We start from the raw sequence: 140,457 nt of genomic DNA, 5'->3' as shown, positions 1-140,457 counted from the left end.
GCTCATCAAATCCTTATATATGTTGGAGTGTGGTTCATATTCCCCATCGATAAGAAAGCACAGGAGTCCCACTCAATGTTTAATTGAGCGATGTAATAGAAAGATGGAAAGAGCTAAATATAGTGGAATTATCTGCTAGACGTAACCCTAGTTTAAGGGTGAATTATGATAAAACTTTGTGTCTCGATTTCTCTTTTTCACTTTTACTTTCTATATCGTTGTGTTTATGCGATTAATCCTAACAATATCAATACATTAACACATCGATGATCAATTTTTATATGCCCAGCATTTCCACATGCATAATGAACAAATACCGTGGAACCCTAGCAGTACCCATTTGGTCGACTCAAAGCTTTCAAAAGTGGCTGCCATGACTGGCGCAAAGATCGATCGAAGCACCCTGAGATTCATTCTCCATTGTGGTGCAAAGTTTTTGATAGAAATGAATTAGATTTATCACTCAATTAGCTTGGCCACCTTTTGTCAAGCAGTTGGGGTCTAATGTCAGTCATGACAACATGTTTCCTTAGTTTTCATGCTCCGTATTCGTGGGATGTCCCCATCAAAACATTTGAAATTCGGCACAACTTTCTACATCGAAAGCACAGTCATGTCGCGTTCGCTCACCTGTTTACCAAAGACTAGTTTAAACCCAAGCCCTAGTCTTTCTAGATGGTCTTGACATATTTCCAATAGATGTTACTGCTAACGCCCCAAGATAATTTTTTTTTTTCATGGATCTTATTAACAAGTATTCCCTTATTAAACACATCAATAAAGAAAATCACCTCATTTCTAATGCGCGGTCTTTTACGTGTTTTGTTTAATGAATGCATTAAAAATGAAAACATTTTTTTATTAAGTATAGTTGACAAGTGTCCTGTGAACACTTGTTAACAGGACCCTTTTTTTGTAATTCGAAACTTACCCTTATGTTCTTAGTTAGTTGAACGACTGACTCTCCTAATTAAAGAGCCCGCCGTTACTTAATCGCATTGCCTATTCTGTATTCAGCCTCTTGACTTGTCTGCCCATCCAAAAAGATGGACCAGAGGTGTCATTCAGAGTTGGTATAATGAATTCGATTGTTATCATTTTCTGGTCCATTTTTCTCGTCCGTTCAAACCAACTTGAAAGACTATGCATTTAAATAAATATACATGGAAAATTTCGTCTATCGTTACGTAATGGGTGGCGTTATTGCATCGAGATCTTTCTCTGACCCCCAGCCAATGGGAAGACAAATTGGAAATTTTCTTCCATTGCTTTAGACAAGGAAAGACAAAGACATTGATGAGACATTAACACATGTACCGTGCCTAAAATCTTATAAGCAAAATCATTGCCAATTTCGAAATTTCAATTACATAAATGCAATTCTTTATTGTGGCCATCAATTGCATAGATGTCCATCCCCCCGACCCTACCCGTACAATTTTTTTTAATAAACCAGCGATAAATTGAAGTAAAGCCAATTTTTTTTTCTTTTGTTTTATCCGATTGGCTCGCATCCACACAACGCATAAATTTCAACTTTTGACCAATGCAGTGGAACCTTCTTTATTTTATTTATCTCTTTTTTTTCAATTCAAAAGAAGATTTTAATTACCTCGTGAATTTGCAGTCACCTTCCTGAAATATCACCCACTGTATCTCGTTTGATTGAACCACTATGACAATCGCAATGAAAATTTGTAAATCGCAATGAAAATTTGTAAATCAGAATTATTTAAATAATGCGTGCCTAATACGCAATTGACAAGAATATGTAAGGTTTTTTTTGTATTGGTTGACCAAGAATATATATGGTTGAGAAGCACTTACACTCTCTCATACACACACCTCCTCAGATTGGGATTTACATTACAACAATACTGCTAGTATAGAAACTCCTCAAGGAAGATTGGTGGTAATGTACTTCTAAACGGTAATGGATATATTTACACAACTTGATATGCAAAGGGTCTGCTATCTCCATGTCCTTTTTAAGAGAAAACGCGCATTTTAGGCTCCATTTATTTTGCGAAAAATGAATGATTTGAAAAATATTTTCCTAAAAATGATAGCAGAAAAAAAATAAGTATCTCCATTACCCTTTTCAATAACAACACCCTTCGAAAATTTGTAATAATTTTCATTCGCGGACTTGACATGTAAACTAGCATTATATAAAAGATGTAATTCCGAGCAAAGTCATGTTTCAAAGTTGAAAAACAATTTGGTCCAAGCCTAGTTGTAACTTCTTTGCATTCAAACTCATAACCTTTGTGTAAAAAATCTCGTGCTTCTTCATAAAGAAAAGAAATTTTCCATGCCTTGGAATGATGACGTAGATGTAGACTAAGTGAACCATGCCTTGGAAAATTTCTTTTCTTTATGGAGAAGCACGAGATTTTTTACACAAAGGTTATGAGTTTGAATGCAAAGAAGTTACAACTAGGCTTGGACCAAATTGTTTTTCAACTTTGAAACATGACTTTGCTCGGAATTACATCTTTTATATAATGCTAGTTTACATGTCAAGTCCGCGAATGAAAATTATTACAAATTTTCGAAGGGTGTTGTTATTGAAAAGGGTAATGGAGATACTTATTTTTTTTCTGCTATCATTTTTAGGAAAATATTTTTCAAATCATTCATTTTTCGCAAAATAAATGGAGCCTAAAATGCGCGTTTTCTCTTAAAAAGGACATGGAGATAGCAGACCCTTTGCATATCAAGTTGTGTAAATATATCCATTACCGTTTAGAAGTACATTACCACCAATCTTCCTTGAGGAGTTTCTATACTAGCAGTATTGTTGTAATGTAAATCCCAATCTGAGGAGGTGTGTGTATGAGAGAGTGTAAGTGCTTCTCAACCATATATATTCTTGGTCAACCAATACAAAAAAAACCTTACATATTCTTGTCAATTGCGTATTAGGCACGCATTATTTAAATAATTCTGATTTACAAACTTTCGTTGCGATTGTCATAGTGGTTCAATCAAACAAGATACCGCGGGTGATATTTCGGGAAGGTGACTGCAAATTCACGAGGTAATTAAAATCTTCTTTTGAATTGAAAAAAAAGAGATAAATAAAATAAAGAAGGTTCCACTGCATTGGTCAAAAGTTGAAATTTATGGCGTTGTGTGGACTCGAGCCAATCGGATAAAACAAAGGAAAAAAAAATTGGCTTTACTTCAATTTATCGTCGGTTTATAAATAAAAATTGTACGGGTAGGATCGGGGGATGGACATCTATGCAATTGATGGCCACAATAAATTATTGCATTTATGTACTTGAAATTTCGAAATTGGCAATGATTTTAGGGTTAATTCCAAAAAAAAGCACCAACTTTATGTCGAGGGACAATTCTGGCCCGAACTTTTTTTTGTCCCATAAAAAAGCACCAATTTTAGGTCGAGGGACAATTCTGGCCCAAACTTTTTTTTGTCTCGTAAAAAAACACCAACTTTCATTTAAATCCCAAATTTGGCCCCCCATTGACTTTCTGTCTGAAGTTACCCTTGTTTGAGAAAAAATGTTATGGTAGTGAGCCTGGCGAATCTCATCCATGGCATCTGTCAACGGACGGTAGTCTACAGCTTCAGATTACGACAAAACGACGAAGTTTGGCCAGAAAGATTCAATCTGGAGATATTTTTTACTTGCCGGTGAAGTGAAGGAGACGAATAGTTTCACCGTTATTCTTCAAGCTGTGGTTCAGAGAATAAAACAATGAATAATGCTTTAAATCCAGTCAGCAAGTTACGTGGATTTATTGCTAAGGTGGAATAATCAAGTTGGAAAATCAATGGTTTTAAGTCAATAAGGGCCAGATTTGGGATTTAAGTGAAAGTTGGTGCTTTTTTACGAGACAAAAAAAAGTTCGGGTCAGAATTGTCCCTCGACCTAAAGTTGGTGCTTTTTTACGGGACAAAAAAAAGTTCGGGCCATAATTGTCCATCGACCTAAAGTTGATACTTTTTTATGGAACAAAAAAAAGTTCGGGTCAAAATTGTCCCTCGACTTAAAGTTTGTGCTTTTTTTTGGAATTAACCCAATGATTTTACTCATAAGATTTTAGGCACGGTACATGTGTTAATCTCTTAATCATCGTCTTTGTCTTTCCTTGTCTAAAGCAATGGAAGAAAATTTCCAATTTGTCTTCCCATTGGCTGGGGGTCGGAGAAAGATGTAGCTGCAATAACACTACCCATTACGTAACGATAGACGAAATTTTCCACGTATATTTATTTAAATGCATAGTCTTTCAAGTTGGTTTGAACGGACGAGAAAAATGGACCAGAAAATGATAACAATCGAATTCATTATACCAACTCTGAATGACACCTGTGGTCCATCTTTTTCAATCGGTAGTCAAGTCCAGAGGCTGAATATTGAAAAGGCAATGCGATTACGTAATGGCTAATTAAGAGAGTTAGTCGTTCAACTAATTAAGAAAATAAAGGTAAGTTTCAAATCATAAAAAAAAAAAGTTTTGTTAATAAGTGCTCACGAGGCACTTGTCAAACGTATTCAATAAAGATATATTTTCATTTTTAATGCACCCGTTATCAAAAGACGCAAAACACCGCGCATTAGAAATGACGGGATTTCCTCTATTGATGAGTTTAATAAGGAACGCTTGTCAACAAGATCCATGGACAATCGTGGGGGCGTTAGGAGTGACGTCTAATGGAAATATGTCAAAACCATATAGAAAGACTAGGCTCAAGCTTAAATTGGTCTCGGTTGTGAACAGGTGACCGAACACAACACGATCGTGCTTTCGCTGCAGAAAGTCGTGCTGAATTCCAAATGGGTTGATGGGGTTGGGGACATCGCATGAAAAACTGAGGACACGTGTTGTCATGACTGATGTTAGACTGTGACTGCTTGACCAAAAGGTGGCCAAGCTAATTGCGCGATTAATCCAATCAATTTTTAATTAAAAACTTCGCATGAGAATCGAGAATGAATCTCGGGGTGCTCCGGTCGATCTTTGCGCCAGTCATAGCAGCCACTCTCGAAAGCTTTGAGTTGGCCAAATCGGTACTGCTAGGGTTCCACAGTATATGTTCATTCTGCATTCGGAAATGCTGGTGCGCATATGAAAATTTGATCATCAATGAGTTAATGTATTGATATTGTTAGGGTTAATTGCCCAAACACAACCAAATAGAGAGTAAAAGCAAATAAGAGAAGTCGAGACACAGTTTTATCATAATTCACCCTTAAACTAGGGTTACGTCCAGCAGATGATTCCATTATATTTAGCACCTCTCACTTTTCTGTTATATCACTCAATTAAACATTGAGCGGGACTCTCATGCCTTCTTGTTGATGAGGAGTATGAACCACACTCCAACAGATATAAGGCTTTGATGAGCATTTAAAATGAACCAATCATATCGCCATGAAATTGGCGGGGTGTCTCGTGAGTATTTAGATATCCGTGTCTCGATAGGCGTAGGAAAAAATGTGTCGAATTGGACATCAAATGAGAATTAACAATGTTGTTTTGTATATTTATTTGGTGAATAGGTGATGATGCACCTAACCTTATTTTGTTTGAGGTTCTTTTGCCGGAGTGAGCCGCATGGACCTCCTGCTATGATATTTTTCCAAGCCATCGCACCATGTGTGGGAACTTGGGGACGATAAATAATTGCTTTCTTGGTCAATATTAGGCAACTCCAACAGGCAGCATGCAGAGGCAAAGAATTTATGCGAACTTTCCCACACCACGTGCCACCATAAAATCCAGAGTGATAGAACAAATTGGTATGTTTTTTGAGATAAAAAATAGGGCAGTGCTATTTTCACCTCTTATACGACTGAATTCATCGTGTTTTTCATGAAAAGATATAATTGCCCTCATTCAATTGCAAGCGGAAGTGGTGGCCCAAATTTCTAGACTTTCCTTCTTCTTTTTTAATTTGTTTCTATTACTATTTAGGATCTAGTTGTCATAACTAAGTATTTCGCATGCTTTATTTTGATTTATGATTGCTATCCCACGTATATTGAGGCACTATGTTTTCATTTCTATTTTTAGATTTTAATTCCGATAAATAAGTTTTGTGGAAAAAAGAAATTCCCTCAAAAACTAATTCTTTTCTATGTCATCGAGCAAATTTATAAATTATTTTTCAAGTAGAATCATGCTGCCATCAAACCTTTTCTTATCTTAATATTTTTTTAGTAAACACTTCATGGATAATATTAATTTTTGTAAATCCATAATGATGAGATTTCATTGACATTTTTTTAAAAATATGCTTATTTTTATGCAATGTTTGGATTTAATTAAAGTTCATCTTTTAAAGTTTCACGTTAGAGAATGTAGCTGTGATTTTAGTTTTGAAAATCTTTAAAGAGCATTTTTTTTTTGTTTCATCATCTCATTATATGTAAATGTATATAAAAGACAACTGATAAGAATATGTTCGCGACCAAAAAAAAAAGCAAATGTTTGATGTCGGTATGCACAACAAGGTTTAAGATTGAATTGGCACAAAAAAAAGGTTTAAGACTAAATTGGCACCAATGCAAAAGGTTTATGACTTTTCTAACACTTTTCCCTTAAAATGCCTATCTTCTTTATTTTTGTAATTTTTCTTTGTAAATAATAATAGGGTTGAGGGCGACAACGGTGGCAAAGGGCCGAACGCTTTAGCCGGAAGAACGAAGTCACTTTCGGACCACTGCTGGTAAAGTGGTAATCAAAAGGCAAGATGATACTCTCGGCCGAGCCAAAGTAGGCTTATCAGTCGGCCTATCTTTCGAGACACACCAGTAAAGGCACCAATATCGATGGCTGGTGCTGATAGACAAGGTAGCGAGGCAGAGGAATGAACTGTAGCAAGAACCGCGAGAGAAGAGAGAAGAAGGAGAAGAAGAAAGAAAGAAAGAAAGAAAGAAAGAAAGAAAGAACATAAAATCTCGATTTTGAAAGTTTTAATGTTTTCAAGATATCATATATTTAAAGGTAAATTAAAATTTAATTTGCCTTAAATGATTAGTATCGTAATCTCTCAAATAATACCTACGAGAAGTGCTCCAGGTTTTTGTGGTGTGAAGAGGGGATACCTCCTTGACCGTTGATATTTGGAACTGTTTCTTACTCATGGATTTTCTAGACGAGTCCTCGGGAGCACTTGTTAAGTGAGGCTCGTCTAATAAAGCTAGAGAGAAAGCATCAAAACTTTATTGGATATTAAATGTTGAAGTCTTTAAGAAAAGGAAATAAAAAGTGGTTGGATCAAAGTTGAAATAAAAATAAAATTTTCTTGGTTAATCAAAACGTGTCTCTTTATTTATTAAGAAATAATCAGTAGGTCAAAGATGTTGGGCTTAGGCATGGACGGATCGACTAATTTCAGAGAAAATACCTAATTTCAAGCTGTTTTCTCAAGTCTCACTCAATCTTACTTGCCTTTCTCTTTCTAATATGGCCAGTGAAGACTCGAGACTAAGACAATAATAAATGCCCCGGTTCCCTTTTCTGGTCAATACTTAGACGTTTTGACTGTTCTTTCTTTTTTTTGGTGACAAATTTCCTCCTTTGCCCTTTTATCTTTTTTTGAATTTGTATACAATCTGTGAAGTTTCTTTTCAAAAATAAACTTAATTAAGTCCTTCTAATTTAGTAAATTTTCTAATTAAGCCCCGCCGATACTAAATCCGGCCAAATGCAATTGACACGGTTATCAGACGATGTTAGAGCATGACATGGATAAAATCTTTCTAATGCGAATGTAAGAAGCTAGCGGTGGCTCCTTGATACACCACAAATGGATAATTTGTTTGGCAGATGAACATCGTCACCTCTTCAAGAAATGGACACATATTAATAATAACAAGAAAAGTATAATCAGTGTTTTTATTGTCAGAAACTTGTTGATCGTATGGTGAAACAGCTACTTGTGACCAATGTGAAAATGTGTGAAATGAGTTTCTACTTCTTCGCATTCTAGTATTAACTACTACGTAATTGTTAAGCTCTAAAAAAAACAGTATAGTATATCAATCAGGATATGTTCTCCTGGGGTCTCTTTCATTTCTTTTTCAACAATTAATTAAACAAGGAATCTAAAAATCATTCTGATTATTTTATGTAGCTTCTTGGATAAAAGTATGATGGGTACATTATAGACAAAACGATCTTTTGATAATTCTGTCCGAATCGTGTTGTGATATTTGGTCCAAGTCCAAGATTAACTATTATTTTTTTGGGCAAAGAAGAAGAGTGTATGGGCTTGTTCCACGTGGAATTTACACTTAGGACATAGTACACTAATGTCATTATTTTAATTGAAATAAGCACATTAAGTTTATAGTTCATCTAGAATATAGTAATTTTCTTATATTTCTTTCCATCACTGCATGCATCACTTGTGTAGCAGACACTACAAAAAAACACCGGATTAGCGACGAAATTTGCGACGGAAAATTTGGAAAAATCCATCGCAAATCGAATTTGCAACGACTTTTGCGACGGAAAAAATTCCGTCGCTACTAGGTCGTCGCAAAATTTTGCGACGGAAAATTTAAAAGTTAGTCGCAAAATTGCGACGAAAATAAATTCATCGCAAAATTCGTCGCAAAATTAGTCGCAAATTAGCCACGAATACAATCCGTCGCAAATTTCGTCGCAAATATTTCGTCGCAAATTTGCGACGAACTCTATCCGTCGCAAAATTCGTCGGAAAATTCATCGCAAATTTCGTCGCAATTTCGTCGCAATTTCGTCGCAAAATTCGTCGCAAAATTCCGTCGCAAATTCCATCGCAAATTTCGTCGCAAAATTCGTCGCAAAATTTCGTCGCAAATTTCGTCGCAAATTCGTCGCAAAATTCCGTCGCAAATTCGTCGCAAATTTCGTCGCAAAATTCGTCACAAAATTAGTCGCAAAATTAGCGACGAATACAATCCGTCGCAAATATTTCGTCGCAAATTTGCGACGAACCATCGCAAAATTCGTCGCAATTTCGTCGCAAAATTCGTCGTAAATTTCGTCGCAAAATTCGTTGCAAAATGTATTCGTCGCAAATTAGCGACGAACTGTAATGATCGCAAAATTCGGCTTAAAATATTCGTCGCTATTTTTACATTATTTCGGCCATAAATTCTTGTCCATATCAAACAAAGGAGACAATGACATATAATTGAAACAGAAAAACGAACAAACCATAGATTCTGACAAACCAGCCACAATGACATATAATTTAAACAAATAACTGAAGGAAAGTTGCAGAGTCTGACATGATGCTATTTGATATCCAATCTTACAATACATTCAAAACATGAACTAAGAGACGGGACAACCATAGAAGACGCAGAAAAACCATACACAAGAAGACGCAACTTTGGTACGATGGCAGGACACCAAAAGTAGTCACTTTTGTCGAGACCTGAGGAAATATCGATACATAAATCAGTCCAGAATATAAAAGAAGCGTTTATGCATGGATGTGGAACTAGGTGTAAAATAACAAGAGGGTTAACAAAAATACGTTTCAGGACGAACATAAATGTTCTTACATATGAATATGAGTGAAATTATGAAAAACCAAGGTGATGAAGCAAGCTTACCCCCGATTTTGAGAATTTTAACTAGAAACCCTGGAGAAAATCATCACCATCATCATCATCATCAGCATTCTCGGCATCAATGTGTTGGTCATCATTGTGCCCATCACCTATTGGATTGCCTGGAGGTACAGGAGGATCGTCATAGCGATTGAGATTAAGGTGTCGCATAACGAGTCTCATTTATTGTTCCAAGTTATTTATTTGTTCGTCTTTCTGAACAAGTAAATTATTCAGACGATGCACTTCTTGGGTCAATTGCTCGTCTTGTCGTGGCCTCCTTCAACCAGTCATAATGGATGATGAACTTCCAGGATTATTCAGCATGTACATCCTTGACAACGATCCCATCCCAAATATTTTCCCTTTTTTCACCCCACCCGTTGCCTCCATCCATAATGCCATATTATCAACTGATGGCCCGGACTCAGGACAATCATCACTACCACTAGCACTGCTCATTAAAAGTTCATCATATTTTTCCTACATTAACAATGTAGATGAAAATAAAATCACTATATATATATATATATATATATATATATATATCTACCATAAATATTGAAAGCATTCACGGTTTTCATTATAGTTTACATATAAGCCAAAGTATAACCTTACATACCTTAACAGCTTTTGCTCGATCGCCAGTCCATGTCTTATCTTTCTTTTGAAATGTGCGTTCAAATGTAGCTGCAAATGTCGGTTCTGTCCCCAATTCTTGTGCCTACAAAATGTAAACATGAGTAATTGAATTAAATTAACTTATAACTCATTTAACAGACTTACCAGTCGTTTGCGATGCTCCGCAATATTGATAGAGCCCCCAGCATATGTGGCTGACCCATCACTAGAACTAGAAGATCGATTCTTCTTATTCTGCTCACAGAGTTGCCGACTCTGTTCAGATGCCCAAAATCTGTTAATTGCCGCCCAATTGTCAGCTGTAAAGAAAGACGGCTTTACTTGCTTGATCTTCGCTCTATTCATGACATTTCGCATAAAATCACCGTTTTTCTTATCGAAAATTCTTCTCACTTCATTGTCTTCCGCTTCCTCCCACTTGAACTTCCGCTGCAATGAATAAAAACACAAATTGAAAGTTATTATGATGATCACATATCCATAACCATGCACCAGACAAATATAGACAGATTTTGTAAAGTTCATGTCGGGATAATATCTCGGTCCTTTAGGTATCGAAAACTACGAGTTGTTACGGTCCCTTTACATCATTCTTGACCATCAATATACTACACCAAACTTAATTGGTGAGAAAATAAAATATGTAAAACTTACCTTGAACTCATTCCACCACATTTCTTTCACTTCTTGTGGAACACTTCTGTAAGTAATATACTCTCCCATCCAAAAGTTTCTTACTATTTTGTTCAATTCCCTCACAACAGACGGAGCATCCGTGAATCTGCAATCATACGGATATTGTGTAACATCGACAATTCAGTTGACATCAATATCTAAAGCCCTAAATATTACATATACTAAAATAAAAATGAAGTACTTACGAATCTCCAAATGGGCATATGAAGAATCGGTTATCTTCTTGACCTGTGTTTCCGTCAATATTCGATTGTTCCGCCGAATAATGGGGTAGAACGGAAGGAGAGGGAGCTAAAGGAGATTGAACTGGAGGAGATTCAGTTCGCATGTGGCCAAGTCCCGTAACATGTTATTGAGTGTTGGAGGAAGGGCCAACGTGTCCATATTGTGACGGACCATATTGTGGTTGAGGGTTAGATGACGAGACAGGGGAAGAGGAAAGGGCCGGCGACGAGGACGAGGAAGAGCCTTGTCTTCTATACGAATGACCTCCACGTTTATACTGACAAGTAGGAAGGTTACGCGAATATGTAAAAAACTATTGACACGTATTACGGACACATAATGATGTACATGACGAAGCTTACCATTTTCATGGAAAGACTGAGAAAATGTCGATGTTGAAATGAGCCAATGTCGACTGCTTATGACGTGCAGTTTCCTACGAACAAATATACTATGAATCCCATTCATTTTGATATGAAACATCAATATATGAGCACGATATGGGTGGCCACAGGTATCAAACATCACTATATGAATCGCATTCATTTTGATTAAATTTTTTTGAACCACGTACAAAAATTTAAATTTCACTGAAAGTGGGTGGCCACAGGTATTCTAAGTCATTCTGTAAAGTTTTGTAAGAGAAAAATTGTTATTATTGTTAAATTTTTTTTGGGACCTAAAAAAAAAAATTTCACTAAAAGTTGATGGCCACCGATATTCTAAGACATTTTGTAAAGTTTTGAAATTTAAAATTTTTTAGAAATTTTAAATTATTATTTTTTAATATAAAATTTTTCCCGTGAAATAAAAAAAAATTTCCATACTAAAATTGGGTGGCCACAAGTAGTATAAGCTATTAGGAAAAGTTTCCAAAATTTTTGTCCTTCTTTATTTTAATAATTTTTAGGGCACGTTAAAAAAATTAAATATAACTAAAAGTGCGTGGCCACAGGTATTATAAGCCATTCCGTGAAGTTTTGAAAATTTTTAAATTCTAATTTTTTTTTGGCAACCTAAAAAAATTTAAATTTCACTGCAAGTTGATGGCCACATGTTTTCTAGGCAATTCTATGCAGTTTTGAAATTTTATATTTTTTTAATTTTTTTTTTCACCCAAAAAAATTAAAATTTCCCTCACAATGGGTGACCACATTTATTTTAAGCCATTTTATAAGGTTATGAAAATTTTTAAAATTTTAATATTTTTTGTCCCGGAACGTTAAAAAATCTAAATTTCACTCAAAATGGGTGATCACTATTAATTTTTGCCATTTTGTGATATTATGAAATTTTAGTTTTTCAAAAATTTTAAAAAACTTTTACGGTCAAATTTCATATTTGTTGTTAACATATACTGTTTTTTTAATTTTCCGTAATTTTTCATGATTTTTTATAGAATTGTTCAATTTTCAAGCATTTTCTGTGAAAACGCTTAATTAATCACCCTATCGTCATTTAACGCTTAATCATCCACATAATAGACAAATTAACCAGTCGATTATCGATCAAAGCCACATGCAATCCTGAAATCGACCTGTAACTTAGCCAACGAAAAGTGATCCTAAATAATCCCTAAACAAGTCCGACTAATTACCTAATTATACTAATTAGGGTTTAGGGAGTTGCTTACTTGGTTCAAGGACAACAAAAACCGGCCGATCGAACAGTGGCGGTCCCGGTGCGGGCGTGGGCCCAAATGGTGACTAGTCGGCCAGGTGCTCGGCCACGACCGGGCAAACGACGGCGGAGCTCGGCGGCGACGTTGTCGGTCGGCGGCGACGGCGTCGGCCGGCGACTCGGCGGCGGCTACGGCGTCGGCCGGCCGGCGACTAAGAGGCGGGTGGCCGGCTGGCCGGGCCGGCGAGCAGCGCTGGCGGCCGCGAGTGGACAGACGGCGTCGGCGGCGGCTGGTCGGCCAGGCGGCGACCGGCCTGGCAGCCGACGGTGGTCGTGCTCCGGCGAGGGCGGCAGACGGGCGGGGTCAAGCTCCTCGGCGAGAGCCTCGGCCGGCTAATGGTGGCGGCGACGGCGACGGCTGCGGGCCGACGGTGTGGGGCGAGCTGGCAGGCGGGTGGCGAGGGTCAGGCGGCGACGGACTCGGTCTGGCCGGGTCGGCCGCGGCGAGGCTTCGGACCGCTGCTCGGACGCGGCGAGGGCTGCGAGGCGGGCCGGGGGGGCGGGGCGGGGCGGGCGACGGGCGTGCGGGCACGAGCGGCTGCTGGCCCGCGACCGGCGACGGGCGGGGGCTGCCCGGGCGACCGACGACGGGAGGGGGAGCTGCGGGGCGGCTGCGAGGCTGGGCGGTGACTGCTGCGACGGCGGCGGGGGAGCAGCGTAGATCGGGTTTGAGCGGCGTTGGGGAAGGGGGGTAGGGGAGGGGGTAATAATGTCGCAAATTTGCGACGGACTTTCTATGTCCGTCGCAAATTTGCGACGAACTTTCTATGTCCGTCGTAAATTTTCGACCGACAAAAAATTTCCGACAGAAATAAAAATCCATCGCAAATTTCGACCGGTAAAAATTCCCTCGCAAAATTTGCGACGGACCACTATAGTCCGTCGCAAATTTGAGACTGACAGGTTGAGTCCGTCGCAAAATTTGCGACGGACCGGTTGTGTCCGTCGCAAATTTGCGACGGATAGTTTGAGTCCGTCGCAAATTTGCGACGGACTATACTGATCCATCGCAAATTTGCGACGGAACTCCACTTGCCGTCGCAAATTTGGGACGGATTAAATTATGTCCGTCGCAAATTTTCGACCGAAAAAAATTTACGACGGAAATAAAAATCCGTCGTAAATTTGCGACGTAAAAAAAAATCCCTAAACATAATTTGCGACGCAAATAAAAATTGGTCGCAAATTTGCGACGGATTAAATTATCCGTCGCAAATTTCGAATGATAAAAATTACCTCGCAAAATTTGCGAAAATTTGCGACGGACTATACTGGTCCGTCGCAAATTTGCGACGAAACTCCACTTTCCGTCGCAAATTTGCGACGGATGTTCTATGTCCGTCGCAAATTTTCGACCGGCAAAAAATTTCCGACGGAAATAAAAATCCGTCGCAAATTTGCGCCGTAAAAAAAAATCCGTTGCAAATTTGCGACGGAATTAAAAATCCGTCTCAAATATGGACATACTACATGATCGTTGTAAATTTGTGACGTCTTTTTTTCGGTGAAAAATTTAGCATCTCATTTATTTGGGTCCTAAATTTGCTACGTCTTTTTTTCAGTCCAAAATTTTGGCATCTCAAATTTTGCAATGGAAATTAGAATATCGGAAATGTTAGTGCACGTTAATAATATTTGACTTGTCGGCATTTAGGGACAAAATTTCGGACGATCAATTAAAATAAAAAGAATAATCGACAATAACAATAATAAAAAAGCACAATAACAATAATAACAAGAACAATAATGATAACAACCAAAATAGCACTTGTAGCATTAATAATTACACATCTATAGTGTTTTATGACAAAAATTTTAATCTTCATCTTCGTCTTCGTCTTCGTCTTCGTCTTCTGTCTGAAAATCAGATTCTGAACATTCTTGTACATTTAATTCGCAAATTTCAGTTGGATCCACATCTATCATTGCTCCACACGGATCTCGTAAAGTTGGTATGTTATATTCCTCAATTTCAACCGTGTTACACACTTCCTCTTGTTGGTAGGCTCTATCCTTCCAGTGTTCCTCGATTTTTCTCTGTGCTTTGATTTTACATACAGCCCACCAATCAGCTTTGTCACGTTTCAAACTAGGATATGATGCATAACATACTTGAATTGCTTGTTGTGCCATGACAAATGGTTCATACTTCATATACCTTTTCTTGTGATTTATTTCAACCAAATTGAACTTCGTATGCACCTTCATTCCTTTGACGGGGTCGAACCACGTGCACTTAAATAACACAACCCGCATCATTAATGGTCTAGGGTACTCTATCTCTATGATTTCATCCAACAAGCCATAAAAATCATCTTCTGAACTGCCACCATTGGATGACCGAACACACACACCACTATTCATTGTGGATTTTCCCATTCCATATTCTTGAGTATGAAAATTATATACATTTATGAAATATGCTGGCCAACTTCGAACTCTTAACTGTGGACCCCATGACAGATGATATAGCAATCCTTGCCCTCCAATTTCATCATAATTACTGTGAACTTAAGGTTACACATGCAAAGTCAATAATATATATTATACTAAATGATGTATATAATTTTAATAACTTGGTTTTGGTCCATAGACATCTTACATATGTCTTGAACCATGCTGCAAATTGTTAATCGCACAAACGGTCAAACTCATTTGGTTGTAGTCCAAACATTTCAGTTTGGAAAATCCTAATATTAAAAACCATATTAATATTAGCAAATATTTGACACACAAAACATATATTTGCAAATTTACACTTACTTGAAGTATGGCTCGACTTCCGGGCGTTCAAGAAAATATAAGTACGGGCTGCATGAAATTCTTCGCCCGATAAGTAACGAAACCGACATGCGCCGCTTGGTCGACCCGCATAATTAAAAATAGAGAATGCTGTGCAATTGGGATTAATGGGGTCCTCATCATTTCTGCCTGCTCTCCGCCTCTTGCACTGAACGTGCGGCTCAAAATAGTATGATGCAAATGTTGTCACTTCTTCCACAATATATGCATTACAAATTGAAGCTTCAACACGTGCCTTATTCTTCACTTTTTTCTTCAAATGATATAAGAATCTAGTTTAAATAGAAAGAAGCTTATCGGAACATATTATATGATAAACTAATTTGAACTGTATTTTAAAAAAAACATTACCTCTCAAATGGATACATCCATCGAAATTGGACGGGACCTGCAACTTTGGCCTCATAAGGCAAATGAACTAAGAGATGCTCCATCGAATCAAAAAACGCTGGAGGAAATATCCTTTCTAAGTTGCAAAGAATAATTGGAATATCTCTCTCTAGTTTTTCCATGTGCGATGCTTTTAACACTGTCGAGCAAATATCATTAAGGAAATTGCTTAACTCTGTAATGGCGCCCCATACAAAGTTCGGTAGAACTTCCTTCAAAGCTATTGGAATTAGTCTTTCCATCGGATGTGACAATCATGACTCTTCAAACCCGTGAACTTGCATTCATTCAAATCAACATATCTCCCGCGGTTCGAAGCATATCCATCGTGAAACCGCACGATTTCAACCATTGACAAACAACTCGCCTCTGCTCCTTATCCAATGTATAAACCGCTTTTGGTTTTGGTCCCCGCTTCTTGCATCCACAGCTAGTATTGGCCGATCGCAAATATCTCTCATATCTTTTCTTGCGTTCAAGTTGTCTTTTGTTTTTCCGGCGACATCCATCACAGTATTTATGACATTGTCGAAAACATTCTTTTATATGTGCATGACGTCAAGATTATGATGAATAAGATGGGCCTTCCAATATGGTAGATCCCAAAATATACTACGTTTTGTCCACTTATGTGTACTTCCGTACGCAAAAGTCGTGCCGTGCGGGTTCTCAACAACAGTTGGAAAGTCCTGCACACGCTCCCAAATTTGATCGCCGGTCAACCTCAATGGTGGACGCGTTCTTTCAGTCCTATTCTTGGTGAACTCTTTCTTATTCCTTTTGAAAGGATGACTTGGCGGTAAAAATTGTCTGTGACAGTCAAAATAGCTGGGCTTCTTTCCATGTTTTAATCTAAATGACTTTGACCTTTCCAAACATATCGGACATCCTAAGATTCCAGCTGTACTCCATCCAGATAACATTCCGTAAGCTGGAAAGTCATTTATCGTCCAAAGAAGGGCAGCCTTCATTACAAATGTTTGATCGGTAGAAACGTCATACGTACGAATCGTGACATTCGAATTTCGACCCCTTTTTGGGATTTATAAAACGTGTAATTCGTCGGTGTGCTTATAGTAAAATCTCGCCCGGGAACTGATCACTCCCGGTTATTGTTTTTAAAATTGAGATTTCGCTAGAATCGCATTCGATCGAATTTGGCCGTTATTTAGAGCCCAAACTTTGGTGTCGAATTTCTCGAAATTCCAGAACGAATTTAATTGGACGGTGTCGATATTAGTGTGGCCAATCTCGATATTAACCAGGATACGTGAAAAATGAATTTTTGATCGGGTGCGAATTTGGACTGGTAGACCACCCTCGCAGTGTGTTTTTATTAACACCATTTTGGCCAAATCCTAAAAATATTAATTAGGATTTTTCGGGGACCGTCGGATCGTTTTTCGGGTTTAAACCGTGGCCGTCAGATCGCACTTGAATACGATTTGACCATTCTCTCTCTCTCTCTCTCCTCCCCTCTTTTCCCGCCGGCTTCCCCCCCATGCGCCTGACACTCCCCACCAACCCATCATTTCCTCTCTTTTACCTTTTCTTTTTCTTTTCTTTTTCTTCTCTTTTCCTCCTCCTCGCCGTTGCTTCTTCTTCATCCCTTTCGCGTCCGCTTCTGGCTTCTTGTTCTTGCTTCTGTTCGCGCCGATCGCTCCTCGCCAGAACCGACCGCTCGTCGCGCCACCATGGCTCCGCCCTAGTCGAGCCGCGCTGCCGCTGTCACCCCAAAACCGCTCATCGTCGGACCGCCGAGCCACGCTCTGGTCGTGTCCTCGCCGGTCCGCCCGTTTTTCTTCCTCCACCGCCGAGCGCCGCTCCTCCCCGCCGTGAACCACCGCCGTCCCGGACGTTCGCCGGACCGAGCTCGCCCTACCCAGCTCCGTTCGCTGCCGGGACCGACTCCGCCGTCCACCTCCGACCGTCGCCGCTGCTGTCCCAGTCGTCGGGAACAGCCAAACCACGCCCGTTCGTCGCTCACCGGAGCATTCCGAGGACACCGCGGACCGCCCTCGTCGCCGCCGTCGTCCTCGCGTCTTTGCCGGCGTTAGCCGAGTAAGTTAACCCCTAATCCCGTGTTTAGGACGTTAAACTTGCTTATGGTAGTTTAATTTATTTTTAGTTTGTGTTAATTGTGGGTTAGTGGTTAATTAATTGTGTTTAGGGTATAAGTTATTGATTAGTTTATTGTTATTGATAATTATATGAAATGTTATTATTTTCGGAATTTAAATATTATTTTATTAGTTAATAAATTAATTCAGAATTAAATATTATTATTTTATTATTAAATAATTAATTTCCGAAAATTAAATAGTATTATTTTCGGAAAATTTTCTAACGTTAATTGTGATGCCAATGTTGGTTTTCGCCGTATAAGTTGGCGTATTTAGGAAATGATTTGAATGATTTCGATTCGAGGAAATATTTTGACATTTTGGAAAATTAAATTATTTTCGGATATTAGTAATTAATTAATTCCGAATTTAATTTATTGTTATTTCGGAAAATTTATAATTTCAAATTATGATTTCTAGCTTGAATGTTGGCGATTTTGCCGCGTATTGTCGTATTAAATTGATTTTATGGCAAATTGTTTGATCGAAAGTTTCTGTGGAAAATTTATGAGACTTTTGGAATTAAATTATTTTATTCTGTTATGCCAAGTAATGTTAGTGATACTTGGTAGTTGATATTCGTGTTTGATATCGAAGCTTGCAAGAATTGGTTGACTGTTTGCATGTGTGGCCACTTGGTATTATTGTATGACATCGAGGAGAGCACGATTCATGTATGCATGGGCTAATTGAGAAGATAATAATTGGCCGGAATGCTTGTGTGCTCGTGTGGTCACACGTTGGAGCCGTCTTGCTGTGTATCGCTTGACGATGCCCGATTTATCGGATGCCTGGGGGATTATCTGGAGTGCCGATACCCCGGATGCCTTGTCGCGGCCCGAGGCCGGACTCGATGCTCCTTACGGGATACCATCTTACTGTAGATCGTTTGATGTTGCCGTATTGGAATGCCGTCTTACTGTAGATCGTTTGACGTAGCCGTGCCCGACGGGGCGGGACGGAGCCCGGTTTTTACCGGTAGACCGCCATCTTGCTGCGTATCGCTTGATGTGTGGTGGCCCCGAGGGGGCGTAATAACTGGAATACGTGTGATGCATAGTGCCTGGTTATGTGGTAGAAACTGCTAGGCATGGTATGGGACGTGCTCAAGTGGATTCTATCTTATAATCGGGACACGCCCGCTTGTGATGCATTGATGCATGAGTAATTGATCTAGATGCTTCGAGTTTGCGACATATGCATTTCATCAACGAGTGTCCCAAGGCGAGGTAAGGATGCCTGTGACTGTTTAATGATGTGCTGTTGATGCTGTATTGCCTGGTTAGGGACCCCCGTGCGAGTTAGCCTCCTAAGCGGGGCTTAGGCTGTTAACTTATTGAGACTTTCGTCTCATTTGTTGTTGTTAACCACTTTTCAGGCCCCTAGCATGTTGTTGCACCCAGTTTGGTTCAGGGCGTCTGGAAGCTGGCTTTTTGGGATCGACTTGTTGATGGAGTAGATTAACCCTAGCCTTTACTCTTTTTGCTGGCTTTTGTGGTAGCGCCCGATGTGGGCTTGTAAGAATGTTCCCAGGGGTTAATCAAGTGAAAATCAAAATAGTGTGGTTTGACTGTTGTGAATTGTTTTCCTAACTATCCCTGTTTATTGTTGTTGTCCGGGGATTGTTGTGATCGTTTCCGCATGCGTAATTAAAAGATAAAAAGAAAAGGGTCGGCGACGAGTCCTGGGTCGTCGCATCATAACGACCATAGCGGGGTTCGGGGCGTGACACGGACACCTTCAACCCATAGCCGTTGTAACTCCTCAATCAATGGTTGCATATAAACATCTATCAACTTTTTCGGATTTTGCGGCCCTGTCACGATCAATGTCAAAAACATATAAGGTGTCTTCATGCACATACCAGGTGGAAGATTGTACGGCGTTAAGATAACTGGCCAACATGAATAACTTTTTCCTGTTTTCCCAAATGGAGCAAATCCATCGACACAGAGACCTAACCTGATGTTCCGAGGCTCCATCGCAAACTCAGGGTATGTTCTATCAAAATGTTGCCATGCCTCCGCATCTGAAGGATGACACATTAGACCCTCTTCTGTTTCATGATTTGCATGCCAAGTCATGTGTTCAGCAGTGGCTTTAGACGCGTAAAGCCTTTGCAATCTGGGGATTAAGGGCAGATAAAACATTTGCTTGCATGGTCTGCGCTTCTGATTACGACCCGGCCTCCTGTTAATCTTGTACCTAGGTTGGCTACAGAATTTGTAAGATTCTGCATTTTCATCATCTCTCCAATATATCATAGAAACCCCTACTACATACATCAATCCTTACAACCGGAAGACCTAAGTTATCCACTAGCTTTTTCATATCATAAAAATCACTTGGCATGATGTTATCACGAGGCAATGATTCTCGCATTACTTCAACAAAAGAGTTGAAGCAATCCGCAGACACATTATGCTCTGCCTTGATATTTAATAGTCGGGCTGTCACCGATAACTTAGTGTGGTCCTCACAACCCGCCCATAAAGGTTCATCTGTCGCTTTCAACACATCCCGAACCGATTAGATTGAAAAGTTTCATTATAGACATTCTCATCAAAACCCGTTACTCCTATATCTTCCAATTGTGAAGTATGACTAGTACCCACTTGTTCACGTGTAGGAGTAAAACTAGTACTTGCATGATTTGATTCTGTGACAAAATTATAACTAGCTGCATCAATCACCATCCTCTCGTATGGGTTCAATTGCTCATAATAGCCACATTCTTCCCTAACTGAAAATTGGTCACTTCTTCCATATCCTTCATCAGATATAAATGGTTCACCATGGGAAGTCCAATTATAATAGTTCGGACTAAACCCAAATCTAGTAAGGTGTTCTCTAACTTGATCACACACACAAAATTTACCATTACCGCACTTTTTACACGGACACCGTAACTTATTTCCATCCATGAACTCATATTTACTACTAGCAAAGTCTAAAAATAGTTCCAACCCAGTACGAAACTCATCTGTCAATCCTTGACGTCCAGGTAAGTTCTTATTATACATCCAAGCCCTTTCTCTTTGCATTGTGTCTGTATTAAAATAAAAAATTCTGGTAAAATATTTAAAATATCATATTTATTGTTCTTAATTAAAACCATAAAATTTTAGAAATTATAATTTTTGTTATTCACGCAACAATTAATATGAAATTGCAAAAATAAAAAAAATTACCATGTAAAGAAGACTTACCCAAATATTTGACTGAAATATTGGTAGGAGAAAGTGGTCAATTTGATGAGAATTGCAACGTCCACTTGGATTGCGAGACCTTTAATTAGACACATACCCAAAAAGAATAATCACTTAAGAATCATTTTTTAATAATTTTTAATGTGCGATGGAAACGGAATTCATCCCTCGCAAATTTGCGAAGGATCGTTGATTCCGTCGCAAATTTGCGACGGATCAACTTGAATTTTCATTTATTCGTCGCAAATTTGCGATGGAATCAAGGATCTGTCGCAAAACGGCGTGGCCGTTCGGCCTCATCCAAAGGCCGGCGAGGTGTCGCCGGTCGCCGGTCGTTAAACCGGTGATGCAGATACGAAAAAAAAACAAACATAAACATATATAAAATAAAAGAAATTACAATTCAACGATGAATAGTCACGAAGCTAGCTATGATACTTACCGGTACAAAAGCTTCACCGAGATTAATATGTGCGTGCGCGGATTTTGCTGATTTCAGACATATGAAAGAGGGAGAAAAGCGAGAGAGAGAGATAGGGTTGGAATATTACGGGCTAATAAACTACAAATTTGCGACGGACGTGCGTTTTCGTCGCAAATTTGCGACGGATTTGGCGACGGTTTTTTTTTCCGTCGGAAATTTGCGACGAAAATTTTGCGACCGATTTATTTTCCGTTGCAAATTTGCGACGAACTTCTTTCCGTCACAAATTTGCGACGGTTTTTTTTTCCGTCGGAAATTTGCGACGAACTTTTTTCCGTCGCAAATTTGCGACGGAATTAGCGACGGTTTTTTATTTCCGTCGCAAATTTGCGACGGAATTTGCGACGGATAAAAATTCCGTCGCAAATTTCCAACGGATTTTTCATCCGTCGCAAATTTGAGACGGAAATAAACCGTCGCAAATTTGCGACGCAAAATATAATCCGTCGCAAAATTTCCGACGGAAAATTTCCGTCGCAAATTACATGTTTTTTTTTGTAGTGAGAGTCAAGACCAGAGACCCCCGGAAAGACAAAACGGTAGACGGTCAAAACCCGTGAACTTTACAACTCGGGCATTGCATGCCTTTCCTTTCACCCCCTCTTGTCTAACCAACGAATGCTCTTACGATTTAGAGAGGAAGATGGTGTGCTTTCACACCGAGAGAACTTTAAAGTTCCCTTTTCGCATTTTAAAACGACTGCAAAACGGGTCGTGCTAGTTTAAAATGAGCTAGAGTAACTTATGAAGCGTAACAACCCCCATATGAGCAATGCGTGGGATCCAAAGGTTTGCGACATTCATCGACCCCATCTCGACTCGCATGCCATTGAAGGCAACCCCACCAGGGTACCGGGAAGATATCGCCCACGCTATTCATAGGTTACTTGTGCCGGCGTGACTTTAAGGTTGCCCAAGACTTATCTACAAGCGTAATGATTTGGGATCAAACACATGTCTGACACTCGATATAATTGAAATCGGACAAATATAACAATAATACAGAGATTTTAATGAAGCAGTACTGGGTTTCATGGTCCCATGATTATTAAGTTCAACTTGAAGGGAAGAGCATCTCAATCTTTTGGATTTTTGTCTCCCTTATCTATTTGGCTGTTTTCGTTGGTTCGCCAATTCGGAAAATTCTCATCTCCCCGGTTCTCCATTCTTGACGTAGGATCAGATGAGACACGGCTCTTGTTCAACATTTTGCTTTGATCAAGTGAAATTTTTGGGAAGATTGTCTATCAAATGCATCCCGTTGCTTTTCATTTACGTTCTCTCTAACATTTGCTCCAATATTATCATGTTTGAACGGAAAAATTGTCCAAATTTTTAATTGTGCCAATTGAGTCCTTAACATCTTTACATTTTGCCGATTGAGTCCATCCGGCCAATTTTGGTTAGAAATTACTGACGTGAACGCCGACCATCTTACACGGCACGACCGGCACTAACGTTGATAATTTTTAATTATATTTTTATATTTTTCGAATTTTTATTAATTGTTTATATTTTCTTTTCTTTTCTTTATTTTTCTTTTTCCTTCTTTACTTTTATTATTATTATTATTATTATTGTTAAGGCCTATAGGGGGCTGCCAACCACCAGACGAGGCCTAGCAACCCCCGCTAGCCACTGGGTGAGGACTCGCTGACTTCACAGCGGCCGGTGAGGGCCATGAGCCCTCGCTTAGATTTGGGCGAAGGCTCACGGCCCTCACCTAGCTATGACCAAGGGCTGTGACCCTCACTAAGTGGCCGGCGAGGGCTTGCAAGCCCTCGCCCATTGGCTGGCGGAGGTCACCAAGCCTCGGTTAGTGGCCGGCGGCCCTTTGCCAACCTTAACAATAAAAAAAAAAGTAAATAAGGAAAAGGAAAAAGAAAAAAAATATTAAAAAATCAGAAAAAAATATAAAATTTTATTAAAAATTATCAACATCAGCGCTGGTTATGCTACGTAAGATGATCAACGTCTACGTCAATGATTTTCGATCAAAATTAGCAGATGGACTCAATTGACAAAATGTGAAAAGATTTAGGACTCAATTAGCAAAAAAATTTAGACTGAACTGGCAAAGTATAATAGGTTTAAGACTTTTTTATAATGTTTCCTGTTCGAACGTGGTTATTGAAGAATAATGATGACTGAGCGATGATTGGTCACGCTCATCACCATGCAAAAGTTTTTAACTACTATCTTCGTCCGAAAAAGAAAATTTGAAGAAAATCGATCGCCAATTTTCACTATATTTATTGTATTATAATGTAATGGTGTTTGCTACTTACTAATATTGCATTCTGATATTTCCTTATCGAATACCATTTAGTAAATGTTTATCATATTTAAATACGCTAAATAAGAACTCTCCTTTTAAATATTTTATATTCTAATATTTCCTTTTGATTCCATAGGAGTGATGTCCACTATGCACTCAGATGATAATCCTCTTACTCAATTGTGAGGTTGACCCTTTTATAGTTTTTGCAGAATTTTTTAGTAGATTTGAGGAACACTGGGGTTAAAATTAAATTTACTGAAGTGCATGATAGAAGCGATGACGGTCCTGCTTAAATTTCGATAGATGTGTGAACTTTAGTGTCTTATTTTAGAAGTGAGTCATGACAGTTGATGTTTGTAGACTTTGATGGCAGAAGCATAATGTCTTGTATAATTGGAGGTTAAAAAGATCATCTGTTCAATATTACCGATTTAGGGGTTAATTAGCGGTTTCAAGATTTATTTTCTTTTTCTCTTTTCCTTTTCTGGTTTTTTTTCTTCCCTAGTGCTGAGCAATTACTGGGCTTGATTTTTGGCACAAGATTGGTCTTTGGTATATTGAGATGAATTTCCACTTCTCCAACACATTTTTTCTCTTCTTTTTCGGTTGGAAACATGGGGAAGTAAATATAATATACACAATGGTCTCCATGGCTCAATTGACCAACTTATGAGAAGCATTACTTCTTGATTGTAAGCTGAGCCCCCACAAAGATTGCCTCGATTCAGAAATCTGACTGATTCAGGCCCACGGAGAACCAATCAAATTCAGTGGTTTCTTTCCAAGGACACATAATTGGAGAGAAGAAAGCAAAGGAGGATCCCAAGACGGGATCAGCCCACCCCAATATTAATATTCTTATAAAAAAGAGTTTCTTTCTTATTAGAAATGGGGAAAAAATATACAACTCAATGTGAATTGTGTTACTTTTCATGTATTTCTATTGAAATATATAACCTCTTGAACAATGATACATCCACGTCGTATTAAAATTGCACGAGCATGGTATGTACATAGCACGGGCATAAGAACTAATATCTATTTACAGCAGAATTTGATATAGCACCATTTGCGCACTCCTCTATGTGTTGGTAACAAAACATGCTCACGCCAAAGATAGCTCCATATTATCTGTACAACAATATTCAAAGAATTTAACCTAGATCTATGTCTATTGGTATACACTTCAAACTAGTGCCAGAACACAAAGACTGGTTGCGAGATAAGGTAATGTCTCCTCCAAGCGTCACGGATCCTTCATCTTCTTTGGAAGTCGAAGGACCTGATTGCAACGGTGAAGATGAATGCAAAGAGCATGGTGAGCGTCCGAATCGTGGCCTAGAAAATCATGCTTGAAGCCGAAGTAGTTTCTTTACAAGGCTTTCACCATTTTTGCATTTCTATAGATACTCCTGATTTTGAGCAATATTACATGCCTGCCGTTATGAGGAGCTCGACTTCCTTTTACCAAGGAGATTTTGTCTAAAAATCCGTAAAGTTTGGAAAAAAAAATGTATCTCCATTATTCTTTTGAATCAACATAACCGTGGAAAATTAGTAATAATTTTCATTTGCATAATCGACATGCGAACTAGGGGAAAAGTATTGAAAAAATCCTAAACCTTTTGCATTGGTGCCAATTTAGTCTTAAAACTTTTTTTGTGCCAATTTAGTCATAAATCTTTTGTCTTTGTGTTAATTTAGTCTTTCTGGCTAATTTTGACCGGATTTTACTAACGTGGACACCGGCCGACTTACGTGGCACTGTCGACAATGACTTGGATAACTTTTAATAATATTTTAATATTTTTCGAATTTTTTAAATTTTTTTTCTTTTCCTTCCTTCTTCCACTAGCCAACCTCTAACGAGCCCCGTCGGCCACTAGCGAGGCTCGCCCTCGCCAGCGACGGTGATGGCAAGCCTCACCTAGCCGTTGGCGAAGGCTTGAGCCCTCACCAGGTGCTGGGCGAGACACGACCTAGCCGGATCTGGTGAGGTCGGGCCTCGCCCATGGCCAACGAGGCTTGACCCTCGCCAGATCCAGCGAGGGCGAGCCTCGCCAGCCCAGCGCAAGGCCGCCCTCACGGTCCCAGCGAGGTCGTGCCTCGCCCAGTCACTGGTAGAGGTTGCGACCTCGCAGCCACTAGCGAGGGTGAGGCTTGCCGTCGCCAGCCTTGGCTTCCAGCTGGTCGCCGGACTGACGACAGGCTAGAGAAAGAAGAAAGGAAAAGAAAAAATAGAAAAAAATTAAAACATTCGAAAAATATTATTAAAAGTTGTCCACGTCATCGCCGGCGGTGCCACGTAAGCCGATCGGCGTCCACGTCAGCAAAATCCGACCAAAATTAGCCGGAAGGACTGAATTGGCACAAAGACAAAAGATTTAGGACTGAATTGGCACCAAACAAAGGTTTAGGACTAAATTGGCACCAATGTAATAGGTTTATGACTAATCTGACACTTTTCCTTACGAACTAGCATTAATAAAAGATGTCATTATGAGTAAGATCGAGTCTCAATGTCAAAAAATAAGTTTCCTCCATGAACTCATTGGTTTGTTTGTGATAGTATAATACTCATTGATTTAATCAAAAGGTGAAGGGAGACCATTTGTACATAAAGAGCACACAAATTCCATAGTCAGGTGGTGTGGGATATTTCAATGTTTTACATGGTTGTTGAAAATGATATTGGCTTCTTGATCGAAGATGAAAATAAATAATGAATTTTTTGGTTACTTAACAAGTGCCTACGATCCCTTATCTAATTAACAAATAATTAGTAGGTCAAAGATGTTATGCCTTCCGCATGGATCCATAGACTATTTTCAAGAGGTTTTCTCGAGTCTCGCTCGCATTTTGCTTGATTTTCTCTTCCTAATATAGCCAAAAGAGTACTCAAGACTAGGACGAGATGAATGCCCCCCTTGCAATATCCACATGACAACTGACTATAATGGATTTTTTATTTTGTTGCTCTCTTTTTCTAAATTTTGTTATGGTATAACGTCTCTGTATATTTGTTTAAAAATTTTCTTTTCTTTCCTACATATTCACGTTTTTCTAATCAAATCCGTGTACGTTAATTTGTCTAATTTAATCATTTTATGATTACAAAATATCTAATTAAGTCCCTTTACCATCAAATCCAGCTCAATGCAGCTAACATAGCTATCGGACCAATTAGAGTGTGAAATGGATAGAATCTACCCAATGCAAATGTCCACATGGGTGTAACTTTTCTCTAACATCATACTCCGACGTTGTCTATATCGGCTAAATTTTTCCACGATGGCATCCACTAGGTATCCATATTAGCTAAATTTTGTTTACATTATATTTTGGTGCTATATGATGGCCACATCAACTGGATTTTGTGTTTAAAGAGACTTGACAAGGAAATTTGTAAAAGTAAAAGGACTTAATTAAACAAATAAAAAAATACAGGAGCTTAATTAGACCAAACGTTATTGGACAAGAAGTTGAATATTCTCCTTTTCTTCTACAAAAATTCATCTTTATCACCGATGGGTCGTTGTAGTTTGAAAATTTGGCAAACATCCAAATCAAGGGTAATAAATAATGGTCGTCTAGAAAAGAATATAAAGACTGTGTATTTGAAATTTTTACTTTTTATAATGAACATAAAAAGAGAATGTTTCCCTTTTATCTTATCTTAAGCTACACATTGTACAGTCTTGTCTTCATGCAATCAAGATGCTTCTGGTGTGTGAGTATGCTTTTCAGATATATCATTTACTATAATGTGAACACCACAATTTGCAAAACATGATTGGTAAGTAAAAGTAAGTAGGTAGAGTTGCCTTCTCGATACACCCCAAATAAATAATATAGCGGATGAGCATCATCACATCTTGATTAAACAGATCCCAAATAAATAATTCTCCGTTCCCGGGCGCCGCAGGGTGACTTAACCGGTGCACGTGCGTGGTGGCTAGCACGTGTCGCCCCCAGGGTTTACCTCCCGGCTATCGGCCGTGCGGGGGTTCCCTGGGTTATCAAAATAAATAAATAAATAAATAATTCTCCGTTCCTTGACACAATCAATAAAGGGAGATATAGAGAATCTTCTAATTATCCCCAACAAGCTATGATAGAACGCGGAAGCGAAAAGTGCAAGGAATTGTACCTTTGTGGCATGATTTCATTGAATTAAGTACATCTAGTATGATTCATCTATCTAGAATATAGTCATTTTTTAATGTTTCTTTCCGTCTCTGAATGCATCACTTGCGTAGCAGAGTCAAGACCAGAGACCCCCCGGAAAGCCAAAACAATGGGCGGTCAAAACGGTAGGTGATAACCACCCATTCAGGGATAACTCGGGCAATGCATTGCCTTTTCACTCCTTCTGGTCAAAGCAAACGCATGCTTTTACCAACTAGAGGGGAAAAAGATGGTATGCCTTCACACCTGGAGAACCTTAAAGTGCCCCTTTTCCTCCCATTTTGAATGTAAAAAGGCATCGTGCTAGTTTGAAATTATGCCTGAGTAACTTACCGAGCGTGACGGCCCGCATATGAGCAACGCGGGGGGGTCAGAGATACCAGACGCCCATCATCTCCATCTCGGCTCTAACGCCAATCGAAGGCAAACCCACCCGGATGCCAGTATGATATTGCCGCTCTATTTACAGCTTACTTATGCTGGCATGACTTTAGATGCGTAGTGCTAGTTTAAGATTGTGCAAGACTGATCCAATCAACGCCATAACTCGAGATCAAAGAACATATTCGATGCTCTATACAATAAAATCTAACAAAAACAACAATAAGTCTGAGATTTGTCAGTAAAAGAAAAGGAAACATGGACCCATAATTATTAAGTTCCACTTGAAGAAAACAGTGTGTCAATCTTTTGGATTCTTGTCCCCCCTCTTTTTCTATTTGGTTGTTCTATTGGTTTGCCAATTCGGAAAAATTCTCAGCTCCCCAGTTCTCCATTCTTGACGTAGGACGGTCCAAACAGGAGAGACGGCTCTTGTTCAATACCTTATTAAAACTTTTGGGACGATTGTCTCTCATTTATGCATTCCCGTTTAACGTTCTCTCAAACATTTGCTCCAACTATATCATGTTTGAACGTCGTGGTTAAATTATCCGTCGCAAATTTCGAATGATAAAAATTACCTCGCAAAATTTGCGAAAATTTGCGACGGACTATACTGGTCCGTCGCAAATTTGCGACGAAACTCCACTTTCCGTCGCAAATTTGCGACGGATGTTCTATGTCCGTCGCAAATTTTCGACCGGCAAAAAATTTCCGACGGAAATAAAAATCCGTCGCAAATTTGCGCCGTAAAAAAAAATCCGTTGCAAATTTGCGACGGAATTAAAAATCCGTCTCAAATATGGACATACTACATGATCGTTGTAAATTTGTGACGTCTTTTTTTCGGTGAAAAATTTAGCATCTCATTTATTTGGGTCCTAAATTTGCTACGTCTTTTTTTCAGTCCAAAATTTTGGCATCTCAAATTTTGCAATGGAAATTAGAATATCGGAAATGTTAGTGCACGTTAATAATATTTGACTTGTCGGCATTTAGGGACAAAATTTCGGACGATCAATTAAAATAAAAAGAATAATCGACAATAACAATAATAAAAAAGCACAATAACAATAATAACAAGAACAATAATGATAACAACCAAAATAGCACTTGTAGCATTAATAATTACACATCTATAGTGTTTTATGACAAAAATTTTAATCTTCATCTTCGTCTTCGTCTTCGTCTTCGTCTTCTGTCTGAAAATCAGATTCTGAACATTCTTGTACATTTAATTCGCAAATTTCAGTTGGATCCACATCTATCATTGCTCCACACGGATCTCGTAAAGTTGGTATGTTATATTCCTCAATTTCAACCGTGTTACACACTTCCTCTTGTTGGTAGGCTCTATCCTTCCAGTGTTCCTCGATTTTTCTCTGTGCTTTGATTTTACATACAGCCCACCAATCAGCTTTGTCACGTTTCAAACTAGGATATGATGCATAACATACTTGAATTGCTTGTTGTGCCATGACAAATGGTTCATACTTCATATACCTTTTCTTGTGATTTATTTCAACCAAATTGAACTTCGTATGCACCTTCATTCCTTTGACGGGGTCGAACCACGTGCACTTAAATAACACAACCCGCATCATTAATGGTCTAGGGTACTCTATCTCTATGATTTCATCCAACAAGCCATAAAAATCATCTTCTGAACTGCCACCATTGGATGACCGAACACACACACCACTATTCATTGTGGATTTTCCCATTCCATATTCTTGAGTATGAAAATTATATACATTTATGAAATATGCTGGCCAACTTCGAACTCTTAACTGTGGACCCCATGACAGATGATATAGCAATCCTTGCCCTCCAATTTCATCATAATTACTGTGAACCTAAGGTTACACATGCAAAGTCAATAATATATATTATACTAAATGATGTATATAATTTTAATAACTTGGTTTTGGTCCATAGACATCTTACATATGTCTTGAACCATGCTGCAAATTGTTAATCGCACAAACGGTCAAACTCATTTGGTTGTAGTCCAAACATTTCAGTTTGGAAAATCCTAATATTAAAAACCATATTAATATTAGCAAATATTTGACACACAAAACATATATTTGCAAATTTACACTTACTTGAAGTATGGCTCGACTTCTGGGCAGTTCAGTAAAATATAAGTACGGGCTGCATGAAATTCTTCGCCTGATAAGTAACGAAACTGACATGCGCCGCTTGGTCGACCCAGATAATTAAAAATAGAGAATGCTGTGCAATTGGGATTAATGGGGTCCTCATCATTTCTGCCTGCTCTCCGCCTCTTGCACTGAACGTGCGGCTCAAAATAGTATGATGCAAATGTTGTCACTTCTTCCACAATATATGCATTACAAATTGAAGCTTCAACACGTGCCTTATTCTTCACTTTTTTCTTCAAATGATATAAGAATCTAGTTTAAATAGAAAGAAGCTTATCGGAACATATTATATGATAAACTAATTTGAACTGTATTTTAAAAAAAACATTACCTCTCAAATGGATACATCCATCGAAATTGGACGGGACCTGCAACTTTGGCCTCATAAGGCAAATGAACTAAGAGATGCTCCATCGAATCAAAAAACGCTGGAGGAAATATCCTTTCTAAGTTGCAAAGAATAATTGGAATATCTCTCTCTAGTTTTTCCATGTGCGATGCTTTTAACACTGTCGAGCAAATATCATTAAGGAAATTGCTTAACTCTGTAATGGCGCCCCATACAAAGTTCGGTAGAACTTCCTTCAAAGCTATTGGAATTAGTCTTTCCATCAGGATGTGACAATCATGACTCTTCAAACCTGTGAACTTGCATTCATTCAAATCAACATATCTCCCGCGGTTCGAAGCATATCCATCAGGAAACCGCACAGATTTCAACCATTGACAAACAACTCGCCTCTGCTCCTTATCCAATGTATAAACTGCTTTTGGTTTTGGTCCCCTGCTGCTTGCATCCACAGCTAGTATTGGCCGATCGCAAATATCTCTCATATCTTTTCTTGCGTTCAAGTTGTCTTTTGTTTTTCCGGCGACATCCATCACAGTATTTATGACATTGTCGAAAACATTCTTTTATATGTGCATGACGTCAAGATTATGATGAATAAGATGGGCCTTCCAATATGGTAGATCCCAAAATATACTACGTTTTGTCCACTTATGTGTACTTCCGTACGCAAAAGTCGTGCCGTGCGGGTTCTCAACAACAGTTGGAAAGTCCTGCACACGCTCCCAAATTTGATCGCCGGTCAACCTCAATGGTGGACGCGTTCTTTCAGTCCTATTCTTGGTGAACTCTTTCTTATTCCTTTTGAAAGGATGACTTGGCGGTAAAAATTGTCTGTGACAGTCAAAATAGCTGGGCTTCTTTCCATGTTTTAATCTAAATGACTTTGACCTTTCCAAACATATCGGACATCCTAAGATTCCAGCTGTACTCCATCCAGATAACATTCCGTAAGCTGGAAAGTCATTTATCGTCCAAAGAAGGGCAGCCTTCATTACAAATGTTTGATCGGTAGAAACGTCATACGTACGAACTGTGACATTCGGAATTTCGACCCCTTTTTGGGATTTATAAAACGTGTAATTCGTCGGTGTGCTTATAGTAAAATCTCGCCCGGGAACTGATCACTCCCGGTTATTGTTTTTAAAATTGAGATTTCGCTAGAATCGCATTCGATCGAATTTGGCCGTTATTTAGAGCCCAAACTTTGGTGTCGAATTTCTCGAAATTCCAGAACGAATTTAATTGGACGGTGTCGATATTAGTGTGGCCAATCTCGATATTAACCAGGATACGTGAAAAATGAATTTTTGATCGGGTGCGAATTTGGACTGGTAGACCACCCTCGCAGTGTGTTTTTATTAACACCATTTTGGCCAAATCCTAAAAATATTAATTAGGATTTTTCGGGGACCGTCGGATCGTTTTTCGGGTTTAAACCGTGGCCGTCAGATCGCACTTGAATACGATTTGACCATTCTCTCTCTCTCTCTCTCCTCCCCTCTTTTCCCGCCGGCTTCCCCCCCATGCGCCTGACACTCCCCACCAACCCATCATTTCCTCTCTTTTACCTTTTCTTTTTCTTTTCTTTTTCTTCTCTTTTCCTCCTCCTCGCCGTTGCTTCTTCTTCATCCCTTTCGCGTCCGCTTCTGGCTTCTTGTTCTTGCTTCTGTTCGCGCCGATCGCTCCTCGCGAACCGACCGCTCGTCGCGCCACCATGGCTCCGCCCTAGTCGAGCCGCGCTGCCGCTGTCACCCCAAAACCGCTCATCGTCGGACCGCCGAGCCACGCTCTGGTCGTGTCCTCGCCGGTCCGCCCGTTTTTCTTCCTCCACCGCCGAGCGCCGCTCCTCCCCGCCGTGAACCACCGCCGTCCCGGACGTTCGCCGGACCGAGCTCGCCCTACCCAGCTCCGTTCGCTGCCGGGACCGACTCCGCCGTCCACCTCCGACCGTCGCCGCTGCTGTCCCAGTCGTCGGGAACAGCCAAACCACGCCCGTTCGTCGCTCACCGGAGCATTCCGAGGACACCGCGGACCGCCCTCGTCGCCGCCGTCGTCCTCGCGTCTTTGCCGGCGTTAGCCGAGTAAGTTAACCCCTAATCCCGTGTTTAGGACGTTAAACTTGCTTATGGTAGTTTAATTTATTTTTAGTTTGTGTTAATTGTGGGTTAGTGGTTAATTAATTGTGTTTAGGGTATAAGTTATTGATTAGTTTATTGTTATTGATAATTATATGAAATGTTATTATTTTCGGAATTTAAATATTATTTTATTAGTTAATAAATTAATTCAGAATTAAATATTATTATTTTATTATTAAATAATTAATTTCCGAAAATTAAATAGTATTATTTTCGGAAAATTTTCTAACGTTAATTGTGATGCCAATGTTGGTTTTCGCCGTATAAGTTGGCGTATTTAGGAAATGATTTGAATGATTTCGATTCGAGGAAATATTTTGACATTTTGGAAAATTAAATTATTTTCGGATATTAGTAATTAATTAATTCCGAATTTAATTTATTGTTATTTCGGAAAATTTATAATTTCAAATTATGATTTCTAGCTTGAATGTTGGCGATTTTGCCGCGTATTGTCGTATTAAATTGATTTTATGGCAAATTGTTTGATCGAAAGTTTCTGTGGAAAATTTATGAGACTTTTGGAATTAAATTATTTTATTCTGTTATGCCAAGTAATGTTAGTGATACTTGGTAGTTGATATTCGTGTTTGATATCGAAGCTTGCAAGAATTGGTTGACTGTTTGCATGTGTGGCCACTTGGTATTATTGTATGACATCGAGGAGAGCACGATTCATGTATGCATGGGCTAATTGAGAAGATAATAATTGGCCGGAATGCTTGTGTGCTCGTGTGGTCACACGTTGGAGCCGTCTTGCTGTGTATCGCTTGACGATGCCCGATTTATCGGATGCCTGGGGATTATCTGCCCGATTTATCGGATGCCTTGTCGCGGCCCGAGGCCGGACTCGATGCTCCTTACGGGATACCATCTTACTGTAGATCGTTTGATGTTGCCGTATTGGAATGCCGTCTTACTGTAGATCGTTTGACGTAGCCGTGCCCGACGGGGCGGGACGGAGCCCGGTTTTTACCGGTAGACCGCCATCTTGCTGCGTATCGCTTGATGTGTGGTGGCCCCGAGGGGGCGTAATAACTGGAATACGTGTGATGCATAGTGCCTGGTTATGTGGTAGAAACTGCTAGGCATGGTATGGGACGTGCTCAAGTGGATTCTATCTTATAATCGGGACACGCCCGCTTGTGATGCATTGATGCATGAGTAATTGATCTAGATGCTTCGAGTTTGCGACATATGCATTTCATCAACGAGTGTCCCAAGGCGAGGTAAGGATGCCTGTGACTGTTTAATGATGTGCTGTTGATGCTGTATTGCCTGGTTAGGGATCCCCGTGCGAGTTAGCCTCCTAAGCGGGGCTTAGGCTGTTAACTTATTGAGACTTTCGTCTCATTTGTTGTTGTTAACCACTTTTCAGGCCCCTAGCATGTTGTTGCACCCAGTTTGGTTCAGGGCGTCTGGAAGCTGGCTTTTTGGGATCGACTTGTTGATGGAGTAGATTAACCCTAGCCTTTACTCTTTTTGCTGGCTTTTGTGGTAGCGCCCGATGTGGGCTTGTAAGAATGTTCCCAGGGGTTAATCAAGTGAAAATCAAAATAGTGTGGTTTGACTGTTGTGAATTGTTTTCCTAACTATCCCTGTTTATTGTTGTTGTCCGGGGATTGTTGTGATCGTTTCCGCATGCGTAATTAAAAGATAAAAAGAAAAGGGTCGGCGACGAGTCCTGGGTCGTCGCATCATAACGACCATAGCGGGGTTCGGGGCGTGACACGGACACCTTCAACCCATAGCCGTTGTAACTCCTCAATCAATGGTTGCATATAAACATCTATCAACTTTTTCGGATTTTGCGGCCCTGTCACGATCAATGTCAAAAACATATAAGGTGTCTTCATGCACATACCAGGTGGAAGATTGTACGGCGTTAAGATAACTGGCCAACATGAATAACTTTTTCCTGTTTTCCCAAATGGAGCAAATCCATCGGCACAGAGACCTAACCTGATGTTCCGAGGCTCCATCGCAAACTCAGGGTATGTTCTATCAAAATGTTGCCATGCCTCCGCATCTGAAGGATGACACATTAGACCCTCTTCTGTTTCATGATTTGCATGCCAAGTCATGTGTTCAGCAGTGGCTTTAGACGCGTAAAGCCTTTGCAATCTGGGGATTAAGGGCAGATAAAACATTTGCTTGCATGGTCTGCGCTTCTGATTACGACCCGGCCTCCTGTTAATCTTGTACCTAGGTTGGCTACAGAATTTGTAAGATTCTGCATTTTCATCATCTCTCCAATATATCATAGAAACCCCTACTACATACATCAATCCTTACAACCGGAAGACCTAAGTTATCCACTAGCTTTTTCATATCATAAAAATCACTTGGCATGATGTTATCACGAGGCAATGATTCTCGCATTACTTCAACAAAAGAGTTGAAGCAATCCGCAGACACATTATGCTCTGCCTTGATATTTAATAGTCGGGCTGTCACCGATAACTTAGTGTGGTCCTCACAACCTGCCCATAAAGGTTCATCTGCTGCTTTCAACACATCCCGGAACTGATTAGATTGAAAAGTTTCATTATAGACATTCTCATCAAAACCCGTTACTCCTATATCTTCCAATTGTGAAGTATGACTAGTACCCACTTGTTCACGTGTAGGAGTAAAACTAGTACTTGCATGATTTGATTCTGTGACAAAATTATAACTAGCTGCATCAATCACCATCCTCTCGTATGGGTTCAATTGCTCATAATAGCCACATTCTTCCCTAACTGAAAATTGGTCACTTCTTCCATATCCTTCATCAGATATAAATGGTTCACCATGGGAAGTCCAATTATAATAGTTCGGACTAAACCCAAATCTAGTAAGGTGTTCTCTAACTTGATCACACACACAAAATTTACCATTACCGTACTTTTTACACGGACACCGTAACTTATTTCCATCCATGAACTCATATTTACTACTAGCAAAGTCTAAAAATAGTTCCAACCCAAGATTTAAACTCATCTCGTCAATCCTTGACGTCCGTAAGTTCTTATTATACATCCAAGCCCTTTCTCTTTGCATTGTGTCTGTATTAAAATAAAAAATTCTGGTAAAATATTTAAAATATCATATTTATTGTTCTTAATTAAAACCATAAAATTTTAGAAATTATAATTTTTGTTATTCACGCAACAATTAATATGAAATTGCAAAAATAAAAAAAATTACCATGTAAAGAAGACTTACCCAAATATTTGACTGAAATATTGGTAGGAGAAAGTGGTCAATTTGATGAGAATTGCAACGTCCACTTGGATTGCGAGACCTTTAATTAGACACATACCCAAAAAGAATAATCACTTAAGAATCATTTTTTAATAATTTTTAATGTGCGATGGAAACGGAATTCATCCCTCGCAAATTTGCGAAGGATCGTTGATTCCGTCGCAAATTTGCGACGGATCAACTTGAATTTTCATTTATTCGTCGCAAATTTGCGATGGAATCAAGGATCTGTCGCAAAACGGCGTGGCCGTTCGGCCTCATCCAAAGGCCGGCGAGGTGTCGCCGGTCGCCGGTCGTTAAACCGGTGATGCAGATACGAAAAAAAAAACAAACATAAACATATATAAAATAAAAGAAATTACAATTCAACGATGAATAGTCACGAAGCTAGCTATGATACTTACCGGTACAAAAGCTTCACCGAGATTAATATGTGCGTGCGCGGATTTTGCTGATTTCAGACATATGAAAGAGGGAGAAAAGCGAGAGAGAGAGATAGGGTTGGAATATTACGGGCTAATAAACTACAAATTTGCGACGGACGTGCGTTTTCGTCGCAAATTTGCGACGGATTTGGCGACGGTTTTTTTTTCCGTCGGAAATTTGCGACGAAAATTTTGCGACCGATTTATTTTCCGTTGCAAATTTGCGACGAACTTCTTTCCGTCACAAATTTGCGACGGTTTTTTTTTCCGTCGGAAATTTGCGACGAACTTTTTTCCGTCGCAAATTTGCGACGGAATTAGCGACGGTTTTTTTATTTCCGTCGCAAATTTGCGACGGAATTTGCGACGGATAAAAATTCCGTCGCAAATTTCCAACGGATTTTTCATCCGTCGCAAATTTGAGACGGAAATAAACCGTCGCAAATTTGCGACGCAAAATATAATCCGTCGCAAAATTTCCGACGGAAAATTTCCGTCGCAAATTACATGTTTTTTTTGTAGTGAGAGTCAAGACCAGAGACCCCCGGAAAGACAAAACGGTAGACGGTCAAAACCCGTGAACTTTACAACTCGGGCATTGCATGCCTTTCCTTTCACCCCCTCTTGTCTAACCAACGAATGCTCTTACGATTTAGAGAGGAAGATGGTGTGCTTTCACACCGAGAGAACTTTAAAGTTCCCTTTTCGCATTTTAAAACGACTGCAAAACGGGTCGTGCTAGTTTAAAATGAGCTAGAGTAACTTATGAAGCGTAACAACCCCCATATGAGCAATGCGTGGGATCCAAAGGTTTGCGACATTCATCGACCCCATCTCGACTCGCATGCCATTGAAGGCAACCCCACCAGGGTACCGGGAAGATATCGCCCACGCTATTCATAGGTTACTTGTGCCGGCGTGACTTTAAGGTTGCCCAAGACTTATCTACAAGCGTAATGATTTGGGATCAAACACATGTCTGACACTCGATATAATTGAAATCGGACAAATATAACAATAATACAGAGATTTTAATGAAGCAGTACTGGGTTTCATGGTCCCATGATTATTAAGTTCAACTTGAAGGGAAGAGCATCTCAATCTTTTGGATTTTTGTCTCCCTTATCTATTTGGCTGTTTTCGTTGGTTCGCCAATTCGGAAAATTCTCATCTCCCCGGTTCTCCATTCTTGACGTAGGATCAGATGAGACACGGCTCTTGTTCAACATTTTGCTTTGATCAAGTGAAATTTTTGGGAAGATTGTCTATCAAATGCATCCCGTTGCTTTTCATTTACGTTCTCTCTAACATTTGCTCCAATATTATCATGTTTGAACGGAAAAATTGTCCAAATTTTTAATTGTGCCAATTGAGTCCTTAACATCTTTACATTTTGCCGATTGAGTCCATCCGGCCAATTTTGGTTAGAAATTACTGACGTGAACGCCGACCATCTTACACGGCACGACCGGCACTAACGTTGATAATTTTTAATTATATTTTTATATTTTTCGAATTTTTATTAATTGTTTATATTTTCTTTTCTTTTCTTTATTTTTCTTTTTCCTTCTTTACTTTTATTATTATTATTATTATTATTGTTAAGGCCTATAGGGGGCTGCCAACCACCAGACGAGGCCTAGCAACCCCCGCTAGCCACTGGGTGAGGACTCGCTGACTTCACAGCGGCCGGTGAGGGCCATGAGCCCTCGCTTAGATTTGGGCGAAGGCTCACGGCCCTCACCTAGCTATGACCAAGGGCTGTGACCCTCACTAAGTGGCCGGCGAGGGCTTGCAAGCCCTCGCCCATTGGCTGGCGGAGGTCACCAAGCCTCGGTTAGTGGCCGGCGGCCCTTTGCCAACCTTAACAATAAAAAAAAAAGTAAATAAGGAAAAGGAAAAAGAAAAAAAATATTAAAAAATCAGAAAAAAATATAAAATTTTATTAAAAATTATCAACATCAGCGCTGGTTATGCTACGTAAGATGATCAACGTCTACGTCAATGATTTTCGATCAAAATTAGCAGATGGACTCAATTGACAAAATGTGAAAAGATTTAGGACTCAATTAGCAAAAAAATTTAGACTGAACTGGCAAAGTATAATAGGTTTAAGACTTTTTTATAATGTTTCCTGTTCGAACGTGGTTATTGAAGAATAATGATGACTGAGCGATGATTGGTCACGCTCATCACCATGCAAAAGTTTTTAACTACTATCTTCGTCCGAAAAAGAAAATTTGAAGAAAATCGATCGCCAATTTTCACTATATTTATTGTATTATAATGTAATGGTGTTTGCTACTTACTAATATTGCATTCTGATATTTCCTTATCGAATACCATTTAGTAAATGTTTATCATATTTAAATACGCTAAATAAGAACTCTCCTTTTAAATATTTTATATTCTAATATTTCCTTTTGATTCCATAGGAGTGATGTCCACTATGCACTCAGATGATAATCCTCTTACTCAATTGTGAGGTTGACCCTTTTATAGTTTTTGCAGAATTTTTTAGTAGATTTGAGGAACACTGGGGTTAAAATTAAATTTACTGAAGTGCATGATAGAAGCGATGACGGTCCTGCTTAAATTTCGATAGATGTGTGAACTTTAGTGTCTTATTTTAGAAGTGAGTCATGACAGTTGATGTTTGTAGACTTTGATGGCAGAAGCATAATGTCTTGTATAATTGGAGGTTAAAAAGATCATCTGTTCAATATTACCGATTTAGGGGTTAATTAGCGGTTTCAAGATTTATTTTCTTTTTCTCTTTTCCTTTTCTGGTTTTTTTCTTCCCTAGTGCTGAGCAATTACTGGGCTTGATTTTTGGCACAAGATTGGTCTTTGGTATATTGAGATGAATTTCCACTTCTCCAACACATTTTTTCTCTTCTTTTTCGGTTGGAAACATGGGGAAGTAAATATAATATACACAATGGTCTCCATGGCTCAATTGACCAACTTATGAGAAGCATTACTTCTTGATTGTAAGCTGAGCCCCCACAAAGATTGCCTCGATTCAGAAATCTGACTGATTCAGGCCCACGGAGAACCAATCAAATTCAGTGGTTTCTTTCCAAGGACACATAATTGGAGAGAAGAAAGCAAAGGAGGATCCCAAGACGGGATCAGCCCACCCCAATATTAATATTCTTATAAAAAAGAGTTTCTTTCTTATTAGAAATGGGGAAAAAATATACAACTCAATGTGAATTGTGTTACTTTTCATGTATTTCTATTGAAATATATAACCTCTTGAACAATGATACATCCACGTCGTATTAAAATTGCACGAGCATGGTATGTACATAGCACGGGCATAAGAACTAATATCTATTTACAGCAGAATTTGATATAGCACCATTTGCGCACTCCTCTATGTGTTGGTAACAAAACATGCTCACGCCAAAGATAGCTCCATATTATCTGTACAACAATATTCAAAGAATTTAACCTAGATCTATGTCTATTGGTATACACTTCAAACTAGTGCCAGAACACAAAGACTGGTTGCGAGATAAGGTAATGTCTCCTCCAAGCGTCACGGATCCTTCATCTTCTTTGGAAGTCGAAGGACCTGATTGCAACGGTGAAGATGAATGCAAAGAGCATGGTGAGCGTCCGAATCGTGGCCTAGAAAATCATGCTTGAAGCCGAAGTAGTTTCTTTACAAGGCTTTCACCATTTTTGCATTTCTATAGATACTCCTGATTTTGAGCAATATTACATGCCTGCCGTTATGAGGAGCTCGACTTCCTTTTACCAAGGAGATTTTGTCTAAAAATCCGTAAAGTTTGGAAAAAAAAATGTATCTCCATTATTCTTTTGAATCAACATAACCGTGGAAAATTAGTAATAATTTTCATTTGCATAATCGACATGCGAACTAGGGGAAAAGTATTGAAAAAATCCTAAACCTTTTGCATTGGTGCCAATTTAGTCTTAAAACTTTTTTTGTGCCAATTTAGTCATAAATCTTTTGTCTTTGTGTTAATTTAGTCTTTCTGGCTAATTTTGACCGGATTTTACTAACGTGGACACCGGCCGACTTACGTGGCACTGTCGACAATGACTTGGATAACTTTTAATAATATTTTAATATTTTTCGAATTTTTTAAATTTTTTTTCTTTTCCTTCCTTCTTCCACTAGCCAACCTCTAACGAGCCCCGTCGGCCACTAGCGAGGCTCGCCCTCGCCAGCGACGGTGATGGCAAGCCTCACCTAGCCGTTGGCGAAGGCTTGAGCCCTCACCAGGTCTTGGGCGAGACACGACCTAGCCGGATCTGGTGAGGTCGGGCCTCGCCCATGGCCAACGAGGCTTGACCCTCGCCGGATCCAGCGAGGGCGAGCCTCGCCACCCCGGCCGCAAGGCCGCCCTCACGGTCCCAGCCGAGGTCGTGCCTCGCCCGGTCCACCGGTAGAGGTTGCGACCTCGCAGCCACTAGCGAGGGTGAGGCTTGCCGTCGCCAGCCTTGGCTTCCAGCTGGTCGCCGGACTGACGACAGGCTAGAGAAAGAAGAAAGGAAAAGAAAAAATAGAAAAAAATTAAAACATTCGAAAAATATTATTAAAAGTTGTCCACGTCATCGCCGGCGGTGCCACGTAAGCCGATCGGCGTCCACGTCAGCAAAATCCGACCAAAATTAGCCGGAAGGACTGAATTGGCACAAAGACAAAAGATTTAGGACTGAATTGGCACCAAACAAAGGTTTAGGACTAAATTGGCACCAATGTAATAGGTTTATGACTAATCTGACACTTTTCCTTACGAACTAGCATTAATAAAAGATGTCATTATGAGTAAGATCGAGTCTCAATGTCAAAAAATAAGTTTCCTCCATGAACTCATTGGTTTGTTTGTGATAGTATAATACTCATTGATTTAATCAAAAGGTGAAGGGAGACCATTTGTACATAAAGAGCACACAAATTCCATAGTCAGGTGGTGTGGGATATTTCAATGTTTTACATGGTTGTTGAAAATGATATTGGCTTCTTGATCGAAGATGAAAATAAATAATGAATTTTTTGGTTACTTAACAAGTGCCTACGATCCCTTATCTAATTAACAAATAATTAGTAGGTCAAAGATGTTATGCCTTCCGCATGGATCCATAGACTATTTTCAAGAGGTTTTCTCGAGTCTCGCTCGCATTTTGCTTGATTTTCTCTTCCTAATATAGCCAAAAGAGTACTCAAGACTAGGACGAGATGAATGCCCCCCTTGCAATATCCACATGACAACTGACTATAATGGATTTTTTATTTTGTTGCTCTCTTTTTCTAAATTTTGTTATGGTATAACGTCTCTGTATATTTGTTTAAAAATTTTCTTTTCTTTCCTACATATTCACGTTTTTCTAATCAAATCCGTGTACGTTAATTTGTCTAATTTAATCATTTTATGATTACAAAATATCTAATTAAGTCCCTTTACCATCAAATCCAGCTCAATGCAGCTAACATAGCTATCGGACCAATTAGAGTGTGAAATGGATAGAATCTACCCAATGCAAATGTCCACATGGGTGTAACTTTTCTCTAACATCATACTCCGACGTTGTCTATATCGGCTAAATTTTTCCACGATGGCATCCACTAGGTATCCATATTAGCTAAATTTTGTTTACATTATATTTTGGTGCTATATGATGGCCACATCAACTGGATTTTGTGTTTAAAGAGACTTGACAAGGAAATTTGTAAAAGTAAAAGGACTTAATTAAACAAATAAAAAAATACAGGAGCTTAATTAGACCAAACGTTATTGGACAAGAAGTTGAATATTCTCCTTTTCTTCTACAAAAATTCATCTTTATCACCGATGGGTCGTTGTAGTTTGAAAATTTGGCAAACATCCAAATCAAGGGTAATAAATAATGGTCGTCTAGAAAAGAATATAAAGACTGTGTATTTGAAATTTTTACTTTTTATAATGAACATAAAAAGAGAATGTTTCCCTTTTATCTTATCTTAAGCTACACATTGTACAGTCTTGTCTTCATGCAATCAAGATGCTTCTGGTGTGTGAGTATGCTTTTCAGATATATCATTTACTATAATGTGAACACCACAATTTGCAAAACATGATTGGTAAGTAAAAGTAAGTAGGTAGAGTTGCCTTCTCGATACACCCCAAATAAATAATATAGCGGATGAGCATCATCACATCTTGATTAAACAGATCCCAAATAAATAATTCTCCGTTCCCGGCGCCGCAGGTGACTTAACCGGTGCACGTGCGTGGTGGCAAGACGTGTCGCCCCAGGGTTTACCTCCCGGCTATCGGCCGTGCGGGGTTCCCTGGTTATCAAAATAAATAAATAAATAAATAATTCTCCGTTCCTTGACACAATCAATAAAGGGAGATATAGAGAATCTTCTAATTATCCCCAACAAGCTATGATAGAACGCGGAAGCGAAAAGTGCAAGGAATTGTACCTTTGTGGCATGATTTCATTGAATTAAGTACATCTAGTATGATTCATCTATCTAGAATATAGTCATTTTTTAATGTTTCTTTCCGTCTCTGAATGCATCACTTGCGTAGCAGAGTCAAGACCAGAGACCCCCCCGGAAAGCCAAAACAATGGGCGGTCAAAACGGTAGGTGATAACCACCCATTCAGGGATAACTCGGGCAATGCATTGCCTTTTCACTCCTTCTGGTCAAAGCAAACGCATGCTTTTACCAACTAGAGGGGAAAAAGATGGTATGCCTTCACACCTGGAGAACCTTAAAGTGCCCCTTTTCCTCCCATTTTGAATGTAAAAAGGCATCGTGCTAGTTTGAAATTATGCCTGAGTAACTTACCGAGCGTGACGGCCCGCATATGAGCAACGCGGGGGGGGTCAGAGATACCAGACGCCCATCATCTCCATCTCGGCTCTAACGCCAATCGAAGGCAAACCCACCCGGATGCCAGTATGATATTGCCGCTCTATTTACAGCTTACTTATGCTGGCATGACTTTAGATGCGTAGTGCTAGTTTAAGATTGTGCAAGACTGATCCAATCAACGCCATAACTCGAGATCAAAGAACATATTCGATGCTCTATACAATAAAATCTAACAAAAACAACAATAAGTCTGAGATTTGTCAGTAAAAGAAAAGGAAACATGGACCCATAATTATTAAGTTCCACTTGAAGAAAACAGTGTGTCAATCTTTTGGATTCTTGTCCCCCCTCTTTTTCTATTTGGTTGTTCTATTGGTTTGCCAATTCGGAAAAATTCTCAGCTCCCCAGTTCTCCATTCTTGACGTAGGACGGTCCAAACAGGAGAGACGGCTCTTGTTCAATACCTTATTAAAACTTTTGGGACGATTGTCTCTCATTTATGCATTCCCGTTTAACGTTCTCTCAAACATTTGCTCCAACTATATCATGTTTGAACGTCGTGGTTAATGGAAGGTGATGAATGAGAGATGGTTTTGGGCATGCTAATCACCATGCAAAAGTTTCCGACTATCATCTATATCCGGAAAGACGAAAATTGGAAGAAAATAAATCCCTAAGTCTTTTGAAGTATTCACGATTAATGAATGAAATTGATCACTAACATTTACGGTATTTTTCATTTTCAAATATAATGGTGTTTGCTACTTACTAATATTATATTCTAACACTTCCTTAGTGAATTTTCATTATCAAAGATATAATATGTTTACTATGCTAATAAGAAAACTTCCTTATTGAAAATTCATTATATTCTAATAATTCCTTTTGATTCCATAGGAGTGATGTTCGCTGCTTGCGCACTTGATGAACCTCTTGCTCAATTCTGTGGCTGACCCTTTATAGTTTTTGTAGATTTTGAGAAAATTTTGAAGCAATAATATTCGTGTTTAAATTTCGATGGATCTATGAACAATGGTGTCTTATTTCAATGGGAAGTTATGATGGAGTTGATGGTAATAGAATAATGCCTTGTATTTTTGGAGGTTAATTAGTGCTTTCGAGTTAGGATTGAATTTTCTTTTATTTCTCTTTTCCATTTCTTTTTTTTTCCCTTGTGCTGAGCAAGTATTGGGCTTGATTTTTGGCACAAAATTGGGCTTTGATCAATTGAGATGAATTTCCACAACACTTCTCCATGTCTCCAACACGTTTCTCTTCTTTTTCAGTTGGAAACATGGGGAAGTAAATAATGTACAAAATGCTCTCCAAGACTCAATTGACCCAATATGAGAAGCATTACTTCTGAATTGTAAGCTGAGCCCAACAAAAAGATTGCCTCCAAAGAGAAATCTGACTGATTCAGGCCCACGGAGAACCAATCAAACATGGTAAGTTTCTTTCCAAGCACACATAATTGGAGAGAAGAAAGCAAAGAAGGATCGCAAGATATGATCGCCCGACCCCAATATTACTATTCTTTAGGAAAAATTTCTTCTAATTACAAATGGAGAAAAATATAACTTGATGTGAATTGTGTTATTCAGTATTTCCGCAAAAGCCCCGAGAAAATCATGCTTGAAGCCGAAGTAGTGTCTCGACAAGGCTTTCCCTGTTTTTGCATTTCTATTAAATGCTCCTGATTTTGAGCAACATTGCATGTATGTTATAGTGAGGGAGTTCGACTTCTTTATACCAAACCTAAATATAGTGAGGGAGTTCGACTTCTTTATACCAAACCTAAAATATACTTCTTTAAAATAAACATTGAGATTACGACATGCGGATGCAAATAGTGATGTGGCTTTGTCAATCATGCCGTACGTAAGAGATGAACTATTCTGTTGGCCCAAAGGAAACGTGAGAACGTAGCAATGTGGAAGTTGACATACAACAAGAAAACGTCTCAACCTCTGCATTGAGATCATGCCCTTAAACCAGTGAAGTAGCCTCCACCTCCTTGGACATCAATGGACCGGGTTAAAACATAATCACACGTCAAGGAAACAAAACTTCGCCTTAGCCATGCACTATTCTGAAAGTAGTTTGTTTTCTACATGTGAATTTCGGTTAGTGTATTGAAAGTTTGACAAATAGTGTCGTTAATAAGCTAAAGCTGCTAATTCCAAAAGGACAACCGCTAATTAACTAAACTTGTCCTCAGTTCATTGGTCTTGTAGAAATTTTTATCTCTGCTTTCGGGGTTCCAAGAAATAAGATATTCGTGCGAATATCGCACGGGCATGAGGACTAGTATCTATCTAAACCAAAACTTTATATGGTAATGTATATGACACTGTGGTGATTACAAATTCCACTCGAGCCAAATATAGCTGTGCAATATCTATTCAATATAATTGTAGTTAGTCAAAGAAATTCGCTCGGATATGATGTCTATAATATACACTTCGAGCTAGTACTAGAACACAGTAACACTAGTTACAAAAAGAGGGTAACGTCTCCTCCAAGTAATGACAGGTACTTTCATCTTGTTTGGAAGTTGAAGGACCTAATTGCAAAGGCGAAGACGAATGCGAAGAGGAAGGTGAATCCGAGAACCGCACCCACAACAGCCCCAAGAAAATCATCCTTGAAGCCGAAGTAGTCTCTCAAGAAGTCCTTCACCGTTTGGTCATTGTCATCGAGAGTGTTCGTCAAGTCCCCAAATTGTGAGACCACCAATCCGTACATTGTCCATGAAACTGGGCATGCCCAGTAGTACCATATCCACCAACCAGGAATTCTCTGTTATCAGACAAGAACCATTCAGCACTAGTCTCCAAACTATTCAGTTTCTTGGAACAGCAGCAGAGTATATCGTTATGATTTTGGACAAGAACACTTAACCGAGATCCTAACGACTAGGTACTCTGCTTTATTCATTCGAAAAACCTGTGAGGAATTTTCTTTGTATTTGGGTTTGCGTAATAACTTGCAACAAAATTGTCACTCCCAAAGAAAATTTTCCGCTCAGAACGACAGAATCTGCTACTGAATGATGCAAGGTCTCTTGAAATAAAATTTTCAAGGGGCATCCCCAGAAAGAATGGTGGAATTTTCCAGGACTTACAGTTTTCGGGATTACGAATCCGGAGAAGAGGTTCCAAATTCCATAAAATGCAGCAGAGACGATGGCAGAAACGTGGTGGTTCGGCGTCAGAGCCACGACCATCATGCCATAGAAAGTGAAGTACAGCAGCGTGAAGTACATGAAGAAAATGTACCAAAAGAACTTTGTGACCGACCATTCGAATCCCATCATAGCATATGTTATGACACCATATACTGCAGCTTGTGCTAGGATGTATGGAAGCTCAATGAGAACCTGAAAGTGGATATAGAGTTTAGTCAATCAGAGAAGCATCAATTTATATTGCCTAGAGTGAGTTCCTTTCTTTATGTGTCAGGTTTAGGTGCTTTCAAACCTGTGATACTGCGTATGGCATGGCTGAATACATTCCTGCAGCCCTCTCTCTATAGAAGACTGTCCTCTCAACCGAAACCACAGGCTGGACCGCACCCGCGTTCTGAATCCCCAGGAAGAGAACTGCAGCATACATGGATCCCATTGCATTGAACAGATCTTGTTGTCTCTTCCTGCAAATGCAATCAAATGCGTCAAAATTGTTTTTAGGTACAAGAATTAAGAAGAGGCACGAGTATGGAACTTAAGTTTTCCAGTAATTGGCAACATACGTTCTGGAGCCGAGGTCCCAGAACATCGATCCAAACATCAAAGCTATGAAGGTGGTGAAAAGAAACCGAACTGCCGTGTATGGCGGGTTGCGCCAGTAGGACCAGTTTTGCTTCCATAAGCAAGCCATGACTTGGGTAAAGAAGGACTGTGAGTACTTGGTAGGGAAATACAGGTCTTTTGAACCAGGAGCAGGTACGCTTAGTTCATGGATCAATGCCTTGTTCCGCCTGAGACATATGCCATCAAGTTAGTCAAACTAATAAGTGTCATTCTTATGGTAGTTTTTTTGCTCGAAGAAGTATAATAGGACAATGAAATGGATGCATTTCGTGTCGCAGTGTTTATTACTTACTACTCTAAATACACTCACTTGTACAAATCTGATTTTCTGTAGATATCAGCAAAGTCGACCCCCAAAGCTAGTTCTTGGGCTGGGCCGGTGACTTCCAGCATCCAGGTTGCTGGATTGTAACCATCTTTGATCTTACTCACTTCTTGAATACCCTTTTGATGAGAATAGAGGTAACACACTTTAGCAATCGGGTAAGTGGAACGGAAGAAAACGAGGCAATTCAAAGACATCCTATGGTTCTGTACCTCAAAGTACTTTATGAGATGGCAAGAATGTCGCCCCAATGGACCGACATAAATCTCTTGTCCTCCTCGCTTCATCAGGAATAGCTGCGAGATATTTCAGGGGACGATTCAGTTTACTGTTCCAAAATAAAGCTTCAAGAAAGAGTGGTTAACTTTTTATTTAGTAGCAATGCTTACTTCATCAAAAGCTTCGAAGATGTCGATGCTTGGCTGGTGAATCGTGCACACAACAGTCCTCCCAGTGTCCACTGTGTTCCTGACTGTTCTCATAACAATGGCAGCAGCTCTTGCATCCAGTCCTGATGTAGGCTCGTCCATGAATATTATGGAGGGGTTTGCTACTAATTCAACCGCAATGGTTAACCTCTTCCGTTGTTCGGTTGAGAGACCACTGACACCAGGCAATCCCACTAATGCTTGTCTCAAGGGATTGAGTTCCACCAGCTCCATTACTTCCTCAATGAACATCTGCAACAAGTTTCCAAGTAAGGGCTCATTACCCATTATTTGAATTTGACTCTTCGAAAATCACCCGATATAGTGAACTACGACATCCAGTGATGCAACGTCATTTATAGACCGGATATTTTCAGTAATTAAAGTTCAGCAGGTAAATCTTCCTTCCAAAATGCTCGACATATAGAAAGTGATTGTTATGAATCATTAGTAAGAATCGATCTTCGAACTACATATATTTTTGAAGTAAAAGTGAACCTCTCTGGTTTGCTCGTCGACTTCAGGAGGTAAACGCAGCCACGCTGAATAGAGCAAAGACTCATAGACAGTTACATGAGGAGAATGAATGTCGTTTTGCTCGCAGTATCCCGAAATTCGAGCAAATGTTTCTTGCTTCTTCGGGTACCCAGAAATCATTATTGTCCCCTCGACGTAACCTCCGGTTTTTCTGCCAGCCAACACATCCATCAATGTGGTTTTACCTGCCCCACTGACGCCCATCAAAGCGGTAAGAACGCCAGGCCTAAAGGCACCACTCACACTCTTTAGAAGCACCAATTTGTCCTCGACAACGCCTTGGTTCTTCATTTCCTGCATATTTAAGCCCAAGACAGTTCCGATCAGAGTCCCAAGATATGTGTGGAACTAAAACAAGACATTTGGTTTTCATCAGCTTATACCGGTGGCATGTCAACGGAGTACTTAATATCATCAAAAGTAATGGAATGTGGCTCGTACGGTAGAACCATTCCTCTTTTCCCATTAATGTCGAAAGCGGTTTGTGGACGTTTAGATGAATTCTTGCTTCCTCTCCTAATAACTCCTCCTGCAATTTAGATAATTTGAAACTTATTATTAGACTGGAGGCTTCATATGTATAATGAACTGAATCCCAAATGTCAATCTCAAGCTAAAAAATTCTACTTTTTCTTCCCTTACTTGAAGCATTAAGCATCACTAGCTAGAAAGTTTAAAAAGAACATTCTAACCTGAGCGTGATCTGTTACTGGAACGGTTTCCATGGGATGATAATTGGACGGATCCTCCAGCTCTAATAGATTCAGTTTCCGAATTGTCCGATTTGACTGTCTGGGGCTTGCCATATGCTGCAACAGAATAGCCATAGAATAAGATTAGCATATGCCAATATGAACTTCTAGTATTGCCAGAGAAAAAGGTATGTAATGAGTTAAAAGTTCGTTACGATTAAGGTAGGTGAGAGCCAAATTGAACACAACGTTGAACAACAAGATGAATCCGAGCAATGCTCCTGTTCCTATCCAGTACCAGTACGAATGTGGAAAGAAACCACGAGCCTTCAAGACTTGGATTCCTAGTGGCTCCATTGTATTTGCTGGAATCTGTAACATACATAGACAATACATGAGCTATTGGGGGGCAAGAGGAAAAGGTATATGAACACAAGAGCCGACCCAACACTTACATGTTGCCAACTGTGCCCAAAGAACTCATTAACGACGACTGCATTCTGCCCGTACATCAGAGGAGATGCCCAATAACCCCATATCCACCATTTCTTCACATTCTCTGCAATTAAATTCGCAGAAGATACATGAAGTTCCAGACTTAGAATTAGGATATAGAAGGTTGGCACTGATAGATGTGTTTAACTACCTCTTGAGAGAACAACTCCACTGAATGCAAAGAGAAGGAGCAGTGCGAAAGAACCAAACGTATTTGCAATGATCATATTCCTCCCCACCGCTCCAATTATTCGGAATAATGAAGAAGCCATCTGGTTAATCAGTACCAGCACAAGGTACTGCCTAAAGAACCTGCACCACATGCACAACTCGCTGATCATTACAACAAAAATGACAACTACTTACTGATAAAATGCTCAAATCTGTACTTAACGAATGGAGCAATCCAAAAAACAATTTTACCTTTCGATATTCTTGTCATATCCAATACCGTAGTAGGTGACACTAACCCACACGGCAACTTCCACAAATGAAATTGGGATCTGTAAAACCCATGAAGGAAGACCATATGCCCACGCAGGAAAAAATAAAAGGTCCCTTTGCTTGTAGAAGACAGGTAGCTTGGCGATTGTCATGGAAATCTCTGGAATTCCATTGAACAAGATCATGATCACACTGAAGAACAAAGCGCCTGTATAGATTCCTCCATCAGTTACAGAGCTTTTGTGCATCTTGGTCTTGAGGAAGAGGGTCATGGTTATCAATGCCATGATTGTGAGCTAATGACAGCAAGAAAGAACAAGTCAGAAACTCAAAAACCATACAATAGAGTCCTTATTGCAGAAAGATAGAGAGATTTTGTCTCACCTGAACAAGCTTGAAGATAAAAACAAATGAGTTTCTCTTCATAAGCAAGAGTTCTCTCGAGATGCAAGCATCCAGGAGGTTCTTCTTTCCGACACCGTACTTGTTGGTCGTCAAAGCAGCAGGGTGGCTCTTGGTCTTGTCAAATGGAACAGAAAGTTCGTCCCCAAGCCTTCTTCCCACGTGAAACGACCGGAATGCCTCGGCAAATTCCTTGACAGTGATGAAATGATAAGGCTCATCTTTACGAGCCCAATATTGCTGCTGATCTTTCCTTGATGTCACCTGTTAATGGTTTGTACATTAGTCATCTCCCCTAGGCAGAACTAAAGAAACAATAAAAGAGTAAAAGAAACTTGTTTCCCAACATACTTCTTGTAAGAAATCTGCTATTCCTTTCCTCTCAGGACACTTGAAACCCATGGACTCAAAAAAGTCCAGGACAAATTCACGTGGACCCTGATACACTATCTGGCTGTCTGAGAGGAGTATGATGTCATCAAACAGATTGTAAGTCTCTGGAGCTGGCTGGAGGAGAGAGATGAGAGCAGTTCCATCCAGAATGTGAACATATTGTCTGATTGAGTTCACAATTTGGTATGTCGTCGAGGTGTCTAGACCTGTAGATATCTCGTCCATAAACAGAGCCTTCGCTGGTCCAACTAGCATTTCGCCTATGAGAATATATCGAAACATATTTGGTGAATTAACATCAGTACAGAACCAGAAGGTGAATATATTGCATCTATTGGACATTTCGTATTGGCTGTCTACCTGTAGTTACTCGCTTCCTTTGACCCCCAGAAATTCCCCTTACCATTTCATTCCCGACCATGGTATCTGCGCAAACTTCCAATCCTAAAACCTGCAAAAGGTTTATTTAAATTTTGCTTACTCATTACCATGCACAGGAATTGTACCTGCACAATCCTAGTTCTTCACAGTACGTGTACCTTGAGAATGTAATCCGTGACCACATTGGCCTGCTGTCCTTCTGACGCCACCGCCTACGCATTTCAAGGAAGTAGATTAACTTTAGACATTACTGCTAACTCGTTGCAGATAATACAACTTCTCCTTGATTCTGTTTAGTTAACCAATCCTATCCTTTCTTCGACAAGTTCACTTCAGTGCTTCGCATATGCTGCAGTTTTTTACTCTTACCTTCATGTAGATATCAATATCAGGATCGGGTACTATATTTGCTGCTTTCTCCCTTCTTGACAACTCCGACAACATATCTGAGGTTGCACAAGGAGGCAAGGAAAAGAAGGATCAATCTTTGGATGAACTATAGATCCAGAAACTTGTCTCAATTATTCAAGAGTAGGAGAAGGGAAACAAGAATTCAATCGAACCTACCATATCGGGTTCCAACTCCCTGGCACCGTGCAGAGAAGGCCAATGTTTCTCTAACCGTCATCTCTCCGATGTGGACATCGTGTTGACTAATGTATGCAGCGCTTCTCTGGGGCACAAACTCATTGAGGCCATGGCCATTGTAAGTCACCTTCCCTGAAGCCTGAGCAAGCAAGAATTTCGTTTGCTCAGTGAGAAACAGAACAAGATCACATACCCAAATCTGAAACTCCAAAATACTAAGACAGCTTCAATTAGCAGATGAAATAAAGAGGTTTTATTTTTTCAACCTTAAGATCAGGATCAAGCTTCCCGGCCAAAGCAAGCAAGAGTGTGGTCTTCCCAGAGCTTGGAGGACCTAAAAGCAATGTCATTCTGCAAAATACATGCAAACACAAAGTAAGACATGAATGTACTGAAAAACTTATGATTGAAGAAGATACAAATCTTTGCGACAGGACTCGTCCTCCTCACCTGCAAGGTCTGATGATTCCGCTGACATCATTAAGGATAGGAAGTTGCTTTCTACTGGGAAGAATGTGGAAAAAATTCAAGAAGCCCTATGGGGAACAAAGAGGAATCAGAAATTTAGAACATTTCACAGCACGTGATATAACAGATTTCTCAAGATTCAAGAAGTGGAGCAACAACTGTCAAAGCTACTTTCTTTTTTTTTCTTTTCCAATTTAGGCGCGTTACCTCTACGATATTGGCAGTGAAGTTGAGGAATGTAGGCAAAGCTCTGCTTCCCACATGTGTCTCTGCCTCAATATTTAGATGCTCAAATCTGACTTCAATCGTTGGGTTCTTGATTCCAACTCTGCAAATAATATAGCCAAAGCCCAATGTTTGAGGACCAAAACCCATTCTCACAGATGATCGTTACTAAAGGCAATGGAAAATTAAACACCCCGTTCCTCTTTTGGCCCATATAATCCAAGAGGTGGGGATCTCTCTCTCTCTGGTTCATTTCAGTGAAAATTACTTGCTTATTCTTCAGTCAGTTCTCAGGAAAAAAGAAGGGTGGGAGACAATGTCGAGTACCTATCAATTCTGTTCTTGAGTTTCAACAAGAACTTCTCATTGTCCTCCTCCGCAATCCTCACCAGCCGCTCGATCAGGTTCTTCCGCTCCAGAACCCCGATGTCCGCGATGTCGACCTCATTGGCGCCGCCAAGGGGGCTGGTGAGTATCCCCTTCCTAAGGCGGTCGAAGGTGGGGAGCTTCTCGAGCGCGGCCCACTTGAGGGCCTCCTCGTCGTTTTCCTCCACGGACGACCTGGAGAACACGTCCATGCCGTCGTTCCTCCATATGGAGTTGCTGTTGGAGCGCAAGCTGTTTCTAGCCGTGTAAAGATCAACACCCTCCATCCCAAAACACTGACAAAACTCTTCACAAACAGCCAACCGCCCTCCTCCTCCTCCTCCTCCTCCTCCTCCTTCTCCTTCCTTCTTCCTTCTTGTTCTTGGTCAAGAGGGAAATGGGAAGCTCTGTTTTGGGGCCTCACCGCTCTCTGCATGCGTTGAAGGTTCTTTGCGTTTTGACGCCGAAAAGGTGGAAGATATGAAAAGGAAGATGGTGGCAGAGGAGACTTATATACGGGACTGAGAGCGGGAGGGAAGTTCCGGAGTCGAGCTGGATCATTTTCCAGCCAAATGGCGGGGAAAAGGCTCCGCTGCGCCAACTTTCTTTGACGTTCCTTGGCTTTGGCTTCTCTCTCCACGGCTCTTCCAATGCAGCAGAACCGTCGTCAAGCAATCCCTCTCTCCGTGTCTCATCACACTCCTTATACGTATACGCCTTAACATATGCAGTAGACATACCCGTACGTGAAAGGTATCATGCAAACCGAGGAATAGTTTCCATCTTTCGAAACCCCGGTTCGCATTTTACGCAAAGGAAAAGGTTGCCGGATTGAAAATTGGAATTATTCTTGTTTTCCATTTGATTACTTAGCACGGGGTGCGTTGATACTTTGAAAAACGGGTTTCGTTATGCTTATAGCACATGCTTGTGGCACAATGGCCCGCCCTCGCTTGAGAATCTTGCCCCTTCAATTCAATTCCATCTTGTGCTTACCGCAACTTTGCATTTTGGGCAGGGTATAACATATAGAATCGAATAAGATTTTCATACAAAGAAGAATAATGATAATAGACAATTAGAAAGTCGTCTTCCATTATCGACCTTCGAAATTCGCGCTCATGATCTCGATCGTTCTATCCCGGGGGTTTCGTAGGGTTTTTGGAGAACATTTCGATTGACGCATATGATCAAGGATATCGTGCATCTAGAAAGAACTTGTTGAGCAGTGTATTATTCTTCTTGATGATGATTCGATTAGTATGATTCGTGTGAAGTTAATAGTTTCCAACATGATGGTGACCCTCCTATACATACGTTTTTACCATTTGGAAGGCTGTTTCTCTCTCTTGCTATTCTTGATTTTCCTTTTTCTTACAATCTTTTTCCGTATTGCTCTGAGCTTCTGCTGACCGTGACCGCCGCTCGATTACACGCTTCTTTTATAGTCGATAACGACTCGTGAATGGAAAAAAGAAGGAAGTAATTTTTACCAACAGCAGGTCCAAAATGGATTTTTGAAGACTTTTTTTTGTCCTCTATTAGCAACCTTTTCGGGTGGGTAGCAATTGAAATCCGCATCCGTTTTCACTTGAACACGAAATCTCAAGCAAGAAAACATGTGTTTCCGACCCTTTTCTTGGAAAGGTTTTCTCAAGCAAGAAAACAGTTTGTCTTTTCAGATAGATTGCTGTAACAAGGAAAACGGTGCATGATTCCTAAACCTTTTCCCTCCAAATTTCACTTTGAACGTGGAAAAGTGCACATCAAAAGTTGGCTCCATTGGATGGGGTCGGACATAGATCTCACGTGAACTTACATTCAGCTACGTGATCAACCATTATGAATTCGATCGACCTGGTGAAACCGAGTGTAAACCACAAAATTCTTCTTGCTGGGGTCGGACGTTGATCTCATGTGAACTTAACATGCAGCCGCGTGATCAATCGAGTTCACGTGAGATCAACGGTTGGGGAACGGGATCCAGTGAAACCTAGTGTAAACCGCAAAATTCTTCCTGAATGTGAAACCGAGCGAGAGAAAATGTTGGAACCTTTGGGCCATCTCGCCGGATTGCCCCAGGGCGACCCTTGCCTAGGCCTCGCTAGCCATCGCCTGTGGCCAGCAACGGGCCATCAGATAGGACGATCGTATGCATCATACGATATGGGACGATCCAAAGGGGGTCATGAAGCTTTAATTAATTAATTCAATGAAATCATGCTAAGCACGATTCACTCTAAAGCGGGTTAATTAGTTACACTTTTGGCTCCTGAATTTCGAGAACTATCTTACTCCATATCCCTCGCCGTTTGATTCTTTGTCGATTCGTCCCGAACACTTGTTTCCAACAACGAAACTGTCAGCCGCCGCCTTCGGAATCTGTCTCTCCTTCAGGTACGATGTTTACCCACCTTGATACAGCACAACGTGTTCGATGGACTTTAGCCTAAAATTTATGATTCCCTCCTCTTAACTTAGAAGCATCGAAAGCTTTCGAGATTGCTCGCGCGAGATTTGTCGCGAAGTCTTGTTGCATTTTTCGATATCGTCTTATTCCTTTGCTTCAGGTCCGCATTTTTCGATATTACGGCTTGTACATGTGCCAATTCAGTCCTAAATTTTTTAGTTTTACCAATATAGTCCTAAACTTTTACGCTAAATTCCAACGTAGTCCTTCCGACCACCGGTTGCTTCTGAAAATTGCTAACATGGCGGTGTCCAGTCCTCGCCGGCCGTCCTATCAGCGAGTTCCAGCGGCAATCGATCGAAAGGATTATATTGAAATTTAAGACTGAATTGGCAGCTATACAAACTGTTTTAGAATTGATTGGTAAATTTTCCCTGGGTGATCATCATCGTAGTCCACGCGATCGATGAATCGAACGCCTCAATAGAAAAGTCTCTAACTAATCTGGCCAATTAGAATTCAAGTTTCACCGAATCGCTGTTTTGGGGGATTACAGCTGAATTTCTGGAGGGGTTTGAACTCTGAAGAACGACACTTTTCTTAATCGCACGTGCTTGACTTGTGGGATGCTGCATGACGTAATAGCTGCTCAAAGAAGAAGAAGATTCAACCTGTGGAAATTACAAATCCCGCAAAAGATGGGGCATTGAATTGCTCGAATCGAATCGCCCCAAGTTCAACCCATTCATCAATCCTTTTCTCAATTTTGCGATGTGAAGTTGTGATCCATTGCTTTTGTAGCAAATGCATGGGAGGTTCCATTTAGTCAGGTTCGCTCTTCTCTATTCTTTCGGCCTCAAATCTTTCTAGATCCCTATTTGACTCCCCGATTATAACATTCCACACGAGACTTGACGCCAAAGTCCAGCCTGCCTTTTCGTTTTGTTTTCTTTTCCCCTTTAACTCGGTCGAAAGTTTTGCCGGCAAAGCAATACGAAGAAAAGGGTCTCCCGGATTAACGTCGTCAGATCCTATGTAAGCGCCGCTCCGGGCATGGAGTGACTTGGTTTGTTGAGGATCTATTGAAATTAGAATCAAGATCAGATGAGTTGGTAAGGCAATTGAAACAGCTAAGTGCTAACGATAATTTGGACCGCTATTCTTGGGTCTATGTCACGATGTCCTCATTAATTTTTCTCGTACTACCATCGACGGTCTGACTTTGACCGGACCCAAAGAAACTCGATTGCAATTAAGGACTTATAATTAGTTTTTTAGCGGCGTTTCCAAATTATGTCAATTGTAACTCATTTATCCAAAACTTTTTCTTGTGATATAAAAATCTCAAATTTATACATATGTAACACATTTACTCTCCGTCAAGATCCCGTTATATAATTTTTTAGTCAAAACAATCTTATTTTTATTTCAGTTAAGTCATGTGGGCGCCATGTCGACACCGTTTGCCTTCCGGCGTCCATGTAGTCAATTTTTTAACGGTTCTTATTGACAGAACTTTAACGGGGGATAGATGTCACACGTGTTCAAATTTGAGATTTTTGGTGTTAAAAAAAATTAAGATTCTATGCTCTTCATTTAAATAAAAGGTATCTGTGCACAACGGTCGCACTCGTTAGTGACCAAAAAAAAAAGGGTCTGGCTATTAGCTAAGCAGCCTAATTGATCAATTTATGAAAGCTAGCTATGCATGATGCATAAGTATTAGTGCATCTGCAAAGGTTTTAATCTCTCTATCCAAACAGTCTCTCCAGTAAGACGGCCCGGGATAAATAACAACTCGAATCGGAAACACGGATCTTGACAGGATCTTCCCCGGAATAAGAAGTAGGGTTAATACCACGAAAAATCCTAAACCGATACTCTTAACCCCAAATTGGTACATTTGTGATAAATTTACCCCAAACTAATTTTTTGACCACCAAAAACCTCAAACTGGTACACCTGTCAACTACCACATGTCATCCAACTCAAAAATTTGACAGTAAAATTTAACGAAAACTAACGGAGGGTAAATTTATCATGGTATACCAGTTTGGGATTTTTTGTTGTCAAAAAATTAGTTTTGGGTAAATTTGTCATAGATGTACCAGTTTGAAATATTTTGTGGTATTAACCCTAAGAAGTAACAATTAATTTCCAGCGACGATGACCATCCGGACAGAAAGGGTAGAGTCAAGGCGGCCTGCCGAGGGCGTCATTCGGGGCCCTCATTACTGTCCAGCCTTTGCCACTGGGTACTACTAAGCTTTGATTATAGGAGTTTGATATCATCATGCTAAGCCGGCCAACCGAGAGCGCGATTTGGCCTTATCGCTGTCTGTCCTTCGCGACCGGGGTTATCGTATCGCCCTTAGAGGACCTTGATTGGCTTGGCAGGCTTGCTAAACCGGCCGGTCAAGGGCATTCTCAAGGGCGAACTGTCGGAAGAAAACCCGATTCAGAAATTGCATTGTTTACATGTATTCTCCATCGCATGACGAATCCTGCAGAAACGCCGGTGGATCGTGACGATATGTAGAGACAAAGGAGGACTGTTGCGTGCGTGCGTGCGTCGTGATAGCTTCCCTTCGTCGTTTCCTTTGCGGGCAAAAATACTGCCGGATGGAGAAAGAACCCCCTGCCTTTTGGAAGAGGAAAAAAAAACACAGATGACAAACCGACAATCTACCTTCCATCTTTCGGGGGTTCACAAGTGAATTTTGTTGCCGAGTGCCTCGACGACACTCTGTTAAGGAACCGGACAGAGAAATCCCACAGTTTGCAATGTGTCGATTGAGATCGCGATACGTGTTAGTTATTGCTTCAGAACGTGCGGTGTTTTGAATCGAGCATATCAAATAAGGGTTCATGCTCATCTTATGGTTCCGCCAATCATTAGTTCCTAACCATGGGGGCGAATGGAATCCGATACATAAATCAATTAATGAAAGAATAGAAACAGCTCTGAAACCCATCGTAAAAAGTAACTAAAAAAAAGGAATATTTTTTGGAAATGCTCAATTTGTATGAAAAATATTCTGTCCATCCGAATAGAAGTTAAAGGGGATATTTATGCTCAGCGCGTCCTTTATATGGAAATCAAAGGATAGGGGACCGTTCCCTTGAAAACTCGCTTTAGATATGAAACTTTGAATATTCAAAGATGCCCTTGTTATTCTTAATAAGATGGCGCGGTAACAAATCGATTCTTCCAAAGCGCGCCGGTACCAACGGGTATCATCCCCCCTATAACGGCGACTTGTCCGGATGAATCGTAATGTTTACCATAGCAAAAAAAAATTGGACAGGGGAGACATAAATGGCACGTCCAGGTAATTACCATTATGTCTTAGTTTGACCGTTGATAATCGATATGACTGATGTGAGATACAAACCAATCGCCCCACTTGCCCGTTCATCCATGGGACCGATGGGACATCATACTTTTTGACCCTTACATATATTCGAACCCTCTCTCTAGACTTCTTTAACATTTTGCTCGCTTCCAATGAACTCCGTTTCTAATATTGCATCCATATCGAAAAGGGTATCCCAAGCCCTAGAAGGCATTTCGTGTCGCAATACATGTGACGCGATCGTAACATTGAATTGAATAGGTGAGATCGATTGAATCAAAATGTATATAAAAAGGTTTTTGCTTTCCTAAAAATTCGATATCAGTCGAGAAATCCTTTCAAATTGAAGGACGAAAAATCTATCGGTCAATCTTCCTTGTGGACTCCGATAATTCCTCACATCTTCTCAGCTAATTGACCTTTTCTTTTTTATCTCACTTCTCTCTTTTATGTATATGTGTGTACGGTGCTCATAAGAATCGAACCCCGGATCGATACTCTCCAGCCTTACCCTCCCAATCCCTTTACCAATAAGGTCGTATGCCTGTTGGCACAGCCGATCGACGGTTTACTAATCATTCTCAATCATATGACTAAGAGAAGTGAGAAAGGGACGGAGCACATTGGATAAGGTCCCACCAATTGACATTCAAATTTGGCTGTTCCATTATGCTTCTAAATCTAGGCGCCCATTCAACTTGGAAAAGGACGAAAAATCTATCGATCAATCTTCCGTGTGGACTCCGATAATCCCTCTCGTCTTCGCAGCTGACTGACTTTTTTTTTTTTGTCTCATTTCTCTCTTCTATGTATATGTGTGTACGGTGCTCACAAGGATTGAACCCCGGATCGATATTCTCCGGCCTCACCCCTCCAATCCCTTTACCAACAGGACCGCATGCTTGTTGGCACAACCAATCAACGGTTTACTAATCATTCTCAATCATATGATTAAGAGAAGCAAGAAAGGGACGGAGCACATTGGATAAGGTCCCGCCAATCAACATTCAAATTTGGCTGCTCCAATATGCTTTTGAATCTAGGAGCCCATTCAACTTGGAAGATGTAAATTTTTTGCATTGTTAGATCTCAAGATGCTGACTAATCCTTTCGCTTTTTTGGCGACGCGGTCCTATTCGACACAACGAACATAGTTAATCTGGCCACGAATTTACTTCGAAACGTAGCAACGTGCATTTTGCCCGAAACACGTGTCGTGAATGTTCTTCGAGACGGCCTTTGCTTCCTTCTGGCAATGCAATCAATGGTTAGATTGCGTTTACCTCGACCTCGTATTAGCCCGCCCATCTTGTGATTAGAAAAAAGTTACCTAGAAGGACGCCAAATCAGCTTCTTCGGAGATCATATTATATGCGATGCATCATGTGCATCCTACCAAAAGGAAAGGTAGAGTTGCAAAAGTACAAAGGACAACGCTCCAAATCGTCAGCTTTCAAGATTCACGATCGCACGCTTCATCATCAAGATAAAGGAAAGGTTTTTTCATTGGCAATAGCGGGAAAAATTGATAACCCAAAACAAAGTTACCCGTTGCGTCACTACGATCGAATTTAATCAAAGCGGGCTCTCGAGTATTATCGTGTTTTTTTATCGAATCGAGTTCGAGCAAGAGAGTTTTGGCCAACTTTAGTATGCTGCATGATACTCCTCGAGGAATATCAAAATCCAACACTAGTTTAAGGAGGTTTCTCAACTACGTCAGCGACGAGTAATTTTCTTGGGGAAGAGAGGGGAATCTAGCTCCCTGCCTAAAGCTCAAGGACACGTCCTGCTTAGAATATGCACAGCAATACTAGTTCAGAAACTATTTATGTTATTTTCTCCTTTAATTTCCACCCACCAAAGCATGGCAGATTAGTGCAACGACGCTGACATTCAACTTTGCTAGGTCAAGAGTTCGACCTCGCTTGCGATGATGTGGTAGCATCGACTCCTGAACCACTAACCTGCATTTTTAAAACCGCGATGACAAGCTCGTTCGTTAGGCCGAGTACTTATGGGTCACTGAACATTCTGCAGCATGCAAGCTCGGCGGGTACGCTGACGGGAGGAGGTTGCTGCGCCGTTCGCCATTTCCCACCCTTTGGTCTTAGAAGAAGAGAATGTTTTCAAAAAAAAGCATGAAAATAGAAATCATACTGCTCTTTGGCTGCCGCATGAAATTGATTTATCGATTGGCTTATATTCTGCTAATTTTTTGTAACACGTACCCATCAATTATATACGTGCACCACCCGCCTAGGTGGCGCTGCTGGAGCGCGCACTCTTCCTCTCGTAAAAGGTTGAGTGTTCGAATCCCGGGTGTCGCAGGGTGACTTAACCAGTGCACGTGTGTGGTGGCTAGCACGTGTCGCCCCCAGGGTTTACCTCCCGGCTATCGGCCGTGTGGGGATTCCCTGGGTCATCAAAAAAAAAAAATTATATACGTGCCTTTTGGCAAATTTAGTTGTATTCATTGATGAGCAGAATTATCATGAACTTTCCTGCGAGTCAGCTTTCATACATATGTGTTAAGATTTGTCCGTGCCGTGTGGGCCGGGCCGACTACCGGTTGATTGGGTCCATTTCACAAAATGGATTGAGAATCAAGATGCACTTTTTTATCCCTTACCGGACCCATCTCCTGAAACACATTAACAAGAACCAATGTATGCGTCAAACTTGTTACGATTAGGGGTGATCGGTGTTGGGGTGTGGTTCATACTCCCAGCGATAGGATAGCACGGGAATCCTGCTTCCCGGTGAGCAGGCGGGGGTTCGAGGGGACCGCCTGCCCCTTGAAAGCCGGAGGGTTTTTTATATTTTGAATTCGTGATTTTATTAGTAGTTTCGACTTGGACCCATGAATAGCTATTGGATATATTTATATATATTATCTTTCTCTTGTAATTGAAGGATGTAACGGAGAGGTGCGATGTGCTAATTATAGTGGAATCCTCAGCTGGACGTAGTCCTAATTTAAGGGTAAATCAAAATAAAACATTGCGTCTCAAATTCTCTTTCTCGTTTTTTACTCTTTACTTTCTCTGTGATTGTGCGGCGAATCCTAACAATCGATTCCCGATTAGGTCCGGTCCCACTTAGGAATCGCGAATCGAACCAGAAGGACCAGTTCCTAGTTTCTAGAATCGAGAACCGAACCACCTAGTCCTGGAATAAGACCGGATCAATTAGTCCGATCCGATTCCCAAGTGGTCCAATGGAACCGGTCGCAAATAAGGAGGGACAGAGTGCGAAGGACAAACTCAAGAAGGAGAAAGACAGAGAAATAGAGAGACCGGCAGCAAATGACGAGGATAGACTGCGAGCGAGAGGGACGGAAAAAGCCGAGAGCGAAAGGCATGAGAGGGGAAACTATAAAGAGAGGGGCAAAAGCGTGGGAGGTCAAATAGAAAGAGAGGGATGGGAGGGGAAAGAGCTGAGAGGGAAGACCTCAAAAGAGGGAAAGGCATGACTCGTGAGAGGTGAAAGGAAAACTGGAAAGTGGAAAGAGAGGGAACGACTAAAGAGCATTAGGGTTTCTTTCTTTAAAGATTTTAAGAAATAAATAATAATAATAATAACCGATCCGATCCAGATAGGCAGTTTCACTCCTGGAATCGGGAACCATACTGAAAATCACCGGTTTCAATTTTATGGAACCGGAAAGCAGACCGCTACCCTCGGGAACCTTAAAGAACCAATCGATTTAGTACGGTACGGTCCAGGCAGTCCCGTTGCTCACCCCTAATTCTTATATCTTGCCTAATTGGGGGTACCACTGCAGAGTACAGCAGGTAAAAAAATTTCTGGCCTTTTGAGGCCTTTACATCAGGTCATACCAAGTAACTTTTGAACATGAAATGACATTTTATTCGATTTGCTGTCGATATGAAAAGAACATACACAAGCGCCGATCGGATGGATGACGTACCTATAGTGCCACCAGATCGCATTATGGGATCGAATTCTACGTACACATTCCGTGCATTCACATGCTACATCGCCTGTGTAAAATTTTCTTTTCGACCGACGGAGAAGCTGCGGAAAGTTAGTAAGAAAAAAAATCACCCACAATATAACTAGATGATCATATATGCAGAAGCACAATTTACTGATTTAGGGCATGGATTTCCTGCACTTGGGATTGGGAGGAGTCCTGCCTTTGACCAGCCTGGTTTTCATGTTGACAGGCGTGAATGTCCCGAAGCTAGCTTCGACTCGATCACCTTCATCGGCCCTCTGGACCACGCCCACGTTGTTCTTGACCGAGCTCGGCACCAGCCCTATCTTCTTCCACCTGAAGAAGCCCTTGCTCTTCTTCTCCAGCATCCTCTCGATCTGCGCCTGCATGCCGCTGCACTGGCTCTGCAGCCTCGCCACCTCCTCCCTCAGCTTCCGCACCTCCGCCTGCTGCGCGCCCGCCTCCCGCTTCGAGAGGCACCGCACGGTGGGCTCGAGCCCGGCCATGTTCGGGCTCCGGGCACCGCTGAAGGAGCCGCTCCAGTCGTGGTGGCGGCTCAGCTTGGTCTGCTCCGAGAAGAGGACCTGGATCACGGCCCGCACGGGCAGGCGCTCGTTCTGGGCCGCGTGGAGGGACGCCTCCGGCGAGAGCTTCCGGCTGTCCATTAGTCCGCACAGCCTCTTCCTCTCTTGCTTCGACACATTCCGATGTGCCTGCAGTGATCGGAAGACAATCATCTCATCCTTTTATGTTTGTCTATGTACATGACAACCTATAAATTGTGGGTGATTCCAGTTGGACTCACCAAGTTTACCCAAGATTTGTCGATGGAGTGATTAGTTAAGTAAGTCATTTTCGATTATACAACACAAATCTGCGACGTTACTCTGTAAATCGACACTGTAACGGTGATTGACAAAGGAAAAAAAGAGGGAAATCGAGTAGAGTTTTCTTCACTTTTCTCAACTTAAAAAAGGTGGAAAATGGAAGGAGGCCGAATTGAAGCATCGGGCTGCCGGAAATTTTCCAAGACACGAACAGGGTCACCGTACGTGCAATTACATGTTTTTCGACAGTACGTATCGTAACATGATAAGATAATTTTATGACGCATGACGATATTTTCATGCTTAATTACAACGAGGCGTGTCGCGTGAGTGTATTATAGAATTGAAGTCCTATCTCAACCATCCCCATTAGGCCACTTGCCAAAAGAAACCAGGACAAACGATATTGATGTCATTTGGACCTGACCGTATATAAGACCAAGGGTTCTGATGATTTACGCATATATCATCTGATGTTTTACAAGTGACCACGCCCATTTTCACCTTCTCAGCTACTTTTTCATCCCCTTGGTCAGGTCCAATATTCGTTAATTGCCGATCGCTATAAGTAGGTACGTTCGATTCCCTAGGGGCATGTGATCGATTTTGACATCCTCTGACATTATTTGTCATCTTCATCAGGCAATTAATAGAACGGACTCACCTTGAGATAGGTGTCGATGGCCCTGTACAAGCCGTCGTCGGACGACCGAGCAGGACCGGGAAGAGCGCCGGCGAGAGCCACGAACTCGCCGATGCTCAGGTTCGAATCGACCGCAGCTTCGGCCAGGTAACAGTCCACGAGCTTGGCCACTTTGATCAGCGCGGCCCCACTCTTGCTCCCGCCGCCTTCGACCTCCAAGCTCACGAACCTCATGACCAGCCTCAGCACGAGCTCGACGTCGAGCAGCGTCCCGCATGTGTGGCTGAACGACGGTATCATGAGCTCCTTCAGCGAGGCCTGTTCCAATTGCCATGACACCCTCTTCTCTAACTCTAACCTATAACCCCAAGAAACGTATGTGAGGGTATTTGCCGTTTCGTACTGTCGAATTGGGCTCTATAAGTTTATAATGTCTCGAACATCTCATACGCAATTTCAATTTGACCTTCACGTATCCAGTAATAATCATGTGTATTCAGTCGGTACTCAAAATTACCTGTAACTCGGCTCCGCGCCGACCATGTTGGCCGTGCGCAAGAGGCGCAGCAAGAAGTTGCACGAGACGGAGTCCCGCTCGGGGGGAAGGATCCCGACAAGTGTCTCGACGAAGAACCTCTTCTTCATCCACGACGCCGTGGCACTCTCAGGGGAGCCCTCGAACTCGGCAAGGGCGCCACCGCCCCCCTTCTCGGGGAAGTCGTCGGCGAGCTCGGGGAGCCACTTGGAGGCGTAGTGGGAGATGATGGAGCCGACGAGGTCAGGGCGGACGTCCTTGGCCTTGACGGCGGCAACCGTCTTGACAAAGTAGTCCATGTCGAGGATGCATGCGTCGTTGAACCAGCAGTCGGCAGCCATGCCCGCGTACTGCTGCACGTTGACGGCGGGAAATGCGACGGGTTCCTGTAACGTCTGCTTCTTCATGCGTTAGCAACCGGTGAGGCTTGTGTGTGGTAGAATTTGAGAGAGCCAAAAAATTTTGGTACTGGCACAAGGACGAGGAGGGAGTGGTTAGGAACGAGACGAGCGGGTTTTGGTTGACGTTCGAGAGTTGCGAGAGAGGATAAAGAGAGGGAGAAGAGAGGAGGCCATCTCTTTCAACACCATGTTGGTGCTTTTATGAGTTTTGGTCGATTGAGCCACAACGTATCTTTGGAAGGAATATTTGCACATTAATGGAGCATTGGACCTGTCAGGAATCTCAGAGCAAAACAGTACCATTGGGGAGAGGGTTGGGGCGGCATTATACAGGATACAGTACGGTACGTGATGATGGGCGTATTGAGGCAGAATTTTCAGTGATGGGTCAATTTGATTCATGGTAATGGTGAGTGAACTCGCAATGGTGTGAAACAATGAACGAGAGCAACCTAAGTATTTGTCGATTTCGGGGAATTTCGTCGAGCAGGAGAGGAGGTGGTGATGGCCCAGAGGAAATGTGTCCATTCATAATGTGGCCAAAGCTTTTCTACGGTCGTCCGTGAGCTTCCATTTTTCATGTTTTGTTTGTTTGCTTGTTAGCCTAAAGAGCTAAGGCTGCACAGATTAGGCCCAATTGGCCCAGGCCAGCGATTCTTCAGGGGGGTTTATATTGGGAGAGGAGACTAAGTGAGAGCAATGTTGTCGTGGCATACTAGAATTAGTTCTACAATTTGGTTGAGGAGTTGAGGTCCATGTCTCTTTTAGTTTGCATCTAACCAAAAGATAGACAGAACCAAAAAATGATCAAGGTATCGAGAGATTCTACCACGCCGGTCGGAATGGCGGGAGGAGATTGTCTGTCGGGTGTTGTAAGTTACATAACACGCGGTACATGAAGATCCGGCGAGATGTTGAGTGATTTAGCTAGGCCTGAACAACCTAGCGAAGCTCGTAACAAGACCCATAAAAACGACGCGGGTAAATTGGGTGAGGTCACAGCTGAGATCGCGCATCTCAATCGCGTCAAAGACTTTGGTCCCAACCTCTGGTGGCTATGAGTTGCTCAGTCGAGACTGAGGTTGCAACCTCACTGACGCAGTGGTGGCTGCCGCCGCCGCCGCCAACCTTGACGATCACAGCTAGCCATACCTTTGCATTACTATGGCCGGTGAAACGATGTTTGAGAGATTAGGAGGTGTGTCTCAAACATGTCATACTACAGTAAAGGCAGATCTTTTCATTCACATCATCATCATGAAAAAATTCTCTATGATACAATGACCTTCATCTAGCAGAAGCTTTTATAAATTTTCAAGTAAAAAGAGCAGTCTCTGAGCCAAAAAAATAGCCGCTTCAGTAACCATTTATTTCTATAAGAGAAACAAATCCTACAGCCAGCAAACATCGCCAAGCATCAGCATCACTCCATTGTAGAGTGACGCGAGAAACATGAATTAATTGCGAGGCATCGAAGTCTCCGATGAACTGCTTGCCGAGTCGCCAGTGGCAGGGTTCAAAGTCGAGCCAGATGCCAAAGAGCCATTCCCGCTTTCTGTTTGCGGCACGACCGGTATCTTAACTTCCTCTCTCTCCATCTCCTTTTCAAGCTCTTCCTCTTGGCGCAAGGCATTGAACTGGGTCTCAAGAGACCTAGCCGCGGCTAACCATGCAAGAACAATCACCAAAAGAATTCCCCCCAAGTAAGGAGTCGAATTTGCAAGCGATCCAAATGTTAGGATCATGAATTGTTGGATCAAAGCACCGCCAGACTTGCCCAGTGGGTTACAGACGACATCAATGGCTGCTTTACCTTTAACCTGAAGAAAGCATGTCACGGGCTAGTTGAGAAACAAGCAAGAAAAATAGCTTAACCTATTTCCCTCATCCTGAATATTGTGTCATTTTTCTCTCTGATCTCCGGATCATACTAGTTCCTTAAGGTGTTGTATCTTTCTTGTATTGATCAACAGTAAATAATTGCACTCCAAGATCTACATCGATTCTAGGAAGTATAAACCATTAATTTGAGATGATTCCAAAAGCACAAAAAGTGAAAATCCAAACCTTAGTGTCTTCATCGAGGGGAATGTACGCCATCTCTTTGCAAGGGTCAAATAAGCTGTACTTGGCACTTTTGCTGAAAATATTTTGCAGTGCACCCACGTATACAGCGGCCAAAAGAGGGGTCATCCCGAAATTAGCTAGAGCAGGGGCAAGCGGATGGCCAAACAATATCAGAGAAAAGAATCCAATTCCTGTCAAAAGCAGGACGGTCGGCGTGATCTTGGCTGCGACTCCCCATCCATATTTGTTGAATATGAATTGGCTAAGCAACATCATGGAAAAGGTCATTATGCCGGTTGCAGTCGAGAAATCGCCCATGAAGGAAGAATATTCATTTGGACTGGGAAACTGCACAATCGAGAGAGATGGAATTTGGAGAATTATTAGTACATATGTCAAACTAATGCTGGAGATGATAACAGCAGTTGCTACATGAAACTTACCTGCGCTTTGAGCTTTGATTTCCATGTAACTTCAACAAGATTGATGCTAATACCATAAGCAACCACTAATGTAGCGAGATCTCGGATGTATCTTGAAGATACCAAGAACTTCACACTCTCCATTGTTCCCATCTTGGGCTTCTCCTGCAAAATGTCGTCGAAGTTAATGCCTGAATGCATAAATAATGTAGGATTGGAAAGAACCTGCTGCTCGGTTATTGAAATATGCAAGGCACATCCAGCAAAAACTACACCAGTGCAAGTTGAAGAATATAATCATAACCTTAACACTGACTCGTGTCACAATAAGATAAAGACAATCCTCACCAAGATACCATGATTATGCACACCATGTTGACATGATTCTAGGGGCGAAGAAACCACTCAAGAGCAAGCTAATGATATAACACCCAGGTGCTAGCCAGTTGATGTAACTATATGGAAATGAAGTTCTTTAAGATTTACCTTCTTCTTCTTGCTACGCGTTGGAAGAGGAACGAAAGTGTTCACCCACCAGTATAGGCCACAAATTGCGAGCCCCATTACCACCACAATTGTCATCATAGCTTTCAAGGAGATAGCCCAGCCATCGACTCCAGGACCCAAATTCTTTCTCATATTAGAGAAATACTTCACTGTTCGGCCAGAGAAAATAAGAGCAACGTTGGCCCCAAGTCCAAACAGAGGGTAGAACCTTTTGGCTTCTTCAACAGTGGTTATCTACAGTAAAGCAAATCATTTTGGAAACAGAAGGAAATACACTCATTAAGCCTCAATCAAAAGCATGTAATTATGTACGATTTTTCATAAGAATGAACCTACATCATTGATAGATGACACACAATAAGAAACATTAGCTGTAAAGGATATTCACTTCAGGTCCTAAGCAACATAAACAGCAGAAAGAGAACAATAGAAAACTTCCTCTTGCTACTCTATAACCATGTATTTTGGCTGAAGACTTGCTTGTGGAGGGAAGGATGCACTAGGCAATATTAGGTATCTCAAATTTCTCAGTCCTTTTGTTGCTTGGGTGCCTATGAATTTCAGATTACAAGTTAAAGAATTACTTCTCTCTATTAATCTTCTCACAATGAAGGACGTCAACAAGAACCGGCATGCAGCCGCAACTTCTTAGTATTTACTAAATTTTCATCCATCTCAGCAATTAGACATAAGAATCTAATTCATGCTCGTAGCAGCAAGGTGATTCATAATGACAGGCTTTCAAAGTTCTTATCTTCAATCATGGCTCAATTTGGATACACTAAATCACTTTGGAACAATGAACATGAGAGATATTACATACAAAAGTATCACATGTCAGAATGAATTTACTACTGATTTTCGTCAGAGATATAATAAACTATTTCATGCCTTAAATGATCAATTAAGAATATCCTATTTTATTTCAAATTCCGTGAGAACCCAATTGTAAACAAAGCTACCTGAGAAATTTAGTAAAGTTTCACATTCAAGAATGAGAGGCAGGAGCAAACTGTAACATCTACCTACAATATTTCCCAATATCCACAGATCCCAGCCTCATCACTCTTGAGGGGAATGAACTCCAGAAAGGATTCCACAACCCGGCATTAACAAAGATAGGAAATCCTTAGGTTTTTCTTGTATTACCACTCAGTTGCATTTTCAGCTATATGAGAGTGAAAAAACCAGAAAGTGGCTAAGTGCTCTCATGATTTACAGAGCTCATTATTTTCAGGAACTAATAGGATATAAAGTGCCATCCTAAAAGTTGTGGGGGCATCCTAAGAGGACGTAATTAGTTCATAATTATAAGATATACATTCCAACCAACTTCCAATTGCAATTTACTTTTATTTTCCTCTTCCTTAAACAGGCAAGCATCAGTACTTTTAAGCTTACCGTAGGCAACAAATAAGCAGGAATCTCAAACAGAACTTGTTCTCTAAAGCACATAAATTAACGGTGAAAGAGCAGGACTTGAAAAGCATAGCCATCTTTACTAAAGCCAAGCAATTCGATCCTCTTTTTCCAAATATCCAACTCAAGAATTAATGTCCTCAGGTCGTAAAGGAAAAAAAAAGTCTAACCTGATTGGCAAATCCCCAAAACAGCACAGAAATCACCACACTTCCCCACAGCTCAGCCATAACATAAAACAAGCAGAAGCTCCAGATCCTCATGATTGCAAGAGGTCCAAGAAACCTAGGACCCAACATATCAAGAAGCTTGTCTGCAAAGGCTTCAGGGTGGATATAGTTGCTGAGAGGGTACAGAACAAATCCAAATGCCCCAAAAAAGGCTATGAAAGGGACAATCACTGAATAGAAGAGGGCTTCCTTGGAAAGAACATTAGCCAATTTCGTGTACAACAACATGAACCCGACCGCCATGGGCAAATTCACCCAAGTCTTGAGGAAAGGTATGATTTCTGCACTGCTCCCTTTGGCAGTCACCACCAGCACGTCCTTTGTGTCCCTGAGAATTGTGTAGTTGAATAGAATGCAAAAGAACATCAACCCTAGAGGGACAATCTTCTTGAAGGTGACGGCCTCTAAGCCCAGAAACTTGGGCTTCTCTGGCTCACTAAAAACAGGCTGACCATCAGCACCTGCAGCTGCTGCCTCAGCCTTGCAGATGTGAAAGGTCCTGTTTTTCTGGTAAATTTCACCAGGCCTTGAGATGACACCATTGAATTTCTGGAACCCATTTGTGGAAAGAGGAAGGGCAGAGAGACTGTTGGGTTTGATGGACAAAACTCTATGCCTGAGGCTCTGGGATGGATTCAAGAACCTGCTTCTGGGGTTTGAGGGTAGTGAGAGAAGGCCTTTGGTCTGTAGAACTGCCTCCATCTCTCCCTCCCTCTCCCTCTCCCTCTTCCTCTCTCAAAAATCTCCAAAGCTTCAGGATTTCAAGAGGAGAAGATGAGAAAGAAAGACGGAGAGCAAGAGACAGGGTGGTGGCAAAGATGAGAAGACTGTTCCCTAGGAAGAGGAGAGGGTGCCTATTTCTCCCCGAAGAAAAATCTTCACACCACTAAAGGAAAGATACCAAACCCTCAGCCTGCCAGGCTTTACCTGGAAGGACGGAAGTTAAAAAACTGGCAGAAAATCTTAACTTTGTTTAATGATCAGACCGTGAAGATCCTTTCTGACCGTCCGATGAACGGGGGCAGTCTTACTGCATCTTTGTCTGTTCGATTAGAGCCAGAGAGCTACCTTAAATTTTTACAGCCTCCATCCCCACCCACAAGAAGGCAACCCCTTTCGATGAAACATCAACGTAACATAGAGAAATGAGGCTGAGAAACAGAGAAAACCCACCCAAAAAAAAAAAAGTGTCTAGAAAACAACAAACGGTCAAGAAAAGAGAAGAAAAGTATCTCCAAAAAGGGATCTTTGCGCAGACAGGTGGTGCGCAAGTGGAACACGTGAACGGCCTCTCCCTCCCCCTCTCTCTTCGTTGCCACTCGTGTTGTTGGTTTGAGTCTGAGCGACCCCGGGGATATTTTCCTGAGTCCCGAGGCCACCGGTGCTTCTCGGAGATGTGTAAGCTGGTTTTGGTCTCGTGAAAACAACGTGAGAGATGTTAGAAGGCGTGAATCCATTGATTTCCAAGAACCCACCCACCCACCGACCAATCCGTGTACTCCTTGTCCTGTCCTCTCACATGCAATCTCAATCTTCTGCTTTTTGTGGGCGTGGCTGGTCAAATTTCTATTGGCGAGGACTGCACGGCGCGCCACCCCTTTTTTTTTTTTTTTTGTAACCGAGAATTCGTCACCATTCCTCGGGGACAAGCCCGCACAGGTAATCGGGGCGCCTATATGGTAAGTGGTCGAACGGGAAGATGACACGAATGATTTCAGAACTTTGATGCTACGCACAATATGGTTCCTGAACTTTTCATCTGTTTAATGTGGTCCTTAAACTTCAGCCTAATGTGCAATGTCATCCCTGAACTTCTAATATGTTCAATATGGTCCATGGACTTTTGTTATATGTTCAAGTTAGTCCTTGAAATATATGAAAAATGTTCAATATTATCTTACCATTGATTCAAGTTCAGAGACAATATTGAATATTTTTTATAATCCAGGGACTAGATTATACAAGTATTAAAAGTCCATAGACCATATTGAATAACTTGAAAGTTTAGGGACGGCATTGTACATTAAGCTAAAGTTCATAAATCACATTGAACGGATTAAAAGTTCAGAGACCACATTGCACATTTGATCAAAGTTCAGAAACCATTTGTGTCATTTTTCCATGGTCAAGTGAATACGTACAGTATGAAGTTCAATTTTGATGGTCTGCTTTGCCTTTCTTTAAAGTTTCTTCGATTGTTTTATGATTTAGTCTTTCCATACAATCGATGTATCAGTATACTCGATACAAAATGAACGATCTTGATGTTGACGATCTACCCCGTCAATTCTTATTTGAGTAAGCCAAATATCAACTCCAGCGAACTCGTCTCGACTTGATGACCTCTTTACTCTTAAGTTATTCCATTTAGCTACTCTTATTTAATCAGGAGAATAATGATTTGTCTATATGACCAATGACTCGTCAGTATAAGAAACTAGGTGGTTGTGCAAAGGATACGCATATCGTTCCTCATCCTTCACCCGAGAAGAATAGACTGCGTGATAGATTTCTGTTCAACATTCTGTTCTTTGAAATTGAAAAGTCGAAGATCGGGCATCATCACGTTTCTACCTCCCGCTATAGATTTCGGAATCGAGTCGTGGCGAATTAGTCATGCGAGTTTGTCCTGTTCCGTCTTCGCATTCTCTAACTAGCTTGCAATTGCTTCTCGCTCTTCATTTCGATCTAGGAATGCGACACATTTTGGACACCAAGTGTTTCGCATTCCGCAATGGACAGCTTCGGCCCCGCAAGCGCGATGGGTTTCTTCCGAGCTTCCTAATTCAAACGACGACCATCTTTTTCCAAAGTCAAAGTCCAGTTGGTTTCCAAGGTAGGTTTCGCTTTCTAATACCGTCCTCTGTTTTTCTTCATGAGTATCAAAGCCGACCTCGTAAAAGCCGCAAAAGAAAGCCTACTCGGCGACATCCTCATATAGTTTCCTAGGCCTATACTCCCACAAATGCGTATGCACATCTTGATGGGCAAATGCAATTTGAGTTTTCAAACCTCTGCTCAAAAAAAGTCTAGTCGGAATTAAGGGTGCGCGAGTGGAACGAAGTCGCCTCCACCCGAGACTAAGGTCGGAAGTGGCCTTATCAGTTTAGTTCCAAACTGGTTTCAGGAAGAACCGGTTCGCTTCTCATTTTCGATCTAGAATCGATTTTGGTCCTAGATCATGAACCGGCCCCACTGCCGACTGGGCTCTTGAAATCGATTTTCTCTTTCACCTCGGCTGCGTTGCGACACTCGACGAATCGCTTTGCCAGAACTAACTCTTACGTTCAACAAAAGAACTATCTTACAGTAAAGGTTTGATTCTCGCAAAAACAGAAGAACCTGAACATTCATCAGGTTTCAATGGCCGACTGACAGATTGATCGCCCTCAATAAAAAAGAAGAAGAAGAAGAGAGAATCTGTATTTATTCATATGGTTCACCATGACTAAGAAACTGGTACTGTGTATATATTAGTATAAGATTAATAAAGCTGCTTGCTCATGCACGAGGAGGTCAAGACGTTGCTTTTCCCAAGGGCATAGAATAAGCAGAAGTCTTAGAATGCACGACTCTTCCTCTTCCTCTTCCTCTGTATTGCGTGCTTTCCTCTGTTTGGATGTTGGAACGCGTGGCGTTTTCTGGCCGCTTTGTTCGGCTCAACTTGCATTTCCAAGCGCTGACTTTCATGAAATGATATTTTCATTTATGCCTTGTGAACGAGCATTACTTGGTAGAACTGGAACATGGGGGAAAATTCGATTTTCCAACCCAATAATTACAAATCGTTAAGAATGGTCGGGTCGGTTTGTTTGTGTGAACGGATCGAACGTCGTATGGCGAAGTGGTTGATGACAGCGGCGACTTGTTCGTGTATTGTGATCGGTGCGGGTATTAGCACTAGCCGGCGCCAGAGCCGGGGGCTCGTCCTACGTTGGGAAACATTCTCATACCTGTATCAAACCGAACAAAAATAGCATACGCATTATGCGATTTGCCATTTCTTGAGTAGAGCTTGTTACGACTAAAGAATTGATCAGGTTGATTAATATGCACAAAAGATGAATTTTCAATTGAATAAAAAAGCAATTGCTTGTATAGGAGATGGGCTGCCAAGACTAGGGGTGAGCATGGGAACCGAACCGAATCGGCCGGATCTGAGCGGTTTCCTCAATTTCCAGTTCCTATAATTTGGAACCAGTAATATTAGTACGCTTCTTGGTTTCATGTGTGGATCCACCCACCTGGACCTCTCGGACCGAACATACATATATATAAATTCTTTTTATTTTGAAACCCTAATTCCCATTCTTTTCTCGCGACTCGGTCATCTCTCACGCCTCTCACTCTCACTTCTCTCAATCACGTAATGCTCACGCCTCCCTCGTGGTTAGACGCCTCTCGCTCGCGTCTTCCTTGCAGCTTGACGCCTCCCTCAGCTCTTGCTTGAGTCGTGTCCCTCTCGCTCAACGCCTCCTTCTCACGGTCTCATCCCAAGACTTGACTCTCACCTCCCTCTCTTGCTCTTGCCTCTTCTCGCAAGTTCAACAAACTGATTGTGACCACAATTGCATCTCATCAACGTAAATACTCAATGCTCTATTTTTTGCCCTTTTTTGCGCAAAGTAGAGGCTAAGAATTACAGTTGAAATTATGTGAAATACTCTTCAATTTATGATTTGTTAATGATCTCTACTCATTTGGATGTTGTTGTATAAGCTTGGATCAAAATAATTGCTTCAATGTTGCGTTTAAATCTCGTTTTCAAACTGATCACCGTGTGTTCGTCAAAATGCATGAATGAAATATGTGAACAAATCTGACAAGTATTCTTATCCTTAGTGTCTAGATTGATACCGTTGGTCTAATTCCTAGGTAGGTTCAGAACGAGGTGGGCCGATTCCCCATTCCACCCTGGAACTGATCACCCGTAATCGAGACCTCATTGGATTTGGTCCGCGAAGGCAATATCATTGCGAACTAATTAAAAACTTTCATAACTTGAGTAATTTAAGGACTTCATATAAACGACAAGCGAGTTGTCCATTGAAGGTATCATCGGCAGGCTATTATGTGATACGTTGGGGTAAGAATGAGGCTAGGAATTCACAAACACTTAAAAAATTACCCGAATAATGAAACTGTATATTATCAAGAAGAAAAAGGAAATTGCAAAATAGAGTCCGCAGCTTAATTTTTGCAATGCTCGATAAAAAACAAACTTCCTCCTTTCACATGAAGGAGATTCCTACATTGGTGGATCCACATTATATGAGAAATAATGAATAGGCCGAACCCAATAATTTCTCCAGGCCACGATCTTCACAATCAAAATTATGGATGGACCCGCAAAATTTCACCACGTGCACGGCCAATTTAGACACATTTTATTCGTGATCAATTGAGCGTGTCATGTCGAACGTGAAGAGATATGTCTTCTTCCTCATTTTTCCCCCGGTCCTTCCCCTTTTGGGCCGGTTGCGGGCAAGGAGGGATTCGAACCCCTGCCACACAGTTGTGCATGTAAACGGTAGAAGATTTAGTAGCTACATAGCCAGTGATGATGTGGGAGTCTATAAGCGCAATTCAAATTTAAGATCATGGAAATCAAGATGGTCCGAGCATATGTGCCCGCTCGAGGACGATGAAGTAAAGGAAAGCATATGATAGCATCGGTCACTTCAGCCGAGCTAGTTCATTACCCTAATGACTGTGTTTTAATTAACCATTTGGCTTGAAAAAGAAATTACTATGGAAGGGGCAATACAAGCGGAGAAAATTACATTCAATTATGACTATATGCAACGAATCGTGCTTAATCTTAGATCTTCAGCTTACAGACGGGTCGAGTCAGAGGAGTTCACCGTGCGAGTATCAGAGAGATAAAAAAATTTTACCACGTTGAGAAGTATGAAACACGAGCGCTGTAACATCCACACGTGCCGATTCATGGTTACCGGAAAATTCCGAGCCGTGTAGAATGTCGGATTTGATCGGAGACATATGCGACGATTTATAATGAGAAGGACCTGACCCGACCCGACAGCTTTCTTTAAAATAAGGTTTTAAAAAAAAAAAAAAAGAGAGACTGGGAAACATGTATGGCGGGGGCATGTTACCTGGGGAAGCCACTATTGGAGGAAGTGGACGCACGTCGACCCTAGAGAAAAGAAGGAAACTAACGAGAATGACAGGCCCAGAAGAGTCCAAGACAGTAATGATTGCAGATCAGATATTCTCTGCACCAAACGGGACCATCGGGCTCACTCCCGCAAGTCATTCGACCCCGTCGACGGAGATTGATGTCGTGGGTCGCGGACAAAATTAAGGAATCCGATCTGACCTCGACAACTTCAATCTTGTCTCAGGACATTTTTGAGCCGAAGATGTGTCGTATGGATCGCATTCAAGGGCGCACGATGCCGCCCAACTTCCGTCTAGCCAGCCCAGAACAAGCAAATGTAGAATTGGAAAGACGACACAAAAAGAGAGAGCCCATCATTTTTTGGTACAGATTGGTCCCGAATAGTAAAAGGGTCTGGGCCTGTTGCGGACCTCAACGTCCGTGGACGTTAAACACCTAGGAGGTAGAAGCAGCTCCCATGCCTCGCAAAATATTGTGGCCCGAGATTAACCTCCGTAAGATTGGACATAAGCATGTTCTTAAAGGCTTTGTCGCGGTTCTCAAAATCACCGAGATATAAAACTTCTTGAGAGTATTCCCTCTTTCTAGAAAAGACAAAGATACAATAGAAATTGAAAGTGCGAAATGTGATAAAAGAATGTTTCTGTAGAGCCCGCCGTACTTATATATTAAATGGACAGACAGCGGAGGTCCTTGTATGAGCGAAAGCTCCTTGTTTTTTTGGTGAGATTAATCATCAAACACCAAGGATTCGAGAGAAATGTAGAATTGGAAAAAGACAAAAAGAGAGAGCCCATCATTTTTTGGTAGAGCCTCTACATATCATTCATTAGATTAATTTGGCAATTTGAATTTGATGACCACGTAAATTGTACTATAGAATTTAGATTATTCCCCAAACATGCCTTGATCACCATACAGACCCCTCCACCTTCATAATCAGAATTAAATTGGACATTTTCATTATGATCAACACGCACCACAAGAGAAGCTAAAAAAAAAAACCGGATTATGCTCTGAGCTCAGGCGATTCTTGGCCCGTACCTCGCGACCCGCTCGTCGATCCACTCCCTCATGTCGCCCAACACCCGGTCGGCGTTCTCGTCGGGCTCCCCCTGGATCAGCGAGTGGTACATCCCGTCGTACAGCTTCAGGGTCTTGTCCGAGCTCGACGCTTTCTCGTACAGGAGCTGCGATGACGTGGGGCACGTGACGCCATCCGACGTCCCGTGGGCCGTCAGGAACGGGGCGGTCACCTTGGCGAAGTTGTCCTGTATGTACTGGCACACCCGGGCGATCTCCCTCATCGTGCCCACCCTCGGCTTGCCCGTGTACCTCCTCGGGTTCGACGCGATGATCTTGAGCTTCTCAGGGTCCTTTATGGCTTTCCCCACCATCTTGTTGTCCGGCATGCTCGCCCAAGTGTCGGCGACCCCGAAGAGCATGCCGTAGAGGAACAACCTTACCTGAAACCAAATCACATTGCAGATGATCCCTTCGCACTGTCAATGCGCACACAACATAAACGGGGTCTAGACAGCAACTCCCCATGCTCGTACCTTGCTGGGTTTCATGTTCTCTGGAATCACGAAGAGCGGGGCCGAGAAGATCAAACCTGTCCATGTGTCGGGCTTGGATTGGAAGTACATCAGCATCGTCGCCGCGCCGCCCATGGACTCGCCGAATAGGAAGGCGGGCAAGTCCTTGTAGGGCTCGCTCTTGCGGACGTGGGTGAAGAATGCCAAGGACGTGGCAGCTATTTTCTCCATGTCACCTGCATTATATGCCAAACACAGATCTCATTCACTCTTCTCTTCTCATTTCCAGGAGGAATAATGGCAAAAATGAACAGATCATGCTGCATGTTCAATATAGTCCTTGAATATTCAATACAATCCTTTCATTAATTCAAGATTAAAGACAACATTGAACATTTTCATATAGTCCAGGACTAAATTGAATATGTAGAAAAAGTTCAGGAACTACATTGAACAAATTAAAAGTTCTGGAATCACATTGCACATTAGGCCAAAGTTGACAGGCCACGTTGAACTAATTCAAAATTCAAAAATCACATTACACATTGGGCCAAAAGACCGTGTCATTGTGAGTTTTTATGCAAATGGAGGATTTCCTGTTGCCCACATACTAAGAACCATTCATGCTTCGAAATGCTCTCTCTTCTCCAGCGCCCTGTGTTTCTTTTGCAGTTACCTTAATAGATCTAGGATACAACAAAGACGCAATGATTGAGAAAACGTTAAAAGCTCCCTTCTTTATTGAAGCGATTAACAGAAAGATGACTCGATTCTATCTATATTTTTTTTTTTGGTTGAACGATTCTATCTATATTGACATGTGGACCAACTTGGGGACTGCAGGAATTTCTACTTGACCTGCCCCGAGCCTACTTTTCTTCTTTGCAAAAGAAGCAACCCCATTTAAATTTTCGGCTCATCAATCAAAGCTAATGTCCAGACGCAACAGCACATCAACCACAAGCTATAGTGACCATTCGACCCCCCACTTTTAATACGAAACAGGGTATTCAGTAACGATTAAAAAGACTCTGCTCTGGCAATGGCAAAATCTGGGCATTTTCTTGTTTTTGCAGGCGTGACCATAAGCTACAGAGGCTTTGACTCGAGAGAGAGAGAGAGAGAGAGAGAGGGAATGGAGGTGGATGTTAGTATGTTACCCATGTAGCAACGGAGGCCGTCGGAGCGGCCGTGGCCGAGGAGATCGGCGGCGAAGACGGCGTAGCCCCAGTTGGCGAAGTTGATGCAGATCTTCTGGAAGAGCCAGCCGGTGTCGGATCCGTAGCCGTGGGTCATGAAGACCGAGGCCTTGACCTCCTGATCCAAGGGCAGGAAGCTCTGCGTGAAGAGCTTGCCGTTGGGGGTGTCGAAGTAGGACTTGGAGTTGCGCACCCCTTGCGACGCGTAGTACTCCTCCTCCGGCATGTGCCCCCAGAAGTTCGGGGGCGTCTCTGTCTTTACCTCTTCCCCGGCCATTGCAACAGAGAGACAGAGGAGAGATCAAGGAAGATGGTGTCTGTTTTTGCCTCAAGATGGAGATGGTGTTGTTCAACAAAAGTAGGTATTAGAAGATGTAGTTCCTAAGGTGTTTCCTTTAGGAGGTAGAGGTTGAAAAAATAGAGAGAGACAGAGACAGAGAGAGAGAGAGAAAGGGAAGTGGATTTCACCAACCCAGAAATGGTTTTTTCTTCCTGTCATTGTTGGTGTTTGGGTGGTTTGGAGTTGGTGGACTGAATAATATTTTTTTTCTTATTGGGGTGGGCCAAGATAATGTGGTTGAGTTGGAGTTGGGGTGTTCTCATTCTTCTTTATTTTTTTGTTTTGGGGTTGGTAGGTGGGGCAATCTGGTCTCAAAATAGATTCCTTGATTAGGGTCAACGGATAAGCAACGAAATCACAATTTGCCTTTGAAAACTTACAATAGCAGCTGTTCAGGCTGTTCTTTTACCCAGAGCAGTGATACAAGCATTCGAATTCGAAATTGTACTAGCATGTCGCTAACCCACAGTAACAATCTGGTGAAAAAGCAAATGGCGAGGTGGAAAAGCGTTCGATTTCTTTGCCGGCTCTACCTGGTGCTGAGATATTCCTCGTGCTGCTCGAAGTCCTCTGGTTAGGCCACTGAGGATCTTCTGGAGCCGACGCCATGGCTAAGCATTCTTTTATCTCCACCAGTACGACGCTTATGCCGGGTATTTCCAAGGATTAAGATCACAGGCACTGTACTTAAATTCTGCTTTCAGCCTTGGATCGACAAGGTCTGTGATGGCTCCTCAGTTGAAGGTAGGATCGATCCAATCAACTATGTGAATGTTGTTGTATGGGCTGCATAGCGAAGCTATAGACATCGCTTACCTCGGTTATGGTTACTCGATTTACATACTACAATCTAATCTGCGTGACTTGATGTCCGCCACATGTCAAGTGATAGTTCAGTGTGGCTATTACATCAGTACTAGGATCTTTCTAGTATTCCAAACATGAAAAGAGAAATGATAATCTACAAATACAACCCAACAGTAGTATTAACAAATTACTTCCCCCGTAAAAATGGCATCCTCTGTTAAAAGTGATTCTCTCAAACTAGAAAATGTATGGGATGCCCAACATGACTAGTAATACATATTCAACTGCTGCAGAATGAGGGGACTAACAATTCTTTTTCAAGGACTAAGAATCACGGTTGTATATACTCAATTGAAATCGACGTACTCCTCTGATCTTCTTAGGACAGCAGCTCCCTTTGGTTGTAAGTTGTTATCGCCTGACAGAGACGTGGATAATGGCTATCGCTAGAACGATAACGATGCACTTATACTCTCTTGGAGCCATCTCATGATGACTTTCTGTCTGTTTGCCTCTTGATGCGCTTGCCAGGAGGGAGGGATACCATATATTTAATAAGCCTCCGAAGACGATCCTAGTCTTGTGTGGACCATGCAACATGCAACGAAAGCCGACGTTAATCAACTGGGAAGGACGTACGAGGCCAGACATATACAAATTCACTTCGGTCGAAAGAAGGAAAAGGCACAAACGTCGCAGCAGATTTCTCTTCACGCTTGACAATAGAGCAAATCAAACAAGTAGCAATATGAAGGAAAGAATGGACCAGGTTAATACATGGTTCCCCTTTTTTCTTTTTTCTCTTCCGTTAGATTCCATCATATCCGTGCAAGGGTTGACAACCGTTGGGTTATTCCACATCAGTCATAAAAGGGGCTGGTAGTCAATTTGTAAGTGTGAGGAAATGTTTCACCTTTTGATATAGCTTTTGAGAAAAAAAAGGCTTAACAACCACCCGATACAGATATCGTACCAACAAATCTGGACCTAACAGTCACTCGGAGATGAGTATATCTACCTTAATCTCTTTTGATTGCGATACCCACATAAATAAGTAGGTAAGTTTTTTGTCTTATAACGCTGAGGCCGATCCGAGGGAGCTAACCAGACCGTTGCCCTCGCAAATTTGCCAAGGACAGCTTGCTATCAAATTTCAGAACAGGCGCTTGTGAAGTTCGCCTCTGATTCCTCAGTTGATTAGTATCCTTAATGCATGGCTTGTGAGGGTTCAAAAAACAAATCGAGATACATATTTCCTCGTCTTTCCAAGATGACTACTCTTGCATCAGCTGAATCTGTCAAGATGCAAAGTTTGAACACGGCAACTATATGATATTTGACCTGGCCACATGGCCACATAGCTGGACCAGTTCTTCCGGTACTTATGACATCAACATGAGTGCTTCATCTTCAGCTGCTAAATCACGGAGGGACTTCACTGGGAAAGAGACAGTTTCAGTCGTGCTTTTGAGGGTTTCCAGCAACCATTTATAACATATATCATTCAGACAATTTTGAACTGATACATTAATGTCTTTGGGTCGTCTCTATGCTCAGTGATGCTTCGGAAACTTTCTACATCGTGGTTTCATTTTTCTAAAAGTGCAAATTTTTTGCATCGGTAGTGCTGGAATTCAACCCGGCATGTGCTAGTTGCGGGTAAACCGAAAAGTTAAGTGTGTAACCTTCCCCCGCCCACCAATTCATATCTTGACTTCAATATGGATATTGAGACTTCGTTTGGCAAGAAATTGAGGGTTTTAACGGAAACTCTCCGAGAAGTTTCATTTTTATTTTCCTGAGAAAGAAGAAATGAAACTTCACAAAGAACCACTAAGCACCAGCTGACTATAGACCTAGCAAAATTCCAGATACTTCTTCATTAAGCACAATCCAGAAAGCAAAAAAATGAAGTCCCCAAACTTCAGCGCTATCTGCTGTTACAAGAGGAACACGAGGAGACAGCGAGCTTCCAAGGGAGAACCATTTAAAAGGACCGCAGAGGAATAAAAATTATCAAAAGCATGTCCACTTTATTTGCAAAGCACAAGCATCACACACGCACATGCTCGAAACTTGCAGGATAGACAAAACGGACAGATCAAACCTAAAGAGCACATTATGCGTCCGCAGCGTTATCCTTCTCACCAACCTTCCCTTCTTTGCCAATTTGTAAGTCCTCTACTTTACGAGTAACCTCATCTGCCCCAGCTTTTGCTTTACCAGTTACTGGTCCATTGCCTGGATTTGCATCATTCTCTAAGTTATTTGTGGGCCCAGTCTGCCATATTCTTATAGTGCCGTCTTCTGAACCAGAAGCATAGGATTCCCCACCAGGCGAAAATCGCACGCAATGGACAGGACCGTGATGACCCTTGTTGCATCCTAAAGCCAAGGGTAAGCAGGATCCAAATTAGAACTTGATCGTCACAGAATACCGACATGACAGAGAAAAGCTTCTTTGCATGAGAAAATTCAGGTGGAGCACAGTTTAGCCATTCAAGATGAGGCCCATTAATTTTCATAGCGCACAACATGCAGAAAATATGGAAATAATAAACACAAACTGGAAGAAAAGTAAATAAGATGCAACACCGCTACTATAGAAGGAGCCGATAAGTGCACAGAAGTATGTGCCACTCATCAGACACCAAAGCTATACGAAACTTGAAATACATATCACCATCACCTACCAATCTCTTCTCCAGTATGGAAATCAAAAATGTGAACCCACATGTCTTCTCCACCAGCAATAAATTTATTCCCAAGCTTTGGTTCCAACGAGGCTGACTCGACATTGCAGGGCATGTTGTAGCTCTTCACCAACCCAAAGCTAAACAATGATAAAGAAAAACTTTTGTTAGCCCAGTCTTGACAAACAAAACATAATCAAGAACAGTTTTACTACAGGAGCTTACTGGTTTGCATCCCAGAATTTAACAGTAGAACCATCAGCTGTGGTAATATAGCGACCATCCTGACTCACTTCAGCACTAGTGACAGGAGATTTTGTCTCCAAAGTTTGAACAATTTTCCCACTCCTTACATCCCATAACCTGTAGTGTAGTCACAAAGTAGATAAGAAAAGAGAGCCAGACGGCATGCATAGGTGAATGTAAAGGAATATTAAGAGTTTAATAAGCTTTCAAGAGCTTATAATGGGCGTAGCAAGAGCGGTATCATATTCCCAAATACACCACATTGATAGCTAATTACAAAGACGACCATAGACAAGTACCACATTGACCCGACAACCAGTTTATTAAGGGCCTGTATGTAGGTTTGTAATGAATGCAATAGAATGCGATAAGATTCTCATTCTATTCGTAGGTTGTTTGGTTCCTCAGAATCAACAGGAATGGAAATTAAAATTCAATATTAGTGACTTTTGTCCTATATGTGCAAATCAAAATCAGGCAGATCCTTCTTTTATTCAGAATAAAGCATGGATCGTAAAGGGCCAATCAGAAACATCAGCATTAAAATTAGATTTCGATGAAACAAAACACAATAAGAAGTTTGTTCAATATGTTTAATGAACTTTTTGTAGAGAGAAAGGGGTCAAAACTCAAGTGGGTATGGATGAGAATGAATGAGCAAAACCCAACAAAGAAGGTAAGTATACAACTCAACCAAAAATGAGTGCTAGGTCATCCAAATTCATGAGAAAATATAGATATGCTAAGAAATTTTTCTCAGCCTAATTGTTTACTTATATATATATATAAGTAACGGGCTTAATGAAAACATAGATTATCATTCCAATTCCTCCTAATCTAATCCCACTGAAATGTAGCTTGAGGAAAAAACACAGCTCGATAGTCAACCTTAAACAATTCATTAGGAAATAAAAATAAGCCCTGCCTTGCAAAAAAAATTAAATGATGCCCTAGCTCCAAGGGTAGAGTGGCAGGAAGTTATTAGGGCACACGTGCCTCCACAATTTAAAGAAAGCATCAATATTCCGAGCCTAAAACATAACTGCATTTCACAGTTAAGCTACAAATAGGAGCAACATGCAGTAGACGAGACTTGGAGAAAACCATTCACATACCCAAACTTTTTTTCTTTTTGAATGTGAACAATACTGAAAGACGAAAAAAATAATCAACAGCGCAAATACTTGCCGAACCTGGTAAATATAGCCCACACGGCTAAACCCAGTTTGCCCAACAAAAATGAGCGCCCAGTTTAAATCTTAACCGGTCAAAACAGAGATTACAAAACAACAGGCTAAAGGAACAAATATTTCAACCTGATAGAACTAAGTTTACCTTACGCCACCAATATCAGTACAGGAACTCAATATGGTCTGATCACTATGGAGCCATGCAACAGTCCTTATTGAACCTGGAGAATTGTCAACTTCTCTGGGAGGAGCATCTGGTCGGTTCAAGTCAAAAATTCGAAGAATTTTCTCGACACCGCCGGTTAGCAAGAGATGAGTGTCCTGTAAAAAGTGCATGGTGAGGCTTAAGAAGCTTCAGAACTGTACACAACAGAAGTATTTGATAAGAAGTTGAGAGGGTCAACGAAATGGACAAAAAATTATACAATGAAACCCAACAAAAGCCAAAGAATTAGCAGCTACAGGGAAAAGGTCAGAAATCATTGTAATTACCTCTGAGAAGGCGCATGCCCGGACAATGTGCCTGTGTTCAAAAGAGTGCAATTCATCCCCGGTCAATGCATCCCACAGTTTCCTGGGAAAAAGGCACAGAGAGTAACACTCATGAACAATGTCCTCCTAGTGATGAGCATGTCATAAATAACGAAATACAGACACAACTCCTTTGCCTAGAGTAGTCTGCTATCTCAAAATCAAGGATTACAAGCAAGCCTCACCCCCCAAATTTTCTAACAAGGAGTTGTTAATGAAGTGACACCAAATTCTCTGACAGGTCAATTATGCCTTCATCGTCAGACTGAATGTGCCTTATAAACTCACGTTTCTATGGACCAAGTAGTGCTTAGCTATTTGGCAAAGCAAACGAACAATACAGGCAACTGCCGTTGCCGAAAAAACCAAACTTAAATATTCACATACGCGGAGAAATCTGCAGAGCCGGATGCAGCACGTAGAGCATTCGTGTCCAGGCAGCAGCTCCAGACCGCACCTTTATGTCCCTCGAAGGTTCCAATCCAATCTCCAGTCTCTCCATTTCGCAGCATCGGGCTGGAATCTGAATCCCAACAGTAAAGCCACAGCAGAAATTAAGCACGAAAGCACCGGTTCGAATTCTCTAAACTTTCCCGAGCACGACGCAGCAAAGAACATCAGCTTCGAACCCCAACTAAAAAGACTCCACAGACGAGCCCCACTCAAATCCCACCCCAACATGCCCTATCCATTGCCACTACTCGACACACGCCCGACTCAAGCCGGCCACAATCCACCCGGCAAGCGCCCTTCGCAATGATCCCACCGAGACAATGAACGACAAGCCGACAAAGCACTTCCTTTTCCAATAGCCAACGAAGCAATCCGGCGGCCCCGCACACGTACGTACTAGCTCAAACCCAATCGATCAAAAACGAGGCCTAAACACTCCCCCCAGCGCACGCCAACGCGTACAGATCGCGAAAAATCCCACAGAAATCCACACACGCACACGCGCGCGCGCACACAAACACACGCACGACGGGGGCAACTCTTCCTTAGACGAATTTCCGTTACCTTTGCTGGCGCTGATGAGAAAGAAGCCATCGGGCGTGATCGGGCTGTAAAACAAATCGACCACCGGCCGCGAATGCCCGTGGCAGACGAGCGGCACCGCCGTCTTCTTCTTCTCCATCGCAACCCCCTCCCAAGAAATTACAAGCAAAAAAATCCACCCCCAAAAAAAAAAACCCAAAGAGCAAAAGCAACCCTAAAATCCAAATCCAACCCAAGATCCAAGGTAGGGAGGCGCAAAACCTCAACAAAAAAAAAAAAAAACCGGAACGATTGGGGGACACGAAGGGGGCTGATCACTAGCTAGTAGCTATATCTTACAAGGCGATCTCGTCAAAAACCGAAATGCTTCGAATTCCCTCCTCCTCCCTCCTCCTTGGCGGCGATTTACAGAGGGATCAACAATCCCAAGGCTCTGGGATCCGGAGATTTTTGGCCCTTAAAAATTCACGCTTTTCGCTGACTAATTTGTTTTAAAATTGGGTTCAAATGCGGATTGAAGCCCCGAAGAAGAAGAAGAAGGAACGAACGAACGAACGAAACTACGAAAATCGTAAAAAAAAAAAACGAAGAAAAAAAAACGAAAAAGATAACTGGGTGATGAAGGAGCGTGAAGGGGCGAGACGCAGGGGAGCTGCTGCGACGGAGGCCCCTGCTTCTTATACTGTCCAAAATCGAGGGCTTCCCCCGTTCTTCAATTTTTGCCCCTCTTCCTTTTTGCCTCTTTTCCTTTTTTTTCTCTCTTTATTAGGGTTTTTTTCGCCCGGGAGAGGGAAAAAAAAAAATATTTCGTGCTGATTAAGAAATTAGAAATTGGTAAATTTTTTGGGGGGAGGGGAGGGGGTCTGGGTCAACGATTATTGAGTGGGGGAGGAGACGATTGCAATTTTAACAAAGGTGGGCTGGTGCGAAACGTCTATCTAGAGAGCCCGATAATTGATTAGGAGATCGCCGCCGCCGCCGCCGCGAATGAGGTCGGAAGTGCTACCCAATCGATAGTCCCGCCGGGAATTTTTTTCGGGACCGCATCCTGGAAGAAAAAGGATTGGAAAGCGCGGAAATAATGCGATATCCGGTCTCCCGATTTAGTGGGAAGAAAAAAGTGGTGATTCCTCTAATGTTGTCCAGGAGGGATCTCTTTGAATTTGAAATCCAGGGGCTAGCTAATGTCCCCCCCCACTACAAGCCCAAAATTGTACATGGGTTCTTGGTGCTGAATTGAAAGGGAAGAGGATGATGATACCTTAGGAGGGGCTCTTTGGGCTTTCTCTTTTGCTTATATCATTTCATTTCGATGGGGCCATTTAAGCCCATAATCTCCATAATTGACCTCTGGAATCTTGGAACTGATCTGGATCTCAAAGATATTTAGTTTTTCTAAAGATGGGTTTTAATTTTTTTTTAATTAGGCACTACAACCGAAGAGCAATTAAAAAACGACGAGAAAAAAAAGTAGACAGAGAGTACCAACCTGCACGCGCATCTCGATCCTATCCACGTCGACTCCCTTATCCATCATCTTCTCCCGTATATTTTTGATCTGTCATACTCTAATTCTCGATTCGCTCGTGGACTTTTGCCCTACTTCTTGCAGAGCATGAAAGTCGAAACCCACATTTGAAATTACACGTCCTCACCCCTAGCCTCCTCTTGAAAAGGTGGGAATTCGAACTCCCCACCCCCCTTTCTAAGTAGGAAAGGTGGCCATTGGGGTATATCAAAGTCATCAGCTGCACCCGGACATATACAAAGTCTAACAAGGTAAGGTATATTCCCAAATTGAGAAAAGCACCTCAAATATTGCTCCTAATCAACGGGATATATCACTAATTTCATGGGATGATGTTATGCGCGATCGGATATCGACCGATCTGACGGTGATCGGAAAGTTCGTGAGATGTGCGATGTCGCCGAATGGGACGGGATTCGGCGTGAATTCCAACCCGATTGGACGCGTCGGGGCGCGGACAATGTGTGATCCGTTGCTCTAGGAATTAAACAAAGAAGAAAAGTAGCTGGAGCTGAACGAGAGAAACGTTGGCTCCAGGCATGCGCTCAAATTGATGAAACAGCAGGATCGACCATGGTGGAACGCCATTTGTTTCAGCTGAGCAAAGCAGAGAAAGTCTCCCTCACTCTCCCTCTCGTTTGTGTCTCTCTCCCTCTCTTTTACCAGCACCATCACGTCCCCAATGTCGACCGCCATCACGTCCTTCAAACCCGCCCTCGCGATCCGCGCGTCGCTGCCGCCTTCGTCCCGGAAGCCCGACCCGAATCGCCCGAACCCCGGCTCCGTGAACTGGTGGGCCCCGCTCTTCGGGTGGCCCTCCGACCCGAGCCACGCCGCAGCCACGGCCACGGCCACCATCCCCGACGGTGACGACCAGCCGGAGATGCCCAATCCGGAGGCCCAGAAGGCGGCGGCGGCGGCGGCGGCATGGCCGCCCAGATCCAGGTTCGCGCTGGGTGGCTTCACGGAGGAGAAAGCGAAGCAACTCCGGAGGAAGACCAGGGAGAGCTCGAGCTTCCACGACGCAATGTACCACTCGGCCATTGCCGCCCGGCTCGCTTCGGATTCGGACTGACCGGACCAGTCCCGACGATTGAAGATCGAAGAAGCGCGGGTCAAGGTATGCATGCCTCCTGCGTTGCTTTTTCTTTTGTCCGGGTTTGCCATGTCGAAATGAAAGAAACAAGTGATTTTTGTACTTCTTCTCAACTTCAGCTGTTCTTGTCTAGTGGAGGTTTCGATTTTTGGAGGAACTTCTTGTCGGGCGCTCATGTCCTTGTTAGCGACACTGTCTGAATAAGTTGACGATGAACTACTTTGCATCGATGTTAGTTTTCTGCAAGTGCTAATGCAGCACTCGTGGCTTCTGTCGGGCCTTCCCTTTGCGGACTATATTCGAGTTTAACTCAGCTCGAATGCTGCGCAAATTCACATTTCTTTGATTGCATTCGTTTTTCCATTACATCTCATGTTTGAGCTCTAGTCTGCTCCCATGGTAAGCCACCAGTCAATTCTCAAGCGCCTGAGCTTAATGAATGCCTCTACGAAGTCGAATTTAAGCTCCGGAGAGTCGAGCTCGGTTTGAGGTGGGAGCTTGACTCGACTGCCTCCCTCGTGTAATCGAGCTAAGTCGAGCTCTAGAAGCAACCCCTGTCAGTTTAGATTCGAAATCGACTCGATTACATCCCTAGAAACTATGCAGGTGCGCGGTCGATTTCATTTGATCGATGCCAGACGTACAAAGCAATGCAGCATATCCTTAGCAGCTGTTTTGAACGGAACATGTTTACAGTTTCTGTCGGTTGCATCATCTTATGAATGAATTTTGTCGATCAGCATTTGTTTTACTCAGGCTTTCTTCTTCTTGTCGTTTGAGTCACAGTATTTAGTAGCTCCTGGTGTTCTGCCGACCAACCATCTCCCGGGGTCCGTCGGATTGAAACGGTGATCTATACGGCCGTATAAATACTCATCTGCATTACGCATTCCTCGTACACATGTACGTGTAACATGTACCGACTCACTTGAGTCAGCCTGACTACTGTGTAAGGTTTAACGGGGACACCACTTGGCTTGGAGGATAGTGTTCTAGATGAGAAACACAAGATTGTATAGCTCAAGTTACACTACTATAGCTAATACTGTTCTATCCTTCAAAACTCACATAGGCATGCCAATGATAATTCAATAAAAAGCAGGCACTACTCACATGCCAACAGTCCACGGACCAAACAGTGTCAAAAAGTGGCCGCATCATTCGTTGATGGGATTTCAACGGATCTTATATTCATGCAATTATAGATTTAAGCTTTTGAGTCGAACCTTTTAACAAGTAGGACCACCGAGCAGGGGGGATTTTTTCGTGAGCCACACAAGTTAATGGGTCGAGTAAATCCCTTTAGAATTGATGGATCGACCCATCCCGAAACTACTAATTTGAGATTTAGGGTTTCTTCGTGTGGCTCCATGGAAAAAAAAAAAAGGAGGGAGGAATCAAGCCCTTTCACCTCAAAGGATAAAAGAGTAAAGATTCCGAGGCACTAGGCCACATCGCAGGGCCGAAACAGTCACATATGGTCGCGTCTAGTTTCTGGCTTCAATGACCGCTGTAAAGAACTTTTTTTAGGGAAAATGACATAAACAGTTCATGAACTTTGACCCAATATGTAATATGATCCATGAACTTTTAATTTGTTCAATATAGTCCGTGAACTTTAACTCAATGTGCAATGTGATCACTGAACTTGTAATTTGTTCAATGCTGTCCCTGGATTTTTTATACATGTTCAATTTAGTCCCTGAACTTGAATTAATGGAGGGACTACATTGAACATTTTCATATAGTTTAGATACTAAATTGAACATGTACCAAAAGTCCAGAGACCATATTGAACAAATTAAAAGTCTAGGGATCAAATTGAACATTAAGCTAAAGTTCAGGGACTATACTGAATAAATTAAAAGTTCAAGGACTGTTTGTGTCATAATCCATTTTTTTACTTGTGTCTTTTTGCGAAAAAGGATAAAGGAATTACAGAAAATTTTATAACTCGGGATGAAGGGGTAGTACTCATAGGCTAATCTAGCAGCTGATCGGGTTGGGCTTGGCACGGAAAGGGCAGTCGAGTGCTGGGCCTAGAGGGCCCAAGAGTGGCCGGGCCTTAGCCCGCTGCATGAGCAAAGGCTCGATGTTGGGCTTGGTCGTAATGGTAGGCCCAAACATCGACATCCCAGGCCTTTGCTCGCTTGATGGATGAGGCCCATCTTACAAAATGGGTCATCGGAACTTCCAAGTATGATCATTCATGGGTTTTATATGATCCATCTCACGTACCAAGGAACGAACACAGATCTTGTGATTTGTGTTAAAGCTTTAAGGTCCTGAAGTGATTGTATTATTACTTTAAGTGAGCCAACATGACAACAAAAAATGCTCACTAATCTCGGAGACGAGTAACTTATTGGTGAGCCAATTTTTCATTCATGAGTTGATCACCATGTTAGATTTTGGTTTTCGATGTTTTGAGTTCTCAGTAAGTACATATCTTTTGGGATTTTATTTGATAGCAACAACACAGAGCAATAGAGATAAGTTCTGCAAAAAAAACCAAAAACAACACCCACAACCTCGAATCCCGACCAGACCGGACAACTTGGGATGTAGGTGGTTCAGGTCGGGTCGAGCACAGTTCCATTCCTGACCCATTGACACTAGGTGTGAGCAAGATGGACCGCCCAAATCGGGACCGGATCAACCGGTTTGGTCCGGCTCCCTGTTCCTAAAAGTGGAACCGGTTTCCGGGCGGTCCGGTTCCCAGTTCTAGGGTGGGAACCGGACTGGACCGGACCGATAACTATATATATTTCTTATTTTTTTCATATATATATTTATTTACTTTTTAAAATTTTTGAAAAAATAGAAAGCCTAATCTAATTTCCCCAATTCCCTCTTGCCTTTACCAATAAGTGATTGGTTCCATTGAAACTGGACCGGATCAATGGTCCGGTCCGGTCTACGGTCCCAAGACTAGTCGGTCCGGACTCCGGTCCTAGAAACTGGGAACTGATCCTCCCGATCCGATTCCCGATTTTTGGATTGGACAGAATCGGATCGGGAACCGCTCGTCCCTAATTGACACCCTACGAATAAGGATGTGATAACCCCTCCCCTCTCAACTCCTCCCTCCGCGGAAGAGAAATCGAGTAATCAAGTATTTGGTTCGGGACTCGGTCCATTCCGTACTTAAAATCACGGTGTCTTCTGTTCAAAGTAATATCTTGGGAGTTACGCCAGACATCCATAGAGATAAGTTGTATCGAAGGCTCGAATACTCGCTCTTATTTAAAGGAAAAGGTAATGAGCCGGACCATATTTCGATGGATGGTTTAAACATGAAGCTTCACATTCCGTCTTACCGTTTCTCGTCATCCTTCCCGACCCTATGGATGGGTAAAAAAAAAAGATGAAGGGAGATGGACAAGACCGGAACGAAGTTCGAAGTTGAAAAGGCCACATGTTTTTTTTTGACCCGATTGGGAATTCGTTACGTCAAGGCTTCCAAAGCTCGAGCTGACAGATTGTCAATCAAAGGGTGGGAAAAGAGTTTTGGCGAAAGATTGACAGCAATTCATGCTGGAATTCGGGCAGATGGGTCGAAACGCGATGCGCTGCTCGCACAACACATGCAAACCCACGTTAAGTGCTTCTCTAATCTGATGCAAACGCTTATCATATTCCCTAAGCCTGCCCCCTTTATCTTCTCTCCATTCACAGACACTCGGTAGCTAAAACAATGGGGAATTATAGCCGACAGCAGCTGCAGGAGCAGGGAAGCAGCAGCAACCCCAATCAATTCGAGTTTTCTAATGAAGAAATCATATGCAGATTTGGTGGAACAACTACGGTTGCACATGGGTTGCTTACGATAGGATCCGAATGTTCCCCTCCATCAGAGCTTGCGATGGGGGTGGCGGTCATATGATGTCTGATGCTTTTCCTTCTTCTGTTTCTCTCTTTATTTTTATTTTTTTTTATGTTGATGTCGACAAGATGTCGATTAGAAAAACAGATTTCATAATTTGGACGATTCCCAGTTATGAGTCCCTCGTTTGATTAACAGATCTTGGACCCCAATCACCTTCTAGGACACCTTTCCTCCCTATAATGCCATGTGCATGTTGTTTTTTCACCTTAGCTATTTGAGTTTTGGTTGGCATGAGCACGTGAATTGGGGGTAGAAATTCCTCTATTTGGTTCTTGTATTAACTGTCGATTTTGCGATGTTGAAGTCTACGGGGCGTGTATAAAGTTCGATTCATGAAAAGTCGTCGTGAATGTGGAGCCTAAATCTGCAACGCCATAGTTGTATAAAGTTCAATTCATGAAAAGTCATCATGAAGATATTTGGACATTTTGAATGGTTTTAAACAAGGGTTTCATGTGATATAAAAAAAAGTCAATCTATGTGAGCCGTAAAATGTGAAATAATAAAAAGTGAAAAGGGAAACCGTTTCGAGCAGGCCATGTTAACGGTACAAGTACATGTACTATTATACAAATTGCAAGTATAAGATTAAGCAAAATTCCGGATTACAATTTATTTATGCACCATATCCAACCTTTCTGAATACTTGAAGTGTGTCAATAGAATCGTGTTGAAAATATAAAAGTTTTGCTCAGTATACCATGCGATATTGACTCATGAAAAACGAGCCAATCAAAGACCAAATTTACCAAAAACATAAAAAGAGAGTTAACTGATATCATGTGGGCACTGTAATTGGCTCATCTCGTCACGTTACACAGGGAAAACGATACTGAAATAGTATCTCCACGACCCCATTTGAATTCGACTTAATAAATGGAATGATGTCGACTTCTTCTTTTTCTCCCCCTTTTAACCCTTTTGAATTTGAGAAACACGGTCAAGTAAAACCGGATCTCCTAAATCCAAATCCTTTTGTAAGCCTGCATGATTGGAGGAGAAAATGGCTAAGTGTGCAGCTGCAAACTGCATGTGCTCATGCACAGGCTCCTCTTAATTGCTTTTGCCTCCCCCAGAAACCACCCCCGGCCCATCTCTTGCAAAATTTGCAAGAATATATAATCCATCAACTATTTTTCTTTCTTTTTTCTTTTCTGTCCAACCCTTTACTCTAAGCAACTTTAAATGTAATGCTTCAATTCCAAGAAACATCATGCATATCCCAAGATATTCCAGGCTTGAACATTATTACAGGTAAACTTCTCGAGAAAGTACAGAAGCTTACCACGCAAAATCATATGTTTGCTCGTGTAAAATAGATGATCATATGCTTAAGGTCAAATTATGTTTTTCACATTCCATATTCATCAATAAAGCGAGTCTATATAAAAATCTAATTCTCAATAGGGGTGTGTAACCGGACCGACCCACCCAAAAAACAGGTCCGGGAACCTGTTCCCGTTTGAACCGGTTTCATTTTTTGGGGACCGGTTCGATTTCCGATTCCAAGTGAAAACCCACCCGGACTGGTTTTAGAACTAGTTTTATATGGAGGTCCACTTGCAATTTTATATGACCAAAATTCAAAGCATTATATCAGGAATGATGATGGAGGTAATCATTATTTGTAAATAGTTTAACTAAAGGGCTTATAAGCATTATACGTAGCAATTTCCTTTTTCTTAAAATTTTTGTTCTGTAACGAAGAAACTACATATCCATTAAATAGTTTGCAATTTTTGTTCTTAAAATTTTTGTTCTGTAACAAAGAAACCTATACTGTTTTATCATGTCCATTAAATTATTGGGATTAAGATAATATGCTTAAGTATAAATACTTAAGATTGTCTGCACAATCAAACTTATAACCTTTGATTTGAGTTATAAGTTTTCTTATTTGCTAATCGGAAAAAATGAAACCAAAAAAAGGAACAAAAAAAAAAACAGGTTATTGGGTAGACTCTGGAACCGGACCGAAAAAACATGGTAGGTTCCAAAATAGTGTTCAGGGCAAACAGGGTAGATTCTAGGTTCCAAAAACTATGAACCGATTATAACAGCGTCGGTTTCAGGTTTTAGGTCTGGAACTGATCCACCCTGAAACCGATCATCCCTAATTCTCAATAAGGTTCTATATCACCTTGTTACGAAATATTTGTCCCCGGCAATCGGTGCACCGCCTTTATTTATACTCCTCAATTTTTTAAGTCTGGCCATTGATTTCTTCTTCTTCTTCTTTTTTTTTCATGGATACAGACAATTAAAATAAAGAGAGTGGCATTGATGTTGATTTCTCCAAAGCCAGTGGCATTCCCAATCGATCCATCAGATAAATAGCTTGGCGCAGCACCCGCCTTTCTGATCTTGACACCAGCCATCTCTCTCTCTCTCTCTCTCTAACACAGACAGAGATGCAGAAGGTGAACTTGCTGTTGCTGATACTGTGTGCCACCTCCTACAGTGCCACATCTCTCATTGATGGTAAGCTCTACATCATCATCTCTCACAGAACTACGCATGCCAGTGAACCAGTGTGCATGTTTCTATTGTTATCATCACTTTGTTTCGCAATTTCTTAAGAAACTTAATTACAAACTTTGTTGGTTCAATTTGTCATTGCAAATATATATATATATATATAGAGAGAGAGAGTATAGCTTGTAGAGGAGCCTAAAGGAGGTCCATCCACAGAATGTGTCCTCTCTTGTAAAGTTCCAACCGCTGAAGCAAATATGTAGATAACGCGGCTTGAATCCATGGCCAAACCATTTCAGTGATCCTGGTGTACTGATGACATCAAATGCTATCCGTTTCGGCATGTTTTCTTTAATCAAGATTTCCATGTCACTCGCGCACTCAACAATGCGTTCAACTAGGAACATCATTCATCAGAACCAGCTAAAGTTCTCAAGAGGTTTTTACAGAATTTCTAGGTGGACCCAACAAATCCATGGCCTGCAATTTAATTTCATGAGCATTCCTAGTAGACGAGATTGTAGTCCTTTTGCGAATTCTTTTATCATCTGGGTTCCTCTGGGGTTCTGCACTTATTAAATGCTCACTATCCTCAGATAGGACAGCAGACAATAAATGGCATTAACCATTAAAGTGAGAGCAATCCTTGGGTAGTTGACCATGATTAAGACTAGGGGGTTCAAAAAGCTACCCTTTTCCTCTCTTTTTCAAGTAGGGCCATGTGGATCTCTGACCTTACATCTGCTCAATCTGTTGTCCTATGTTCAGCTTCTGTGATCACTCCCAAGTCTGATAAAACAATTTAGGACTGTACTGCAGTTACCATCAAGTGGAAAATTTCTTCCACAATTTTTTGTCCCATGGCATATGTAAGAATGTAATGTTAACAAGATATTATAGACTAAATAACCGGTCTTTGCTCGTTGTAATCCTTTAACATGCACCGAAAGCCGGACCATTCATGGGGGTTCATGATAGCGCACCGGTATGCCGTGTGATATGACTCTTCTATAAGAACGACGACTTTGTTTGGAGTCTATGATCTATCAATGATCTTGAAGTCGGACCAATCCATGCATCAAGGTTTTTCTATGTCATCTAGTGATACGAGTTTCGTGTAGGAGTGTCGAGTCCACTATGTTAAGCCATACCTCATAAATAGAACTGTGCTTTGAAAATTTGAAATACGGTAGATACTCCTTTAGGACAGGCATTTCCCAATTACCGCAGGAAGAGCAGAGGATAGATACTTAAAATACATGATGAAAAAAATTTGTTGATTTAGGAAACCATTTATAAGATGATAATTATTCCTTGTGCAGTCTTTTTGGTTGAATTAATCTTAATGTCATGTATTAATCCATGTTCAAATGAGGTCAAAAGGGTCTAAGCCAGATTAATCAAAGTTTTCTTCCCACATGGCCTTTTTTTTATAAGGAAATTCTGAACATAACATGTGAACCCAGCATGTAATGAGCTTTTTCTAGCAATGTTCTCTTACCATCATTCACGTGCTAGATTCTGTGCCCATTTCTTTAGTTTCAAGCGACTATGTGGTAGATCAAGCCTGATGATTCTCCTAAGAGTAAGAAATAAAAAGATCTATCACATGATACTGATTTTGAATGAACGACTAGAAATTTTCATGAACCGGCCAAGCTAACAAGCGAATGACCCGAATTTGGCATTGTCCTCAGGTTTATTGCCGAACGGCGGCTTCGAGAATGGCCCGAAGCCGTCACAGCTGAAAGGAACGGTGGTCACCAGCAAGACCGCCATTCCTAGATGGGAAATTTCAGGCTATGTTGAGTACATCGAATCAGGTCACAAGCAGGGTGATATGTTACTGGTAGTCCCTGAAGGAGCATATGCAGTGAGGCTTGGCAACGAGGCTTCGATAAAGCAGAAGGTGAAGGTCGTGAAGGGTACGTTCTACTCAGTCACATTTAGCGCGGCCCGGACATGCGCGCAAGAAGAGAAATTGAACGTATCGGTCTCGCCGAACTCAGAGACACACGACTGGGGAATATTGCCGATGCAAACAATGTACAGCAGCAATGGATGGGATTCTTATTGCTGGAGTTTCCAAGCGGAAGCCCCGGAAATCGAGATCTCGATCCATAACCCGGGTGTGGACGAGGACCCGGCTTGTGGACCATTGATCGATTCGGTCGCATTGAAGGCATTGTACATCCCGAGACGCACTAACGGTAAATTCTCAATCTCTGTCGATTGAGTCTCACTGTTGATTCTGCTTCTTAATAATTTTATAGATGCGTTGATATGAGAAAGATCAGACCAAGTTCATCATGTTCGGTTTACTGAAGTACCACCTTCAACGTTGACTGGGTTTCTTTTTTTTTTTTTTTCAGCAAATTTGGTGAAGAACGGAAATTTTGAGGAAGGCCCTTATGTGCCCCCAAAGACATCATGGGGCGTCCTAATACCGCCCCACGTTGAGGATGACCACAGCCCTTTGCCCGGATGGATAATCGAGTCCCTAAAAGCAGTGAAGTACGTCGATTCAGACCACTTCGCCGTTCCGGAGGGGAAGCATGCGGTGGAACTCCTCGCCGGGAAGGAAAGCGCCATTGCACAAGTCGTCTCGACCCAGCCTGGCAAAGTCTACGTCCTCACGTTCGCGGTCGGCGATGCCAAGAACTCATGTGAAGGGTCTATGGCAGTGGAGGCATATGCAGGGAAGGCGTCTGTTACGGTGCCCTACACTTCTATGGGCAAAGGCGGTCACGTCCGTGCTAAACTCCGGTTCACAGCCACATCGGCTCACACAAGGCTCACGTTCTTGAGCTCGTACTACAACATGCAGAGTGATCACTCTGGTTCTTTGTGTGGACCTGTTATTGATGATGTGAGGTTGGTTAGCGTTCGCAGCCGCAAACTAGCATGAGACTCTGGCTTGTTTTGAGAAGCCACCTGAGAAACCAGCAGTTTCCAGGAGGCTTATCATGATATAATGCTATATGCTATGATTTCTTGCCGCAACACTTCCAATTGATTCCTTTTCAAAAATGAGTGGATCGGGCTAACGAAGCTATTTAGAATTTGGGGAGGACTCTATTGCACTTTCTCCAGTCAGGACTCTATCTATTAGGAAGATATTACATTACATGTACTGTACTCAGTTGTGTTTGATATCTGGTATAACATTGGAGATCCATACTGCAGCATCCTCCAGTACTTTGAATAAATTATAAGTGGCTGCTTCTGCTCCCGTTGCCTGATCCTCTTGTGAATGGTGCGATCCTAACATTACACAAACATTGAGAGAGAGAGAGAGAGAGAGAGGTTCAATTTATTCTATGATAAGATTGAAGCTGGATAGTGCAATTCTCATTGTCTTCAGCATTCAAAAAAATATGGTCATTGGTTTAACTTGTACCTGTCAGCACATAGCTATGCTTTTCAGGCATTCATGATTTTTTACGCAGATGGATTGAACAAATTAAACATGAGAATAAGTAACTCTAAGCTTCCAAATGCATCCACAGAAACGTAAGCTACCACCACATGTTGGCACAGCGATATAACCTTTAAGCAAAAACAAGAAAGAAAGCACAGCCCTTTACGAAGCTCTAGATTCAAACATATGACATGCTAATAAATAAGCCAGAGCTAAGAATTTAGGCGATGAATGATCAAGAAAAACAAAACTCATCATAATTTTGATCATTAAAGCAGAAATTAATAAGTGATGGTGCTCTTCCTTAAGACGACTGATTGACTGATGGTTTTAAGTTAAGAAGAGATGTACAAATAATCATATGCACCTGAGGAAAGGTGTCAGCTGTCAAGAATCAAGATCCTCAGCATTATATCCTTGTCCTAGAGCAAGGGGTGAACCTCTGAGATTCGCGATAAAAACAGCTTAGATAGCACCAAAGAGTGGATCAAAGAACTTGCGGGGATGCCAGATTTATCAACATCTACAGCGCACCAAAGAAGGGTAGAATCATATGCAGCAGAAATTAATTATTTGGAGTCTCTATAACACAGAATCTTTCGATGAAGCACTCTATCTTTTAACATGCAATGTTGAAATCCAGAAAAATAAGAAATTCAGTCAAAGATTTTCTTTGCTCAGCCTAAGTTTTTACACCTTCCACCAAAAAAGAAGCATCTCACAAGCACATGAATACCTGAAGTAAGTCCTTTAAGAATGACACTCCTGTTCATCTACTTTGACACATCACTCTCACTGGGACAATATTGAATGAACTTAAAGAAAATCAAATCAGAGATATCTATTATCAAACTGGTGCCACTATTTTCATTGTAAATCCAATTCTAAAAAATTCTCAAATAGTGAAAGATTGAGCCGAGAGACTATTACACTGTACGTAAAATCTTAACTCTTGATTCACACAATTTCATTGGAAAAATACATAAACCAATGCTCGCGACGACGAATGTAATCAATTTCATGGTCAAGGAAGGGCGAAACATAACAAGAAGACCAAGATCCAATGTTTCATTCCGCTATCAGCGAGTAAGAAGCCTAGCATCAGCAGAAGTTAAATTTCTTATAATCACCAGATGCTTGTTTGTCTGAACTGTGCAGAGATTGGTGAAGGCTTGGCATTTGTGTCTTCAGCCCAACTGGAAGTCTGAAAAGCTCAGAACTGGACAGTGACTGGATGAGGCGAAGGAACGGATCTTGCCTCCAATTCTTCTTTTGTCGGACAAAGAATATGAGTCTCCTTAATACATTATGCCACGGATGATTCAGCGTCACTGAGTTCGCCAGAAGTATTCCCGATGCAGCAATTTATTGAACTTGAAGACCAATTATTGCCGTTAGTACTAGAGCTGCCAACAGATGATGCACAACTATCAATGTTGATGTTCTTTGACGTCGTCAGCTGAAAAGCTTCATTAAACCCTCCTGGTTCCACCTCAGGAAACCTAGTTCTCCAGCAACAGGAGGAATAACTTGCATTATTTTCTTCCTCATTCAGGTAATCAGATGCATCAGCCTTTTCTGAAGCATAAGATGGAGTCCCTGGCAAAGTCTCCCCATAATTATTGGTAATGAGTTTGATCTTCTTAAAACCAACACAGTGTGATTCAACATGAGGCGAGCAAACATGTGAACCTGTCTCCAGTTTCCTCTCTGAATCTACTTGAAACTGAAGTTCAGTATTTCCCTCAGTTGGGGAAAATTCAGCTCCGGCTTGCAGCTTCAAGTCTGTTTCTGCAAGTCGTTTTCTCCGGGATATGGTGCAATTACGAGCGCCCTATATAAAAAGCCCAATTCAATCTAAAAGAAATAAGAAAACATGCTTACCAGAAAGCTCCTCGCTCTAAGACTTTTCAATGTAAAGGGGGAAGCATTCAATCACACCAGAGGGAGTCAACTTTTATTACTTATTAGGACCGACCATTCTCCCAGGAAAGCAAAAAACTTGAAGCTGTAATAGAAAATAAACAATCTAAAAGATATGTGCAGAAGGACAAGCATCTACTATGCAAAAATTACCTTTCCGACCACGAACCAGTTGCCATCTTTCCATATCTGCCTAGCCCTGAGATAACGTTTATGGACATTGAAATGCCGTAAGCTTCCAACTGGCCTAACCACAAAGTGGTTTCCATGAAAAACCTTTACAACTATGGCAGTCTTCCACGATAGGTTGTGAAACACCTCGACAACATCACCTGGAACCCATGCACCTATGCCTTCCGCAGGAGGTGGACAGGGCCGAATGACCTTCCTCGGTACCCTCTCTACTTTCTTCCCGGCAGTACCGGGATAACCACAGCATTTCACATAGTAATTGCGCCCATTTCCAGATATTATTTCGGAATAAACCCAAGCACCTATGAAGTCCTCTTTCATGCTGAGCACCTCCACTTTACTTCCTTTTTTCAGTCTCATGGTGGTGCTTCCTTTTTTCAGCCTCATGGTGGTCACCGTATTGTTAATGACTCGAACCAGGAAAGTAGACCCTGAAATAGCGAAGCAAAGACTTAGAATGAGCAAATGTAAGACGACGTAGAAGGCCACAGATGAGATGCTAATTTGACCCGGTTGATGAGTTGCAATAATAACTGTAAAAATGTTAATGAAACACATATGACAACATATAATCATACAGGCACATGAGCGTGCAACAGAGAGAGAGAGAGAGAGAGAGAGAGAGAGAGAGAGAGAGAGAGAGACAGAGAGAACAGAGAGGACTACACAGATATTTCGTTACGACTAGCGTTATAGCACCTGGGAATAGATTTACCACGTATAATGCAAGAAATTGAACAGAAAGAGGCATCTGCTCATGCTTTTAAGCCACTTTGGACACAGATATTTACACGAGGTAACCAGAGTAGTCGACATTTGTTTCCCTCTGTACTTGTATCTTTAGCAGTCAATCATGCCTATACAATTCCCAAACCTTTTGAATCTGGCTTCGATGACGAGCGGACTTTAAAAAAGTACTCTACAAGAAAGAGTTGAACTTTGCGCAGCAAATTCATGTCAACGAGCCTTTAGCTTGGAAAAACCATCTTGCGCATACCCAGTAAAAACACTAGTTCCAACTCAAAAAAAATTCGAATTTCTTCCTACGCAAGTGCGACCGCTTCGCCGAGAGGCTGACGGGCTTTCTTGCACAGCAAGGTAACCTTCAAACTCTAATCTGATCGTAAATTCAAATCCTTCCGCCGACTTTCTCTCAACACATGCAAGTTCAGAGGAGCAGAACAGGCGCGGCCCTGATTACGCAATGCGAACGCAAGAGATCACACACGAGACTCACGCAAGCACAAAACAAAACCCCCTAAGAGAAGATCCTCCCCTGAATCCTCCAGCGCTCTCGCATCTCCGGAAACCAATATAGCTCGCGCGTTCGCCTCCTCTCAATCCTCGAACGCACGGGGCACAACAAAAAAATCACACGCGCGAAGCGAAACGAGAACAAAGAATCGTCGACAGGCACAGGACACGGTGAGGATCGTCGCCGAAATGGCAATCAAAGGGACTGAGAACGAGAACGAGAACTCGCGGTGGCGGCACACGGCCATCGTCACCACGCGCAAAGCTCGAATCCACGCACCTCGCGGGGAGGGCGCGCGCGCGCCGACGGCGGAGGGAAGATCGCCGGACCGATGATCCGGAATGCTCCGCCCTCGCTGCTTCTTCTTCTTCTTCGAGACGGAGTTCTTGCGGGAAGAGTGACGACGAGAGTGAGCGAAAGCTTGCGCCCGAAGAAATTCTGGAAGAAGGAGAAGGAGGAGGAGGAGAAGATAATAAAAGAAAAAAAATAGAAAAAAGAAATTTTTTTTTTTTTTTTGGAAGAATTCGAGTCCGAGTCGGAGCGGGACTTCCCCCGAGTCGGAGCGAGTTGATAAGACTGTGTGATCTCGCGGACCGTCGCGTTCGAGTTCGATCACCCCCCTCGGGGGGGTCGTTGCCGCCGCTAACGGTTTTATTTGCGCCTTCGTTTTCGAAAGGTACCCGGCCAATGGCGTCGCGCCACGTCGGCACTTGGATCCGTTTCGCAACGACCGAGGATGGACACCGGGGATTTTTTTGAGAGTATATCCATCTAATTGCATGTTACCTTAAGACTTAAGTACAACATTCTTATCAATTGTTCTTATAATTTTTTGGGTTAATACCACGACAAATTCCAAACTAAATTAGTACACTTATGATAAATTTACCACGAACTAATTTTTGGGATTAATTTGTCATACGTGTATCAATTCTGTATTTTTCGTGATATTAACTCTAATTTTTATTATCGTGGCCTTAACATTAATTTATTGATTGAAATTATAACTAGGTTTTCTTGTGTCTATAGTTCATTTGTCTTTGATTTTGGTAGTGTCAAAGTTTCTAATAATAAATTTCTTTCTAGGAAAAAAAAAACATTACGTAAATTATATCCTTTTCCTTGCGTATTTTTGTGATGCACATGCGTTATCTTTGCTTGTTAAATAAATCATCGACGTGAACTTATGAATACCCCGGTGGGAGTATGGATGACGTGCCTTCAACCGGACCAAGAAGCTGACATGGTCTCGGGCTCTAGAACTGACCTATGGAACCATCTACCCTAGTGTACAAAAATAACAATTCGAAGCCCGTACAACATAATTTGTAGCACCAAATTGCTAGACCAATCGTTGACTCGTTATTCTTTTTTTCAATGGCAAAGAAGAGCAATTTCTTGTAATTTTTAAAGGTGAATAGAAGTCAAGGTTAGCCTAATTAAACCGCGGGCTGTATTCAGCAGTTCTCTGTGGTTTTTAAAATTGAAAACGTTAATTGGACTAAATGTGCCATCAAATTGTAATTGACAAATGAAATTTGATGATAGCACGTGGCACGCATATTAAGGCTATAAATCATGTTTTATAGATACCAATTTAGTTATAAAATTTTTAATTTTGACAATATAATCATAAACCTTTGAGTAAAATTTCACGTGTAGTCCTTCTGGCCACTTGTCGCCGGAAATCCCTGCCACGTAAGATGGCCGGCACTGACTGGACGATGCCTCAGTAACTTCCGGGTGACAATTTGGCCGGGGCGTTTACCTTTCGAATTCGATGATTGATTTGCATTAGCAAAATGGATAAGTTTGAGAAATTGAATCGGCATGCTATATAACGACGAGGAGTCTAATCCCCGCATAATTTCGCCGAAGCCACGGCACGTGGGAAATCTCCACCCGGCACGCGCGGCGCGGGGCCTACTCCCCTGCGGCGGCGACTAGCGTAGCGAGCCACTGGGACGATCGATCGCGACCGTTCCCCCCGCTCCGTCCCCATCGCTTAGCGACCTCCTCAATTCCCCATTTCGAAAGTCTTCTTCTGCAGAGAGAGAAAAAGAGAGCTCAAGAGAGAGAGAGAGGAAGGCTCCTCGTCGATCTTGTTCGAGCAGGGCGTGACCTGAGATCAACACAGCTCCCCACCGCCGTCGAAATCGAGCTCCAGCCATGTGGAGAAGGCTCGCCTCTTCGCACCTCAAAACCCTAGCCGCCGCCGCCGCCTCCTCCTCCTCCGCCCCGCGCCGATCCTCCGCCGCCGCCGCCGCCTCTTCTCCAGCTCGATTGTTCGGCAGCCCGCCCCTCATTTCTCGCCCCCTCCTCCGCTCCTGCTCCTCTTCCTTGCTCGCGCGCCGGTTCAGCGTCGAATCCGGTATTTCTCTCCTCCGCGCTCGGATTCTTCTGCTCGCGTTGAATTCGCATTCCGGCGGCGATTTTAGTGTCGTTTTCTGTGGCTTGACCGTGTCGAGGCGTCGCTTCCATAGATAACTGACGCTGATCTCTGGGCGACTGATTTGTTGATAATTGCGTGTGTTTCGTGGAAACTGTAGCGCACAGGGAGGTAGAGGTAGAGGTTTTACATGTTCATTCATCGATTTTTTCGTTGTTTTTTTTTTTTTTTGGTTATGCAATGCGTGGATTTTTGTAGTGCTGCATCTATATTCACGATTCGGGTGGATCGTTTTGTGTCCTGTGGATTGTGTTTCGTGAAATTGAACTGGGAGGAGGAAATGAAGCGAGCTCAGTAGTTCACCGGAGATGCTGAGTGTCTGTGAAGGGATGTTGATTCTCTGATGCTACAGGTGAAACAGCTGTTAAGAAGAAGGTCGAAGATGTAATGCCTATCGCAACTGGACACGAGCGTGAGGAGCTAGAAGCTGAGCTTGAGGTGATTTTCCGGGACCCTGCATTTTTTGGCCAATGTGGAGTATGGTGCTGGCCTTCGCGGAGATTTTGAATTGTCCAAAAAAGTGTATGCTAACTAATTTTTCTCCCGAACCCTCTGCAAAAACTATATGCAGGGAAGGGACGTTCTCGACATCAACTTCCCAGTCGGGCCTTTTGGTACCAAGGTGAGTGTGCTCTTGTCTTTTATTCGCAGGTAGCCATTTGAGGATCTAGATGATGTTATTGAATTTTAGATTGGGGTTGGATCTCTAGCATGTCTTTGTATTATTGTTAATTCGGTTAGTTCTTGCATTTCTCTCGAGGCAAGTGATTGTTGATTATTTGAGAAGGATGCGTACTGATAATGAGGAAGAAATTACATCAATTTGTTCTCTTCCTTTTCGATCTTCAAAAGCCAGATCGTAGGTTTTTGCCTTTCTTTCGTAGTTGGCCTTTTAGCTGGGTAAAGTTTTCTTTCACAGAATAAATGTGGGAACAGATCAATGGAGAAAATTTTATTTTTAATGTCTCTGTTATGTTGAACATGCTGTCTTGGACGGAGGGGGAAGGTATGAGAGGATCCCCTAGGTGATCCCATCTAGTCAGAAATGCCTATGCTCTTTTGCGTTTGTCTTATTTTTGGCTTTTCTGTGCTTGTTGTATGTAGTCTTAAGCAAGTGAGAAGGATGTATTTGCTTTAATTGTCGTCTTAACGATATGGTACTTGTGTTCTGAGTGTGTGTAGGAATCTCCTGCTGTTGTCAAGTCGTACTATGATAAGAGAATAGTCGGATGTCCGGGAGGGGAAGGAGGTAGGTTCTTACCTTTTATGCCATCTATCTTCACGTGCAATGGAGCAAATCCTCCCCCAACCAATCTTATCACCCATCAGTAGGAGCACATTCTATCAAATGAATAGTATGTGTATCTCTACAGAACCACTTTTTCTCAGTTAGTTTTTAATATGCTGTTTTTAATTCTTGATTGAAGAGGATGAGCATGACGTTGTCTGGTTCTGGCTGGAGAAAGGCAAGCCTCATGAATGTCCCGTGTGTGCACAGTATTTTGTGGTAAGTGTGATAACATGTTTCTTGTGCCAGTGCAGTAAGCATGCTGACAATCCATATGCTGTATAATTAGCTCGGTCTTTATCTGACTAAAATCTCATCTATATATATTTATACTGAAGATACTGGGCATATCATGGGTATTTCTGTTTAAATGGGTATGGAAATAGTACTTATTTCCAAGTTTAGAAGTCTTACCTGCTCCTTTGTTATGAAGGTAATATGACAATTGAAACAATCTTCTTCTGTTGTCCGGTTTCATAGAGAAATTGATACAGAATCTTCGACCCCTCTCTCCACGCGCACGCATTTACACACAAACACACAGGTGGTCCTCATTATTGTGGTGATCTTAGTGAATGAATGAACTTGAAGAAACATGTAATTTTCTTTCTGCTATGAGAAAAGAGGTCAGATGGACTTAAATTTTGAAGTATCTTACATGATGTAGATTTGCTTATTATGCACTAATACAATGGATGGAGAAAGGAGTCAAACAATGACACCTGGATTCATGTAATTCATTTGAGATCTTCCATTGCTTCTATGAATTCTTTTTTCTACTGGTTAAAGCATCTTTCCCACACAGAGAGTGGCTGCCGTTTTCTGTGTAATATGAAGACAGATCATCTTTCTTTTACTAGCAAATACGCCACTGGAGCTCTGACAATTTGATCTTTTCCAATTTTTATTGCATTTTATGGTCATACTGACTGCACTGCTAGATTATCCAGTTTAGGTTCCCCTTTGCCAATGTAGAAACATCATTGATCATATTCTCATGTTTTGACAGCTTGAAGTTGTGGGTCCCGGAGGACCACCAGATGGGCATGATGACGAAGACCATCACCATTGATTCGGGCTTGAGGGTTCGTGATTGGAATAAAATCTGGGGAGGTAAAAGGACAGTTTTCTGTACTCTGCTGAGTCAATCAAAGGCTCGTTATGTTTGTTTCTTTTTGGTCACGGCTCAAAAGACCGTGACATGCAACAGTGGGGCTGTACCTTCCTTTTTTGGTACTCTAGATGTGGAATATTTGCACTCAGAGCTATGGATATTATTGTTAGGTCTTCCCTGGATTTGTTGCTGAATAATGATTCTTTTGTGACCCTTCTTCTAGGTGTTTTCACACAAGGGATTTAATGAACAGTTTTGATCTTTGAGGATATGCTTGTTCAATATGTTTCAACACTGGATTTACTCTTGCAATTAGAGGTAAAATAAGCAACAAATGAGTGACCGCACCAAAGTTAGGCATTGTAACTCAAGCATTGCCTGGCGTAGCAAGTGTACGTCGACAGGTGTTCTGATAATTACTGCATGTATCTGTACCTTATCTTTTATGCAGGTGAAAGTTAACATTGGATGTCCGAGGTCATGCGCACGAGAGAGTTTCCATTAGTATTCGACATCAGTACTGATCATAATAAATCATAGGATTGACCTTTGCTTCTGGCCAAACATAAATATTTTCGGTTACTCTTGATCTTAGATCGAAGCTCTGGTTTACTTTGGTGGTGGTGATTTCTATTCTTTGCACATCTCAAAAAACAGTGCTGCCTTGGAAAATCATGAATGGATACCGGGCATGTAACCATATCTGTGGATTTCCTACGAAAATATATGGATCTTACGCAATGGGCCAACAACCCATTCGACACAATATGATCAGACGTGTATTATGAAGATAGATATGAATATGTGCTCAATTTTCAGTAAGATGCACTTTGACCCCCTCCTTTGGACGGACCATGCATTGTTACTGACAACTATTTATCGTCCAACTAATGTCATTAGCACCGTGTTTGAATGCCTAAGTAGATTTCTATGGCTTAAAGTCGTAGCACTATGGAGATGCTCTTTCGATCAATGAAATGGCTTGGGTTTTGCCTACACCCTATTGACATTCAAGTATGAGATAAAGGGAAGACTACCGAAATTTCATTTTCTACGATGTTATCACCAGTACGCATCGCGCAACATGAACAAAAGAACCTCTCCACCAAGTTAGAGCATACCTTCTCGAATTTCAACTTCAGATATCCGACACAAGGTGCACGATTTCAACAGGTCATGCTTTTCATGTCACGCCCCGAACCCCAACGAGCTCGCGGCATCCCCTGCTCCGGTCGAAATGATGCGACGTCCCAGGAACGTCGCCGACCCAACCCAAACATCAGAGCCACATGCGGAAGCGAATAACAAAACCCCTGACAAATAATGACGACAATGGGGTAGAACAACGTAACAATCCAAAGAACCACATATTCATACAACACCAAATATACAAACATCATATTCCAGACATAAATACAGACTAACATCCTCAGTCACCGTTTAAACAAAAGATCGAGGTCTGGTTAACTTAACTTCCCTATGGGTCAACCCGATTTACACAACCCCTAAAACCCTAGGGAAAAACCTAAGGATCGCCCTCGTCCGCCCGCTTCAATTTCTCGGCTTGAAACTCGGAACTCACCGCACCCTCCACCGGGCACCAACAAAGCTCCCCTGACTTCCAAAAGAAAAGGCGCACTTCCCAGGTTTAGGGCCGGTTCAAAAGTGGCGGTTATACAACCGTGAGACGAATCTCAATAAGTGTACAACCCCAAACCCCACGTAGGCACTCACGTACCGCCGCACGAAAACACACATAACACACAACGATCGGCCAAACTAACAATCACATGCGACCCTACCTGGAATCTATCACGCACGTTCCTCGCACGTTAGACAATAACACAGCCAACACATCACAAAGAAGGAATCACAGACGCGCGCGTGCCTCAATTATAAGACGAAACCACTTGGGCACGTCCCATACCGTGCCTAGCGCTTTCTACCCCATAATTAAGCATCACATCACGCGATACAAACACACTCGCACGCTACTCACACCATGCGTCACTTTCCACAATCCTCTCGCTTGTCTTGCCAAATCTACTCATTCTCAACCTTTCCACCACTACCGCGCCCGCGTAAAACGCATCAGGCCAACGGTCTTCTGACCTCGTCAGGCATCGTCACCCCGTCGGGCCGGGCATCGTCACCTCGTCAGGGACGGCATCGTCCCGCGTAAACGTACACGCCTCAGGACGGAATCCTACACACACTTTCCTTCTACCGCGCCCGCGTAAAACGCATCAGGCCAACGGTCTTCTGACCACGTCAGGCATCGACACCCCGTCGGGCCGGGCATCGTCACCTCGTCAGGGACGGCATCGTCCCGCGTAAACGTACACGCCTCAGGACGGACCTTTCCAACCAAACCACATTTCCATATCCTCGTTCCACTCAAACCACACTTGCCACGCCACCACACAAACACACTGCCAAACATACACACTTCAGACACATTTCACATTTACACAACCTCGTCACACAAACACCGCACGAACACCCAATCACACATTGTTGGCACGCGAATACAATACGCGAATGCACTACCACACCACCACACTTCACGGCCACACACACACGACACATGGCCAGTCCACAATCAGCCCAAGCACAATCCCAAATCAGCCACAACCACACAGTCATATCACAACACACACGATCAACACACAAACTGGCATTTCTCCACACCCAAACGTTATCAAATCAGTTCAGGCCCTTCACGACAATTTCACAAAATCTCGGGACGGACCTAACAGTACTAACCACACGACAAACAGCACCCCACAGCACCTAAAACCACACATCACAGCCATCAATCAGTCTTTTTCGCCCTCAAAATCACCATATCTCACTCCCGGCTCTTCACGGCACTTTCATAAAATTACGAGCCGGTCCTAATGGTACTAACTGCGTATCGAACAGCCACTCACAGCACATCACACGGCATATCACAGCCAGCAAACAGTCCCTAAAATCACTTAAACCGAACTTCAAACGAGTCTAGAAATACCCGAGGTCCTAAATGACATTTGGGGAAAACACTTACCCAAAAAGGCGAGACAGAACGGGGCTGGAAAGGGCCGGGACAGCGGCAGCAGCGTCGCCGGCGATTTACGGACGGCGTGAACAGTGTTCCGTACGGACGCGATGAACAGTACCGCTCGGTACGGACACTGTACGGACAGCTGGGACGGTGGCCGGAGAGGTGCCGGTGACAGCCGCGGCGTCCGACGGTCCGGCGTGAACAGTGATCCGTACGGACGGGTGAACAGTACCGTACGGCCGCTGTACGGACTACGCTGGACGGCGACGTACGGCGAGGCTGGACGGCTGGGTGTCGACGGAACGGCGATCGGAGCTCCGGCGAAGCTCCGGCGGTACTGTTTGCAGACCGGGAAAGAGAAAAACAGAGAAACAAGGCTGTTTTGGACAAAAACTGGGGCTGTGGTGGCTGCACAGAGGTGGAAATGGTTGCTGGTGATGTTGGCTTGGTGGGGGCAGCACCGGCTGGTACTGTTCCGGCGTGAACAGTACCGGAAATGGCAGAAACGTAAACTGCAGAATAGAAAACAGAGAAAGGAGAGAAAACTTGCGGGAGAAATGGCCGAATGGTCTGCTGAAGAGAGAGAATAACCTGGTCAAATATGGGTCAACAAGTGTGGGTGGATTCCAAGTGTCAAGATCTAGGGCTAATGGACAATTTTGCCCTTGATCCAAAGGCTAGGATTTGCCCTAATCCAATAATTTAGGGGTAGAATGGTCATTTGCTCTTAACCATGGTTGACCAGACCTGAGTTAAGCCTAACTCACCTTGGTTAATCCCAAAATTAAATCCAATTTTCGGAATTAATCAAAAATGGCCTAGGGGCATTTTCGTAATTTTCCGATCCCGAACCGAAATTCCAATTTTTGCACATACGCGTTCCATATATGCGTGGCCAACATAATATGGCGTCGGAATCGCGAAATTCATCGCGCAAGCCCTCGAAAATCCACGTCAAAGTCTCGGGAATAAAATAATATTATTTTTCCAATTTTTGTCGAAATTCCAATTTTTGGCCAAAACCACTCTAAATGTGCGTGGCCACCCCAAAATGACTTTGGCCGCGAAAAATAACCTCAAACGGCCTTCGAATCCAGCCTCGGTGCCCACAGGGGCAAAACCGTAATTTTTCCGGCCCCGGACTGAAATCCATTTTTTCGCAGAAATGGGTGGCCCCAAGGTTGGCCAAGCCAAAAACGTCATCGGCCATCCAAAATTGTCACTTTCAAAATTCTCGATTCCCGGGCCCGAATTCCAAGAAATGACTAAAATCGAGCAATAGCAACTTTAGCTTATCTCTGGCTAACGGGTGGCTCTCTGGAATTACGCGCTCTCGACCCGTGACCGACACTAAGTCAAATCACGTTTAAGTTTACTCCACCCGGGACGACCTCGGTTGTCATATAATTGCGAGGGTCTGTCACTAGTGCCCTTTGGACACGATCAATCAAATAGATCGGTCTCGGTTGGCTCAAAACATTTCCTCGTCAATCGATATGGTCGAAGTCGAACCCAAGTCGAGTTCTTTGGTCGTGCGAACTCAATCCCGTAACGGCCCTACCCCTAAGGTTAGCATCCCGTGAATGCGCATTTCCGGGTGAGACCTCACTATAGTGCATTGGTCAAATTTATTTCTTAAATCCCGGGAAAAGGATCGAAAATTCAGACTGTTACAATTCTTCCCCCCTAATAAAATTTCGTCCTCGAAATTTACAACTATACCTACTATCCAAACAGATGGGGGTGATGACGTCTCATTATTCCTTTCTCCCAAATGGTACCTTCTGTCCCGTAACAATCTCAAACGTCTTTGATCAATGGGACCGTCTTATTCCTTAAAACTGGTTCCTTCCCATTTGCCCCTAAAATCCAATATACATGCCTCCAACATATCCTTCACAGTCCATATAGTCCTTCCAAACTGGTCATCCAATAAGATCTCTTACTTAAGTCCTGTCAACAGCGCAACTATCGAGGTTCCTTCTCGACTCCTTACAATCTCAAATCTAAGGTGTCCAGCCAGACCAAACTGAATCACCCTATTGCTGCAATCCATTACAGCATTCTGTTTAACTAACCAATCCAAACCCACGATCAAACCGAAATCACACATAACTAACAAAGCCAAATCTATTCCGCTTTCTACACCACCAAACACCATTTCACAGCCTGAACATCCCAACAGCATGCACATCTTATTCATCAATGGCATAATCACACACGCTTGTACTTCTAGAAACAATTTCAATTCAGCCATATAAACAAATCAAACAGACGCAAACGAGTGCAACGCCCCGAATCTATAAAACAAATGCCACCTAATTATACCAAGAACCATACCTGGGGTTACGCCTGGCGCATCCTCAACTCCCCTTTGCGTCAAGGCATACACACGTCCTTGTGCCGGCGGTCTGCTCGAATTAGCCGGCGGGGCTGCACTAGTCGGATTCCCAATCCGAGGTGCCTGCACTGACGGGGGTGGTCGAACTTGAAGATTTGGGCAATTCCTTATGTGATGTCCCATTCCACCACACCCAAAACATGCCCCAATCACACTTGGGCAGGGACCATTCCCATGGTATCTCCCACATCGTTTACAGGCGGAATTAGACGAATATGCCGACTTTCCAATATTCCTTCTTGCCGGAGGGACAAAACGTCGATTTTCCATCATCGGCCTTTTCCCCAGCTGACGATCGTCCCCGGCTGAGATATGTGGTGATCCAGACGCGACGGTTCTTTCCATCATATCCTCGCTCAATAATTTGAGCCCGCCTATACATTTCTCCATAATCCTTAATGTCATGCGATAATATCGGACTCCGAAGATCCGGCTTCAGTCCATCCCGGAATCTTCGCGCTCTATCTCTCGGGTTCTCCACCATGGTCGGTGCAAACTTAGCCAATCTCGCGAACTCGGCCTCATACTGATCCACAGTCATTTGTCCCTGGCGCAAGCGCATAAATTCCATCAACTTCTTTTCTTGCGCATTTTCCGAGAAATATTTTTCATAAAAATTCTCCACAAACACAGCCCAAGTCGGGGCCGTTCCTACAGGAAACACTCTACCTTCCACAGCATTCCACCAATCATTTGCACCCTCTTGTAACTGATAAACCGCCAATGTCACTTTCTCCTCCTCGGTGCACCCCAAAACCTTAAAAGTTTTCTCCAGTTCTTCTACCCACCTTGGCGTAGCCTCGGGGTCACCACGACCATGAAATTTAGGCGGCTTCAATTTCATAAATTGCTCTACTAACTGGGGCATTTGCCTAACCCCAGCTGGTTGAACCTGCCCTTGCTGGGCTTGATTCCCTCCAATACCAGCATTTTCATTAACTGCAGCAGCTGCAGCCTCAGCAGCTTGGGCGGTCGCATTATCTCGCTCTTGGGCTTGCCGATCCAGCATATTCCCAATCCTTTCTAATACCCTGAGAACTCCTTCCATTCGCGGATCTTCCGCAGGCCTAGCATCAACTCTGGGGTCCCTTGCAGCTCTAACACCCGCTCCAGGATTTCCTACTATACCAGCATCCATACCCAGATCCTCTACGGCTCTAGCTCTAGCACGACCTCGACCTCGACCCCTTACTCCTCTTCCTGCACCCCTTCCTTGGCTGCTCATTGTATCAGCCTCCTACTACTCTCTTACCTGCTATAAGTCCACACGGGTATCGGAGGTCTAGGCCAGCTACACTAGTCCAAACCCTAAGCACAGAACTCGACAACCAGCACTTAACAACCAGCAACCCACCATCAAATCAATAACCTAACATCAAACCAACACCATTAAACACTCAACAGGGTTCTCGTACTCACCTCAAGTCCTGCCGCACCTTCATCTCAACCATCAATATAACTACAATAAATCACTCAGCGATGACAGGCGCGTACTCACAAAACACATACAAACAACATAAACACGCATCTACAAAGGGCTCCCTAACTGACTACCCTGAAGTCGTCGCTCCTTATCACTCCAGGTCTCGACCTTACTGATATCGAGCTAACCTTGCTCTGATACCAATTCAAACGGGGATGTCACGCCCCGAACCCCAACGAGCTCGCGGCATCCCCTGCTCCGGTCGAAATGATGCGACGTCCCAGGAACGTCGCCGACCCAACCCAAACATCAGAGCCACATGCGGAAGCGAATAACAAAACCCCGGACAAATAATGACGACAATGGGGTAGAACAACAGAACAATCCAGCAACCACATATTCATACAACACCAAATATACAAACATCATATTCCAGACATAAATACAGACTAACATCCTCAGTCACCGTTTAAACAAAAGATCGAGGTCTGGTTAACTTAACTTCCCTATGGGTCAACCCGATTTACACAACCCCTAAAACCCTAGGGAAAAACCTAAGGATCGCCTCGTCCGTCCGCTTCGAATTTCGGCTTGAAACTCGGAACTCACTGCAGCCTCACTGGGCACCAACAGCAGCTCCCCGGACTTCCAAAAAGAAAAGGCGCACTTCCCAGGTTTAGGGCCGGGGGTCTGAAAGTGGCGGTTATACAACCGTGAGACGAATCTCAATAAGTGTACAACCCCAAACCCCACGTAGGCACTCACGTACCGCCAGACGAAAACACACATAACACACAACGATCGGCCAAACTAACAATCACATGCGACCCTACCTGGAATCTATCACGCACGTTCCTGCACGTTAGACAATAACACAGCCAACACATCACAGCAAGGAATCACAGACGCGCGCGTGCCTCAATTATAAGACAGAAACCACTTGGGCACGTCCCATACCGTGCCTAGCAGTTTCTACCCCATAATTAAGCATCACATCACGCGATACAAACACACTCGCACGCTACTCACACCATGCGTCACTTTCCACAATCCTCTCGCTTGTCTTGCCAAATCTACTCATTCTCAACCTTTCCACCACTACCGCGCCCGCGTAAAACGCATCAGGCCAACGGTCTTCTGACCTCGTCAGGCATCGTCACCCCGTCGGGCCGGGCATCGTCACCTCGTCAGGGACGGCATCGTCCCGCGTAAACGTACACGCCTCGGGACGGAATCCTACACACACTTTCCTTCTACCGCGCCGCGTAAAACGCATCGTGCCAACGGTCTTCGACCACGTCGAGGCATCGACACCCCGTCGGGCCGGGCATCGTCACCTCGTCGGGGACGGCATCGTCCCGCGTAAACGTACACGCCTCAGGACGGACCTTTCCAACCAAACCACATTTCCATATCCTCGTTCCACTCAAACCACACTTGCCACGCCACCACACAAACACACTGCCAAACATACACACTTCAGACACATTTCACATTTACACAACCTCGTCACACAAACACCGCACGAACACCCAATCACACATTGTTGGCACGCGAATACAATACGCGAATGCACTACCACACCACCACACTTCACGGCCACACACACACGACACATGGCCAGTCCACAATCAGCCCAAGCACAATCCCAAATCAGCCACAACCACACAGTCATATCACAACACACACGATCAACACACAAACTGACATTTCTCCACACCCAAACGTTATCAAATCAGTTCAGGCCCTTCACGACAATTTCACAAAATCTCGGGACGGACCTAACAGTACTAACCACACGACAAACAGCACCCCACAGCACCTAAAACCACACATCACAGCCATCAATCAGTCTTTTTCGCCCTCAAAATCACCATATCTCACTCCCGGCTCTTCACGGCACTTTCATAAAATTACGAGCCGGTCCTAATGGTACTAACTGCGTATCGAACAGCCACTCACAGCACATCACACGGCATATCACAGCCAGCAAACAGTCCCTAAAATCACTTAAACCGAACTTCAAACGAGTCTAGAAATACCCGAGGTCCTAAATGACATTTGGGGAAAACACTTACCCAAAAAGGCGAGACAGAACGGGGCTGGAAAGGGCCGGGACAGCGGCAGCAGCGTCGCCGGCGATTTACGGACGGCGTGAACAGTGTTCCGTACGGACGCGATGAACAGTACCGCTCGGTACGGACACTGTACGGACAGCTGGGACGGTGGCCGGAGAGGTGCCGGTGACAGCCGCGGCGTCCGACGGTCCGGCGTGAACAGTGATCCGTACGGACGGGTGAACAGTACCGTACGGCCGCTGTACGGACTACGCTGGACGGCGACGTACGGCGAGGCTGGACGGCTGGGTGTCGACGGAACGGCGATCGGAGCTCCGGCGAAGCTCCGGCGGTACTGTTTGCAGACCGGGAAAGAGAAAAACAGAGAAACAAGGCTGTTTTGGACAAAAACTGGGGCTGTGGTGGCTGCACAGAGGTGGAAATGGTTGCTGGTGATGTTGGCTTGGTGGGGGCAGCATCGGCTGGTACTGTTCCGGCGTGAACAGTACCGGAAATGGCAGAAACGTAAACTGCAGAATAGAAAACAGAGAAAGGAGAGAAAACTTGCGGGAGAAATGGCCGAATGGTCTGCTGAAGAGAGAGAATAACCTGGTCAAATATGGGTCAACAAGTGTGGGTGGATTCCAAGTGCCAAGATCTAGGGCTAATGGACAATTTTGCCCTTGATCCAAAGGCTAGGATTTGCCCTAATCCAATAATTTAGGGGTAGAATGGTCATTTGCTCTTAACCATGGTTGACCAGACCTGAGTTAAGCCTAACTCACCTTGGTTAATCCCAAAATTAAATCCAATTTTCGGAATTAATCAAAAATGGCCTAGGGGCATTTTCGTAATTTTCCGATCCCGAACCGAAATTCCAATTTTTGCACATACGCGTTCCATATATGCGTGGCCAACATAATATGGCGTCGGAATCGCGAAATTCATCGCGCAAGCCCTCGAAAATCCACGTCAAAGTCTCGGGAATAAAATAATATTATTTTTCCAATTTTTGTCGAAATTCCAATTTTTGGCCAAAACCACTCTAAATGTGCGTGGCCACCCCAAAATGACTTTGGCCGCGAAAAATAACCTCAAACGGCCTTCGAATCCAGCCTCGGTGCCCACAGGGGCAAAACCGTAATTTTTCCGGCCCCGGACTGAAATCCATTTTTTCGCAGAAATGGGTGGCCCCAAGGTTGGCCAAGCCAAAAACGTCATCGGCCATCCAAAATTGTCACTTTCAAAATTCTCGATTCCCGGGCCCGAATTCCAAGAAATGACTAAAATCGAGCAATAGCAACTTTAGCTTATCTCTGGCTAACGGGTGGCTCTCTGGAATTACGCGCTCTCGACCCGTGACCGACACTAAGTCAAATCACGTTTAAGTTTACTCCACCCGGGACGACCTCGGTTGTCATATAATTGCGAGGGTCTGTCACTAGTGCCCTTTGGACACGATCAATCAAATAGATCGGTCTCGGTTGGCTCAAAACATTTCCTCGTCAATCGATATGGTCGAAGTCGAACCCAAGTCGAGTTCTTTGGTCGTGCGAACTCAATCCCGTAACGGCCCTACCCCTAAGGTTAGCATCCCGTGAATGCGCATTTCCGGGTGAGACCTCACTATAGTGCATTGGTCAAATTTATTTCTTAAATCCCGGGAAAAGGATCGAAAATTCAGACTGTTACATTTCAGCTCTACGCTCATAGATAGATTAAGCTGAGAAAAGAGAGGCTCACGGGCCAATGCAACACCAATTTCCCAAGATTCAACTGATAAAAAGTCAAGTAAGAGTCTTTCCACGCCTCAACCTTTGATACATTTGATACATAAAGAACAAACAGAAGCTACACTGTTCTGATGCATAACCAGGCACAGAAGCATAACCATTCAAGGTATGTTCCTTGATACACTTCCGATGGTCATCACAAAGCACGTAAACTAGAAGAGCAGCAAATGGTCGAATGGAAACTGAGCCAACTTTGAAATTCCGGTTTTCTCTCTAATCATCCATGTATGACTTGAGCCGACGTTTCCTGGTTGGCTGCGATATACTCGAGCTTCTCCTTGGGCTCTCTGCTCTGGACGCATTAAACAGCCATATCAGGAAGACAATCGGAAGTTGGAAGAGCAAAAAAAGTGTCGACCGAACCCTTACATGGAGCATATCCAATATAATATCGGAACCTCCAATGAACTCTCCCCTTGATGAATATCTTCTGAGGGAACGTGGGCCAGTTGCTGCAAAAGACAGAACGGCTAAGAAAAAAGAAATCCTACGCAAGGCTAAGGAAAAAGAAATCCTATGCAATCTTCTCACCTCCACAGTAGAAATATTCCTGGCACTCCCTTAAAGGGTGGTAAAAAGACTTCAACAGGTTCAATCAATCAAATCCAAGAATATAAACATGGAGTGATGGGATTGCTATATGTGCTCCGCCAAGCATGCAATGAGCATAAAAAGAAACGGATAAGAATGAAGAATCGCTGACAATTCCTCCATGCTCAAATTTCATAAGCAATTAGTGTTATATGGACATTATTACTGGGTAGGACATCAAAAGATGCCGATAATTTTATATTTCCATCTATAACACAGCCTTGCTTCCAGCAGATGGCAAGCTGGGATGCCAAATGCACAAGCCCATCATAGAGTAAGAGAAATTAGTCCGCCATTACGAGCTGATAAAGAACAGATGAATGTAGCTGATTCGGGTAGGATTTTTTTCAGTTTTAGCTTTCTTGCCCACCAAAGCTTTTTCAATAATGGAAATCTCTGGAAACCAAGCATTTAACAGAGACTGTCCACCTGGCTTGCCTTCAGAATGCTCCCGCTGACGTGCGAGACGTGTCGGTACTATACAGCTGATTGAATGTTGATGCTTGTAGTAATTACTTATGCAAAAGGATGATCAGCATCAGTCACTCGAATCTGAAGCTCTACTCTAGAACCTTGGAATGCAGTAGCTAAGTACTCTTACGTTCCCTGTACTAATATTACCTGGAAATGTATATTCATGGTCTTCTCAATGCTACTTCTCCATAATCTTTCTGATGCTCCATAATCTTTCTAATTGAAAGCATCGGCAGGTAAGTCCACCAAAGACATGCTGAAAATGCAATAAAAGGTAAGAGAACTTACTTGAATGTTTCAATACCCTTACAGCTAGAGAGTTATACCCACACAGTTGGAAACTCAGTGTATATCATCGCAGGATTTTCCATGACATCCTAAATCATAAACTAATGAACTTAAACAAACTAGGGGAACAGATGAGTGAAGTCATCAGGATCACATACCATAACTAGGAACTAGATAACCATCTCATGACAGGTCATGGAGCACCTACCTGTTCAACATCATCTTCTAGAGAAATGGCAGAGTCCTGAAACTCATTCGCAGGTTTGAAGTCATCATGCGTGTCAAGGTCATTTGGTACAGTTGCGAAGTATCTCGTTCCTCTTATACCTGCTAATGATAGTTGCAAAAAGGTTGTTATCAGAGATAGGCTTGAGAGTTGGTGGGTCTAAGCACATGATCAATAACAAATGGCTTTTATCTGACTTGAGCACTGCCTCTGCTATGCTTTGAGAAAGAAGTTTGAGATTTTGTTTAAAAGTTGTTACATTGGCAATGACTAAGAAAAGAAGCTAAAGTTTGAAATAGGAAGTCGCAGCCAGTAACGGCTAGCACTGCACTTCCATCCGTGGAGCATCACATAAGCACAGCTGTCTTGCTGGAGAAGAAGCAACTCGGGGTCCTTACGACAATAACCTACGCTATAGCTATTCCAATCAGGACCTTCTGAGTAAAGAACAAAAGTGATTTACAGCGACTCGATTTCTCAGCGCAACATCCGTCGCACTCCACGTTTCTACTTCTGTTCTCTTGTTTGCCCCAGAGCTAAAGTCGCTTCTACCCAATATCCTAGGGCACATCTCCAAAACCATCTTTCATCTTCACATCAATACCATGCACCTCCAGGTTCAGTAATAAACAGCGTGACCGCAACTTACACTAGTTGATGCAGGAAAAAGAAGCTCACCATTCCATTAGAGCATGCTACTGGGGACCCTGTAATGCCCTTGAGCAGTAGGTTCGATTAGGCTCTTGCCAGGATGCTTGATGCAGTCCATCTCAAAGTGGGATGTTGATACATCTCTACGCAACAAAGATTATGCATGGGGTATCAGCTATAATGCATGCGATGGATCAAAGTTATCTAATAATCAATACACTATAGTCTCCACCAAAGTCAGGATAAAAGCTTGCAGACAGATAGTTTACAATCAACCCAAAGCGAATCGAAAATTTGCAGCTGGAAGCCGTTTCTCAAGCTTGTGTCATCATCGATCAATCCATTGAGATATCCGAACTTTGCAACGAAAAGCAATTTTAGTTAAATTTGCGTCATCATCGTCAATGCGATTCAAGCCATGTACTTACTTTGATTATAGGAAAGTAAACAATTTACGTGGTTTGTAATTCTTACTATTATGTATTTGAAATGTTATCATCCACAAATACTATCCATATATGATTAGCAACTAATTTAAACTCGGAGTAACTTTTAACGTATTTAGTAACTATTAATATAATAATGAATGGCCAGTAACTTCTTATTATTAGTAATATTCAGAAGTGACTAGCAATTTCGTGTACACTAAAGTAACATCAAATATATTTGTATGTTAGTAACTTTCCGAACAATGAAGTAAATTTTACAAAGGCCCACGCAAGAAACTGGTTATATAATAGCCAGTTTTTATGGGCACGTACAAGGATCAGTTCATGGGGCTACGGTATCATAGAGTTACCCGTGGATACTAGTGCAATTAGAGTCATGTGAAAATATCCAACAATTTATTTTATGGAAAAAATAACATTAAAAGTCCTAAATATTTGGCCCAAAGTTTAATCAAGTCCTAAACATTCATAAAAGTGCAATTAAGTCATGAACGATTTATATCTAACAACGTTGTTCTTTTGGCGATTGCCCATAATATTTTCCTAACGTGGCGCTATGGAACTCGTTGGAAAGTCAACTTTGCATTTTCAACATTTTCTAGGATATGTTCGCTTAAATAATGCCAGATGAAAAAAAAAAAAAGCCAAAATAAAAAAAAATTGATAAATTAAAAAGTTTAAAACCTATTACCATCAATTACACAACAAGGAGAAAGCAATAAGATTCCAGGGTTGAGTTTAATAGTTGCGAATGATAATGGAGCACGGCATTTTCCAACGAGTCTCTCTGATTGGGTGATGTTTATGCTTGTAACCCATCAGTCAGGGGCATGATCAAAAGAAGTTTTCCCCGACTAGGAACGGAGAAAAAACATACCATTCTCCATATCTGTGGATCCAAATATTGTAAAGTACCTTCAAACGAGCAGGTTAATTGAATCCTACCCTTTCCCTTCACATCCGTGCTCATTCTAAGGACCATCAGCAGATTCTTGACTTTGTTAATATTTCTTTAAATTACACTCATCAATTAATCCTATTTTTTCCCTAAGAAAGCACAATCGGATTAATATAACTTGGGGCAGTCGTTTTGTTCTTAAAGTTCGGTTATGTCCAGTCAATGCATAAGAAGACACCAATATTTCCAGATGGTATCATACTTTCACTTTATGCATGAAAGAGTAATTAGAACCCTTGATGTCTCGTCAATATGTGATCGAGGGCTTGTAGGCTAGACAGCACTATTCTAAAACTTTATTCACACTTTTTTAAAGAAGAAAAATCGAGGCTTCTCACCCTATATGAGCCTCTTAGGGATCATGACTTATCTTCGAATTGGCATATGTCAATTCCTGTTTGGAAAAAAAAAATGAGCTATTAGAATACACGTATGAAGTGGAAAAGAATCTCGCATTAGATAAATGAAGTTAACTCGAACAATTGTTATTTAAATCGATCCACAGGTTACAACTATGAGTGAAAAGGCGAAAACTTTCGACGCCCTCGTGATGCCTCCATCGCGAGTTACGCTTTCTCTAATGATACCAACAAATGATATCGAGCTGATAGATCCACTAATTCACTTATGACTTCACATAATCGAAAATAAGGCCTATGTTACTATAATAGGGTTTCACGTGCATATGTATAACAAGCATTTGTTGATCATCCCTCAAGAAAAATACTGCTGAAGTTTGGACTATTTGACGACGTTTCCCACGTATGCAACTATGTATAGATCACTCCACTTTGGCAATGGATCTGAGGGACATAAATCACATCAGTTGAAGCTTGAAAGCTCCAAATTGTCAGTGCCTTCACTTTGCCCATGAAAGTAAACCAACTTACATCGTCCATTTACAGTTGATGAACCATAACAAAATGGAGCCATTATTATAATCTTCAAGTGCCACCAGCATCAGTTCAGTGTCCTTCTGTTATCCACAAAGTTTAGCATCAATCCAATTTTCTAGTCCTAAAATTGATGATTCTGTGCTAAAATGTGGGGCAAGCAAGGAGAGTTGACAAGCAGAAAGTTGCCCTTGATTTTTTTCCATGAGATAGGGTAAGTATTGACCTAAGAAGGAAGTTGATGCCCCCACCATTACGATTTGCCTCCGACCACGTCATCTTATGCACATAAAGGTTTCTATGATTGTCCAAACTATACTGTTTTAACTATTATATTTAGCTTAGGTTATGTTCCCTAAATGTTGGAAACCTAAGTACTGCTCTATTGCTCTAAAGTTTTGCGTTCTGGCAATATGGAGATGCTGGTTCCGATTGGGCGGTCAGGTTAATTCCCCCTATAGGGATTGGTTTGCAGGGAAAGAGTGAAAAAGGAAGAACCAAAAGAAATAAAGTATACGAATGTTCCACGCTGAGTGAATTGATGTATATACATGCGCACCCCCAGCAAAAGTTTAAGAACCTTGGACGAGGAAAAAAAAGACTGTTAGCTAGCCAATTTTCTTAGAAATTTAAAGTATTGGGAACAAGGTCTACAACGTATGCAAGTATAGTTCTTAGTTTTCATCATTTTGGGTAAACTCGGACATTGCACTACATACAATCATGTAATGACGATAACAATGAGCAGTGCCAAGATTTAGATAAACTCGTGAGTTATGCTTCAATGCCATCTCGATGAACTTTCTAAAAATCAATTATACGTAACATTTTAGTAAATAGTTATCATCTCTCCCCCCACCTCTCTCCTACCGCGAAATTCTTGGTCCACTGCGCTCACACTTTGACAATTTGTACTCCAAATCGCTTGAAATTTTCACAATATGTAAACGTAAATTCGCATGTAATTTTTCACAATTGTTTTTTTAAGAGAATTCGGGTAACAGTTATAAATTTTTACAAGTTAAAGTTAGAAAGTGGCTTTTCCTTATTTTTAAGTGGAAACGAACCAGACTTTTTCCTAAGGGAAAATGAGTCCACCATGTCCACCAATCAAGGTACCCTTGCACTTGCAGCCTAGGAAACAAGACGTGGTGGATCGTCATGTGCACCCACTACTGACATTCATGTCTCCAGCATTTCAACTGGCCGAGAGGCTGCGACCTCGAGAAATTCATCTCATGGAAGCTACGCTTTCCTTCCATTTGGTGGAACCACTTTATCATGTTGCCATGGTTTGACAATATCAGCGGACAGTGCCGAACACAAGACACAGGATATCATATCTAAAAAATGATGCGATAAGGGTCCGCATTTGCGTAGGATGGTGGCTGCTGAATGCTGATGATCTGAACCCTTTTTATCATGTATTCAATTCATCTTTCTTCGGTAGTACTTCAGGGCACGATCGCAAAGGGAAAGGAATCAGATATGGTCCTTACTGGACCATGCATTTAGCCCCCAGCCCCTGCTTAAGATTTGTCAGTTAATACGCTAATAGACATCTGATGTTCTTTTCGCGTGTGTCCACTTCATACGAAATCATAGATGAGAATTCTTAAGCAGTACAAATGCTGCTGAATATATGAAGTGGCCTAAGGCCCTCCAGCTCTAGATCTCGCCGCAAAGCCGGTGATGAAAGAAGCCAATTGACGTTAAAAATGTTCTCAATCTGCGGAAAAAATTCTCCTCTAAGAATTATACGGATAAATCTCAAATCAGGCACGCACAAAGCGCATCTGTGCATGCAAAGGAACTAGTATATGAAAAGAGAAAATTTTTGCAAGATGTGAACTTTTTTTGATAAGATTGTTTATAAAAGATCCAAAGTTTAAATTGAAATGGGTGCGAAGAAATGAATTGAGACTCTAATAATTATGTCAAAACCAAAAATTTTATGAGTTATTGGGTCGAAGGGAAAAAAAGTTTATAAGACCATCAAGCCGATATATTTAAATGCGGTTGATAGAGAATATTGCTTACACTAAACTTTGAGTTTTTTTTCCTTTTTTTACGCTCAGAATTTTGAGTTAGATTCACATAATTTGGGACAAAATAGAAAGTCCAAAATTTTGGATATTCTATGCAATTCATTCATCGAGACCCTAGAAATCAAACTATCCAAATGAAGGATTTCAAAGAGGAAGAATGACAACCAAGCAACAGTAAGTGAGTGCGGTATTTTTACCCAAAAGAAAGTAAGTGAGAAAAGGTCCATATTCTTTTTGCTGGGTGTCATGCGCATTAAAATCAAGGTTACTTCTGGGCAAGCATATTCGACATGTATGAGTAGACATCACAAGAATAAATACGCACACCCAAACCCTAATAGTTTAATGGCCCTCATGGATTCCTTCATTGGTTATGCATGGCAAAGATTGCCATTTCAAGAAGCTAGTCATGCATCTCACATCATTTCACCAGTGTGGTGATCATTTTCTTGCCCTAAGGATTGGACAAATGACACCTTTTTAAATTTGTTATAGTTGAGAAATACATGTGTTTTGTCTTTTCCCGTAATCCCTATTGTAATATATATAGAAGCATCTGAAATGAAGAATGTGCTCCAAGTCCATTCCTTCTGTTGTCTTGCCACCTAGTTCAGTCCATGTCATACTGTAATGTCATCTTGCGTGAAAATAATTAACATTTCGTGAATGTAACAGTGTTTTATTTATCTTTTTTGACCTAGGAGCTGATCATCTCGGTGGCGTCTGCAATGCTATATCCACTGATTGTGCATATTATGTCTGTGTTATGTATTATCATTCATAATCAATCATTCGGGTCAGTTTAATCTAAACTTAAGACGTTCTTAACGAATGGGTACTCATTCGTTCATTCAACAGGTTTTATAACAACTTGAAATATACTATCTACGGAAATAGTTATTTCTTGAAGTACCGAGAATAAATGACAGACACGTTTGCTAAATAGAGTTTTGCTCATGATGATCTTTTAAGCAAGAAATAGTTGACTTCCTACCGGTCACAATTACACGTTATTAAGGAGATAAATGTATTGCCACAATGTTAATGTTCAGTGTCTATGAGTCACTGAAAAATTTGGTAGAATAGATTAGTTTACAAAGGAAGTATATATGAGGAGTGAGTTCTCGTAAAAAACACCTGATGAGTGTTCTGTAAGGGTGCTCATCGACTCTCACATTTACATATACATCAATATGAATATGTAGCAACACCATAATGCACCCACATCAGTTCATGGGGAAAACACTTTTTGTAAGGACCTTGGCCCCACCATGCTTCCGCTGCGTCACTCCTTGTGTAATATTATCCGCTTTAGACACTAAGTCCTCACGGTTTTAAAACCCGTTACACAAGGGTTAGGGGCCAAGCCTTATAAACTCACCAAGATCTCACTCCGTAAGCAATGTGGGACAAGAGCAATGCAATCCCTTGCCATCCTAGAAGCCTGCCGGAAGCCGCTCCTTGTTCAGGTCCTCGGACACGGCGACCACTCCCCGCCCTCGTCGGACCAGGTCGTTACATTCTCCCCTCCTTCGAGCACAGCGTCCACTCTGATACCATTTGTAAGGACCTCGGCCCCACCACGCTTTCGCTGCGTCACTCCTTGTGTAATATTGTCCGCTTTAGACACTAAGTCCTCACGGTTTTAAAACGCGTTACACAAGGGTTAGGGGCCAAGCCTTATAAACTCACCAAGATCTCACTCCCTAAGCAATGTGGGACAAGAGCAATGCAATCCCTTGCCATCCTAGAAGCCTGCCGGAAGCCACTCCTTGTCCAGGTCCTCGGACCCCGGCGACCACTCTCCGCCCTTGTTGGACCGGGTCGTTACACTTTTCACTGCTGGTGTAGAAATTGTAAAACAAAAAATCCTACAGTAATTATGCCAACTAGTCTTCCTGTCCTGACAGGACAGTGGGATGGTAGCAAGGACCTGAATCATCACAAATTCATAAACCAATGATTGGGAAGAAAAGATATATGTCTTGAGCATCATCTTTTTTCATAATGCTTTTTAAGCAGTTATTCTTGGGTAGCTTGTGGCTGGTTTTGCTTTTATTTTTTCGGCCACTGCCTCCAAGCATAAGATTCCCTCAACGGTTGCAATCAAAATCAGGTAGCTGGATTGCTGATTGAGTGCTTGTTTGTTGTTTTTATTTTTGTCATTCTTCTGGGTTTGTGATTTGATTCTCTCTTGAGTGTGTGTGTGTTGTGTGCTCAAAAGATATCCTTCTTTTTTACCTGTCTTTTCCTCTCCTTTCCATGGATGCCTCTTGCAATATTTCTTGGCAATGTGTGCAGCTGGTGTGCACACATTCATTACTCAAAAACAATAGCCAATGCATATTCATAGGTTATATTCCTTTTTCCACACCACCCCCACTTGGTTATAAATACTCAATATCTTCCCAAGTATTGCTTATAGCACTTAGCAGTCGCTGCATTCCACTGCACTATTGAGTGCAATACCTCCTGAACCACAGGGATGAGCTATCCCCCTCAATCAGTGAGCTCTGGTTTGTTTTTGTCACTCTTCTACCACATTTTTTCTATTGAAAACATTTTATTTGTGATGAGTTTTCTTTTAAACTACGTAATTGGTTTCATCAATTATGACCAAACTCATGTATGCATTTCTTAGTGCGCTATCCTGTTTATTCGTCCTTTGGTTGTTTTCTTTCTCTGAGTATTCACCAGTGTTTTGGAACCAAGTTCAGGTAGCAGAAGTTCAAGAAGGACATTGGAATTCGGGAGGACCTATGTGGTGAGGCCGAAAGGGAGACACCAGGCAACAATTGTTTGGCTGCATGGCCTCGGCGATAATGGCTCTAGGTACTATTTGTTCTTGAGTAGCTAACAGTAAGTCTATTGATGTCTGCTCATTGTACTACACGGATTCTTTGGTTTTTCTGAGAACTGTCGTGGCGAATGTAAGGACAGCATCAGTTTCCACGAGAAAAAAAGTATGATCATTCTGCGCATTACATCTAGTTCTCAGTTATTTTCTGTCTGAAGTGATCAAGACGAATTTCCTATTGAATCTGCAAGCTTCGTTTCTGAACATCTCGTGGTTGTCTTGGACCGTGCATTGTCAGTGAGACTTATTGCGAATCTTCCATGAAGTGATAGCATAGGAAGCGTTCGATAAAATTTTGGCCACTATATTTACTAAAAAGTATACTACACTTGGATTTCTATGACAAGAGAGAGACTACGAGATGGTGGACTTTTGCCTCCAAAAACTAGAAAGGGCAAAAGAGAATGTGAAAATGTCAATTTCTTAAGAAATTGCACGATATCATTTTGGGGTGCAGGTGGTCCATACATGATGTTCAAGTTTCATTAGTTTTGCTTTTGAAGGGGAATCTCATCGGCACTCATCATCATACAGAGCAAAGAGCAGGACATTTTTCGAGTATATCTTTTATCTTGGGAGAATGATTTATTCTGGTTTCTTGTCTTGTCTCATTTCAAGTTGAGCTTAATTGAGAAAAAAACATGACTCATAAGCCAAGTATATGCTCTACTAATGGAGGGACCACCATCCACCAATTCAGTTGACTTTCACATAATAGCAGGATCACATGCGACATTCTTGAAAGATGATGCTTGACATAACAAGTTTTGTGTTCTTTTTCTTTTCTTTTTTGTTTCAATAGTTCAAACATTAGTATACTAATCATGATATAAAAATAAACTGCACTTACAATTTCTTGTCTGGTTAGTTTTTGTGGCCGTGTTTTCTTCATGCTACTATTATGTTGTGTAAGCTCAATACTCAGGTTAAAAACGAAATCTAATAACATAAGTTAATAAACTGGTTCTTTAGTTAAGAATATATGCCTTCTCTGAGCTTCAAGAAGTTGCTGCTGCTACTGCATATGCTGGCTGATTTAGAAAAAAGAAAAATCAGTTTACCAATGAGTACTATGAGTCATGAGCTACAAGCAGAGGTGGAGTCTCACGTATTACTTTGTTTGGTGGCAGCTGGTCCCAGGTTTTGGACTCACTTCCTCTTCCAAATGTAAGCATGAAAAGCCATCTATTATTTATGAGTTTACACATCCTATTCTAGCTCTTCTTATGCAAACTTGTCATTTTTTTGCTTCAAATTGCGATAAAACAGATAAAGTGGATTTGTCCTACTGCTCCTACTCGTCCCGTGACGTTGCTAGGGGGATTTTCCTGCACTGCATGTAAGATTATCGGCATATTTTGCTTCGCTCCTTATATTTCTGTAGTATGTTTAGAGACTACTGTTGTTATCTCGCTAACTTTTTCATTTGTTATTGCTTTAGGGTTTGATGTTGGAGATCTTTCGGAAGATGGTCCGGATGATTGGGAAAATTTGGATGCTTCAGCAGCACACATTGCAAACTTGTTGTCAACCGAACCAGCTGACGGTAAGAAGAAGCTTGAAAAGATGGCAAGTTTTCGTACATATGACCTTGTGTTGGCCTTACAATTTACCAAGCTCAAGAGCTCTTTTCTCGATCCAAGTCAAGACCTTATTGTTGTCCTTGGCACTATATATGCTAGTAAAAGGTGCCAGTGTCCAAGGATTGTTTCGTAAGCTAGGCTCCGCCATTATTTGTGACATTGTGCTCAACGATAAATAAAAGAGGGAATGAGAGAATGAAGTTGATCGGCTCATAGCTTCATACATTCCTTGAGCTATCCTATCTTAATTCGTACTTGACTAGACTAAAGCCATAGGCCCTTTCTTCTGAGGAGATAGAATTGTAGTTATTGTCTCTTGAAATTTATAGTAGATGAAGGGACCATAATTTGTTTAGTCTTGAATTCAATCGCACTGTTTATTGGCAGTTAAAGTGGGGATTGGAGGATTCAGTATGGGTGCGGCAACAGCCCTCTACTCGGCAGTTTGTTGGGCATTGGGTAAATACGGAAATGGCTATCCTTACCCTGTCAACTTAAGGGCAGTGGTTAGTCTCAGCGGCTGGCTCCCTGCTTCAAGGTGATTAATTCTTGAGCATCTTTCCCTGAATCAGATTAGAAGTCTACAATATTATAAGAAAAGATTAAGTTTACCGTTATTCAGACTCTTTTGAAGTGATTTTTAATTCTTCTAAAGCATTTTCCCCTCTTGAAGAATGAGAATGTTGCAACGGTAAATCGATTGAGATGCAGCTTACAAGTTGCTGTATCAAGTACTATGACTGACAAAACAATTCTTGCTTGATTTTCAGTCAACTTTCCGAGAAAATACTTAAGGTTATTTTTTGTGTAGACCGAGAATTTGAACCTCAAATGAAACTTGTGTACTGTCAGAAGGAATTAGCATGAACCGAGACTATTTGTTGAATGACCAGATTCAGATGACTGAAAGGCTTTCGACTGTGCAGGAGTTTGAGAAGTAAGATTGAAGGCTCCAGTGAGGCTGCAAGAAGAGCTGCATTCTTGCCAATTTTGCTTTATCATGGAACATGTAAGTAGCACAGTCTATGTTTCCGTCTAATTCAGTAAATGCCAACAATTTTGAGCCCCGTTTCTTTTGCTATGCCAAGACAAAATTGAGTCCTGCTCAATGCTTAATGGCAGCTTGACCCACACAAGTACTATTGCTGCAGGTGATGACTTAGTGCCCTATAACTATGGAGAGAGGTCGGCTCGCTACTTGAGCTCTGCGGGATTCCGCTATCTTACGTTCAAATCCTTTGACGGGTCTGGCTTTCGTTTCTTGATCCTTCAGACGTGAAAATCTTAACAAATTAAGATGTCATATATAAGTATAACCTTTCAAACGTACGTCTCAAATCTGCAGGATTGGCCACTACACGGTGCCTAGGGAGATGAGCGATCTCTCCAATTGGATCACTGCGAGGCTGGGGCTCGACGGATCTCGTTCTTAATTTCAGAGTGAATTCTCAGTGTTAGTTCGCACAGAGAGAGAGAGAGAGAGAGAGAGAGAGAGAGAGTAGTAAGTAGAGAATAGTCACTCTTTACATTTTCTTGTGCCTTGCTCTGGAATTAAAAGTTCTCAAGTGTTCGTGCAGTATTCACTAATGAAGCATCTTCTATTTCTCACGCAATCACAATCTTGAAGAAACTGGCCTACTTGCCCTCCGCATCTGAATAATGGTTTTCTTTCTAGATTATTTTTTTCAAAAGAGAATCTCAGTGAAGGCACATGAACTTTTGGGTAACAATGATACTTGGTGAACGTAGCTGGAAATGAGTCGGAACATCTTTCAGTCGACCATGATACATCCGGAACTAGCGCCCTGTCATGGAAGAATCATTTACTGATGAGTGATAACTCTCTGGATCTGTCAAGAAACTTGAATTGAAGTCGAAAACTGGTCCCGTCATAAAGCAATTCTCCAAATCATTAAGTAAAACATCTTTTACAGCGGCACAATATACCGTAGTCAAGAACTTTTTTACTAAAGAAATCTTGTATGCATATAACAACATACAAGCCAATAGCAGCAATCCCTTATTGTCACAAAACTGTACTCAATGGATTCCAACAGCATTACCAAACAATTAGCCTTCTATCAGCCCAACAGAAAACAAGTCTTAAGCATTCGGTGCATCAACAAGTCAATTTCCTGTATCGACCCCTTTGACAAACTTGATGAGCGACCTAATCGATACTTGTTACATGATCCATCTATTGTCTCTACACAGCACTTCAAACTCTGTCTTCATCGTCTTTGCGTCGTCATCACAGGTTCAAATCTCGAATTTCGATCAGTCCTCAAAGTCACACAACAGATGACAACAATCAAAGAATCAGTCTCAATCTCTGTTCTACTCTCCTCAAGCTTATACTGGCAAAAGCTTCAACCCTTTCAAGGCTCTCCACAAATGCAAGCACCATCCTACTGCTACCTCCAACTAAGCAGCATCTTCAATTCTTCTGTAATCTGCATCAACCCACCTAGCCACGGTCGAAATCATGTCCACTCCCAAGCTTCCAGTCCAAACGCATCTGCTCCACCGACTTGGGAACGAAATGTGCTCTACTGATTCAGTTATCCCACAGATCTGCTTAACCTCTCTCTAGAACGGATTCCCATTAGTTGCCAAAACATCATTCATAGCTCGCCATGATAAATTTCTGATATTTGGAGGACATACTAATTTCCAAATTACCTTCTGCACACTACAACCAATAAACTGTGAATGAAGAAGGATCTCGAATTCCTTGTTTTCTGGAATAAGCATATGCAGACTTCACAGAAATTGCTCCTGTACGTTCTTAAGGCTCACGGGGTGTGCAGACAGTATGTTTTGAAGTCATTAATAAGTTTCAGAATGTACCGTGCTTAGTGTGAAGTTCTAGCTGAAGAAATATACCTATATAAAAATGCATAATGCATTTTGTCCTATTAGATCATGTTACGCTACCGCGGCTTAAATGGGTTCTTTGTTATGGTCAATTCAGTTCAAAAATTCATGTTTGAGTACTCCATCGAAACAGAGTTCTATTTACTAGTGAATGCACAGAAGATTAAGTACTTATTGAACACTTTTAAGTCATTTATATTGACGGTAAAATCAAAAGTCTCGACAAGAAAGCCAAATGTTCTCTTGGTTCGGTAACTTTTGACTTTCCCGCCAAACTGTAATTTTAAACGATCCGAAGTCGTTGTGGCTTTTTCCACATCCTTTATAGTTTCAAAATTGCAAAGGCGAGCTTTCTCTCAATAGCTATTAGTAATTCCAAAGAGTGGTTAGCAGCTTTTTATCCTATAAGTAAATATAAGCCAACTAATTTAGCGAAATTCGTTAGTGTTCAGTAATTTTTTAACAAAAAAGGTAATTCCCGTTAAATCAATCGGCGGCAAGTTTTTCATTGAAAAAAAAAAATTTATTTCTGACGAAATCTCCTTGAAAATCGAGACAATGGATTGTCGATAAAATTGCTTTTATTTGATCACACGGTTGTCCTTCTTTCCTTTTAAATGAACGGTCAAGATGGCCGAAATACGAAAGTCCCGTGCAAATGGGCATGAAGAATAAGTGGGCCGAAGCGTCGAATCGGGCCTGGGTGGGCCGAGCTTGTTGGGCTCAAGCCTATGGCCAATTGTAGAAAACCCATCGTACGTTCGGTGCAAACCTAAGATAGGATCGAAAATCTTTGAAAATACCCCGTCCGATCCAGCTGCTTCAGCCTCTACCCTCCACTTCTGATACTCCCTGTAGTGCCCCGAGTCCCACTGTCTCATCCGCCACCCTATCGATCGTATTCCTTGTGGCCGCCGTTGTCTATGCAAACCTTGCACAAGGGTAGCGACCCCCTATCTACGTCACAGAGACGGAGAGGTAGAGAGCTCGAAGGGATCGACTCGGGTTTGCCTTTTGATTGGAAACCTAGTCTTCCACTTGGGTCGTCACTATATTGCAAACTCCAGGACCTCCAAAAGAGCATCTTTCGATTACCCCGATGCAGATTGGCACCAAAACAAGGGTACCCAGAAGGAAATACAAAAAAAGACGCGAAATTGTGGTATCCTTTTGTTTGTGTGATCTGGGTGCAGAAACCTCTATCAAGATCTTCTCATCTACTCGAAAATAGTCCTCACTTTGGGAAGCCTTTAGTAGAACTCCATGCAATGAAGTCAGTCCTATCCTAACTTCTCATAGAAGCAACAACACTGCTGAAAAAACAATTCGCAAAGACCAAACTAGACCACCCAAAAAGGGAACACAACCCGAACGGTATAACTTTGTCTCCCTTCAATAAATAGCGATTTCAGTGAGAAGCTCGTTGGTGAGCAACTAGAACAAAGCCACGCTATTCAAGAACTCCGAATCTAGCAGCTTGCAAATCGGCCCATGATCGGAGGTGACAACAATCGTCTTCATTCTCCTTTTCACCCTTAATCGTCGTAACACAATCGGCTAGCTGGCGATAACAATAACGATCGTTGGCGGTTGGAAGCAACAACGATTGTGCAATGGTAAGAAGTGACAATGATCAACTGTGGTGGTGGTGGTCCTCGCACAATGGCCAACGAAGTGATATCCGAATGTGGTCACTTCATCTCTCCATTGTTAAGAGATAATAGGATATGCTAAGTTATTTCTTTTAACTTTTTCTATCTAATATAGGTTTGTCCCACCCGTCCCGGATTTCTTATCTAGCATTTTATACAAATTTCTCCAGTCCTGAGAACGTCGTCAAACATCAAATAGGATAATATGTTATCCTATCCATATTCAAATCCAAACTGCCAAACACAAGGATTTGAACCGTCTTCTTTTTCAAAATACCTTTATTTTCGATTTTTAGTCTCATGCTATTTTCGTCCCTAGACTCCGAGCGAGTTTGAAGTTTGAATCCTTCAAACTCGCAGCCCAGGTCAAATGGAACTTTAAACATTCATCATCCGGCATGTGTCCAAACATCCGTACGTATTGGACAGAGTATGGGGGCGAAAATGGTGTGCACGCAAGCTATAAATTTCACAAACGCCGTGGAAGCACAACCTCCTGTGATTCTCGATACAAACTCAGTCTCAAATTCTAACCACAACACGTAAATCAAGAAGAAGATGGCAAACCAAGGTCAGAACATTGGATACAAGGCAGGCGAAATGACGGGTCAAGCTCAGGTCTGTTACTATATCATATGCATACCATCGCCATTGCAGTGTCTTAACAGGAGGCGCTTAGATATGGCGAACTTTATCAACTTAGATAAGTTTTTTTGGGGTTGTTTAAGCAGATGAAGAAAGAGGAGTGCATGGACCATGCGTCCAACCAGTACCAGGCAACCATGGACAGGATCTCTGGCACCACCCCAAACTCTGGCTATGACCTCAAAGGCCAGGCCACCACTTTCCTTCACCAGGCGAGTTCACCCTTTAGAAACTTCACTTTTGCCTCTTGAATTTTGAAAAAGCGGGCGCTTCGCCAAGGCTCGAATGTCATTCCCGTGACAGAATCGCACACCGTTGTTAGTATTTCCTTGTTAGCTGCGGCTTCTGGTTTCACGGCACGACTTGATGAGGATCACATTCACATGTATTAAATCATCTCGTACGACATGATATTAGTTTGGCATTAGTTGGTGATTGAATTAAGAACCTAATATGGCATTGAAATGTAGACTGGAGAGCAAGTGAAGAGCATGGCACAAGGGGCAGCTGAAGCAGTGAAGAGCACTTTGGGAATGAACAATAATGCCGACGCCGCCGATGCCGCCAAAACCGTCAACCCTCCCAATAATCCCAGCTACCCCGCCAACAACCCCGCCTCGAGAGTTTGAACTTCTCTCGCCCCTAAGCCATATTATTGATATATTTCTCGTCTCATGTTTCTATTGTAACGTTTTTCCCATATCGTATTGTCGTCCATAGACGATTTCTAGGGAAATTGTAATTTCTTCTTTGTTTCATTCCGCTTGCTTAGAGGTCGGCCAAGGCCTTTAGATTAATTTGTCAAAATCATACATCATGTATTACATGATAAAGGATTGATGGGCCAAATTCTTTGTGGTGTCCATCCATATGGTATTGAGTTTCTTTTTAGCCTTGTTGAGCCAGCCTATCTAAGTAGTGCTTGCGCTTGCCTCCTCTTGATTGAAGTACCAAGATGATGATTTAAGGGAACTGCTAAGTTGGAAGAACATCACTCCGCATCGATAAACTTAAAAGCTAAATGGCAAATCAAGGCACCACACACGCATCCTGCAAATTTGCTTGGATTCGACTCACGTCGAGAGAACTTTAATCAGGCAAGTCATGTTCGCGCCTCGACTTGATTCCATGTATTTCCAAAGACGTGTCTTGTTAAAATGAGGGCAATTGTACCACATAACATCGGTGTAAAAAGAATCTTCTACGAACGGCTTTATTTGCCTATGATTTGATGGTTAGCAAGAAAGCGATTAGTTACGATCCTCAAATGCGTATAGAAGCTGTTTGTGTAAAGTATTTTCAACTACTAATATAGGAACGAATTATGATAGAATATGTCTTGTTTATCTCGACAAAATGGGCCCGCGGCGTTATTTACCAAGCTTAGGACTAGAGGAGCACACTTCCCATAAAATAATACATCCTTACGATAGTCCTTCATAATGAATGAAATCCAAAGAAGCTAGATTCATCCTTCCTCGTTGAGCCACGGCGAGGGCTGTTGCACGATCCTGTCGTGCCTCGACAAGAGTTGCGCGATATCAAGATTTCATAAAAAGAAAATGTAAGATCAGAGATTTTTTTTTAAAGGATATTAGGCCTTTTATCCTGTCGTCTCGTGTCGAAAAAGAAAATTCTTAATCGTGAAAACAAGGGAAAGAACCGAAAAAGGGAGAAGGGGGTGAATCATCGATCACACACGTAACTGAGCATGGAGTGAGAAAAGAAAAGGAAGAGTGCGAAGTTGGTCGTGGTCGTCATGCATGGAGGCGATTCCCAAGGCAAAAGAATCGAATCAGCCCAACTTCTCTCTCTCTCCTTCTTTCTTTACAGTTCGCGTCCTCCATCTTTACCCTTCCCCGAGAGAATGGACGCCAGATCTCTCTCTCTCTCTGTTCTTTGTGTACTCAGGCTCAGAAAACAAAAGACAAAATAAAGAAAGAAAAACTAAAGCGAGCAGAGAGAGAGAGAGAGAGAGAGGATTTGGAATTGTTCAGCCGCAGCAGCGAATGAAGGAGAAAGAGAGGAGCAAAAGCAAAAGGTGGTCAAAAACCCCACCTCCAAGACTTGTTATTTCATCATCAGCCTCCTGCCTTCTTTATTGAAACTCCCTATTTTTCGTTGCTTTTTCTCCTTTTCATCAATTTGTTTTCTTTCACTTCATTAATCTTTGCAAAACGTTGGTTTTCGCTCATTCTTTGTCGTGCTCATCTCTTTGTTATTCGTGCATATATCGTTGGTTTCGATCTGTGTATTTGCCATATAATAAAACAAAAAGATTTTTTGGATACGTCATTTTCTGTACTTCGGTCTTGCCTATATCCAATGACTAGACATTTTCTACTAAGTTTATTTTTTTAGGTTGGGAAGTGATAAAGTTGGAAGTGATGGTCCCCGAGCAAAAGAACCGGATCGAACCGGCCGATTCTAAATGGTTCTCGTAAGAACCGGTTCAGTTCTCAGTTCCTAAAATTTGGAACCAGTGAATATCAGTCCGATTCTCGATTTTAGGTGTGGACCCACCCGCTCGGATTACCTCAACTGGACCGATTTTTTTTGTTCTTATTACAAAACTGAAAACCCTAGCCCATTCTTCACTCTCCCACGTTGTAAACCCTAATTGAGCCCATTTCTTCACTCACGCCTCTCACGGACTCATGACGCTCACTCTGTCACTCACTCACTGCTCACTCTCTCACGACTCTCGCAACCTTGCTCACGATGCTCACTCTCAGTCATGCCTCTTCAAAATTCAAGCAGGTCTCTCTCTGTGCGTGGATCTATCTACGATAGTGGATTAGGGCTTTTACATGTCCTTGCTGATTGGCCTAAATTTTATGAGTTTTTGCTGTTGGGGCAAAGCTTGCCCCGAGCGATTGCGCACTTGCTTCATCTACGGACTCGTTGATTTCGTCGCAAACTCGTGTCAATTGATGAGTTGCACGTTTCTTCCGAAAGTGATGAATTAGGGGTGTGGTTGAAACTCCTTTCTTTCCTTTGCAGTTTTGCTGTACTTTTAAAAGGGTCGATTAAAGGGGTTGATTTTAGATGAAACGATGATCATATTCCTATAGCTGTTAACATGGCTTTTCCTTCATCGTTTTCTTATTTAGGGTTTTCACTTTCTGTTTGGGAAGGTGATTCTCATCTACATCAGATCACGGCCCTCAGTTCTTTGAGTTGGAATTTTGAGCAAGACATTCTGACTCTGCGGGAACATGTGTTTCGTGATCAGATCGCGATTTTTCAGCAGCGGCTCATTAGGTTAGCAGGCAATTGACTATGGGAAATTCGCCACTTTTTTGTACCAAAACATTTCTCAGGACACGACTGATTCTTAGACCCATCCGGGAATCGAACTAAAGTGGTTCGGTCTGGTTTTTGGGTGGAGCCAAGACCAAGTGGGCCGATTCCCGGTTATACAAACTGGAAAACGGCTCTTTTGGTCCGGTCCCCGATTATAGGATGGGAACCGGTACACCTTGGAACCGATCACCCCTAGTCTTTATACCCTCGAAGAAAAAAATCAAATGTCACATGAAAAAGTATATGTCTTATTATATTATGTTAAAACAAAACTAAATCGGTCTCAGTCTAATGGATTCGTGATGAAGTCTACTGATTAAACAACGTTAACATATCGATTTTCCTACTTATATATTTATATGTTCCTCTCTATGTACTCAGATTTTTCGTCATATATGACAAGCGATGAGTTGCATGCAAAAGAAAATGACAACGTATCACGGAGGATATTCAAGAGATGTTCATCCAATATTCAAAAGCCAAAATTCGAAAGAGACATCCTCCTCGTGGTCACAGTTGATGTGTACACACACACATATATTGGCCCACGCTTGGGATTTTGTGCTGGGAATATTCATCATGGAGACAGTAAACAAAATGTGCTAATATGAATCGTATGAGCTTTGTGTGCACTGTGCAATCATTAAAATGCACAATTCAGATGCCTGAGTCACTTGTCCTTGTGGTGGGACATAAGTGAGTGGAGGGACCCGAATAAGGCTCGGTCAAAATGGCCTTTCTAAGATGCACAGTTTGCTTAAACAGGGGTTTGGAATAAGTGTGTTGTGCTGAGAGGTTACAGCATATCCTGTTTGTGAGATCCTGCTTGTTGTGGGGGCTATAACTGCATTGACCAGATTTGCCCATTTTTAATGAATTTAGAACAGCTTCTAAACCATCCATTCTTTTGAGATTACCTATCGTGCTTTTGGTAGGTAATCAAGCGACCATAGCAAAACACATAGCGACATATCTTATGCAACTATCAAACATGATGCATTTATCAGCATTGTCATGTATATGTTAGACTAGATGTGGGAGAGGTTTCTTTGGTCCAGATATCAGATGGGTCAGCTCATTCTAATTTACAAGTAATTTAGTTTTAGCAATTTCCATTGAAAAATGAAATTTAACTCGACGGTTTGCTTAATATTTAAAGAATGGACATATATGTGTCGATTAGACTATAACAAAGGCTCAATTCTCAGTGTCGATTAGATATACAATACATGTACAACAGGGTTATGTATGTGTTGGAATAGATATGGCAAAGGTTTTTCCAGTCCAGGTATGAGATGGGCCAATACTTTCTATTTTACAGGTACTTTAGTTTTGGCAATTTTTTTTTGCAAAATGAAATTTAACCCGACGGGTTTGCTTAATAGTGAAAGAATGGACATACATGTGTCGATTAGACATATGACACAGGCTCAATGCCCCGTGTCACCAAGTGCCAAATTCTTTGAATGGGTGGCTTATGCTAATGACTTGTGATCTAACTACCTATGTTTAAATAATTCGATGAGATATTGTTCCTCATAAGTGCATATATATTAATGTATGCCCATCTCATCTGTGAACCATTCATACTCGTCCTGTATCATTCGGCTGTCTCACATTCAAGCATCCTTCTACATCAGCATATTTTACTCAAACTGGATCTGATTCTATTTTTTTTTTAGATCTGATTCTAGTTAACCTACATTCATTTATGGTTTTTTTTTTGCTTGAACGAACTTGAGATGGCAATCCTCATGCAGGCAATCGCAATGATCCATGACATTCATTCTCCTTGGAGATATCTAAAAACATCATTTCACATTTTGCAGACCCATCCAATCAAACATAGGCTCCGTACCAACTTGTTACGAAATATGCAGATCAAAGCGTGAGAAGTGGAGGCCAAGAAACAAATCACAAATGGAATTCATGTGGTTCGATTAATCTAATTTACAGCTGTAGCGAAAGTAACAAAAACATTTCATTATTGATAGCAATACAAGAATCATTCGCTCAATGTCTCTCAAGTGTCAGTTCACTCAAGTCTCGCAAGTGCGGCATAGTCCCTAATTACATCCATTAATCTCATACTGTATTTAGTCCTCATGATTATATTTTCACAAAAACACACTCTTCAAAGAGAAGCCTACCTAGCTAGATTTGGCTAGGCGTCCGCCTTAAATACAAATCAAGTTGTTTATGTCACCAGAGCACCGTATCACATGTTGACAGGGCTTACAATTCGTGTTTTGTCATCACCGTAATTGTGATTTGTGCCATTGATGTTAGTGTTGAAACAACATAACATGTATTTTGGACAAATGATTGACCCATGATAAAAACTTCGTGTTAACTTGTGTGAACATATGGATGTGGTTAAGCATATCATTTCGTGTCAAATACTAAGTTTCCCTCTATATTTCGCACTTCTCCCCATGCCATGCTCTTGTCAAATAAATAATCATATCCACTATTGCCAACTCTAACTTCAGCTGCAGAGCATCTGACAATACCATATAGGCCCCATCAAGCTAGGCCAAGCGCATGATGCCATGTGTCCAACTCATTAGATGTTTTCTGGAGTTGTAGTCTAATCCTACAAATCTCCACCTCGTTTGACATTCAATATTTTTCACTTTGAAATCATTCCGCGCATTACCAATGAATTCAAACTCGAGATATTATCTGAATATGTGGTCTTCATTCCATTGAAGGAGTGTGAACCAGAATGTTTGGAATTCTGAAGATGCGGCTAAAACATGCAAACTAAAGGCTATAACTTTGCAGGAAACCAGCAGATTGTGTAGGCTTAAGGACGAAGCAAGTTCGCCCGGGTACTCGATATAGCCCTTAAAATCTAAAAGAATGGTTGGGCAGGGCATCAACCGAATCTCAAAAACTTGCTGTCTTTGGAATTGTACGTCGAATTTTGTTGCTTTATCGCTTTATCTTCCTTTAGATTTTGTAGATTCCAAGAACCTCTTTTGTTTTTTCTTTTTTGATTCCAATTTTTTCTTTTTAATTCCATTTTTCAAGGTAAGCTGGGTTGAACAACACCAAAGAAAAAAGAAAGTACACGGCCCTCCATTTATTCCCTTTTATCTGTGGCCTGCGCTTGTATATAAGCACACCATCGTCTTGCAGTTGTTTCAGCAGCAGGAGTCTCTCCTTCTCTTGTTATATTCGGAGCCACACGCTTTGTCTTGTTAAGGTTAGTTCCACTTGCTTATTCCTCTCTCGATCTCAGGAAACCCTCTAGCCATTCCCCAAGGGCCAAAGATAGTGACAGAACTTGAACTCTCTCGTCCTAGCACTTCTCATTCCCTGCTTCAGAATCTGTTAGTTACCTTCGGTCATTAGTGTGGTCGATTTGGACCCCACTTGGTCGGACTGTGGCTAGGTACTTGGCCTACTTGATACGGGTTTTATGCAGTTTTTTACTCTTGGAAGCACCATATGTATATCTCGTGGGGCCTACGGAACTGGTCATATAGTACATGTGCTTACTGCACATATTTTTAATGGAAGCTAGCAAGATTTTTACTGTAAAGTAAGTCTATCCAATCTCTCTCTCATTGATTCGATCTTGGTGGTTTATTTCAGTTCACTGTTAGCAGCAAAGATGAGTCGGCCCGGAGATTGGAACTGCAAATCGTGCCAACACCTCAACTTCCAGAGGCGCGACACGTGCCAGCGCTGCGGGGATGTGAGGTGCAG

General features: G+C 41.9%; 12 protein-coding genes and 1 long non-coding RNA gene across 14 annotated transcripts in view; 7 read left to right on the top strand and 6 right to left on the bottom strand.

Annotated features, from left to right (window-relative positions):
• Positions 1-33,216: 33,216 nt before the first annotated feature.
• Positions 33,217-34,926, top strand: LOC130138296 (uncharacterized). Its single transcript, XR_008816701.1, has 2 exons — positions 33,217-33,289; positions 34,231-34,926. It is a non-coding gene; the product is annotated as an uncharacterized LOC130138296 (long non-coding RNA).
• An 11,257-nt stretch (positions 34,927-46,183) lies between these two features.
• On the bottom strand, positions 46,184-53,983 carry LOC115678399 (pleiotropic drug resistance protein 1-like). Its single transcript, XM_030601784.2, has 24 exons — positions 53,388-53,983; positions 53,043-53,163; positions 52,818-52,903; positions 52,634-52,718; positions 52,347-52,506; positions 52,149-52,225; positions 51,938-51,991; positions 51,759-51,849; positions 51,357-51,658; positions 50,988-51,269; positions 50,583-50,899; positions 50,311-50,471; positions 50,120-50,223; positions 49,880-50,036; positions 49,665-49,781; positions 49,356-49,501; positions 48,934-49,266; positions 48,397-48,687; positions 48,220-48,303; positions 47,993-48,126; positions 47,622-47,849; positions 47,351-47,522; positions 46,996-47,250; positions 46,184-46,670 (listed from the first exon to the last, which is right to left on the bottom strand). The coding sequence occupies exons 1-24, from the start codon at positions 53,711-53,713 to the stop codon at positions 46,410-46,412; spliced, it is 4,344 nt and encodes a 1,447-aa protein (XP_030457644.1). The 5' UTR covers positions 53,714-53,983; the 3' UTR covers positions 46,184-46,409.
• A 9,059-nt stretch (positions 53,984-63,042) lies between these two features.
• On the bottom strand, positions 63,043-65,794 carry LOC115678400 (coleoptile phototropism protein 1-like). Its single transcript, XM_030601787.2, has 3 exons — positions 65,144-65,794; positions 64,648-64,984; positions 63,043-63,869 (listed from the first exon to the last, which is right to left on the bottom strand). The coding sequence occupies exons 1-3, from the start codon at positions 65,566-65,568 to the stop codon at positions 63,312-63,314; spliced, it is 1,320 nt and encodes a 439-aa protein (XP_030457647.1). The 5' UTR covers positions 65,569-65,794; the 3' UTR covers positions 63,043-63,311.
• Positions 65,795-66,782: 988 nt separating this feature from the next.
• On the bottom strand, positions 66,783-71,517 carry LOC115678367 (plastidic ATP/ADP-transporter-like). The gene is made up of 5 exons (XM_030601741.2): positions 70,148-71,517; positions 68,538-68,792; positions 68,073-68,216; positions 67,630-67,977; positions 66,783-67,382 (listed from the first exon to the last, which is right to left on the bottom strand). Exons 1-5 carry the CDS (start codon positions 70,907-70,909, stop codon positions 67,020-67,022), a joined length of 1,872 nt encoding a protein of 623 aa, XP_030457601.1. The 5' UTR covers positions 70,910-71,517; the 3' UTR covers positions 66,783-67,019.
• A 5,664-nt stretch (positions 71,518-77,181) lies between these two features.
• On the bottom strand, positions 77,182-79,579 carry LOC115678404 (caffeoylshikimate esterase). The gene is made up of 3 exons (XM_030601791.2): positions 79,051-79,579; positions 77,912-78,126; positions 77,182-77,818 (listed from the first exon to the last, which is right to left on the bottom strand). Exons 1-3 carry the CDS (start codon positions 79,364-79,366, stop codon positions 77,375-77,377), a joined length of 975 nt encoding a protein of 324 aa, XP_030457651.1. The 5' UTR covers positions 79,367-79,579; the 3' UTR covers positions 77,182-77,374.
• A 2,514-nt stretch (positions 79,580-82,093) lies between these two features.
• On the bottom strand, positions 82,094-86,068 carry LOC115678386 (uncharacterized). The gene is made up of 7 exons (XM_030601767.2): positions 85,914-86,068; positions 85,284-85,419; positions 84,858-84,939; positions 84,511-84,686; positions 83,155-83,292; positions 82,930-83,069; positions 82,094-82,621 (listed from the first exon to the last, which is right to left on the bottom strand). Exons 1-7 carry the CDS (start codon positions 86,029-86,031, stop codon positions 82,356-82,358), a joined length of 1,056 nt encoding a protein of 351 aa, XP_030457627.1. The 5' UTR covers positions 86,032-86,068; the 3' UTR covers positions 82,094-82,355.
• A 1,635-nt stretch (positions 86,069-87,703) lies between these two features.
• Positions 87,704-88,743, top strand: LOC115678428 (uncharacterized). Its single transcript, XM_030601823.2, has one exon. The coding sequence runs from the start codon at positions 88,103-88,105 to the stop codon at positions 88,493-88,495; it is 393 nt and encodes a 130-aa protein (XP_030457683.1). The 5' UTR covers positions 87,704-88,102; the 3' UTR covers positions 88,496-88,743.
• A 6,044-nt stretch (positions 88,744-94,787) lies between these two features.
• LOC115678381 (protein DUF642 L-GALACTONO-1,4-LACTONE-RESPONSIVE GENE 2-like) lies at positions 94,788-98,089 on the top strand. The gene is made up of 3 exons (XM_030601758.2): positions 94,788-94,886; positions 96,578-97,090; positions 97,253-98,089. The coding sequence occupies exons 1-3, from the start codon at positions 94,817-94,819 to the stop codon at positions 97,786-97,788; spliced, it is 1,119 nt and encodes a 372-aa protein (XP_030457618.1). The 5' UTR covers positions 94,788-94,816; the 3' UTR covers positions 97,789-98,089.
• Positions 97,934-102,105, bottom strand: LOC115678382 (uncharacterized). Its single transcript, XM_056311238.1, has 5 exons — positions 101,951-102,105; positions 100,378-100,847; positions 99,432-100,135; positions 98,669-98,824; positions 97,934-98,144 (listed from the first exon to the last, which is right to left on the bottom strand). Exons 2-3 carry the CDS (start codon positions 100,801-100,803, stop codon positions 99,608-99,610), a joined length of 954 nt encoding a protein of 317 aa, XP_056167213.1. The 5' UTR covers positions 100,804-100,847; positions 101,951-102,105; the 3' UTR covers positions 97,934-98,144; positions 98,669-98,824; positions 99,432-99,607.
• A 1,602-nt stretch (positions 102,106-103,707) lies between these two features.
• On the top strand, positions 103,708-106,759 carry LOC115678384 (cytochrome c oxidase subunit 5b-1, mitochondrial-like). Its single transcript, XM_030601760.2, has 6 exons — positions 103,708-104,042; positions 104,473-104,558; positions 104,692-104,742; positions 105,303-105,369; positions 105,548-105,627; positions 106,418-106,759. The coding sequence occupies exons 1-6, from the start codon at positions 103,841-103,843 to the stop codon at positions 106,478-106,480; spliced, it is 549 nt and encodes a 182-aa protein (XP_030457620.1). The 5' UTR covers positions 103,708-103,840; the 3' UTR covers positions 106,481-106,759.
• Positions 106,760-126,227: 19,468 nt separating this feature from the next.
• LOC115678470 (uncharacterized) lies at positions 126,228-129,873 on the top strand. Its single transcript, XM_030601871.2, has 9 exons — positions 126,228-126,336; positions 126,538-126,652; positions 127,808-127,844; positions 127,947-128,016; positions 128,119-128,223; positions 128,648-128,798; positions 129,187-129,269; positions 129,412-129,505; positions 129,606-129,873. The coding sequence occupies exons 1-9, from the start codon at positions 126,306-126,308 to the stop codon at positions 129,691-129,693; spliced, it is 774 nt and encodes a 257-aa protein (XP_030457731.1). The 5' UTR covers positions 126,228-126,305; the 3' UTR covers positions 129,694-129,873.
• A 3,376-nt stretch (positions 129,874-133,249) lies between these two features.
• On the top strand, positions 133,250-134,325 carry LOC115678292 (late embryogenesis abundant protein 2). The gene is made up of 3 exons (XM_030601636.2): positions 133,250-133,407; positions 133,521-133,646; positions 133,905-134,325. The coding sequence occupies exons 1-3, from the start codon at positions 133,348-133,350 to the stop codon at positions 134,061-134,063; spliced, it is 345 nt and encodes a 114-aa protein (XP_030457496.1). The 5' UTR covers positions 133,250-133,347; the 3' UTR covers positions 134,064-134,325.
• A 5,489-nt stretch (positions 134,326-139,814) lies between these two features.
• LOC115678266 (transcription initiation factor TFIID subunit 15) overlaps positions 139,815-140,457 on the top strand; it is a 1,796-nt gene continuing 1,153 nt past the window's right edge. Inside the window, exons 1-2 of one of the 2 annotated variants that reach the window (XM_030601611.2) lie at positions 139,815-139,951; positions 140,344-140,457. The exon at positions 140,344-140,457 is cut by the window's right edge and continues 261 nt beyond it. In XM_030601611.2, coding sequence (XP_030457471.1) covers positions 140,363-140,457 — 95 coding nt within the window. In that variant the 5' untranslated portion in view covers positions 139,815-139,951; positions 140,344-140,362. Of the gene's footprint in view, positions 139,952-140,017; positions 140,141-140,343 lie in introns of those variants that run through there. The other variant, XM_056311766.1, reaches the window with a different exon arrangement.

This window comes from Syzygium oleosum, unplaced genomic scaffold, assembly GCF_021117445.2.
Source record: "Syzygium oleosum isolate NSW1041296 unplaced genomic scaffold, Sole_v2.1 Sole_v2.05, whole genome shotgun sequence".
NCBI classification, from domain to species: domain Eukaryota; kingdom Viridiplantae; phylum Streptophyta; class Magnoliopsida; order Myrtales; family Myrtaceae; genus Syzygium; species Syzygium oleosum.
This window is presented reverse-complemented; position numbering and strand designations above follow the sequence as displayed.

Excerpts from the sequence above, each read along its gene's own strand:
- LOC115678399 (XM_030601784.2), bottom strand. The coding sequence starts at position 53,713 with ATGGAGGGTGTTGATCTTTACACGGCTAGAAACAGCTTGCGCTCCAAC. Across the intron at positions 50,472-50,582 it reads TATGACAAGAATATCGAAAG|GTTCTTTAGGCAGTACCTTG; the intron begins GTAAAATTGTTT and ends CATGTGGTGCAG. Across the intron at positions 47,523-47,621 it reads TGGGACCTCGGCTCCAGAAC|GAAGAGACAACAAGATCTGT; the intron begins GTATGTTGCCAA and ends TTGCATTTGCAG.
- LOC115678400 (XM_030601787.2), bottom strand. The coding sequence starts at position 65,568 with ATGAAGAAGCAGACGTTACAGGAACCCGTCGCATTTCCCGCCGTCAAC. Across the intron at positions 64,985-65,143 it reads GGCGCGGAGCCGAGTTACAG|GTTAGAGTTAGAGAAGAGGG; the intron begins GTAATTTTGAGT and ends TTGGGGTTATAG. Across the intron at positions 63,870-64,647 it reads CCATCGACACCTATCTCAAG|GCACATCGGAATGTGTCGAA; the intron begins GTGAGTCCGTTC and ends CGATCACTGCAG.
- LOC115678367 (XM_030601741.2), bottom strand. The coding sequence starts at position 70,909 with ATGGAGGCAGTTCTACAGACCAAAGGCCTTCTCTCACTACCCTCAAAC. Across the intron at positions 67,978-68,072 it reads AATCAAAGCTCAAAGCGCAG|TTTCCCAGTCCAAATGAATA; the intron begins GTAAGTTTCATG and ends TCGATTGTGCAG. Across the intron at positions 67,383-67,629 it reads CCCTCGATGAAGACACTAAG|GTTAAAGGTAAAGCAGCCAT; the intron begins GTTTGGATTTTC and ends TGCTTTCTTCAG.
- LOC115678404 (XM_030601791.2), bottom strand. The coding sequence starts at position 79,366 with ATGGCCGGGGAAGAGGTAAAGACAGAGACGCCCCCGAACTTCTGGGGG. Across the intron at positions 78,127-79,050 it reads CGGCCTCCGTTGCTACATGG|GTGACATGGAGAAAATAGCT; the intron begins GTAACATACTAA and ends CATATAATGCAG. Across the intron at positions 77,819-77,911 it reads AGAACATGAAACCCAGCAAG|GTAAGGTTGTTCCTCTACGG; the intron begins GTACGAGCATGG and ends ATTTGGTTTCAG.
- LOC115678386 (XM_030601767.2), bottom strand. The coding sequence starts at position 86,031 with ATGGAGAAGAAGAAGACGGCGGTGCCGCTCGTCTGCCACGGGCATTCG. Across the intron at positions 85,420-85,913 it reads TCTCATCAGCGCCAGCAAAG|ATTCCAGCCCGATGCTGCGA; the intron begins GTAACGGAAATT and ends GTTGGGATTCAG. Across the intron at positions 84,940-85,283 it reads GGCTCTGCAGATTTCTCCGC|GAAACTGTGGGATGCATTGA; the intron begins GTATGTGAATAT and ends CCTTTTTCCCAG.
- LOC115678428 (XM_030601823.2), top strand. The coding sequence starts at position 88,103 with ATGTCGACCGCCATCACGTCCTTCAAACCCGCCCTCGCGATCCGCGCG.
- LOC115678381 (XM_030601758.2), top strand. The coding sequence starts at position 94,817 with ATGCAGAAGGTGAACTTGCTGTTGCTGATACTGTGTGCCACCTCCTAC. Across the intron at positions 94,887-96,577 it reads TGCCACATCTCTCATTGATG|GTTTATTGCCGAACGGCGGC; the intron begins GTAAGCTCTACA and ends CATTGTCCTCAG. Across the intron at positions 97,091-97,252 it reads CATCCCGAGACGCACTAACG|CAAATTTGGTGAAGAACGGA; the intron begins GTAAATTCTCAA and ends TTTTTTTTTCAG.
- LOC115678382 (XM_056311238.1), bottom strand. The coding sequence starts at position 100,803 with ATGAGGCTGAAAAAAGGAAGCACCACCATGAGACTGAAAAAAGGAAGT. Across the intron at positions 100,136-100,377 it reads ACTGGTTCGTGGTCGGAAAG|GGCGCTCGTAATTGCACCAT; the intron begins GTAATTTTTGCA and ends CTTTTTATATAG.
- LOC115678384 (XM_030601760.2), top strand. The coding sequence starts at position 103,841 with ATGTGGAGAAGGCTCGCCTCTTCGCACCTCAAAACCCTAGCCGCCGCC. Across the intron at positions 104,043-104,472 it reads CCGGTTCAGCGTCGAATCCG|GTGAAACAGCTGTTAAGAAG; the intron begins GTATTTCTCTCC and ends CTGATGCTACAG. Across the intron at positions 105,628-106,417 it reads TGTGTGCACAGTATTTTGTG|CTTGAAGTTGTGGGTCCCGG; the intron begins GTAAGTGTGATA and ends ATGTTTTGACAG.
- LOC115678470 (XM_030601871.2), top strand. The coding sequence starts at position 126,306 with ATGAGCTATCCCCCTCAATCAGTGAGCTCTG. Across the intron at positions 126,337-126,537 it reads CCCTCAATCAGTGAGCTCTG|GTAGCAGAAGTTCAAGAAGG; the intron begins GTTTGTTTTTGT and ends AACCAAGTTCAG. Across the intron at positions 129,270-129,411 it reads TTTGCTTTATCATGGAACAT|GTGATGACTTAGTGCCCTAT; the intron begins GTAAGTAGCACA and ends CTATTGCTGCAG.
- LOC115678292 (XM_030601636.2), top strand. The coding sequence starts at position 133,348 with ATGGCAAACCAAGGTCAGAACATTGGATACAAGGCAGGCGAAATGACG. Across the intron at positions 133,408-133,520 it reads AAATGACGGGTCAAGCTCAG|ATGAAGAAAGAGGAGTGCAT; the intron begins GTCTGTTACTAT and ends TTGTTTAAGCAG. Across the intron at positions 133,647-133,904 it reads CCACCACTTTCCTTCACCAG|ACTGGAGAGCAAGTGAAGAG; the intron begins GCGAGTTCACCC and ends ATTGAAATGTAG.